We start from the raw sequence: 144,179 nt of genomic DNA on the forward strand, positions 1-144,179 counted from the left end.
ACATTTCAGAGGGGATTTGTACAGACAATAGACATTACAGCATAACAATAATCACATAGATTATAACAAATACCAAGAGGAGTGAGGGCCCTGCTCGCAACCTTACAATCTATGAGGGAAAAAGGGGAGACACGAAAGGTGGGTGGTAACAATTGCCTTGATTGTTTGGACTAGCCATAATGTTAAGTGTGTAACAGTACAGACACAGAGGGCTAATGGATGCATAAAGCATGTGGGAACATGATGCGGGGAACCTGGTTATGGTAAAACTTTTGACTGTGCCACCCAGGGATAGATTAGGTTAATGTGCTGAGGCGGTAGGCCAGTCTGAATAAATGCATTTTCAGGGCACGCTTAAAATTGTGGGAATTGGGGACTAATCATATTGACCTGGAAAGTGCATTCCAAAGAATTGGCGCAGCACGTGTAAAGTCTTGGAGACGGGAGTGGGAGGTTCTGATTATTGAGGATGCTAACCTCAGGTCATCAGCAGAATGGAGGGCGCGGGTAGGGTGGTATACTGAAACAAGGGAGGAGATGTAGGGTGGTGCTGATCCATGGAGGGCTTTGTGGGTGAGGGTAATAAGTTTATACTGAATTCTGGAGTGGATGGGTAGCCAGTGTAATGACTGGCACAAGGTAGAGGCATCGGTGTAACGATTGGCGAGGAATATGATCCTGGCTGCAGCATTCAAGACAGATTGGAGAGGGGAGAGTTTGGTAAGAGGGGAGACCGATTAGAAGACAGTTACAATAGTCGAGACGAGAATGAATAGGAGAAGCAGTAAGAGTTTTTGCGGAGTCAAAAGTATGAAATGGTCGAATTCTAGAAATGTTTTTGAGGTGCAGATGACAAGAGCGAGCCAGTTATCAAATGTGGGGGCAAAGGAAAGCTCGGAGTCAAGTATGACCCCAAGACAGCGGGCATGTTGCTGGGGAGTAATAGTGGAACCACACACGGAAATGGCAATGTCGGGTATAGGTACATTAGTAGAGGGAGGAAACACAAGGAGTTCAGTCTTTGACAGATTCAGTTTCAGATATAGTGAGGACATGATATTAGACACAGCGTTTAGACAATCGCCGGTGTTTTCTAGAAAGGCTGGCGTGATGTCAGGAGAAGAAGTGTGTAATTGGGTGTCATCAGCATAGAGATGGTACTGGAAACCAAATCTACTGATTGTTTGACCAATAGGTGCAGTGTACAAGGAGAAGAGGAGGGGGCCTAGAAGCGATCCTTGAGGAACCCCAACAGTGAGGGGAAGACGAGAGGAGGAGGAACCAGCAAAAGATACAGTAAAGGAGCGGTCAGAGAGATAGGAGGAGAACCAGGAGAGAACGGTGTCCTTGAGGCCAATGGAACGGAGCATAGTGAGGAGGAGCTGATGATCCACAGTGTTGAATGCTGCAGAGAGATCCAAGAGAATTAGCATGGAGTACTGACCATTTGATTTAGCTGTTAGTAGATCATTAGAGACTTTAGTGAGGGCAGTTTCAGTAGAGTGTAAAGAGCGGAAACCGGATTGGAGAGCAGCATACAGTAAAATAAGTTGGAGGATGTAATTAGAAGCCTTGATGTAGTTATTAGTTGATTATGCAAAAACTTGCACTTGCCAGTGTTTGGTCAGTTGGCCAGTCAGTGCCTGCAACAGTGCCATAAATTGGTGCCCTACAAATTCCCCCTTAAAGCGAACCTGTTATCAGGATTTTATAACTGACACTGATGACATGTATGAAAAGGCGATTTACTGCTTAATAAAACCCTTCTTTTCTTGTAAAAATCTGTTTTGCTGTTTTTGAGAAATCTTTAGTTGAAATTGTGTGCTAATGAGTCACAAGCGCAAAGGGACCGTCACCGCTCTTACAGCTCTCATGCTTCTCTCCCTATTCTGTCTGCTGCCTCCCTCCGGTCTCTGACTGGTCACTCTTGTGCAAGCAACTTGTCAGTCAGAAACAGGAAGCAGGGAGAGGACGGGGAAATGGGAGAGAGGCAGGAGAGCGGGAAGTGCACGGCCCACCAACTGTACTTGTGGCTCATTAGCATACAATTTTAACTAAGGATTTCTTTAAAACAGCAAAACTAATTTCTACAAGAAAGTTGAGTATTTAATGAGCAATACAATATCTTTAAGTACATGCCATTAATTTGGGGTTTAAAATCATGATGACATGTTCTCTTTAGGGATGAGGGAACCCAAACTTTGGAGTTCATACCGGACACTTATACAGTGCTGAACTCCAAACACGGATTTCTCCCGGACGTCCGTGTTACTATTTGGAATTTGGATGTTTAATAAAGCTAGTTGAAAGGCTGCTTGTCTAATTATGCTGGGAAGGGGCCAATATCCATGGACCTTCTCACCCTAATAATATGATCCCCAGCTGTCTGATTTGCATTTGCTTATTATTAAAAATGGGAGAACCCTAAAAAATTACCTGGGGTCCCTCCTATTTTTAATAACAAGTTATGCTAAAGCAGACAACTTGGGGCTCATATTAATAGGCTGGGAAGAGCCCCAGCTGCCCCAGAAATGGGGCATAACATTAAGGCTGTGTGCCCACGTAGCGCTTTTTTAAGCGTTTTTGATGCGTTTTTCGGGGTCAAACCACATCAAAAATGCCTAAAAGAAGCATCCCATTCACTTAAATGCATTTTGGCCTTTTTGTGCCAATGGATTCATTTTTTACCACTAAGGAAACGCTTAGCGGTAAAAAACGCAGCATGCTCATTAATTTCCTCTTAGGTCCGCATTTTTGGCTATTTCCTATAGTCCGAAAGACGCGTGGAAAAAAAGCTTCAAAAACACGTGTTTTTTGTGCAAAAAACACGTGGGGAAAAAACGTGCGTTTTCTGGGAAGGAGAACCCTTTTCCTTTGGGCACATAGCCTAAATGCGTCAATTCTGGTGCTTAGCCTCAGGTCTTCCTGATTGCTCTCTGGTGTGGTGGCAAGTGGTGTTATTAGGGTGTGGAGTTGATGTCAGCTGTGTAGTGTCCTCTAACATCAAGCTCACGTCTTAGTAATGGACAGGCATTTATCAGACATCCCCATTACAAACCCCCATTACAAACCCAGAAGTAAAAAAAAAATAAACACACATAAGTCCTTAAATTGTAAAAAAATACTCCCCAACTATTTCCCTCTTTCCCCTATTTATTAAAAAAAAATGAGCCACAGAGGTCCGCATTAATCCAAATAGAGGTCCCATGACAATCCCTGACTCTGTCTACCAGTGTACGGAGCCCCGTTCAGGGAACGAAGCTCTATGGACAGGAGCAGCAGCCATTGCCAGGTCTCAGGGAGGAGAGCCTGAGTTTCCAGAATGATGAGCAGTGACATCACCGCTAGTGACCTAAGAAGTCACTCGTGGTCACATATCACGGGCGATGATGTCAGTCAAATGACCGCAAGTGACCGCTCATCAGTCCGGCTCTCATGTTGTACTTGGCGAGACCCTTCATTGGGACTATGGTGGACTGGTGTGTAGCTTGGGTGAAATATGGAAATTGCTAGGGAGGTTCTTTTTTCAACTAAAGATTTTTTTGTGTTTTTTTTTCAAATAAAGATTTATTTTTTGTTTGTTTTTTTCTCATTTTACTTACTCTGTTAGTAATGAGGTATCTGATAGACACCTCTCCATTACAAACCCGTGGGCTTGATGTGAGCAGTGGCATTTTTGAACTTTTTTTTACTACTTTCAACGATTAGGAAATCACTAGCAGTTGTAAAGTATGGAGTGCATTCAGAGCAGAAAATGCATGAAGAATGGCCAGCTCACTCCTTTTAACTGCTTGGCTTCTTTGGAAACCTAAAGTGGTTAATGCACCAATCCATTGTTTTCTTTATTGCAGCACTTGTGTGGTGCTGCTAATCTAAGTTCCCTGCATCTTGTCTTAAGGCCCCGTCACACTAAGCGACTTACCAGCGATCCCGGCACCGATATCAAGGTGTCAGGATCGCTAGTAAGTCGCTATGTGATCGCTGGTGAGCTGTCACACAGACAGCTTCACCAGCGATCAGCACAGCGATGCCGAGCGTGCGGCATCGCTGGCCATCGCTATAAAAAATAGAATCAAAATAAAAAATATAGTTATTCTCACCTTCCGACGTCCCGTTCAGCCATCCTGCCTCTCTCCACGCTCCGGTCCCAGTGAGCCTTTGCACGAATGACCGCGAGATGTCACGGTCTCGAGGGATAACAAAGTCTCGCGGTCATTCGTGCAAAGGATCACTGGGACCGGAGCGTGGAGAGAGGCAGGATGGCTGAACGCGACATCGGAAGGTGAGAATAACTATATTTTTTATTTTTTTTATTATTTTTTACACCTGATCGCTGGTCTCCCGCCTGTCACACACAGCGATGCATGCTGGCCAGCGGGAGACCAGCGACCAAAGAAATGTCCAGAGGTTTCTTCCAGCGATCAGCGATACCGGCAGGGGGGCCGCTCGCTGATCGCTGTCACACACAGCGATCTCGCTGGTGAGATCGCTGTTACGTCACAAAAGTTGTGACTCAGCAGCGATCTTGCTACCGAGATCGCTTAGTGTGACGGGGCCTTTACACTTACTAGCTGTTTTTTCCGGTGCTGCTATAGGGTTATAGACTGTCTTACCTTGTTCCTGCCCCTGAAGACAACACTCACGCTGTGTGTATAAAGCCATGCAGTTTTACATGTAAGGGCTCATACTCACTGGCGATAAAATCGGACGATTGCAATCTGATTTAAAATCGGATTGCACTCTGACCAATGTTAGTCAATGGGTGACATCTCACTTGCAATTTTTTTCCCATCCGAAATCGGACTGAGAAAAAAAATCGCAGCATGCTGCGATTTGCTGTGATTTTTGCCAATGCAAGTCAATGGGTGCGATTAAAAAACGGACCATCCGTTTTCCATCCGTTTTAAATGGATACATTACCATTCTGTGGCATAGAACACTGTAAATGGTTCTGTAAATGACTGTAGAAAAAAGTTGCTGGGGAAAAAAACCCGGATTGCATACGGATGGAAAACGGATGGAAAGATTAAAAATCGCATAGAAATCGCATGACACTCGCATAGCACTCCTCCTTTTTTTACAGTCCAGAAATCGGGCCGTTTTTTTAATTGCAAATGGGTATGAGGCCATTTTCCTGATGCTGTGGGCCGCCATTTTCCAGAGGCTGTGGGCTTCAGGAAATTTCCACCGGAGGTGACCATGCGCAGAATGAGATTTAGGCAGGGCTGAGATCCCAATCGGTGCACGCATCACCTCAGGAGAATGGCCGAGGAAAACAATGATGCACTCTGCTTTGGTCACCGTCAACACCAGGCCGCAGCATCGCCACGCTTCTGCCATCGCCAACTCCCTTAGGAACGGACCCTGCTCCACGCAACACACTCTCCCCTGCCTATCCTCCGATAATGGGCCCGCAGCATCGCACCGGTGGGATACCCCCTCCTCCCATCCAGAACCCACAGCATTGCCCCACTTCTGCCTTCTGAGATCTCGCCCCACCACTAGGTATGATACCTTAAATTCGGACTATAAGATGGACCCCATCTTATAAAAATCTTTCTTTTTCTTATTTTCCACCCCAGAATTTGTGGTGCATCTTATGGTTCAGTGCGTCTTATGGTCCGAAAAATATGGTAGTCACATGGGTGCTAGGTCCAAATCCAAAGCTATGTGAGGGGGCATTTATGTACATTTGATCAAAGTACTGGCAGTTATAACATGGCTGAATCTAACACGCATCTCTATTCTCTTTATGATCCATGTAGGCCTGGACACTTGTTTATCTGCTCACTACATTTATTGTGTCCTGCTGTCTCAACTTTGATTGATTGCTAATGAGAAAAAAAAGTAAGATCTTAGAACTGGCCTCCCATATATTCAGACATAGTCTGGGGAAGCATTTATGCAGGGGGCATTTATGTACATTTAATCGAAGTACATTTGATCAAAGTACTGGCAGTTATAACATGGCAGTTAGACAGGGCAGGAGACAGGTAAGGCCTCTTTCACACTTCCATTTTTTACAATCAGTCACAATCCGCCAGGTTTTGAAAAAAAACGGATCCTCAATTTTTTTTTGAGGATCCATTTTTTTCCCATTGACTTGCATTAATGGCGGATTGTGATGGATTGCTGTCCGTTGCATCCGTTTTTTGTGAGGATCCGCCAAAAGTTGCTGTCCGTCACCATCCTCAAAAATTTCAAAACGGAGCTTGTAACGTTTTTTTTCTCTGGCGGATCCTGCAAACACTGATTTAACCCGAATTTCTTTCTGGGTGCCGGACAAAACAAGAAAAAAATTCTCTCTCTCTCTCTCTCTCTCTCTCTCTCTCTCTCTCGCCAGCGATTACTTTAAATTTCTTCATTTTCAGGATCCGTCTGAAAACGGATCCTGTGCCATCCGTTCACATCAGTTGAGAACGGATCCGCTTGTCCGCCTTTTTGGCAGATTATAGCTGATGCAAAAAACTGAAGTGTGAAAGAGGCCTAAGACAAATAAATAAATCTATTCCCTGTACATTTGGATTACAACAAATAAATACCATATGTATTTGTATAATTTATGGCTACTGCACATCCACTGCCCTTGCATTAACTCTTTACTGTCCATCCATACCAGCCCTTCTGTCCTTTCCTCTCCTATGTATAGTACTCATGCTCTTTTCACTTTGCTAAACAGCACAGATCCATTCATTCACACCATCCAACACATGAGACGCTCGCCTCTCACAAATCACTTAACCATCTGCTCACTCTTTCTTTCCTCCTTCTCCTAGTCGCAGGAGACATCTCTTCCAACCCCGGCCTCCCAAGTCATAGTAAGTCAAACCTCTCAACTGCTACACTCAGAAACCCCTCTAATCTTATTAATATTCCCTGAATGCCTTCTATCTCGCTTAATTGTGCTCTTTGAAATTCTCGCTCATTGTGTAATAAACTCTCCATCCATGACGTCTTCCTTTCTGATTCTCTTAACCTTCTGGCTCTTACTGAAACCTGGATCCAGCAGTCAGACACCACTGCTGCTGCTGCTCTTTCATATCATGGAGTACACTTCTCTCATACCCCAAGGTCAGATAACAGAGCAGGTGGAGGTGTTGGTCTGCTCCTATCACACAAATGTACCTTTCAGGTTATCCCTCAAGTACCCTCACTTGTCTTCCTTCCTTTCGAGGTCCATGCTGTCAGACTCTACATCCCCTTCTCCATGCGAGTGGTGGTGGTGTATCGTCCTCCTGGCCCCTCCCATCAGTTTCTGGATCACTTTGCCAACTGGCTTCCACACTATCTCTCCTGTGACATCCCCACCCTCATCATGGGAGACTTCAACATCCCCTTTGCTCTTCCCCTCTCACCATCTGCTTGCGACCTTTTATCTCTAACCTCCTATTTCGGACTTTCGCAGCATACTAACTCCCCCACGCATGAAGACGGAAACTCCCTTGACTTGGTCTTCTCCTGGCTTTGCTCAGTGGATGATTTCACAAACTACCCTCCTCCGCTCTCAGACCACAACATTCTATCATTCTCTATCAACAACTGCTATCCTGCCCAGGTCACCCCCACTTTCCACACTTTTAGAAACATACAGGCCATTAACACCCAGAAACTTATGTAGAACTTGCATTTCATCATTGGCCCCATCTCCTCCCTCTCATGTCCTGATTCTGCACTGAAGCATTACAATGAAAGACTTCAAAGTGCCCTGGATGAAACTGCACCTCCTATACATACAACAAATAGGCACAGAGAGTGACAACCCTGGCAAATGCTGAAAACACGCTTCCTACAGCGGTGCTCCAGGTGCGCCGAACGTCTGTGGAGAAAATCCAATATACCTGAGGATTTCATCCACTATAAGTTTATGCTTAAAGCATGCAACACTGCCCTTCACCTCTCAAAACAAACCTATTTCAACACCCTCATCACCTTACTATCCAATAACCCGAAATGTCTCTTTGACATTTTTCATTCCCTACTCAACCCAAGAGTGCAGGTCCCAACCACGGATCTCCACGCTGATGATCTGGCCAATTATTTCAAAGAAAAAATTGACCATATCCGACAGGAAATTATCTCCCAATCACCTCATACCATGCACAGTCTTCCCTCCCCCACTGCATCTATCTCACTCTCTGATTTTGAACCAGTAACAGAAGAAGTAATCAGGCTCCTTGCATCTTCTCGCCCTACAACTTGCACCAGTGACCCCATTCTATCACATCTCCTCCAGTCCCTTTCCCCTGCTGTCACCACTCACCTAACAAATATATTCAACCTCTCTCTCTCTTCTGGTATCTTTCCTTCCTCATTACTTAAAAAACATCCCTTGACCAAAACTGTGCCGCTAACTATATACCTGTCTCTAATCTTCAATTCATCTCAAAACTCCAGGAATGCCTGGTTCACACCCGACTTATCCGCTATCTCTCAGATAACTCTCTTCTCGACCCTCTACAAGCCGGTTTCCGCTCTCTAGACTCTACAGAAACTGCCCTCTCTCCCGTTTCTAATGATCGTCTAACAGCTAAATCTAATGGTCACTACTCCATGCTAATTCTCTTGGATCTCTCCGCAGCATTCGACACTGTGGATCTTCAGCTCCTCCTCACTATGCTCCGCACCATCGGCCTCAAGGATACCGTTTTCTCCTAGTTCTCCTCTTATCTCTCTGACCGCTCCTTTACTGTATCTTTTGCTGGTTCCTCCTCCTCTCATCTTCCCCTTACTGTTGGGGTTCCTCAAGGATCCGTTCTAGGCCCCTTCCTCTTCTCTATGTATACTGCCCTTATTGGTCAAGCAGTCAGTAGATTTGCGTTCCAGTACCATCTCTATGCTGATGACACCCAATTATACTCTTCTCTTGATATCACGCCTGCCTTTTTGGAAAACACCAGTGATTGTCTTACCGCTGTCTCTAACATCATGTCCTCCCTCTATTGGAAACTGAACCTGTCAAAAACTGAACTCCTTGTGTTTCCTCCCTCTACTAACCTACCTATGCCCGACATTGCCATTTCCGTGTGTGGTTCCACCATTACTCCCCAGCAAAATGCCCGCTGTCTTGGGGTCATACTTGATTCCGAGCTTTCATTCACCCCCCACATCCGATCAATAGCTCGCTCTTGTTATCTGCACCTCAAAAACATTTCTAGAATTCAACCCTTTCTTACTTTCGACTCTGCAAAAACTCTTACTGTTTCTCTTATTCATACTCGTCTGGACTATTGTAACTCTCTACTAATCAGTCTCCCTCTTACCAAACTCTCCCCTCTCCAACCTGTCCTGAATGCTGCAGCTAGGATCATATTCCTCACCAGTCATTATACCGATGCCTCTACCTTGTGCCAGTCCTTATACTGGTTACCCATCCACTCCAGAATTCAGTATAAACTTATTACCTCTATAATGTAAAGTGCTGCGGAATATGTTGGCACTATAGTAATAAAATTATTATTATTATTATGCATACCTCTCTATGTGAAATTGAAGCAAGTCCCATTGCACTACATTGCTCATAGCAAAACCGAAAGAAATAAACAGGGAACTGTGGTATAAGTTGATATACATGCAGCGTGTAGGAGCATGTTCACAGTAAATTAGTAACAAAATTAACATATACACTGCTGTAAGTAAAAAGCCATAGTGAAAATAAATAATATTGGGTACTTAATAAGTACTGTTTACTCAAATAATGCGTGAAAGCCATCTCACCAGCGCCAAAGTGCACCCAATGTGAATAAAGGCCTGGCAGAACAAGAGCCCGACTGTGGACACCCAGCAGTGGGAAGCAAAATAAACGTAATGCCCGGATCAAAGAAACGGAGGCCATGCCCTTACCTGCCCTGAGTGCAATAACCTAAAGCTTTTGATAGTTTTCCGGAAACTTTTTCAGTTGGGTTTTGGAGCAGACCTACCTTAAAAAGACATTGTGTGCACATAATCTTAGTGTCTAAGGGGGAAGTGGTTGCTCTATTTCCCCTTACATTTGTATATGGCTATGTAGTCATATGCTAGGCACAGATCCGAAGCTATGTATTCCTCTCCATGTGAAAATGAAGTCCCATTGTGCTACATATCTCATAGTTTGCGTGATATTTCTGCATTTCGTATTCAAAGACTTCCAAGCGTGAATGGTGTAAAATTTTTACATTAGTGATGTCTTAAGTTATTTGCCATCCACAGAAATATCCAAGTGTGCAGTTTACCAGTGGCTGACACAAAGTTGTAATTACCCTTAATATCTTTACTTCTTGCTGGAGGTCGCAGCGAGTGACAGCCGTGTGTCACTTCCCACAGAGCAGATTGAGAAGTGTGTTAAACCTGACACTAAATCACACACACTTAAAATGACAAATTACATCGGCTGTCATGATAAACAGAAGCGTGTCGACTTAATAACACTGAACAACAATGTAGTGCCATGATGAAATCACATCACGCTCTTTAATTATTCTTATATTTATGGGAAAAGTCTCGGGTTCATTTGTTTGTGGCCCCTATTCTAAATATAACTGTTCATTCTTAATATCGGCCATCAATGTAGATCTTTTCATTTGTTCTTAAAAAAAAAAAAAAAAAATCAGATTTTCAGTTTAACCCTTACAAATCAGAAGCAAATAGCAACTAAATATAGTTGTCGTTTTACAGTAAACTCCGTAGAGCGTACAAGGGTTAAATGAAAATAAACAAGCACGTCAAGGAGAAGACAGGATGTACTAGGGGAGCTTTCAGCCTTAGATCTCTCCTAATAATTGGGACCATTCTAAACCACCAGACCACATAAAAGGGCCAGTTTCTGTATGTGCCAGCAGTGGAAAGTGACCAGATAAAATAAAAGTAGGTGAGGTAAGCAGGTCATAGGACTGGAGCTGGGATTAGTTGGCCTCCGTCTGCCTCATATGTTCCACGGAAAACATGCAACATAATGCTCACGTCTTGTGTTATGTTACCATGCCAAGGAGACGCGGCACAATAGGAGACCATGTTCCTCCAAATGAAGTCAACCTTTACAGGTTTTTTGGTGTGACATAACCAAGAATAACCATGTAGATTATTATACTGCAGCTACCTCCAAAAAAAAAAAAAAATCAAATTGTCATGGTTGTACTTCATTTTAATGAATGATTTCTTTGCGATATCAAATGTGGTCATCATTACAATTTGGATCAAATATTTGTCATTGCGTCCTATAGCTATAGAGGCGTACATGCTTACATTTGATGAAATTTGGGCTGCTTTTTCTCACAAATCAAAGACAATACAATATTGCGACACCCTGGCAAAATCCTTGATAGGCTGCAATTCACATCACAATCACTAGGTGGCCACAGAAACACATATAGCATAAACATCTCCCAACAGACTATGACAAAACCATGGGCTCAATTTATTAAAGGGTGGTACGAAGTCCAAAGTAATTTTCCCCCTAAATCCCAATCTATTTCGTGCCATGATCTAAACTAATTTCTTTAGTTACTTGAATTAAAAGTTCCCTACCGTTCCCAAACTACATTATTTAACTACTTTTGTCTTTTTTTTTGCTTCCTTTTTGATGACGCTTTGTTTGGTGGGCTCTGAAACGAAGCGTCATTAGTGGCGCTCATTTCAGGGACCGGACTAGTCCCTGCTCTGTACTAGCATGGTGTTCAATGTGCACAAAAACAGTGTGCGCTCTGTCGTCGGCTGATCAGCAGTAACGAGCCCATGTAAGTGATGTCACTGGTGTCTGCATTCTGACAATGCGCTCTGTTGCCAGCTCATTACTGCTGTTCTGAGCCGACAACAGAGAGCACAGTCATTATGTTCATTGCACATTGCTCAGCTTCATTTCAGTGACCGCCACCTCTGCCGCTGATGACGCTTCCCTTGAGTATGCCAGCAATTGGATTCTTAAATGAAAAGTCATCAAAAATGAAGCATAAGAAAAATAAAGAAAAGCAGTTAGATAGTGTAGTTAGGGAAGGATAGAGAATTTTTAATTCAAGCATATTAGAAAATAGTTTAGATTATGGCATCAAAAAGATAGGGATTTAGGAGGGAAATTAATTTGAACCTTAAAGGGGGTGTCAAAAACCAAAGATGAATTTCTTACTAAATGTCTGTCTAATTTAATAATCTAACAACTTTTGTAATGTACTTTGCTAAAAATTTATCTACTGTTTCCCTCTCTAGTCTTCCTGTATTTATTTATTTTTTTACTCCCGATGACTTGTTTGAGTATCCCACCATGCACTGAGGATTCTCAATCGTGATGACATCAGTGGGCTGAAACTGCGATCATGGCATCGATGCTCTCCGACACAGGGAGTAAATTTTGATGAAGTAGAATGTTAGGTTTCACTAGCTTTGCCTTCTTCGCCGAAGCTGGCCAGAATTGGCATAAAATTGTCAAAAGTCGACACATTTTTTTGCAACTTCAGAAGTTTGGCCCAAATCACCATCATAGATTGGGCTCCATTTTATTTTTTCAAAGCTGAACCTCCCAGGAGACACATCTTTGGATATGTTAAACTAGGGGGGAAAATAAGGAAGGCTACATCTGTAGACTGATTTTCAATTTAAAGGATTTTTCAAAAATATAACTTTAACATCCTTTCCTTAAAATGGGTTTGAACGGTGGATATTCGGACCCAGTGTGTCGGGCAATCAGCAGAGTGAATTGCTTATACAGGTACATTGATGGCTGAATATGTGCCTGGAATGCCCTAAAAATGATACTTGTCAATAAATTTCTTTCTATGTGTAAAACCATCTCTGAAACGTAACTTACATTTTTATGAACAAGTGACCCTTCCCAGGGCCCTTCTGCCTATTTCAAGCTATAACATCATTTATAGATTAAAAAGTCAAGTTCATGGAGTAATTTCGGTTTCAGAATGCTTTAAATTGACGGATAATCCCGGCTCATTATCCTCCTGACTATAGATTTCATACGATGGAATGCGATAGGGTAGATTTGTCTTTTCTAGATGGGTTCTAAGTTCTGTCATGTGATAAATAGGTATTGTCAAAGATCTAAAAAAAAGAAAAGAAAAAAAGTTTGTTGCAGTGTATCAGTAAGCGAAATGTATAATTATGGGATCCCAATGATTTAGTTCACATTGTAAAGAACCAGCAGTTATGTGAAGTATTCAGACTTTAGAGGTTTCTTCTTCTGGCTGTGAACATGAATGATCTTATTGATTGACACCAAACAAAGATCTTGGCAATGGTGAATAAATAAATATAAATGCCTGGGAAGTAGAGGTGTAAACTGCCACTCTTGGGAAAGAAAGCGAAATCTATAGCTGGCCCACCACCTGCCATGTTCCATTTCTAATACTGGTGCTGTCTTTCAGAGAAGGCGCTAGAGCTACAATCTTCGTGCCCTATTTTGCTCCCTGCCTCCATGGTCTCATCTGTTACTGTTGCCATTGTATAGGTGATTGGGTACAGGTTAGTGAAGGCTGAGAGCCTGTTAAACATAACTAGGTCATTAGAGGTAACAGGATCCAAGAGGAGACAGAAGAAAAGCCACATAGGAATTGCGAAATCTCTCTTGCGAATGGAAATCTTTCATCTCTCCTCTTTATGAGGGTATTTGGGGTGAGGTTGAGGAAGAAAAGAACAGACCATCAAATTTTTCATTTTATTTACTTTTTTTTTCCTGTTTTACAGTCACTATTTCCAACTAGCTAAAAGAGCTAAAAAAAAATCCCAAACGTTAATGTTCTCATTTGACCTGTAGGACATGAGGTCGGTGGGTCAGCGCTGGGTAGTGAAGGAGGGTTTGCCTGCATACCCTAGGGGAATAACACAGCTGGACTTGCGGTGAAACACCAGCTCTTCATCTCAGCATTTTTTCTCCCTAAAAATAGAATAGGAAAAAAAATGTGTTTCTTTTCATTTGCAAACTTGTTTTGCATTTAGCCTGACTGAGCGCGACATGTTTATACAAGGCGAGCATTGCCAAGGCTAAGTGCTCTCCGGTACCATTCTTGTGTAGTCAGAGGCTCAGCTTCAGACTGCTGGACCCTAATGCAGAATTAATAACGACCTAGCACATGGGATTATTTTAGAATACCAGTGTCTTCTTATCTGACAAATGGACTTTTAGGCCAACTCAGGAATTAGTGCAATTTCTACCTTGGCACCTCTGAGTGTACGCACGGTAGATACTGCACTATAGGTATTTGCCTAGCACATTTTTTTTTTTTTTTTTTCTTAATTTGGGAAGGAATCCAGAATTTTTTTTTTACACATTTCTTCCTTCTTATACACATTTGATGAAAACATTACTCCTAAGTGTAGATCTTGGTGCCTACACATCAATATAGCTCCTCATTAATGAAAAATACAATTTCCAAAATGAAGCAGCAAATGTGAGTGATCAGAGTGTCACATGGTTTGGTTTTAAGAGTTTCATCATTGATCATCTTGGATTTGTTAGTAGTGTTTAGAGGGAATAGAGGCAGTTTAAAAAGTAGCCAGTGCCTCTAGCAGTTTAGAGTGTGTAGGCCTCCCAGCACCCGATTATCATATGACATGTCACATGATGTTTTTGTGAGGTCATGTGATAGCTTTTGTGCACATTTGCAGATGGAACAAGACAATGGAATGGAAGAAGCACAGTTTATTTTTCCCTTATTTACATTGCTATATATATCATTGTGCTATATATAATAGAGGATACTATGTAATAAGAAATGCTGTTATATACATTGCTCAAAAAATAAAGGTAACACTTAAGCAACACAATGTAAATCCAAGTCAATCATACTTCTGTGAAATCAACCTGTTCAGTTGTGAAGCAACACTGATTGTGATTACATTTTTTCTGCTATTGTGCAAATAGAACAGGCAACAGGGAAAAATAATAGGTAATTAGCAAGGCAAACCCTATAAAAGGAGTGGTCCTGCAGGTGGTGACCACAGACCATTTCTCTGTTTTCATCCATTATGACTGTCGTTTTGGTTACTTTTGCAATTTGTCATTGCCCTCACCCCTAGAAGTATAGTAGCAACCTATAGAAATTAATCAGCTAGTGCAGCTCATCCAGGATGGCACATCAATGCAAGCTGTGGCAAGATGGGTAGCTGTGTCTGTCAACATAGTGTTCGGAGCATGGATCAGATACCATGAGACAGGCCAGTATAGCAGGAAACGTGGAGGGGTCCTTATGAGGGTAACAACCCAGCAGTAGGACCGATACTTCCTCCTTTGTGCAACAGGAGGAGCAGTGCCAGAGCCCTACAAAATTACCTTCAGCAGGCCACTAACATCCATGTGTCTGCTCAAACTGTCAGAAACAGACTCCATGAGGGTGGTCTTAGGGCCCAGCATCCACAAGTGGATGTTGTATTTACAGCCTAACAATCAGCAGGGAGATTGGCATTTGCCAGAGAACACCAAAAATGGCAGATTTGACATTGCCACCCTGTGCTCTTCACGGATAAGAACAGATTCACACTGAGCACATGTGACAGACATGACAGGGTCTGGAAACACAATGGAGAATGTTCTGCTGCCTGCAACATCCTCCAGCATGACTGGTTTGGCAGTGGATCAGTAATGGTGTGGGGTGAAATTTCATTGGAGGGCTGCATAGCCCTCCATGTGCTAGCCAAAGGTATCCTGACTCCCATTAGGTACCAGGATGAGATCCTCAGACCTATCGTGAGACCATATGCTGGTGCACTGAGCCCTGGATTCCTTCTGATACGTGACAATGCTAAGTTTCACGTTGCTGAAGTTTGTCAGCAGTACCTCCATGATGAAGGCATAGATGTCTTCCCGTTCCCCAGACATGAATCCAATCAAGCACATCTGAAACATCATGTCTAGTTCCATTCACCAACACCATGTTGCACCACAGACTGTCCAGGAGATGACTGATGCTTTCATCCAGGTCTAAGAGCAGATCCCTCAGAAGAACATCTGCCCCCTAATCAGATGCATGCCCAAGCATTTAAGGGAAGTCATACAGGCACGTAGAGGCCACTCACACTACTGAGCATCATTTCCTTGTCTTGAAGCATTTCCACTGAAGTTGGATCAGCCTGTAATTTGATTTTCCACTTTGATTTTGAGTATCATTCCATGGGATATTCATTTTGATTTACATTGATCATTTTTATGTTTTATTGTTCTCAACACAATCTACTATGTAATGAATAAAGACTTGCAACTGAAATATTTCATTCAGTGATATCTAGGATGTACTATTTTAGTGTTCTCTTTATTTTTTTGAGCAGTGTATAAAAAGAAGAAATGTTGTAAGGGATAGCGTTTTTGATAACAAAAAGGATGCTATGGAATAAGGGACAGCGCTTTACAAGAGAGGATGCTACATAATAAGGACAGCACTATGCATAATAAAAGAGGGCACTTTATACTTAGTGCGCATCGCTTGCTTTGTTTTTTCTGTGTAAACTTGCTTTTAAACGATTGCCAATTGGAAATGGCCTACTAATTGGCGGTTGTTTAGTTCCACCAGTCAGTCTGTGTAAATAGACCCCTAAAGAGTGTAGATACAGAAACCTCACCACCAGAAACATGGAAACGTCCCCTATATGATGTTCTCCTCATTGTTTTCAACCCAAAAAAGTGCAGAATATTACATGGCCTGTATACAGCGAGAGAGTGGCCAGCAGTTTATTACACTTTCTGTTTTCAGAGTACCCCAAAAAAATCAATATAAAAAATGAAAAACACAAAAACAGTGTTGGCTGCCTCCTCCACCTACATTTGGACCTCAGCCCCCTGGTTCAAGATTATGATTTTTTTTGTTTTATTCTTTGTTATTGTAAATCCTTTTTCTATCCACATTTGTTTGCAGGGCAATATTTCTGCTGTTACACCCATTTAGCAGCCCCCTAGCCATTACTATGACCATTTTACAGCCATGTTAAAGCACCAAAGTTTGGGTGGCCATTCACTTCTATTATGTTTAGGCTTGGGGTCAAGTTCGGATACCTAACTAAACTCTCAACTAAAGTTCGACCGAACCCGACAAACTCGAACATCCAAGAGTCCACTCATCCCTATGCAGAATAAATATTTACATCCAATAAATTACAGCTGATTTTACGGCAGATTCCAGACATTTTCTTCTCCATCTTACCAAGCACGGTTGCTCAGTGGTTAGCACTGTTGCTTTACAGAGCTGGGGTTCTGGGTTCAAATCCCACCAAGAGAAACATTTACAAGGAATTTGTATGTTCTACTCATGTTTGCCTGGGTTTCCTCCGGGTGCTCCATTTTCTTACCACACTGCAAACACATCCTGATAGAAAATTTATCTTGTGAACCCCAGTGGGAACAGTGATGAAGTGTGTAAAACTCTACGTATGTATTATAAATAAATAAACTTTCATGTCTACAGTATGTTCTACCATCACTGTCAGGGCTCCTCACTAACTCAGTACCGTATGCTGCCACCAGTTCCTCGTTCGACATAAGCCCCGTCCGACAACAGGCTTATGTCAGAAACCAACCCGGGTAGCGCATAATATAACCAACCAAGCGTGCGGACGTGGAGATTCGTGTATCGAGATAAAAGAGCAGACCAAGATTAATTTTATATTTAATTGCCGAAAAGGAGCACTAGAAATATATAGGTATACATACTGTATATACAAAACAATATACAAGTATGCAGTCAAGAGTGTTGTACTAGGATAGGGTATAGATAGGTTGCAATTACCATGTTTTGTAGCATGTGACCACAGGGAGGTGCTGATCAATCACAGGTCCAAATCTTAGTTACGTGGTTTTCCTGGCTGCATCTGGTAACGGATCCTCCTGTCAGTAGAAAAACGAAGTCCAAAATGAGGGGCTGCCTTATATCTCCTAGGCTGCTCCCTCCCACACTCTGCACCCTCCCCTGGGCTTGTGCAGCCTCTCTCCTCCCATATCTGAGAATATGATTTTCTGTCCAAAACTGTGGAGGCTCATAACTTTCCGCCCGAAGCTCTGAATGGAATGGCAGTGGTGCCACTGGATTCTGCTGAATTTTATCTGCACATAGAGACTAAATATGCCTACCATATGTAATTCCTGAGAGTTATGCTTTATAACTCAATAACGCAGAGTGCTACAGGTGGCTGCCGGGCACGGGCATGTGGGGGAAGGAATGCCGGTTCTGATTATGTGCTCGGCTAATCTCAGAGATATTGCATTCTGTTATTATAGGTCATTTTCCAGATTCAATACCTCAGAGCCTTGCTGTGACCTGTAGTGCGTGTGTTAGACAAAACGAATCTAGTTTGGCTGTGTCTGCACTAGAACTCACACCCTTGTGCTAAGTGCTAGTCACCGAGCTTCAAAGAGCTTGTTTCTGGAGTTTTTATTTAAAGAAAAGCTTTGCATTGCTTTTTATGGCCTTGGGGAATGCATGCCAAGGGAGGGGGACTGAGTGGTCTGAAGCAAGTATTTTTGGGCTAAACTTTATTTTGGTGGGTAATTCCATCAGAAATCAAAATTATATTGTTTTCCCATATCTCACACATGTCTTCTCTCCGGAAACTTGATGTCAGGGCAGAGAAGGATCTGCTCTTTGGAATTTAAATGCCTGATCCATTTGTTTTCGTGGGAGATAAGCCATTGCCAGAAGTGCTTGGCAATAGTTGTCTTCTTTATTCCCATTGTAAACACATGAACGCTCAGTAGAATTGAGCACTCATGCGTATGAGGGAGTCAGGAGAGATACCTGTCTGTCCAACAAACATTTGATCTTCCATTATTTCATGTGTATGGCTATCTTAGGAAGAAATATGTGCAAAATGAAAAGTATTAGTATACAGTATAACTAAGTGGCCATTACAAAAACTGCAACATTTAAAAAGCATAAAAAACCCACCAATAATACACGAGAGTTTAGGTTACAGTAATGGCAAGATGAGCATTTCAGAACACATGGAATGTAAAGTCGAAAAGTATTATTACAGCCGAACAAGATCGGACTGGTTTCTACCCAACATATTAACATAAATTGGCTGCCAAAAAAGACAAATAAATGCCATTTCAATAGAAGCCCAGCCCAAGTCACAATTAATTTGCAAATTATCAGTGATACATCGATGTAACTTATGCCACACTTCTTGGGTTGTGACTATTATTGTAGCTGAACTGCATGGAAGTGAAGCGGTGGAGTAGGGTAGCACTGTTTTTGAAAGTCAGCAGCAACGTTTTATAATCCCGCAGAACAGCTTTAAATTTCCTCAGCAGTCCAACACAATTTTACACTTTTTATTTTATTAATTGACCTCATTTTTCAACATTTTGGGCCTTGCAATAAGTTAGCAGCATATCAAAATGCCTCCTGATCCTGTCATCAAATAATTTCCTCCCACGCACAATCGTATACATATTTTCACCGCGGTAAAATTATGCTTTATGTCTCTCTGAATTATTTGTTTTGTGAAATCTAGAAAAAATGTTAGTTTATGACAGATAAAGAAAGTATCAGTCCTCCCAGACCATAGAAGATTTACAGAATTTCCAACTGCAAATTTAGCATTAGACTCCATGTTTTGGCCTATCCTCAGCCAGGCCACGAGCAACGTGTAGTAAACATGTCTTATTGACAAGATTATGGACCACCAGAATACTTGAAGTAGAATTCTAGACCTAATATGATTAATTAGGATGAGTATAGGATGTCTTGGATCATTTCTCGTCGGGCCCTTCCTGCTGCGCTTCCGGTGGCGCCAACGAGCGACGTGTGGACGCGGGCGGGAGGACGTCAGGATCGCCGCGTCTGACAGGTAAGTAACGACCCCCGACCCCTGCGATGTCGTTGGTGAGATCTGCCTGTGTGGCAGCTCACTAGCGACCACTTAGCGATGCACCAGCGATCCATATTGTTGTCGGGATCGCTGGTGCATCGCTAAGTGTAACGGTACCCTAAGACATTGATTCACTTTCTAATCCTTAATAAGTAGTACATTGTAGTATATAGAGTAAGTAGTACAAAAGAAGTAGTGCCTAAATAGTGAAGATAAGTAGGTCCTTAATCCTTTATGCGCCCATTGTAAAGCAAATGCAGTAGAAACAAAGACAGTCATGGATTGGACAATAATGTTAACAATAAAACATAACCAGATCACAATTTACTGTTTTGGATCATGCCAAGTACTAATAAGACTGCTGATGAGTGAGCCAGCTAATGTTTTGACCAAGACAACAAGTTGCATGACTATGATAGGCAGGCACAACTACTATTATATATGATTTGTTCCATAATATATTTATATAGAGCTAATTTAATGATGATCACTATTTACGTCGTAATCGTACAATATTAATACTGTATATTAACCCAGACCTGGATAAACAGTGAACAAGACAGCTGAAGTGCTGAAACAATGGCCAATGGAAAGCACCATGCCACCCTCCCTCCCACAGTCCATCCACCGCCGCTCGCTGTCACCACTATCTGCATCATCAGATGCAGACAGCAGTAAATATATTGGTGGAGGACAGGGCCAACAGCATCATCTACCACCAATCAGCGTATTAGACAACAGTTGCGATGATGTCATTTCATCGCACTGGTGTTGAGACAGTGAAAAGGAGACAGGAGCAGGGCACTGGGCGAACTGGAGCAAGGTAAGTTTGTGTTTTTTTCATGTGTATGGGATATTTGTATGTACATAGGAGGCTATGTGGGGCTTTCAATGTATATATGGAGGCTATATGGGACTCACACTGTATATGAAGGCTATGTGGGGGCTCATACTGTATTTTGGAGGCTATGTGGGGCTCTCACTGCATATATGGAGGCTTTGTGGGGCTCACACTATAGATTAAGGCTATGTGGGGGACTTATGCTGTACAGTATATTGGAGGTTATGTGGGGGCTAATATTGTATATTGGAGGCTATGTGGGGCTCACACTGTATATGTAGAGGCTATGTGTGGCTTACACTGTATATTGGAAGCTATGTGGGGCTTTCACTGTATATATGGAGGCTATGTGGGACTCGCACTGTATATATGAAGGCTATGTGGGGGCTCATACTGTATTTTGGAGGATATGTGGGACTTATGCTGCATATATGGAGGCTATGTGGGGGACTTATGCTGTGTATTGGAGGATATGTGGGGGCTCATATTGTATATTGGATGCTATGTGCGGCTCACACTGTATATGTGGAAGCTATGTGTGGCTTACACTGTGCATTGGAAGCTATGTGGGGCTTTCACTGTATATATGGAGGCTATGTGGGACTTGCATTGTATATATGGAGGCTATGTGGAGCTCATACTTTATATTGGAGGCTATGTTGGGCTCACACTGCGTATATGGAAGCTATGTGGGGCTCAGACTATAGATTGAGGCTATGTGAGGGGCTCATATTGTATATATGGAGGCTATGTGGGGGACTCATGCTGTATTTTGTAAGCTATGTGGGGGCTCATATTGTATATTGGAGGCTATGTGGGGCTCACACTGTATATGTGGAGTCTATGTGAGGTTTACACTGTATATTATAAGCTATGTGGGGGATCATATTGTATATTGGAGGCTATGTGAGGCTCACACTGTATATGTAGAGGCTATGTGGGGCTTTTACTGTATATTGGAACCTATATGGGGGTCATATTGTATATTGGAGGCTATGAGGGGCTGACAATATATATATATGGATATATGGGGGCTAATATTGTGTAATTGAGGCTATGGGGGGCTCATATTGTATATTGAAGGCTATGTGAGTCTCACACTGTATGTATGGAAGCTATGTGGGGGCTCACACTGTATATTGCCACTTATGCCTGGGCTCATATTGTATATTGGAGGCTATGTGGGGCTCACACTGTATATATGGAGGATATGTTCAGTTCACACTGTATATATTGAGGCTCTGTGGAGGGCTCATGCTGTATATATGGGGACTATATGGGGGGCTCATACTATATTTTGGAGGCTATGTAAGGCTTACACTCTATACATGGAGGCTATATGGAGCTTACACTGTATTTTGGAGACTATATGGGGCTTACACTGTATATTGGAGGCTATGTGGGGCCTCATATTGTATATTCTCTGCTTTGTGGGGCTCACAATGTATATATGAAGTCTATGTGGGGAACTCACAAATTATATAATGAGGTTATGTTGGGCTCACACTGTATATATGGAGGCTATGTGGGGGCTCATAATGAATATTGAATGCTATGTAGGGTTCACACTGTCTATATTGAGGCTATGTGGGACTCACACAGTATATATGGAGGCTATGTGGGGGTGCACACTGTCAATATAGAGGCTATGTGGGGAGCTATTACTATATATTGGAATCTATGTGGGGATCACATTTTATTTGTAGAGGTTATACGGATCTCACACTGTAGACTGGAGGCTACGTGGGGCTCACACTGAATATGTGGAGACTATGTGAGGCTCACACTGTATATATGGAGGCTATGTGGGGCTCACACTATATATATGTAGGCTATGTGGGGAGGCTCATAATGCATAGTGAATGCTATGTGGGGCTCACACTATCTATATCCAGGCTATGTGGGACTTACACAGTATATATGAAGGCTATGTGGGGGGTGTACGTTGTCAGTATAGGGGCTATGTGGGGGGCTATTAATGGGGTTATGTGGGGCTCACACTGTATATATGGAGGCTATGTGGGGGCTCATAATGAATATTGAATGCTATGTAGGGCTCACACTGTCTATATTGAGGCTATGTGGGACTCACACAGTACAGTGTTGTTCAAAAGTCCTGCATAGGCGTGAAGAAAACTATATGTTTCATACTTCTGCATCTCTACAGTGAAACTGGTGGAACATATATGTATTTGTAATCCCTCATTGTATGCCATACTCGTTTTTGAATGTCCCAAGTGTATAAATTGTTATTGTATGCGCATTTTTGATAATTTTTTTTACAGCATAACCATACCTACACCAGTACAGTGTGTAGAATGGTGAACAGGTTTCTAAGTTCATTAACTTCCAATGCAAGTTCACACAGACTTAAATTTTACTTTTTAAGATTTATTATTTTTTATTTAATTCAGAGTCCTGAAAAGGGCCTTTTGAGTGCATCTTTAGCTTCTAATACTTTATTGCCCAGCCTTTGCTCTTGAGTAGAGTTGAGCGACTTTTGTTTTTTTAGGGTCGAGTTTCGTTTCGTGAAACCCGACTTTTCCAAAAGTCGGGTCGAGCAAGATCGGCCGATTATAGGGAAAAGTCGAGGTCGTCACGAAACCCAATGTAAGTCAATGGGGAATAAAAGTCGGCAGTGAGAGGAGGACAGGAAACACACCTACAGTGCCCATTTGAATGCCAAAAGCATCAATTCTTCTTACTTAAGCTTGTCAACCTTAATTAACTTCATAATACAAGTTACGCACTGAAAAATGGGGGTTATTTGGCTAAAGTTGTGGGGGGGTAGGGCTGGCTCCAGGTTTTCATGTGCCCTGGGCGAAAGAGCGCCCCTTTAACACATACCACAACTCATCATGCTCCGATACGGCAGAGAAATAGCGGTATAGTACAATGAAAAATACTTCACTTTTTACATCTCATGACGAGGCCCATCTATTTCTCCATACAGAATCATTGGTCCCATATAATGTTTGAAACAGTATATGATGAGCTCCACATAATGCTACAGTATATGTTGGTCCCCATGGATGAAGCTCCACTGTCTTATGGGCCCAAATAATGCTCCAAACATAATGGGCCCCATTTCTAATGCTCTAGTGTATAATGGGCCCTGTAAATGCTGCTCCAGTGTCTGATGTCCACCTTTGGAATGTTCCAGTGTATGGTGGGCCCCATCTATCATTCTCCAGAGTATAGTGTTCCCCAAAAATTGCTGTCCCAACATTGAAAACAATCAAATAAGTCTCCTCGCTAGGGAATCCCTGTACTTGTCTGGACTCCTCGTCGTCCCCATCTTCCAGCTCACTGCACAGTATTTCAACTTTGCAAGTGCTGTGATCCTGAGCAAGCAGGGGGGGGGCCACTCGTTGGCGACGGCACTGGCACAGGGCCCCTGATAGTACGGTGGTGTGTCTGATGGCGGGTGGGCCGAACCTGCACTTTCATCTGCAGCTTCCTCTTTGTCACCGTGTAAGATGGAACTGTATATGGGAAGGGTAACCTGAGTTTCATCAGGGTCAGATTCAGGCCGTGTAGCGTGCGAGGGGAATGCAGTGGTCTGGGTCAATGTACCAGCAGATTCATCGAGCAGTGGCTGGGCATCAGTGCACTTGTGTCGCCCCCAGGAGTACAGTCGCCACAGTGGCATTACCTTCCTCCTAGGGAGTGTGATGTCATGCTTGGGAGCAACTAACGATCTCTCTAGCAGGTTAACTGATTGGGCGGCGTTATTCCCACGAGTCATGACCCTCCAAACAGCGTTCATGAAGGCAAAGTGTTTGTTTTACGTGGGCAGTATGGTTGCAAAGCTGAACCTTAAAGGAATGTCCAGAAGGGCACCACCAGGAGTGGAGCCTACGGTTAAATTCGACTCCACCTGGGAAACCTCAAACATACCAGCTACAGAACAGATGCACACATTGCAAGCTTAATTCCGTTAACGAACGAGACTCCGTCATGCCCCGCGGTCCGAGTACGGCTTACTAGAGGGACACGTGAGGCTCTGGCACATGAGATTGGCCAATAACTGGTGTGTCATGCCCTTACATGTCCGTGGCTGTATGTGCGCTACAGTGAAAAGGCCAGCGTTTGTCGCTTACAGGTGCAGATAACCCGCTGAACAACGTTAGTGATGGGGATCACTGATTACAATTATTACCCGCGAACAATGATTTCCCAGTAAGTGCAGGTCAACCGCAGTTCCGGAATTAGGCCTAACCGTCATTCCTGAAAAAATTAAAAACTTACGTGTGCAAACCACAGGTGCTGTAGCTTGCTTAACAGCTCGCCAGCCGTTCTCACGCCCAGTATGGATTACACGTGATTGCACAAAGGTGAGAAAGGGTACCGTATCCCCAGATAACATGTATGGATAGCGTACACATTCAAAATATATGTCTATACATGAGGAGGCAGGGTCAGACGGTGTTAGGCCCAGTATGGATTGCACGTGTTTGCACAAAGGTTAGAAAGGGTACCGTATCCCCGGATAACATGTATGGATAGCGTACACATTCAAAATATATGTCTATACATCAGGAGGCAGGCTCAGACGGTGTTAGGCCCAGTATGGATTGCACGTGATTGCACAAAGGTTAGAAAGGGTACCGTATCCCCGGATAACATGTATGGATAGCGTACACATTCAAAATATATGTCTATACATCAGGAGGCAGGCTCAGACGGTGTTAGGCCCAGTATGGATTGCACGTGATTGCACAAAGGTTAGAAAGGGTACCGTATCCCCGGATAACATGTATGGATAGCGTACACATTCAAAATATATGTCTATACATCAGGAGGCAGGCTCAAACGGTGTCAGGCACAGTATGGATTTGACGGCCCAGACTACACAGCGGAGGAGCAGGGAGAGGTGAAGATTGCAAATGCTGGGGCCATGCCCAAGCAAGGGGGCCCACTCGTGGGCGTCGGTACTGGCACTGGGCCCCTCATAGTACGGCGGTGTGTCTGACGGCGGGTGTGCACCACCTCCGTCAGAGTCACTTGATTGCACTATGAGGGACCCTGTGCCAGTGCCCGCGCCCAAGAGTCGGCCTACACACCTGTCCAGGGCAATGGCACTCGCACGGTGTCGTGCGCTAGGTGGTGACCCCGGCCATGGGGGGGGGAGGCAGCACAGTTAGGGAGTTTTAGAAAGTGGCATATGTTGATGTTGGACATTCAGCTGATGCAAAAGGTGAAATAGGTCAAGTCCCAGGAAGAGGTGGACCAAAGCAAGCCATTTTTCTGTCACCCTATGTGTCATCAGGGGAAGGTGGGACAAAATCCTTGGAAACCCATGCGTGGTTCATTTTAATGAAGGTTAGATCATCCACATTTTGTGTTGACAGACGGGTCCTTTTTTCTGTCAGGATTGATCCAGCTGCACTGAAGACTCTTTCCGATAGCACACTTGCAGCTGGGCAAGCAAGCTCCTGTAAGGCATATTGTGCCAATTCAGGCCAGGTGTCCAGTTTAGCGGCCCAATAGTCAAAGGGGAATGACCTGTGCGGGAGAACATCGATATGGGAGGAAAAGTAGTTTGTAACCATAGTTGACAACTGCTGTCTCCTGTCACTTTCCATCGATGCAGTATTACCAGTTGTGTGAGCGGTACTTGAAAAATCAGTCCACAACATTGTCATGAAACCCCTGTCTCCAACGCCACTTCTGCTGTGTGCACCACGAACACCTCTGCCAAGCTGCCCCCGGCCCGTACGGCTCGTGTGAGAACCATCACCGCTGCTGTGTGCTGGGAATGCCTCAAGCAACCGATTTACCAGAGTTGCTTGTTTATTAGCCAATATTAGGTCAAGGTTGTCCTGTGGCATGATGTTTTGTAATTTGCCTTTATAGCGTGGATCCAGGATGCTGGCCAACCAGTAGTCGTCATCGTTCATCATTTTGGCAATGCGGGGGTCCCTTTTTAGGATCTGCAAGGCATAATCTGACATGTGGGCCAATGTTCCCGGTGTCAATGATGCACTGCGAGTGCTGGTTGGAGGAGCACTTTCTGGCAAATCCACATCCCTCCAGTCACACACAAACCCTGTACCAGACCTTGCCACGCCAACATTTTCACTTGCCCCACGAGATGCATCCTCCTCCCCTAAGTAATCATCCCCATCATCCTCCTCCTCCTCCTCCTCTTCTTCCTCCACCTCGTCCAGGAGAGATCCCTGAGCAGACAATGGCTGAATGTCATCAAGGATTCCCTCCTCCTCTTCCTCCTCATCAACATTGGCTGCAGAAGCCTGCTCCTTAAGGTGCGTCAAAGTTTGCATGAGCAGACGCATAAGTGGAATGCTCATGCTTAGGATGGCATCGTCTGCGCTTACCAGCCGTGTGCATTCCTCAAAACACTGAAGGACTTTACAGAGGTCTTTCAGCTTCGACCACTGCACACCTGTCAACTCCATGTCTGCTCTCAAAGTGCCTGGCTGTGTATCCTCCCACAAATGCATTATGGCCTGCCTCTGCTCGCACAGCCGCTCCACCATGTGCAGGGTGGAGTTCCACCTTGTTGCAATGTCGATAATGAGGCGGTGGTTGGGAAGGTGGAGCAATCGCTGCAGCTTCTGCATACGAATGGAGTGTACAGGCGACCGGCGGATGTGTGCGCACAGTATTCGCACCTTCTGGAGCAGGGCTGTTAACTCCGGATAATTTTTGAGGAAGCACTACACCACCAGGTTCAAGGTGTGAGCCAAGCAAGGTATATGGCTGAGTTTTGAAAGGGCTATGGCTGCCACAAAATTACGGCCGTTATCACTAACTACCTTGCCTGCCTCAAGATGTACACTGCCCAGCCATGACTCAGTTTGTCGCTTCAAGTACTCGGCCAGCACCTCGGCGGTGTGTCTGTCGCCCAAACACATCATCTGCAACACAGCCTGCTGACGCTTTCCACTAGCTGCTCGATAGGGGGACACCTCGTGTGCAGCAGTGGCAGCTGCAGATGGAGTGCTCGTACGACTGCGCTCTGTGGACGAGCTTTCGCTTCTGGAGGAGGAGGAGGAGGAGGGTCGAACGCCTACAGCCAACTGTTTCCTATACCGTGGGCTAGGCAGCACTGTCCCACCACCGCTGTCCCCTGTGGACCCTGCATCAACCACATTAACCCAGTGCGCAGTGATGGACACATAACGGCCCTGGCCATGCCGACTGGACCATGCATCAGTTGTGAGGTGCACCTTTCCGCTCACTGACTGCTTGAGTGCATGGACAATGCGGTCTTTCACATGATGGTGGAGGGCTGGGATGGCTTTGCGAGAGAAGAAGTGGCGACTGGGTAGGTCATAGTGTGGTACTGCATAGGCCATGAGTTCGCGGAAAGCTGCGCTTTCCACCAACCGAAAGGGCATCATCTCAAACGAGATTAGTTTGGCAATGTGGGCGTTCAAACCCAGTGTACGTGGATGAGAGACTGAGTACTTTCTTGACCTACTCATAGTGTCTGGGAGGGTGAGCTGGAGTTGAGAGCTGCATATGGTGGAAGTAGCGGCGGACAGGGCGGACTGAGAGAGGGTTGATGATGGTGATGGAGTTGGTGTTCTTTCTGATGGCCTAGAATCAGTCTTTCGTTGATATATCAGTGGGATTCCCTGACTGCTGTGGCCTTGCAACGACACCTCAACATTTGCTGCTGTGCTAACCGGTGGGCTTATAGTGGGGGAAACAATGTAGCGTTGCTGACTACCTTCGTTGTGATCAGTTGCACATGTGGCACTTGAGGTTTGGTGTTGTGTCCACGCTTGCAAGTGCATGGTGTTTAAATGTCTAAGCATGCAACTGGTATTCAAATTTTTCAGATTTTTACTTCGGCTAAAGGTCTTTGCGCACTTCTTACAGTAACCTTGGCCTGATCATGAGGATTTTGTTCAAAAAAGTGCCACACTGCACTCTTCCTACTTTGGCAGACATTTTGCGGCCTAGCACGCTGTGATCTTTTGACCTTCTGGACAAGCTGTCCAGCAACTCTTTTGAATTTTGGAACCTGTCTTTGGAGTGCTCCGGGCCTGCCAGATAACAGCTGTTGCGATGTCGATGTCTGCTGTGGATGCTCCTCATCTGAGCTATTGGAAGCAGCACCCTCTTCCCCCAATGGATGCCAATCTGGGTCAACAACTGGGTCATCCATCACCTCCTCTTCAATGTCATGTGCACCTTCCTCTGTGTCACCGTGTATGGTGGTTTAGTGTGCGGGAAGGGGCACCTGAGTCTCATCAGGGTCAGAATCTGGCTCTGTACACTGCGAGGACAATGTAGTGCTCTGAGTGAATGTACCAGCAGAATCATCCATCAGCGGCTGTGCATCAGTGCACTCCATGTCAGATTCATCTTGGCCTGGGTAATTCACCATTTCACTTGATAATCCAGGCATGGTATGTGAAAACAGCTCCATGGAGTAATCAGTAGTATGGCCTGCATCATCCTTCAATCTTGGTTGGGGTGAAGGACACAAGGAAAGGTGTGGTTCATGAACATGAGCCTCCAATGACGACTCAGTGCTTTTACTTTTTACAACTGAAGAAGAGGAGGCGATAGAGCTGGAGGCTGAGTCAGCAATGTAAGACAAAACTTTTTCCTGATGCTCTGGCTTTAAAAGCGGTTTGCCAACTCCTAGAAAACTAAGCCTTCGAAGCCTTATGGAGCCAGACAATGACGCAGGCTCAACACCTCCTGCATTCGGTCCTATTTTGCTCTTGCCACTACCATCAGATCCACCACCAACACCATCATTACCAGCTGCCAACCCCCGCCCAATTCCACGTCCTCTTCCACCAGCCTTCCTCATTTTTGGTAGAAATGTAGACAAAATCCAACAAACTATATAGTAATGTAAAACAAGGTACAAGGTGTCTATAGGACAGGGGAGATTTAGATTTTCTGCAGATACTTGTGGACACTGGACACTTGGATTGTGTGAGGCCCACTGAATATCAGAGCGCTATGTCACAGGCTCGATGGCACAGCTGTGACAAAAGTGACTAGAAGATAAGGGAGATTTTGAATTTCTGCAGACACTTGTGGACACTGGACACTTTTGGATTGTGTGAGCCCACTGAATATCTGAGCACTATGTCACAGGCTCGATGGCACAGCTGTGACAAAAGTGACTAAAGGATAAGGTAGATTTTGAATTTCTGCAGACACTTGTGGACACTGGACACTTTTGGATTGTGTAAGCCCACTGAACATCTGAGCACTATGTCACAGGCTCGATGGCACAGCTGTGACCAAAGTGACTAGAGGATAACGGAGATTTTGAATTTCTGCAGACACTTGTGGACACTGGACACTTTTGGATTGTGTGAGCCCACTGAATATCTGAGCGCTATGTCACAGGCTCCATGGCACAGCTGTGACCAAAGTGACTAGAGGATAATGGAGATTTTGAATTTCTGCACACACTAGTGGACACTGGACACTTTTGGATTGTGTGAGGCCCACTGAATATCTGAGCGCTATGTCACAGGCTCGATGGCACAGCTGTGACCAAAGTGACTAGAGGATAAGGGAGATTTTGAATTTATGCTCACACTAGTGGACAATGGACACTTTTGGATTGTGTGAGGCCCACTGAATATCTGAGCGCTATGTCACAGGCTCGATGGCACAGCTGTGACAAAAGTGACTAGAGGATAAGGGAGATTTTGAATTTCTGCAGACACTTGTGGACACTGGACACTTTTGGATTGTGTGAGCCCACTGAATATCTGAGCACTATGTCACAGGCTCGATGGCACAGCTGTGACCAAAGTGACTAGAGGATAAGGGAGATTTTGAATTTCTGCAGACACTTGTGGACACTGGACACTTTTGGATTGTGTGAGCCCACTGAATATCTGAGCACTATGTCACAGGCTCGATGGCACAGCTGTGACCAAAGTGACTAGAGGATAACGGAGATTTTGAATTTCTGCAGACACTTGTGGACACTGGAAACTTTTGGATTGTGTGAGGCCCACTGAATATCTGAGCGCTATGTCACAGGCTCGATGGCACAGCTGTGACAAAAGTGACTAGAGGATAAGGGAGATTTTGAATTTCTGCAGACACTTGTGGACACTGGACACTTTTGCATTGTGTGAGCCCACTGAATATCTGAGCACTATGTCACAGGCTCGATGGCACAGCTGTGACAAAAGTGACTAGAGGATAAGGGAGATTTTGAATTTCTGCAGACACTTGTGGACACTGGACACTTTTGGATTGTGTGAGCCCACTGAATATCTGAGCGCTATGTCACAGGCTCGATGGCACAGCTGTGACCAAAGTGACTAGAGGATAACGGAGATTTTGAATTTCTGCAGACACTTGTGGACACCGGACACTTTTGGATTGTGTGAGGCCCACTGAATATCTGAGCGCTATGTCACAGGCTCGATGGCACAGCTGTGACCAAAGTGGCTAGAGGATAAGGGAGATTTTGAATTTCTGCAGACACTTGTGGACACTGGACACTTTTGGATTGTGTGAGCCCACTGAATATCTGAGCGCTATGTCACAGGCAGAAATTGGCTAGTGTATCACAAACTACAAGTTGTATGTAGAATTGGGCAGAATAGGAATCTCCCTAGAGTGCAGGTCTGTAAGAACGGAACATGTCCTCGACTTATTCTCACAGAGTGACACAGATAGCTTCACTGTGGCTGTGATAACAGCCGTTACACGGTACTGTGTGAGAAGCATACACCGCTGTATGGTGTGAAGAAATGCACGCTCAGTACCTCAGCAGGACAAAAAAAAAAATTGGGATTGCTTTTAAAAAAGCAGTTTGCAGCTCAGTACCTCAGCAGGACAAAAAAAAAAAAAATTGGGATTGCTTTTAAAAAAGCAGTTTGCAGAGCAGTGGGTAAACAGCAATGCAGCTGTCAGGAAGCCTTAGAAGGCAGCCCAACAACCAACACCACTGATACACCACTGCACACTGCACACACAGTGACTGGTGTGTTGTACAGGCACAATCGCTAGCAGCAGAAGCAGTTTTTTTTTCTTCTTCCCTGCCTAACGCTCTCCCTACAGAATCAGCAGCAACCTCTCCCTATGCTAAGATCGGCAGAAGTAAGATGGCGGTCGGCGTGCACGCCCTTTTATACCCCCTGTGACGCCCACCAAAGCAAGCCAATCACTTGCATGCCCTTCTGAAAGATGGTGGTGACCCGTGCCTATGTCATCACGTTGCCCACAGTGTCCATGGATCCTGATTGGCTGAAAAAGAGCACAAAACAAACTTTTGAAACTCGACTTTGGCGCGTAAGTCGCCGACCTCATGGCCGACCTCATCCTAGGGTCGGGTTTCGTTTCATGAAACCCGACTTTGCCAAAAGTCGGCGACTTTTGAAATTTTTCGACCCGTTTCGCTCAACTCTACTCTTGAGCACCAGCTTGCATCTCTGTGGCATTTTTGTGAACAAACTTCTGCAGATGTTCACGAGTGATGATGTGGTTCCAGGCCTGTATCAGAGCCTCAATCAACTCACTCTTGGTCCTTGGCTGTTTTCTAAATGTCTCTAATGATACCTTGTGCCACAAATTTTCAATTGGATTGTGGTCCGGGGACTGAGCTGGCCAGTCAGTAGTAGCCACCTTGTTCTTTTTTTTCTATTCCGTTACTGTCTTAGCTCTGTGACAAGGAGCATTATCATCCTGGAAGATATAATCCCCTGAAAACAGGTGTTGAGCAGAAGGCAGCATTTTCTTATTAAGGATGTCTATGTATTTTTTTGCATTAACCATACCCTCCACAATATGAAGCCTTCCAACACCATTGGCTGCCATACAGCCGCAGACCATTACTTTCATCGGATGTTTCACAGAGAAGCTCAAACACTCTGGCTTGTACCCTTCATGCGGGAACCTTCTCACATAAGACTTGCCATCATTTCCTAAAATGCAAAAAATGCAAAAAGTGCTTTCATCACTAAATAGCACTTTTTCCCACTCCTCCTGCATCCATTTTAAATATTTTAATGCCCACAGTTTTCGCCTTTGTCTTTGTATGGCTGTCATCAATGGCTTCTTTCAGGCCTTGCACCCTCTCAATCCTGCTTCCAAACACCTCTTCCTAACAGTTGATGTTGCTACCTCAATATTGCACTTTTCTTGCCATTCTCGCAGAAGCTGAGGAGAGGTGAGCTTTCGATTGGCAAGGGATGTTCTTATCAGTACTCTATCCTCCCTTTTATTTGACTTTCTGGGCCGACCAGATAATTCCCATATTGTTGCAATAATTTCAGGCAAAACTGCTTCAAAAGCTAAAAATATTACAGGGAGAGAATGCAAAATTGTATTCTGAACAAAACCATATATAATATGTCATATTAGCATCGAAGATATTCGACAGAAAATGTTTAAAACTTGAAAAATCAATTTATCCTATGCCTACGCAGGACTTTTGAACACCACTGTATATATGGAGGCTATGTGGGGGGCGCACACTGTAAATAGAGAGGCTATGTGGGGAGCTATTACTATATATTGGAATCTATGTGGGGTTCACATTGTATTTGTAGAGGTTATATGGAGCTCACACTGTACATTGGAGGCTATGTGGGGCTCACACTGAATATGTGGAGACTATGTGAGGCTCACACTGTATATATGGAGGCTATGTGGGGCTCACACTATATATATGTAGGCTATGTGGGGAGGCTCATAATGCATAGTGAATGCTATGTGGGGCTCACACTATCTATATCCAGGCTATGTGGGACTTACACAGTATATATGAAGGCTATGTGGGGGGTGTACACTGTCTGTATAGGGGCTATGTGGGGGGCTATTAATGGGGTTATGTGGGGCTCACACTGTATATATGGAGGCTATGTGGGGGCTCATAATGAATATTGAATGCTATGTAGGGCTCACACTGTCTATATCGAGGCTATGTGGGACTCAAACAGTATATAAGGAGGCTATGTGGGGGGCGCACACTGTAAATAGAGAGGCTATGTGGGGAGCTATTACTGTATATTGGAATCTATGTGGGGTTCACATTGTATTTGTAGAGGTTATATGGAGCTCACACTGTACATTGGAGGCTATGTGAGGCTCACACTGAATATGTGGAGACTATGTGGGGCTCACACAGTATATATGGAGGCTATGTAGGGGGTACACACTGTCAATACAGAGGCTATGTGGAGGGCTATTACTGTATATTGGAAGCAATGTGGGGCTCATATTGTATATGTAGAGGTTATGTGATGCCCACACTTTATTTTGGAGGCTATGTGGAACTCACACTGTTTATATGGAGGCAATGTGGGGCTCACACTGTTCATATGGAGGCTATGTGGAGCTCACTTTGCATATATTGCACCTTTCTGGGGGCTCACACTCTGTATATGGAGGATTTATGGGGCTCACACAGATTGTCTATGTGGGGCTCAAACGGTATAGAGTGTTGCTATGTGGGGGCTCACGCTGCATGCAGGGAGGCTTTGTGGGGGCTCACCCTATATGTAGAGAGGCTATGTGGGAGCTCGCACTATATGTAGAGAGGCTATGTGGGGCTCTTCCTATACATGGGCAGACTATCTGGGGCTCATGCTGTGTAAAAGAGGCTATGTGGGGTTCATACTGTATGTAGGCAGCTATGTGAGGGCTCAATACTGTATATAGGAGGCTATGTGAAGGCTTATATTGTATATAGAGAGGTTATGTGTGGGTTTATACTGTATATATAAGGCTTTGTGTGGGCTCATATGGTATATGGGGGAAGTCAGAATACTTAATTGTGCTCAGTGTTAAGTGCTAAAATTAATATTAATATAAATAATTAAATCTCTCCACAACAGTCACGATCTCAGATGTGACCCCTCAGGAAAATTAATTGCTCACCCCGGTATTAACACCTTCACCCACCAGCCTGTTTTCATCTTCTGTCCAGGCCAATTTTTTAAATTCTGATCAGTGTCTCTTTATTAGCTAATAACTCTTGAAAGCTTCAAAAATTATCACAATGATTTGGAGACTGTTTTTTCGTGACATGTACTTCACTTTAGTAAGGATAAGCGGACCCGTTGATTTTCAGGTCTGTTGGGTTTGGCCGAACTTTATAAAAAAGTTTTGCTCAGGTACTAGAACAGTACTCAAACTGAAACCAGAAAATGGACCCTGAACATCTTGCTATTTCCATGCTGTCATCTTGTGTGACAGTGTGGGAAACACTGGTGGTGGATGTGCCTTTTCTGGGATGGATGCAGGCTGCTATATTTAGTCTGGGGAGGGAAAATATTCATGGCCCTTTCCCAGCCCACATTTGTCAGCGTTACCTGAGCTCATTATCAAGAATAGAGGTGACCCCATGCCAGTCTTTCAACAAGCTTTGCTCGGACTGCCGAACCCAAACAGTAACACGGAATTCCAGAAGTCTGTGTTTCGGGTCCATGCAAGGACATTAAGTGTCTGGTATGGACCCTGAACTTTACCGTTTAGGTTCACCCATCACTACACATTAGTGGTAAATTTAGGTTGATATGATTTGCTTTTATTTATAAAAGTATCAAACATTTTACAAAAAATTTGATAATTTTGCAATTTTCAAACTTTACATTTGTATGCCCTTAAACCAGACAGTTTAATCATAGAAAATAGATATTAAATAACATTTACCCCATGTCTTCTTCACATGAGCATCATTTTTTAAATTTATTTTTTGTTACAAACTTAGAAGGTTTTAAACTTTTAACAGAAATTTCTCATTTTTTAGCAAAATTTACAAAACCATTTTTTGCGGGCAACATTCCATTTGAAGTGACTTTGAGAGCCCTAAGTGTCAAAAAATACTTAAAAGTGATAACACTTTATAAACTACACCCCTCAAAGTGCTCAAAACCACATTTGAGAAGTTTAATAACCCTTTAAGGGTTTCACCAGAAGCGAGGGAAAAAAATGAAAATATTACTATTTCCTAGAAAAATATTGATTTAGCCCCAAATTTTCCATTTTCAAAACAGGAGGACAGGGTAACAGGAGAAAATGGACTATACAATTTGCTGCACAGTTTCTTCTTTGCATGCCTATACCCTTTATGTGGTGGAAAACTACTGCTTGGGTGCACAGTAGGGCTTGGAAGGGAAAAAGGACCATTTGACATTTGCTGTACAAAATTGTCTTGAAAAGATAGCGGAGGCGATGTCGGGTTTGCAGAGCTCCTCATATGCCTAGACAGTGGAAACCCCCCCCACAATTGACCCCATTTTGGAAAATACACCCCTCAAGGAACTTATCTAGAGATGAGGTGAGCACCTTTGATCCACAGGTGTTTTACAAAATTTAATAATGATTAGCCGAGAAAATGAAAAAATCAATTTTTCCCACAAAAAGTAACAGGAGAAAATGAACCCCAAACTATGTTGTGCTATTTCTCTTGAGTACACTGCTATCCTATATGTGGTGGAAAAGTACTGTGTTGAGCACACAACAGGGCTTGGAAGGGAAGGAGTTTCACTTGAATTTTGGAGCTCAATTTTTGCTGGAATAGATTGCGGATGGCATGGCACATTTGAAGAGCCCCTGACATGCTAAAACAGCAGAAACCCAGACAAGTGACAAAATATTGTGGAATTCATCTAGGACTGTAGTGAGCATTTTTATCCCTCAAGCGAGGGAATTGTAGTGCACTGGATTGAGTCAAAGGAAAATTAATATTTTTCTCACTAAAATGTTGCTTTAGTCCTAAATTTTTAATTTTCAAAAGGGATATTAGTAAAAATGGATATTACAATGTGTTATGCAATTTCTGCTGAGTACGCCAGTTCCCATTCATGTGGTCAAAACCTACTTTTGAAGCAAAGTAAAAAGCTCAAAAGAAAGGAGCGCTATGTTGGAGTTACATTGACAGAGATTTTGAGGTGCCAGAACAGCAGAACCCCCCCATAAGTGGCAAAAGTTGGTGGATATTTGAACTAGGCAATAGGGTACCACAGGGCATGAACATCAAATACGATTTAATTTATCACTAAGAATAAGTGTAATGTCATGCCATTTGTTTAATTATGCCATAGACGTGATTTAATTAATTAAAACATTCATAGATTTAGCAATTCTCAGACATTTTGATCTCAAATATGATGGCGATGCAACATCTTGTTCAACCATAGACAATTGGAAGTCCATAGGATTCCTTTGAAATCGTGAAACATGGTGGATATTCAAATTAGGTACCAGAATACTGCAGAGTATGAACACTAAGTACAGTACAATTTAATTCATCATTATGAACAAAATTTAAACTATGCCTTTTGTATAATTATGCCATAGATGTTATTTAATGAATTTACATGTATTAACTATGCACTTTAGAAACTTGTATGTAACCAGTAGCGTAGCTACTGGAGAGCAGAGGGGGTCGTTGCCCCGTGCCCGTCACATGAAGGGGCCCACCGAAAGTCACTTCCAATTCTTTGATGAGGCAGAACACCACACAGGAGAAGAGCAGTTTAATGCCTGCTCCCCTGCCTGCCTGAGATTGTGCATGCTGCTAGGACAGTGGCCAGTTGCAGAGGTCCACCCTGTAGTGTACGGTGCAGCCTGACAGACCTGAGGCACTTCTGTCAGGTTGCAGTTTGCTTCACTCTGTGGAAGCTCTGATTGGCTCAGGCACCCTAGGTCCTAGAGCCCACCTTGCATTTCTCTCAGACACTTCCTGGTCCTGACTCAATGCCTGCAAACTCCATCAGTAAGTGGGGATGGAATTTATTAGACTGATTAAATGAAGGCATTTCATAATCACTGGGGGGTGAATGTGAGAGGATGGGGGTATTGTGGGGGCAGAAATGGGGGAGGGGGACAAGGCACTGGGGAGTGAATGTGAGAGGATGGGAGTATTGTGGGGGGGCTGAAGTGGGGGAGGGGGACAGGGCACTGGGGGGAATGTGAGAGGATGGGGGTATTGTGGGGGGCTGAAGGTGGGGAGGGGAAACAGGGGACTTGGGGTGAATGTGAGAGAATGGGGGTATTGTGAGGGCTGAGGTGGGTAAGGGGCATAGGGTGCTGGGGGCTGATTATTATACTGTTTTGCTAGGAGATTATATGCACTCTATTACATGTAATAGTTGCTGTCTCGGGGGCTGGAGATGGAGAGGTCGGGGGCTATTGATACTTACCAGCTGGGTATTTTACGAGTATTAGTATAACATGCCCCCATATAGTAACCATGAGCTGCATCACATTTAAAGGGAATCTGTCCCCTTTCCCGTGACGTATATGACCTGTTAATATGGGCATACAAGTAATAGAAATGTTACATTAGCTGTACCTGTCTTCCTCATATTTATGGTCTTGTTGTGGAGAAATGTTACATTCTTTCCTTATGCTAATGATTTCTTCCAGGCTCTGGGGCGTGGGGTGTATAGAAATCCCTGTCCTCAGTACAATACTACCCCCTCCCTTAAGCGTGACTTCTGGCCCCGGAATCCCATGCCTACGCTCCCTCAGAAATACATACCTCTTACTCCTTTCTATGGGCACTGCAGCAGGCACCTGCGACTTCTGCTCCGATGACCTCTAGTGTGCGTGCCAAATAAGATGCTCTCCCCACTTCCTCCCTGCATAGTCATCGCCACGTACACATGGTTCCTAGCAATGACTACACAGGGAGGAAGTGGGGAGAGCACATTATTGGCACGAGTATATGACCCGGACAGGGGACTTGCGCTTAAAGCACCACTCCAGCGGTGAAAAAGAAAATGTAATGAATAAGGATTACAATCCAAAACGCGTTTGCTCATTTTGCACATTTTCTTAATCTCATGCATACTGTTGCCACTATTATTGAATTTTATTGAAAACGCTGAATTTCTTTATGCGATTTATTGCATGCAATGTCACAGTGACAGAGATTCCGAGGTGCCAGAAAAGCAGAATTTCCTATAAGTGACCCCATATTACAAACTACACCTTTCAATGAATTCAACTAAGGGTGCATTGATTATATTGACAGTACAAGTGTGTCACAGAATTTGATACAATTTGACAGTGAAGAAAAAATCATTCATTACATTTTTACCACAAAAATTTTGTTTAAGCCCCAGATTTTACATTTTTATATGGGGAAATGAGTAAAACTGACACAATTTGTGCTGAACATGGCAATACCCCACATGTAGCTGCACAGTGCTATTTATCCACATGGTGAGACTCGAGGGGAAGGAGCGCTATTTAACTCTTGGAGAACAAATTATTGTAGAATAGCTTGCGGACTCCTTATACACAGCCTGGAAGTGCCAGAAGAACAGAATCACTCCTCAAGTGACCACTGACCACATATTGGGAATTACAGCCCTCAGGGAATTTATCTACAGGTGTAGTGACGATTTTGACTCCATGGGTGTTTACCATAACAAGCAGTAGGGAATGCTGATGAGTGAAAATTGCAAATTTGCCATTGTAGTGCTCAGATAGGATTTTTCTTTGGCTCACAATTAGTTGCCTTAGAAACCGACCATCGCTGCTAGATAGAACAGGTGCAATGTCTAAAAGCTCTTTACTATTTAGCTCAGAAGCACCATTTTGAGGCTGGGCCAGAATGTTAATGTGCCTTTTTAGGTGTCTTTTCAGAAGTCTTGATATTTCTGGTACTGGAAAAACCATTAACCATTACACAGTGTCCGTGTGCCCTTGTGTCTGTGTGTTAAATACTAGTCATGAGCGAGTATGCTTTTGCTCGTGTATCCCCAAACATGCTCGGGTGATCGAGTATTTGGAAGTGTTCAGAGATTTAGTTTTTGATGCCGCAGCTGCATGATTTGCGGCTACTTGACAGCCTGAATACATGTGGGAATTTCCTAACAAACAAGCAATTCCCACATGTATTCAGGCTGTCAAGTAGCTGCAAATCATGCAGCTGCGGCATCAAAAACTAAATCTCTGAACACTTCCAAATACTCAGAGACCACCCGAGCACACTCGGGGAAACCTGAGCAAGGAGATTATTCGTTCATCACTATTAAATACGTGTGACATCCATGTGCCTTCCGTGGGCCACATCAGTGTGACACGCCATTGCTTACCCAAATAGAGAAAGAGAAGAGGGGAATCGCCTTCCTGTACCCAGACGTGAGTTTTGTCTGCTGCTTTAATGAGGGGTGCCAATTTATGTATGCCAAACTGATGCACTCTAAAAAACTTAGTATGCCAACCTGATGCACTCTACACAATACAAAAGAGACTAGGGTAAACTAACCTCACCGAAAAATTAAAAATTGAATACTTTATTGCTAGAAATATTTTTTTTATTCTTTAAATATATCATGAAGTCAATCAGGCGAGATACAAGACCGAAAAATGCTGGGTGATACCCACATACATGTATAAGAACCACAAATGCTGCACTGGTGACACAGTCTAATACACATGCATAAAATGTAAGTCTATATTCGCAAGAGAGTTTATCAAAAAAGTTGTGCTGTACATGTAAGTTGATATCAAAAGTGCAAGTGCAGTAACATGCTGACTATCAATCACATGAACTAACCAATGAGTTGAAGTATTTTACATAAAAGTACATATACTATTGCCCACACTTCAAGCATTAGAATGCAAAGTGCATAGTAAAATATCATGAATTGATAAATGGCAATTTAACAACACGAGTCTCAGACTTTCTCCCCATAGGCCTGAATGGGTTGCTCAACTGGTGGGTTATATGACTCTCCATGCTTTAATATTATTCCTTGTTATTTTATATGCATGTATAAGTATTATGTGACTGCTTTATCTTACCAAATTAATATACTCATTGGATTGGACTATCTCAATGCACATTTTTTCTTATTTTCTTCCTAACTGTTCATGTATTCTATATATGCATAGGCTACTGGTCAGTTTCTATGTAGCATCTCTATGTAATGTACCATCTTTTATTCTATTATTGGGCTAATAGGAAGATTGTGTTTGCCTCACTCTCTATTTGTGTTTGGAGGAATATTTTGACTATGCTTGTACTTTTTGTTTTTACCCGTTTTTAAGATTTTTTTTTCAGTGTGTTTTTGTATATATTAATAAAGCTTATTACATTTCTCGACATGTTGCAAGTCTTGCTTTACTCTTCTTATGGGCCTTCTTCCAGTTTATACACCTATTGTCCTTTGGCCTTATACTATTTAGACTCATGTATTGGTATATGGCACAAGACTCTTAAACTCTTTCGCGACCTTAGTAGTATCCATACGTCCAGATTGGGAAGGACTTCCCGACTTTGGACGTGTGGATACGTTTTGGCGATTTTACGTACACAGACTCTGCGCATGCCGCTGGGGTTTAGAGCGGGGATTTGACACCTGGCTCTCACTGACAGGAGCAGTGCTCCCAAAGCTCCCCGCAGTTTAGCCCTCTAAAGGCTGCAATCGATATCAATTGAAGCATTTAGAAGGCAGGGAGAAGAAGAGGGCTCCCTCTCCCCTCCGATCAGCGCCCCCAAGACTTCATCAAGAGGGGCTGATCGTTGGCATGCCATGGTGACCCGACATCATCATGAAAACAACCGGGTCCCCAAGACTAGCAAGCTTGTTAGACCATGCACAGAACACGGTCTAAAAAGCTTGTGACAGTGCAGCACTTAAAATTTGCAATGTTTTAAAACTGCGATCAGACTGCTTAAAATAAAAGTCCCAGAGGGATAAATTAAAGTAAAAATATCTTGGGAAAATAAATATTTTTTTAAAAAAATCACATAACAATAATGTATTCTAACAATATATATATATATAGTACCCATAAATAAGTATTTTATTGGAAAATTAAAACAAACATAATAAATATGTTTAGTATCGCTGTCCTTTAAAACTTTCACAGTACTTAACCCCTTCTGTGAACCCCTTAAAAAAAGTATAAAATGAGTAAAAAAAACTATGCTTTTTCAACATACTGCCAAACTAAAAGTGGAATAAAATGCGATCAAAAAGACGAATGTAAATAAAAATGGTATAGCTAAAAATGTTACCAATGTATGGGCACCATAACAGCAGATTTGAAATTTTCACACAGCAACATCCACTGCTGCTTGTTTCTGGAAAACACCCATGGAGTCAGATCATCACCACCCCTGTAGATAAATTCCAAAAGTGGTATAATTTCCAAAATGGGGTCACTTGAGAGGGGTATTCTGTTCTTCTACCATTTAGGGATTCTGTATATTGAGTCTGCAAACTATTCTAGGAAAATCTGCACTCCAAGAGGCAAATAGAGCTCTGCGGCTCACCAAGTAAGTAGTACTGCACAGATAGCAACATATGGGGTATTTCCACCTTCAACAGAAATGTTAATACCTTCCTATTAGCCCTTACACAAATTAAAAACTTGAACTAAAACTATATTTTAGATGTAAAAATGTATTTTTTCTTTTTTCACCGCCCAATGGTATACATTTCTGTGAGGCACATGTGGCTTCAGCATGCTCACTGTACCTCTAGATGAATTCAATGGGAGGTGTAGTTTGTAAAATGGTGTCACGTATGGGGTGGTTCTGCTGTTTTGACACCTCAGGGGCACTGCCAGTGTGACATGGCACCCTCAAACAGTGAAAAATTTAAAGGGGTTTGAATACTTTCCGTACCCACTGTTTGTCAGACATGCAGTAGATCAGTGGCTAGTGAAAGGCAGAGTCACTATGCCTGATGTAAAGGCCCCTTTACATTTAGCGATGCACCAGCGATCCGACCAGCGATCTGACCCGGTCAGGATAGCTGGTGCATCGCTAAATGATCGCTAGTGAGCTGTCACACAGGCAGACCTCACAGCGATGCAGCAGCGACGCAGCGCACAATACTCACCTTTCACACACAGCAATCCTGACGTCCTCCCGCCCGCCTCCACGCATCGCTCGTCGGCGCCAGCAGGAAGCACCCGACGAGAAATGGAGCCGCCCGATCTCGCGCGATCAGCAATGGACAGTGGGGGAGCCGGCCGGAGGTAAGTATCACACATAGCGATATCGCTATAACATCACAAAATCGGTGATGTTATAGCGATATCGCTAGCGATATCGCTATGTGTAAAACCCCCTTTATCCTTTGCTAATTGTAGAGCCTTTATCACTCATGTTTGCCCTCTTAAGGTCACCATAGTAGATAATTGTAAGCCGATTAAACCAATTTCAACAATATCTGTTAAAATCATTGTGGAATACACATTCACACTTGGCCAAGCCAGTCACATTTAGACACAGTTATATAGGCTGAATTTTGCTGAAAAGAATAACAGAGCCTTCATAAAAAATGTTTTGATGATTTTTCTATCCATTCCTAGAATAGTGATAATTCGTGTAACACACAGAGGTTTCTGAAAGCAGAAGTCACTTTCTAGAAATTTACCTTAATCTCCCCATTAAGTGAAACCGGATACTGGAGGGGATGGTTTTACTAAAAAAAAAAAAAAAAAACGGTAATAGGTAGTCCATAGTTTGGCACATGTGTCTTCAGTTGTTACCAGTACATTCGGGACTGGCAAAGATGCAGTAAGCGGCATATTTTCTATATACAACTCTACCAGAATTATATAGTAGAAAATTGTGTCTACAATGATAATCTCAATATGTCTTCAGTTATGTAAGAACTGTTTTGAGCACAAAGGTGGCCATCACTAGGCAACACTCTCAAAAATGTATTGGTGTCATATGAGTTGAAAGAATGAAAATTCCTATTACAGTAGGGTAATGTTCTGCAGGATCTTAGCAATCCCATAATATCTATAGGGCAAAAACCCAGTAGCAAGTGGTCCATTTTGAGACCTTCAGAGGGAGAGACACTTTTTGCAGCTCAATAGAGTCCATGAGGTTATTGTCTTCAGTTTCAGAGGATAGCGGCACTTAGCTGAGCTCTTATGCCCCTTCTCACCAAGACCCCAACCACAAAAACTTCTGACATATCTGTATGACCTAGAAAATTAGTCCCAGCACTGATAACCCCATACGATAGTTTCTTTCTGACTGCCAGATTGCAGTGTACTGTATCAATACCTTACATTGACAATTCTTTGAAAGACCTCATAAACATTTTACAGAAAACCTTGTGGCTTTCCACATTTGCACACATCAATGAGAAAATTGCGTAAGAGAATTTTAATGCAGAGCCAAGATAATACATAGCCAGCAAGAAAAACTCTGATCAAAATCAAAATCGTAATACTGACTACATAACATATATTTATTATTGAAATGAGAGCTGTTTCCTGGCATGTAGAGCTAGTAGCCCAACAGATGCATACATTCCAAACCAAAAACAGAACTCTTAGAGTCACTAACAGGTTATAAAAGTGATTGACTTTTAAGACACATCAGAAAAGACAATAGATGTTCATGATATAATCATCATCATCGTTTAGAAAAATATTCAGGATTGAGAGTCAGGATGAGAATATTTTTCTATCCACTGGCTATGGCTGGTTTCACATTTGCGTTTTTTTGCGCTGGAAAAAAACGCATATGTGCGCATGCGTTTTTTCCCCTATATTTAACATGGGTGCGCATACCTGTGCGCTGGTAAGTGCATGTATGCGATTTTCATGCGCTGCGTTTTTTTGGGGTGTGCGTTTGTATTTTCCAGACGCAGCATGTTGCATTTTTTGGCCCTGCAAAAAAGCGCATGCGCACATATGCGCACGTTTTGCGCTAAAAATGGCCATTATAGCCTATGGATGCGCATATGTGCGCACTGGCATGCTCATGTATGCGTTTTTTTGCACATGCGTTTTTTTTTGTTAACCATGGAATTTAGGGGTTTGGGTTAGAGTTAGGGTTAGTTAAGGGGGTTTAGGGTTAGGGTTAGGGTCGGGGTCAGGGTTAGGGTTGGGGTTTGGGTCAGGGTTAGGGTTAAGTATGGTTTGGTTAAGGGTTAGGGTCAGGGTTAGGGTTAGGGTCAGGGTTAGGGTTAAGTATGGTTTTGTTAAGGGTTAGGGTCAGGGTTAGGGTTAGGGTCAGGGTTAGGGTTAAGTATGGTTTGGTTAAGGGTTAGGGTCAGGGTTAGGGTTAGGGTTAGGGTTAAGGTTAGTTAGGGTTTGGGTTAGGGTTAAGTATGGTTTGGTTAAGGGTTAGGGTCAGGGTTAGGGTTAGGGTTAGGGTCAGGGTTAGGGTTAGGGTTAGGGTTAGTTAGGGGTTAGGGTTAGGGTTAGGGTTAAGTATGATTTGGTTAAGGGTTAGGGTCAGGGTTAGGGTTAGGGTTAGGGTTAGGGTTAGGGTCAGGGTTAGGGTTAGGGTTAGGGTTAGTTAGGGTTTAGGCTTTGGGTTAGGGTTAAGTATGATTTGGTTAAGGGTTAGGGTCAGGGTTAGGGTTAGGGTCAGGGTTAGGGTTAGTAAAGTCATGGTTTGGGTTAGTGTGAGGGGCCACCTAATGTTGGAAAAAAACGCAAACGCGGTAAAAACGCACTAAAAACGCATACAAACGCATAAAAACGCTGCGTTTTTTTCATGCATGCTCATAAAAATGCTTGAAAAAAACGCAGCAGTTGTATGCTTTTGTATGCGTTTTTTCAATGCGTTTTTTTGCGGGAAAAACGCGCTGCAAAAAAAAGCAAGTGTGAAACTAGCCTAACACGGTACAAAGATATACATCTTTCCTGCATCATCGTTTAGTGATTTGTAATCAATGTGCCAAATATTCTCACTCATCGGCCTGCAGCAATTATTTTCATGTAGGAAATCATTAACTTGGCTAGTTGACGTTAGAGAAATACTGGGCCCACATGTGGTCATAAACAATAGTTCTTGTCCCCCTACAAAAATGATACTGTTTTTTTAAAGTACTGATGTATCCATCACACATAATCTAGTGAAATGCCATATGCAAATCGAGCTGGATTTCCTTGTGACTTCTGTAACAAATGGAAGCAGAGGCACAGATGGTGAAGTTCACATTCGTTTTTTATTTTTAGAGTGGAACCTCGGGACCACGGTCTGGGGGGCTCCGAAGGGGGCATGACTAGTGAGCCCCAGGTATCTGTAGTAACATCCCTCGATCAGGACCAGAGTGGAATACCTGGGGGACACAGGTGCTACCTCCAGTTAGACCCCTGACACGTGGCAGATGTCACAATGGGACAAATAGGTAACAGATATAACAGATCAGATGGAGCTGACACCGGATATGAGTGGTGAAGCTGGCATCGATGAGGAAGGTCAGGTTCCAGGTAGATGATAGGAAGCTGGCTCCAGTAACCTTGACGTAGTCCTCGGGTTCGGATGGTGAGTGACGGAATAGGATGACACTTGAATCGATGGATACTGATGTCATCTGAGATAGTTGAACACTGGTCACAGATACTCTGCAGAGACAAACAGTATGAGCAAGTGCAAACAGATTGCTAATGCAGCATAGACAGAACAGAGACTGAACCGGATGCAGCAAGAGTAGATACTCATTGCTCCGGCACTCTCCCTATGGAGGAGAGGCCACAAATCGTAATCAGTGCGCTGCCATTGGTTAGTTGCTAATTTTCAAAAAATGTGCACTGTCCATTTAAGCGACCAGAGGGAAGCGTGCACACGTCCTAAGCATTCTCCCTGAAGGCCTGCTGGCAGTGTGCAGTAAGTGGGGGAGAGAGAAGCAACAGCACGATGCCGAGGGACAGACAGAGCACGTGGATCCAGACAGGGACCTCATCGAGGTACAGAGGCAACGTGGAGAGCAGAAGCAGGTGAGGGACAAGAACTTGGGGCAGCGCCAGAACTGGGTGCAGGGCCAGAACCAGGACCGGGTGTAACAGTATCCCCCTCTTTACGCTCCCTCTTTTTCAAGCCTGCGTGAAATTTTTTTAAGAAGGAGAGGTGCCTAGATGTTCTCTTTAGGCTATCAAGACCTCTCCTCAGGACCAAAGTCCTCCAAATCCACCAGGTAATAGGTCTTACCCCTTACTTTCTTAGTGGCCAAGATATGCTGTACCTCAAAAACATCATCCTCAGAGACAGGATCTGGAGTGGTACCCGGGTCCTTAAAGAAGGAGCTCAAAACTACTGGTTTGAGGGGGGAAACATGAAAAGAGTTAGGCATGCGTAAGGAAGTAGGCAATTTCAGTTTGTAAGAGACCGGGTTGATTTGTCTCAAGACTTCAAAGGGCCCAATGAAACGGGGACCCAATTTGTAGGACGGCATCTTCAGGCGGATGTACTAGGAGTAGAGCCATACTTTGTCTCCGGGGCGAAAGGTGGGAGCATCCAGGCATCTCTTGTCCACATGCCTTTTCATATGTTGAGAGGCTCTCTCCAAGGCAGTTTTGGTGTCTTTCCAAACTTTCGAGAAATTTTCGGAAAAGGTCCAGAGATGGGAAGAGGAATTCCGGGTTGCAGTCCAAAAACAATCTTCTGAAAGGGAGATGTGGAGAAACGGAATTAGTGGGTGCTTTCGTTCGCTGGCCCAGCTGTCTTTAGCAAGACTGCATGGACCAGGGTTCATACCACTGAACGCCCACTCTATCTCCTTGTGGGCAGGACACTACACAGACAACACAGGGTTAGGGTAAAACAGTGTGGCCAAGCTTTATTGAACCACAACACCCAATATCAAACAGAACAATTCCAGCAATTACCCAAAATGATGCACACCACAGGGTCTCACCCCTCCGCTGACTCACAGAGATGCTAGTGGATGTTATGTCAGATCTCCCAGGGTCGCTATTACACCTGTGATAACACACAGCGAGGAGGTCATGACAAGCATAGGGAGATAACCGAGAGCAGTCCAGTCTGACGTACCCTCAGCTGGGATCCTGAAGAGTTTCTCGTCCGTTGGATGTTTAGCAGAAGGTCCGGCTAGTAGCTCTATGGGATGAGATGAGACACTGTCTCTCTGTCTCAGGGTCTTTTTATACCCAAGGCAGGTAAGCTATTTTTATAATTACCAAGTGTCCTTCAGTACACCCTCACAGCCTTTCCCTATCTACATGTAAAGTCAATAAACTGAATCCAGAATATAAACAAACATCAGATAAACACACACTATGTTACATGGTATATCATTGTGCAAGACAGTTTTCTTGACCCACCAGAATCCACACTTAAATCCACAAGCCAAATATACAGACAAAAAGTCAATTCCTCCAGGCCTGCAAAAACATAGCCGTCTGGGCAATTAAGATATACTCTGGTTTCTTCACAGGAGACTTTCCAGAAGATTCACTTATATGGTGGCTGTAGGAGAATTCTGCCCAGGGCAGTAACTCTACCCAGTCGTCGTGATGCCCGTTGACGAAGTGATGCAGGAATCCAGCCAGGATTTGATTAGTCCTCTCCACTTGCCCATTGGATTGTGGATGGTATGCCCAGTTATATTTTTACCATTTTACAGACCACTCTCCAGAATTTTGAGGTGAACTGGACATCTCTGTCAGACATGATGTGGAGAGGAAAACCAAGGAGAAGGAAGATATGCTGAATTAAGAGATCCGCAAGCTCTGGGGCAGACGGGAGACCGAGTAGTGGAATGAATTGAGCCATCTAAGAATAGCGGTCCACCACAATCCAAACCACTGAACAGCCAGAAGAGATTGGAAGATCCATAATGAAGTCCATTGTGATGTGCTGTCAGGGAGCGGACAAAATTGGAAGAGGCTGAAGCCTACCGGCAGGTAGGCATTTAGCAGGCTGCGACATACTCCTGGATATCCTTATCCATAGTAGGCCACCAGTAGTAATGGGTGATGAGTTGCAGAGTCTTTATCTAACCAGTGTGACAAGCCAACTTGGAAGCGTGACCCCCACCGAAGGACACGATTACGCTCTGAGGCGCTCACGAGAGTTTTCCCTGGCGGACGTCGGGTAAGATCAGCAGAGGCAACATAGACTAACCTTGAAGGATCAATGATGTGCTGAGGTTCTTCTTCCTGATCAGGAGGCAAAAAGGCTCTGGAGAGTGTGTCTGCCTTGACGTTTTTGTCAGTTGGACGGAAATGAAGGACAAAATTAAATCGAGCAAAAAAACAGGACCCATCGGGCCTGACGGAGATTCAGCCTCTGTGCGGTTGGGAGGTAGGCAAGGTTTTTGTGATCGGTGAATATGACTACCTGGTTAAGAGATCCCTCAAGAAGATGCCTTCATTCTTGCAGAGCCAATTTGGTAGCCAACAATTCCTGATCTACAATGGAATAGTTCCTTTCTGCTGGGAAAAAACCTTTGAAAAAAACACAGGAGATCATCGGACCAGTAGACGATTCCTGGGTAAGAACTGCTCCTGCACCTATGGAGGAAGCATTGACCTAAAGGAAAAATTGCTCAATAGAATTTGGACAATGGAGAATGGGTGTGGAAGCAAAGGCTTTTTTGAGAGAAACAAATGCCTCCTCTGCCTCGGGGGACCATTCCTTGGAGTTTACACCTTTCCAGGTTAAAGCTGTGATGGGTGCCACTCGGGTGGAAAAGTGTGGAATGAATTGCCTGTAGTAGTTGGCAAACCCCAGGAATCATTGTATGGCTTTCAGCCCAGACGGACGAGGCCACTGGAGGACGGCAGACAACTTCTCTGGATCCATTCTTAATCCTGTGGAGGATACAATGTAAGGAAAGACAAAGTGGATTGTTCAAAGAGGCATTTCTCCAAGTTGGCATAAAGACTGTTCTCTCTGAGTCTTAGTAAGACCAGACGCACTTGCTTCCAGTGCTAAGCCAAGTCTGCCGAGAAGATCAGAATGTCGTCCCGGTAGACAACAACACAAGAGCAGATTCCAGAAAATGTCATTGAAAAATTCCTGAAAAAAAACGCAGGTGCATTGTTAGGCCAAACGGTATTACCAGGTATTCGTAGTGGCCATCATGGGTGTTGAAGGTTGTTTTCCATTCGTCTCCCTCTCGAATTCGGGTTAGGTTGTAGGCCCCTCTGAGTGACAGTTTTTGTGAAGATCTTGGCCCCTCGGAGATGATCAAACAGCTCTGAAATAAGAGGTAATGGATACCTGTTTTTTACTGTGATCTGGTTTAGACCCCGGTAATCGATACAGGGCCGCAGGGATCCGTCCTTTTTCTTCACTAAGAAGAATCCTGCTTCTGCTGGCAAAGATGACTTTTAGATAAATCCTCTGGCCAGGTTCTCCTGGATGTAGTCCTACATAGCTTGAGTCTCTGTTTGAGAAAGATGGTAGACTCTCCCACGGGGAGGAGATCTTCCGGGGAGAGGATCAATCGGACAGTCATACGACCTGTGTGGAGGTAGTCTCTCTCTCCTTTTTCCCAAAGACATCACAGAAGGACCAGTAGGAGGAAGGTAACCCTGCCAGGGTAACAGTTGGACAGGAGGCAAAACTGGTGGAATCTGGGTTAGGCATCGGTCCACGCGGCAATCTCCCCAGCGCAGACCCTCTCCTGTTCTCCAACTGAGGACCAGTTCATGCATCTGGAACCAAGGTAGACCTAAAAGTAAGGGGTGAGACAAACCGGGGTACACATAAAAACGGATTCTTTCAGAGTGCATTAGACCTACCCAGAGTTCCACAGGCTCTGTCTGAAACTGGACGGGCTTGGTCAGTGCTTTGCCATCTACGGAGGTCATCCAGAACGGGTCAGGAAGACGCTGGACTGGTAAGCGGTAATGATCCACAAGCACCTGCAAAGTCTAGAAAATGTTATTTCTCTGAAGGACACGGAGACTGAGATCTGCAATGAGGGAGAGGAATGTTCTCTACCTAGGGTGGCCTTTCCTACCGAACCTAGGCACTGGAGTTTTCTGATCTCTTTGGACAGGTATGAATCAGGTGCTCGGGGCTACCACAGTAGAGGCAACTTCCCAATTTGCGACGCGCCTCCTGGTGGCGGCTGGCCAAACTTACTTGATTAACCTCCATGGCCTCAGGGGAGGGAGGCGAGGTAGCCATCTTAGGAGAACTAGAGACCAGGTGGTAGCGCCTTTTGTCTCGTTTAATCTCCTTAGAATGTTCCTGGAAACGCAGGTCAATCCGGGTTGCCAATGATATCAGATCATCCAAGGTAGTAGTCTTGTCCCATCCCTCCAGCTCATCCTTGAGTCTTCCTGATAGGCCCTCCCAGAAGGTATCCACCAAGGCCTTTTTGTTCCAAGATAACTCAGATGAGAGTTTACGGAACCGAACAGCATACTGAGCCACCGTGAAAGTCCTTGACGTAAGCGGAACAAAGCTGAAGCTGTCGACATGGAATGACCAGGTTCATCAAAGGTTTTGCAAAAAGCTTCTAGGAAAGATTGAAGATCATCAACCAGAGGGTTCAGCCAGGCGAGGACCTCTGCAGCAAGATGTGACATTATGAAGCCCACCTTGGCTCTGTCAGAAGCAAGCATATGCCCCAGGATTTCGAAGTGCAGAGTGCACTGATTGATGAAAACCCGACACTGAGTGGGGTTGCCCTGGAAGCGGGTGGTAGCATCCAGGTGAGGACCTTTACTTGCCGTGCAATCGGGTACCTGGGTGCCGGTAGACGAGTCAGGTGCAGTTGAGGTCAGAAGGGAATCCATGCGGGTAGACAAGCTGCAAAGATAAGTCGTGATCTTGTCCTGTTGATCCCTTAAACGAGTCACCTCTTGGCAAAGCTCCACGGTCAGAGGCCTCTGGGATCCAGCGGGTTCCATGGCTGGAGCAATCTGTAACGAATGGAAGCGGAGGCACAGATGGTGAAGTTCACATTCGGTTTTTATTTTTAGAGTGGAACTTCGGGACCACGGTCCGGGGGGCTCCGAAGGGGGCGTGACTAGTGAGCCTCAGGTATCTGTAGTAAGATCCCTCGAACAGGACCAGAGTGGAATACCTTGGGGACACAGGTGCTACCTCCAGTTAGACGCCGGACACGTGGCAGCTGTCCCAGCAGGACAAACGGGTAACAGATATAACAGATCAGATGGAGCTGACCAGCGGACACCGGGTATGAGTGGTGAAGCTGGCACTGGTGAGGAAGGTCAGGTTCTGGGTAGATGATAGGAAGCTGGCTCCAGTAACCTTGATGTAGTCCTCGGGTTTGGATGGCAAGTGGCAGAATGGGATGGCACTTGAATCGATGGATACTGATGTCGGCTGAGATAGTTGAACACTGGTCACAGATACTCTGCGGAGACAAACAGTATGAACAAGTGCAAACGGATTGCTAGTGCAGCGCAGACAGAACAGGGAATGAACTGGATGTAGCAAGAGTAGATACTCATTACTCCGGCACTCTACCTATGGAGGAGAGGCCAGAAATAGTAATCAGTTCGCTGCCATTGGTTAATTGCTATTTTCAAAATATGGGCACTGTCCCTTTAACCCCTTTCCTACATTGGCCGTACTATTCCGTCCATGTGACGGAATAGTACGTCTAATGCGATCAGCGACGCCCACGTGGTGAGCGCCGCTGATCGCGGCCGGGTGTCAGCTGATTATCACAGCTGACACCCGGCACAATGTGTCATGAGTGGTCACGGACCGCCCCGACACGTTAACCCCTGGCACACCGCGATCAAACATGATCGTGGTGTACCGGGGATTAAAGGAAGCATCGGCAGGGAGGGGGCTCCCTCCGTGCTTCCCTGCGACCCCCACAGCAGCGCGATGTTCAGCGCCGCTGCGGGGTCGCTTTCCCTGCAGGTCCCCGGATCCAATATGGCGACGGGAACCTTTGGGGGCCTGCAGGGAGCCGGCTTCCTCACTGCCTGCAGAGCGCAGGCATAAGGAAGCCTGCAGCAGTGCCAGTGACAGATCGTTGATCTGTCACAGCGATCTGTGATGTGACAGATCAGCGATCTGTCACAGGACAGTGATGTCCCCCATGGGACATTATAATAAAGTTAAAAAAAAAAGTGTAAAAATAATTAAAAAAAAAAAATATTCCCGAATAAATTCATTTTTTGAAAATAAAAAAACAAAAAAACAATAAAAGTACACATATTTGGTATTGCCACATCCGTAATGACCCACCCTATAAAACTGTCCCATTAGTTATCCCCTTTAGTGAACCCCTTAAAAAATACAAATAAAAAACGAAGCAAAAAATAATGATTTATTATCATACTGCCGAACAAAAAGTGCAATAACGCACGATCAAAAAGACGCATATAAATATCTGTGGTACCGCTGAAAACGTCATCTTGTCCCGCAAAAAACAAGCTGCCACACAGCATCATCAGCAAAAAAATAAAAAAGTTATAGTTCGCAGAATAAAGCGATGCAAAAATAATTATTTTTTATATAGAAATTGTTTTCATTGCATAAAACCACCGCTACATAAAAAAATGACATAAATGAGGTATCGCTGTAACCGTACTGACCCGAAGAATAAAACCGCTTTATCAATTTTACCGCATGCGGAACAGTGTAAACGCACCCCCCAAAAGAAATTCATGAAATGCTGGTTTTTGTTCATTCTGCGTCCCAAAAATCGGAATAAAAAGCGATCAAAAAATGTCACGTGCCCGAAAATGGTACCAATAAAAATGTCAACTCGTCCCGCAAAAAATAAGACCTCATATGACTCGGTGGGTCAAAATATGGAAAAAAAATATGTTAGGGTTAGGTTTTTAGTTAGAATTGGGGGATTTCCACTGTTTTGGCACATCAGAGACTTTCCAAACGCGAAATGGCGTCCTATCTCAATTCCAGCCCAAAAAGTTAAATGGCGCTGCTTCCCTTCTGAGCTCTGCCATGTGCCCAAATAGTGGTTTACCCCCCATATATGGGGTATCAGTGTACTCAGGACAAATTGCACAATAAGTTTTGGGGGCCTGTTACTCTTGGGAAAATAAAAATTGGGGGTGAAAAGATCATTTTTGTAGAAAAAATATGATTTTTTTAATTGTACGGCTGTATGTTATAAACTTCTGTGAAGCCCTTGGGGGTTCAATGTGCCCACCACATATCTAGATAAGTTCCTTGGGGGGTCTAGTTTCCAAAATGGGGTCACTTGTGGGGGGTTTCCACTGTTTAGGTACATCAGGGGCTCTCCAAACGTGGCATGGCGTCCAATCTGAATTCCAGCCAATTTTGCAGTGAAAAAGTCAAACGGCGCTCCTTCCCTTCCGAGCTCTGCCAAGTGCACAAACAGTGGTTCCCCCCACATATCGGGTATCAGTGTACTCAGGACAAATTGCACAATAATGTTTGCAGTCCAATTTCTCCTGTTTCCCTTGGTAAAATAAAAAAATTGAACCTGAAGTAATTTTTTTTGTGAAAAAAAGTTAAATGTTCATTTTTTTTTTAAACATGCAAAAAATTCCTGTGAAGCACCTGAAGGGTTAATAAACTTCTTGAATGTGGTTTTGAGAACCTTGAGGGGTGCAGTTTTTAGAATGGTGTATTTTCTATCATATAGACCCCTCAAAGTGGCTTCAAATGTGATGTGGTCCATAAAAATAAAATGGTGCTGTAAAAATGAGAAATCGCTGGTCAATTTTAACCCTTATAACTTCCTAACAAAAAAAAATTTTGGTTCCCAAATTGTGCTGATGTAAAGTAAATAGGTGGAAAATGTTATCTATTAAGTTTTTTGTGTGCCATATCTCTGTGATTTAAGAGCATAGAAATTCAAAGTTGGAAAATTGTGAAATTTTCAGAATTTTCGCCAAATTTCCATTTTTTTCACAAATAAACGCAAGTTATATGAATGAAATTTTACCACTAACATGAAGTACAATATGTCACGAGAAAACAATGTCAGAATCACCGGGATTCATGGAAGCGTTCCAGAGTTATTACCTCATAAAGGGACAGAGGTCAGAATTGTAAAAATTGGCCCGGGAGTTAACGAACAAACCACCCTTGGCAGTGAAGGGGTTAAGAGACCAGAGGGAAGCGCATGCCCGAAGGCTTGCTGGCAACGTGCCAGGAAGTGGGAGAGAGAGAATAAACAGCAAGACACCAAGGGACAGACAGAGCACGAGGATCCAGACAGGGACCTCGCCAAGGTACAGGGGAAGCATGGAGAGCAGAAGCAGGTGAGTGACCAGAACTGGGGGCAGTGCCAGAACGGGGTGCAGGGCCAGAACCGGGACCGGGTGTAACAACTTATATGCCAGATTTCTAATGTCCGGCAAATCATATCTCTACAAAACAGGTATCATTTTTATTCTGGGCAAGTGGCTATATCATACCACTACTGCCATATGTAAAAATGTGCTAACAATTTCCCTTTAAGCAGTTAAGACCCCAATACAAATGTGTATGGTTGCTTCTTGACTCTCCCCTAATAGATCGTGTCAGGGAAGAGAAGTACATGGTTTTTTGAATTTCAATGCTGGATTTTTGTGTCTGTGAATGAGGCGATCAGGAGAGAAGTCTGTAGACATCAGGATGGATATATCTCTTAGGCCGGGGTCACACTTGCGAAAAACTCACACGAGTCTCGTGTCTCAATACCTGGCTGTGACGTCCGTCTTGGTGCAAGTCTGAGCTGCAAGTAAGACAGCACCCCGAGGAACCCCGAGACCCTTTACCCCTATACAGGGATCTGGAATTACAGTGGATCCCAAGGGGTAGCTGCCTACGAGAGCAGCGGACCGGAGCAGGACGGTCACCAGGAAGGTATTAATAAACGGGACCGAAAGCGTAGTCAGGAGTCCAAGTCAAAACCGGGCGGGCAGCAGAGGTACACAATTGGCAGGCTGAAGCAGAGTAAAAATCAAGGCCAAGGTCAGAGTAAAAAAACCGGGAGAGTAGCAGAGGTACAAAATCGGCAGGCTGTAGAAGGGTCAGAAATCCAGGCTGAGGTCAGAGTCAAAATAGCAATTTAAGCGCTGGGGAAGCCTAGACTATATCTGGCAGCCTGCCTGACAGGCTCCAAAGTATTTGAAGGATACGGCTATCCCTCACAGGCTCACAGCCTGATGGCCTAATCTGGACCGCTCCCAGAACCAGGCCAGATGGCGATGCACCAACCCCTTCACTTCTGACAGAAGAGCGAAGCCTGCGCCCACCAGACGCCTGTGCAGGGGCCCCTTCTCTGTCACCACCATCACCCAGAGGAGAAACACGGCGATGCCCAACAACAGAGGCATGCGTCAAAGGAGCAGGACCACTTGAGGACATAGCCCTCCTATCGCCGGCACCACCAGTCGAAGGAGTCCGGCGCCTCCCAGTGGCCGAGGCAGGAACACCATCCCCCGAGTCCGATGGCGACGTGACAGTCCGGCACCTCCCAGTGGCCGAGGCAGGAACACCAGCCCCTGAGTCCGACGGCGACGTGACACTGGTGCTGCAGCAGGCACTCGGGATCGGAGTGTGCGGCTGCATATATTTCTATGCAGTTGAGCGCTCCCGTCAGCAGTGCTGGGTATTGAGACACCAGACTCGTGCGATTTTCTCCTTGATATCTTAAATTCATTTTCCTTCTTATCCCAGACATCGACTGTTAATAAACTTGTGGGAGGGCATTATGCACATTATATGGGTGTCCAATAACTCCAAAATGTTTAGATACGTTCAACATTGGTTTAAAGGATCTGTCACTAGGTTTTTCCCCATATAAACTAAAAGCACCACCTTTAAGCCCTCTTACACAGCAGTCCATCAATGTGTATAAGCCCCAGTTCAAAGAAAATACCTTATAGAATTCTCCTTTGTCATATGCCTCATCACAGACTGGTCTGATGGGCGTAGCTGGCTGGTGCTTGGTACTTTTTCTGCAATATCAAGCCTTCCTATGTATTAACAACGATGTATAATTTTTTGTGCCATTTTACCTAGTAAGAGAGTGGACCCATCCCCAGTGGACCCATCTGTCCTTACATAGTCTGATGATGACAGATCTGTTTTACGAGTGATAAATTCTATATTTATTATTCATCTTCTTATTTAGTGTCCAGAAAATTAAATGCAAACCTTTTAAGCCATCTGCGTCTAGCAACTCTGCTTCACATTTTGTGTTTCAACAATACCTCTGTAAGGTCTAGCAGATTCTCAGGATGCAGTGACGAGACACGAGACAGGGTATGACTTGTGTAATTAACTTTAATAAACTGGCGCCACAAGGAACAGGCAGAAGAAGGGATAACACAAATCTGTCCTCGCAGGGATTCAATAAAATAAACAATACTTTTCTAAGTAGTGGGAACTACCCGGCTAGTCCGGGTGTCAAAGACCGAAATATGGCCAAACTATGGTACTTATTGCTATAGTCCACTTATCCTTCCTTGCGTCACTCGGGATCGCAGATGCGGCCGCTTTGATATCGCTGATGCGGCTGTCTTGACGCCTCGATATTCCGGGAAGACTTGGGGTGCAACAGGCCCTGAAGAAGCGGTGCTGATGGGGCGCAACAGGCCCTGAAGAAACGGTGTCGCTGGGGCGCAACAGGCCCTGAAGAAACGGTGCCGGTGGGGCGTAACAGGCCCTGAAGAAGCGATGCCGGTGGGTCGCAACAGGCCATGAAGAAACGATGCCGGTGAGGCGCAACAGGCCCTGAATAAACGATGCCGGTGGGGCGCAACAGGCCCTGAAGAAATTATGCCGGTGGGGCGCAACAGACCCTGAAGAAATGATGCTGGTGAGGTGCGGTAATGATGCAGCTCCCCTAAATGTCCAGTGGCTGTCCTCCGCTAAGGGTCCCTCCGTAGCCAGGACAAGGGCCTCTAATGTTGCCTATGGCGAGGTGGCGTCCCCTGAGGCCGGTGATGACAGGGTCGCCGCGGTGGGAGAAGGCCGGGGGGCAGTGTCCAAGCCTCTGTGGCTGTTTTTTGCGTAGCTGCAGCCGCGACCTAAGGTAAGGGATCTGTCTCACAAGGGCGGGGGACGGTGGGCGTGGCTCTCTGTTACCGGAGGCCGCTTCCCGCCCACGTTCAAAGTCACTCACGTCTCACTTGTCGGTGAGTGCGCAGTATCCTCCTCACAGGCCCCTGTCCGTGTCTCCTCAAGTCACCCGGCTTTCTGCCTCCTGTCACACTTTCTCCCAACTGCCACTTGAGCACGCCCCCTGCTCCTTTTATCCTCACCCCACCCCCTGTTGCCCTGACAACTCCAGTCATGTCTCTCCCTTTACTGTTCTCCCAGTATTGTTCCCTCAGAAACCTTGATGGCGGTCCCCTGGGTACCGGCCCAGTCACTGTCTGGGAGTCCTCCTCCCCACATTCCTCCACCCTGTAAGTTCGCCAGTCCTCGGGCGAGGGCCTTAGTCTATTGAGATCGGTCTGTAGGGGTTTCAATGTGCGTTGCCATATGAATTGATCCTGTTCATATTGTTCAGGGGGTTTGCCAGCCATTGACCGCTCGGATCGTCTAAGTTCAACTGGAGTAGAGTCGTCTGGGGTGGTGGACATCGGTGGGCTGATTGGTGCGGGTGGGCTAATTGTGTCAGATGATTCATTACTGAGTGGAGGGCCTCTATGTCCTGGAAGACAGTCTTCATCGTTGTCCGGGTCCCAACATACGGAAGATGGTTCGGATGTCGACGGGGTAGGCTCCAGTTGCTTCGGGTCAGAGGAAGTACATGGGCGTAACATATTACGATGTACAATACGAGTGGGCAGTGTTTCATCCTCCTCGGGCCGTATTTCATACACCGGTCCATCTGGATGGATACTGCATAAGACCCGATAAGGACTTCCTTCCCAACGCGGCTCTAGTTTGTTCTGGGGGCGTTGAGCTAGTACAAGCACCCGGTCCCCGCTTTGGAGGTGAGGGGGTGGGGATACATCCTTCCCTGGGTGCTCCCAGTCTCGGAGCTTGTTATGTACAATTCGGTGAAGAGTTTGCAACCGGTGGCGATGATTTCGGACCAAAGATAACACTCCAGTCCAGGGCTGAGGCTCTTCGGGGTCCAACTCCACCTCCGTGATCCCTTTACCTTCTCGTCTGAACAACAGGGAGTAGGGGGTATAGCCAGTCACTCGATAGACCCAAACTGGTTCAGATACATATTCGGGCCAACGGGCCTTCTTGTCACTCTCCAGAGTGCGCAACATCTGAATCAATGTCCGATTAAATCGTTCACAAGCCCCATTCCCTTGCGGGTGATACGGTGTGGTCCAGGATTTGTCAATTCCATAGAGGTGATGTAGTTCTTCCATGACTTATCCCAAAAAACATGCTCCCTGATCAGAATGTATTCGCTGAGGACAGCCGTATACTTGTATAAAGTTTCTACAAATTGCAGAGGCAGCTGACTCTGCGGTCTGATCCCAAGGGGGGATGACCACAGCGAACTTGGTGAAATGATCTACCATAACGAGACAGTGTTGGTACCCCTGAAATGCGGGCCCAATGGTCAGATAATCCACCGTCAGGAGCTCAAGGGGCGCTGAGGTCACAAAAGTCTGTGTTGCGGCTCATTGAGTGGGTGGTTTGGCTAATTCGCATAAGCGGCTGGTCCGGCAAATTTCGTCCACAACAGGCGGGTGGTAAGCTTTCTGTTGCAGCCATTGCAGAGTTTTTTTGTTCTGAAGTGGGCCCCTTTTTCGTGAGCCTCCCGAGCTAATACGTGAAGTTGGGCTCCTGGCGTAACCACCTGCCAAACCGTCATCGAGGTTGTTTGTGATATTATTTTACGATACAATAGTCCCTTTCGGATAACCAACCTCTCCCATTGTCGCAGCATAAGCAACAGGTCTTGAGTCAAATTTTGTCATTGAGAATTAGTGGGTAATTGCCCAGCGGCGACCCACGTTCTGAGGAGGCCAACGTCTTCGTCTTCTTGTTGCTGTTCTATCCACTTATCCCGGGATTGTTCCAGTATGCCCTTTGGGGTCTCAGAAGAAGATATTTTTTTTATTGTCAGTTGTGAGCACGGCAGCAGTGAGAGCGAACAGTATTTCCTCTCCTTCTAATTCTTCGTCTCGATTTTGTCCTGGAGTTGTATGTCGAATCCTGGAGAGGGCGTCTGCATGGACATTCTCGGCCCCTCTTTTGCAGATAATCTTGTAATTGTACTTCGCCGTCCGGGCTATCCATCGCTGTTCCAGAGCCCCCAACTTGGCGTTTTCCAAATGAGCCAGCAGGTTGTTGTCAGTTCGCACCACCACCTCGGAGCCCGCTAGGTACTCTGCGAGTCTCTCCATCATGGCCCACACCACTGCGAGGCGCTCGAGTTTGAAGGAGCTGTAATTGTGACGGTTACGCTCGGAGTAATGGAGTGAGCGGCTTCCATATGCGATCACCCTCTCCCGGCCATCCTGAACCTGTGACAACACAGCCCTCAGCCTGTGAAGACTCCCGTCAGTGTGCAAGATGAACGGTTGTGAGAAATCCGCATAAGAAAACACTGGGGCGTCCGAGAGCGCAGCCTTGAGGTCTTGGAAGGCCTCTTCCTGAGGGTGTTGCCACTGGATTTTTCGCCCATTGGCCCCTGCGGGAGCCCCCTTCAGCAGGTCGTGCAGGGCTCTAGCTCGACATGCAAAATTCTTCACGAAACGACGGTAATATCCAGCTAACCCCAGAAATGCCCGCACATCTTTCACCGTCTTGGGGGTAGGCCATTCCTGGATAGCAGCAACCTTCTCCTGGGATGGCCTCACACCCTCTGCCAAAACGACATGACCCAGATATTCAATCTGAGAGCGAAACAGGTGGCATTTCTGAGGCTTCACCTTCAACCCGTACTTTTGCAACCAGCCGAGTACCTGTCCCAACCGCTTCAGGTGGTCCTCAAAGGTGGCAGCATAGACGATGATGTCGTCCAGATAGATCAACGTACCCTCAAAATTGAGATCTCCCAGACACTGCTCCATCAATCGCTGAAAGGTCCCGGGGGCGTTGGCCAGCCCAAACGGCATCCGATTAAACTCAAACCGTCCCATGGGCAATATGAACGCCATCTTGGCTCTATCTCCTTCTGACATGGGCACCTGCCAGTACCCACTGGCTAAGTCCAGGGTTGAAAAATATGTTGCTTTTCCCAAGGTGGACAGGGATTCTTCTAAGCGGGGCAGTTGATATGAGTCTTTAATAGTGCAAGCATTCAGTTTATGATAATCCACACAGAATCGTAGTGTACCATCTTTCTTCCGGACCAACACGATTGGGGCCGCCCAGGGGCTTTGACTTTCCCGTATCACCCTTTTTCGCAGCATTTGGGCCAGCAAAGTTTTCACCTCCTGATAGAGTTGTGGCGGAATCTGTCGATATCGTTCCCGGATAGGGGCCGCTCCTGCTGTGGGGATTTCATGAGTGATGGTGGTGGTACACCCAAAATCGTCCTCATGACTAGCAAATACTTCATGGTACTGTCCAAGCAATCTTTTTATCTGTGAGAGTTGGGCTGCAGTTAATCCAGAAAGCTTGGCCCGCATTTGCTCCAAAATATTTCGGCCCTTCTCTTGTGCCGAGACTTCGTGGGACTGTAAGGTTCGTATTGTTACTTCCCAAGGATCCTCGGGGTGTACTCGTAATTGGACCGCAGGAGCTGGCAGCACTTCTTCTAAAGGCCTTACTAGTTTAGCCAGTACAGTCCGTGCTTTCAGAACGGTGTCTCGGTCTTCAAGGTTAACGCAGCTTACCAGGATGGTTCCTTTTTGCACCGTAGCCAGGGAACGCGCCACCAGTATGCCAGGAGGTAAGCGCTCTGAGTGACACGGCTCCACCTGCACCTCCACGCCCTCCAAAGGTATCGGGGCTCGAATTGGCAGGGCCACCACTGTCTGTCCAGGAGGTAGCACAAGCAGGGGAGCTGCTGACGCGATGACTTTGCCCAGAGCCTCGCCCTCCTGGCAGTCCTGATGCACCCACGCACCTCGCACCAGCTGCTGGAATACCTGTCCCTGAGCTGTGCGAGAACCCCACTGCTTCAGAATCTTCTGTGTGGGATCGTTTAGTAGCAAGTTGCCGAACTTGCGTAATATATTCATGCCTAGGGTGACGGGGTGCCGTTGATCAGCTTCTCCTTGAGTAAGCACCACCCCTCTGCGACCAAGGGATTTACCGCACAACGTCACCTGTACCCACACTACCCCGGCAACTGGGACTGGCAATTGGTTGGCAGCTATTAGTCTAATCATGGGCCCCCACTGGGGTCTTGCTGCCTCCGGAAAGTTTTATTGAAAGTACGTTGCAGGCATGGTGGTTACTTGTGACCCCGTGTCTACCACTTCTGCCCAAACCACCGAACGCTTTGCTACAAAATCTTCGGGACTTCTAACACCCCTAGTTGTGGATTTTGGCTCCGAGTGGCATCCCCCCAGCCCGGAGCCCTTTAGTTTAATGAGTATCTCCCACACCGCGGACACTCTAGGGTGAAGTGGCCTGGTTCTCCACACTCAAAACACCAGGTCTGTGTAGGCTGACCACCCCGCGGGGAGCGTGATCCCCAAGAGCCGTGATTAAAGCTAGGTTGTCCAGTCGCGGTCTCGGTTCTTCTCTTTACTTCGGCCAACTCGCCCTTAATATTTTTCAGCTCTTGCTTCATCTCCTCCACCCACTGAGGCTCCTCGACTGTATTCGCGGAGGCCTCCACACCTCGGACATTCCCCACGAGGACCGCCATCCCCTGCTCCTGCTCTCGAGCACGTGCCTGACTTCCCACTTCTGAAAAGTCTATTCGGGGATTCATTCTGATCTGTTCCCGCAGTGCCTGTTTGACTAATAGATCTCGCAAACCAGTCACCAGTAGGTCACGTAGGGTAATGTCAACAGGTCCTACCCCGTCCTTTCTTTCAATAGTCGTATGCAATTCTTGGAGGACATTCATATATTCTGTGATCATCTCCCCCTCTACTTGCATCCGACTAAACAAACGGGTTCTTAACTCTCCCACATTAGTAGGGTCCCCATGGGTCTGTTCTACTATCTGTAACACATTTTCAAAAGTGTTGCGGTGCCCCGGAGGATTCAACATCACTGACCTCCGCACCTCCCCGTCCAGTGCCATGAGTGCCACCTCAGCTTCCAGATCAGGGGTCATGGGGTGCATCTGAAAGAGCTCCCCGCATCCGCTCTGTCCAGCTCCATAACATAGTATTGGAGCCGGAGAATCTTGGCAGGTTGTTCAGCATGGCCCCCAATGAAATACTGGAGCGGGGTCCCTCATTATTTGTAGAGTTGACAGCTCCGCCCTGATCGGGAGCACCACTGTCCACGCTCGGAGACTGCATCCTGCCGACTACACCAAGTGTAGGGTCTAGCAGATTCTCAGGATGCAGTGACGAGACACAAGACAGGGTATGACTTGTGTAATTAACTTTTATAAACTGGCGCCACTAGGGCTATGCTGAACAGGCAGAAGAAGGGGTAACACAAATCTGTCCTCGCAGGGACTCAATAAAATAAACAATACTTTTCTAAGTAGTGGGAAGTACCCGGCTAGTCTGGGTGTCAAAGACCGAAATATAGTCAAACTATGGTACTTATTGCTATAGTCCACTTATCCTTCCTTGCGTCACTCGGGATCGCAGATGCGGCCGCTTTGAGATCGTTAATGCGGCTGTCTTGACGGCTCGATATTCCGGGAAGACTTGGGGCGCAACAGGCCCTGAAGAAGCGGTGCCGATGGGGCGCAACAGGCCCTGAAGAAACAGTGTCGCTGGGGCGCAACAGGCCCTGAAGAAACGGTGCCGGTGGGGCGTAACAGGCCCTGAAGAAGCGATGCCGGTGGGGCGCAACAGGCCCTGAAGAAACGATGCCGGTGGGGCGCAACAGGCCCTGAATAAACGATGCCGGTGGGGCGCAACAGGCCCTGAAGAAACAATGCCGGTGGGGCGCAACAGGCCCTAAATAAATGATGCTGGTGGGGCGCGGTAATGACGCAGTTCCCCTAAATGTCCAGTGGCTGTCCTCCGCTAAGGGTCCCTCCGTAGCCGGGATAAGGGCCTCTAATGTCGCCTATGGCGAGGTGGCGTCCCCTGAGGCAGGTGAAGACAGTGTCGCCGCAGTGGGAGAAGGCCGGGAGGCAGTGTCCTAACCTCTGTGGCCATTTTATGTGTAGCTGCAGCCGTGACCTGAGGTAAGGGATCTGTCTCATAACGGCGGGGGACGGCGGGCGTGGCTCTCTGTGAACGTGTGCGGGAAATGGCCTCCGGTAAAAGTCTCTCACGTCTCACTTGTCGGTGAGTGCGCAGTATCCTCCTCACAGGCCCCTGTCCGTGTCTCCTCAAGTCACCTGGCTTCCTGCCTCCTGTCACACTCTCTCACAACTTCCACTTGAGCGCGCCCCCTGCTCCTTTTATCCTCGCCCCGCGCCCTGCTGCCCTGACAACTCCAGTCATGTCTCTCCCTTTACTGTTCTCCCAGTATTGTGCCCTCAGGAACCCTGATGGCGGTCCCCTGGGTACCGGCCCAGTCACTGTCTGGGAGTCCTCCTCCCTACACCTCCATAGAATGTAAGTCCGCAAGGACAGGGTCCTCTCCCCTCTGTACTAGTCTGTCATTGTAAATTTGTTCACTGTTAACGATATCTATAACTTTGTATATAACCCCCCCTTCTCATGTACAGCACCATGGAATTAATGGCGCTATATAAATAAATAATAATAAAAATAATAATACCTTTGAAGATTGTGTAAAATTGGTAAACTTGTATAACATGTCTTCAAAGTTGTATTTATTCAGGGTACATGTAGATGACCAATGACGTAAATATGGACCTGGGCCCCCACCTACATATTGGTCAGGTGTATTAGGCATGTTGTCCCCGCGCATTATGTAATAATGTCCCCAATGTGTACTAATACAACCCATCCTGGGCCCCTTCCTGGTAAATGTCCTCCTTTCTGGGCATTTTTCAGTAATAATGTCCCCCTTCCTGTGCTCCTTTCAGTAATAATGTCCTTTATTCTGGACCCCTTGCAGTAATAATGTCCAACATCTTTTGCCCCCTCAAGTAAGAATTTTCCCTTTCCTAGACCTCTTCCGGTAATAATGTCGAACATCCTGGGTCCCTTCCTGTTATAATGTCTACTCATCTGAGCCCCTTCCTATACTGATGTTCTTATCCTGGCCCCCACCAGTGAAATTGTCCCCATCCTGGCCCCTTTCAATAATATATGTCCCCCATCCTGTGACCTTTCCAGAATTAATGTCCCCCATTCTGATGTAATGTACCCATCCTGGCTCCTTCCTGTAATATATGTACTCCATCCTTGACTCCGTTCAGTAAAAATGTCCCCCATTTATTTATTTAATATATGTCCCCCATTCTGGTCCCCTTCCTGTTATAATATCCCAGCTCCAGGGCCTATCCTGTTTTCTAACACAATCTACAAGCAAACCCAATTCATTTCACTTTCCACCACTTCCACAACACGCGGCGTCCTCTTCTATAGATGTCTTCAGCATGCCTGCTATCGACGACGCATGACTTCACTGTTATGTGCCACCTGTCACTGGAATGCTGATGTCAGCTGCCAGCCTATGATTGTCTACTGACGTGTATTGGGATGCAGGGTCCCAGCGGGTCTCTGTGCCACAATTTATTTCAGCTGAATGTGAGTCCTCGGATACACATCCAGCTGAAATAGGTGCTGACATCTGTGCCCCCTCCATCATGGGTCCGGTCATGGTCGCATCCTCTGCGACAGCGCTTGGTATGCCAATGTACAAGTGCCGATAAACGGGAACAAGCTTTCCTAGAATTAGGAAATCTCTTGATTAGTGATCTGTCTAAACAGGCTAGCAATCAGATGACAAATGAACAAAAGGCTCTTGTTTAAAAATCATCCTTCTAGGCAGCACACATTTTGTGCAACAAAATGTGCTGCCAAGAACAATGGTATTCTATGCCCACAGAACAAATGTATTAATAAAACATTATTATGCTGAACCAGGAAAAAAATTCACCGAAATTTTTGATACAGAAGTTAGAAGCACTCTAACACAAAACTGCCCCCCTAATCTGCTAGTTTAATGTTGCATGCTGAAGGTCAAGTCCAGGGGCGGACATACAGTATCACTAGTGCAGCCGTACATGAGCCCACGAGGTAAGGGTGTCCATTTCCATCTACAAAGCAGGTGGAATTGTGCATTATGATGAGCTGTTGGACTGCACAGGGCCCACGTAATGTTTTTCCATAGGGGCCCACAACTGTCTGTGTCCACCAGTGGTCGTCGTTCATATTTAGATTCACTACAGCAGATCATAGTATAATTTGTATAACTAGATTTGAAGTAATTGTGGCTGAACAATATAATTCTTGGGATACTGGTGCCCACCTAACACTTGGTGCACATGTAGCATGCTTCTGAGGTGTGGCTGTTGAGAAGCCACTTCCTAAATGCCGCAGTGACTTTTTGTTGCATCATTCAAAATTAATTAACCACAGGACCAATTATATCACATAAGCCACTTGCAATTAACTTCTAATAATGTAGAGGAAAGCCACTGCAACACTTAAAAAGGGGCTTCTTGGCAGCTGCACCTCAGATGCTTGTTGAACACTCTGTGACCCCCAACTCTAAAGCTCAGGCAACATCTCCCAAGCACAACCTACCACCCGGAAGTGATGTTACAACTCTTAGGAGACTATAATAAAGTTAAAAATACACTACTCATCAGTACCGGTGATCAGTCTGTCAGTGGTAGTGAGCATACCGCTAAGTAATAATGATATTGTTGCACCAAGTGTCCCACAAAGGGTTCTAGATATAGTGTCACACATAGGGCTGTGGATGGCAGCCTATTCCTCCTTTCTTCCTCCGTTAAGCCCCGCCCACTGCTGCACCTCTTCCTTTAGCTCTGCCTAAGTCTGCATGTGTCCTGTGTACCTATTTTTAACATTGGGTAAGCAGTCCATGCGGATATATGCTGACGCATCCGCATGCGTCGTTTTGACGCTCCCGCCAACTGCAACAAAATGCAACATGTTGCGTTCGGCACAGGCGTAGGCGGAGCTGAAGGAAGAGGTGCGGCAGTGGGCGGGGGTTAACGGAGGAAGAAAGGATGAAGTAGGTTGCCATCCGCAGCGCTACACAGCGCAAGTGTGAAACCAGCCTTACACGCATACCATACAGTGCACTATGATAGTTTGCCATGAATGTGGCTTTTTCTAAAGATCTGATTGGTGACAGCTGTATCAAAGAAAAAAAATAATACATACATACGTATGACAGGAAGATACTAAAACAGTGAGAGGGATTTGTATAGCCAGTCTTAATACTGTGCATTAATAGCAGCACACCCCACCAGGAAGATTACACATTCTGTATCTCTAAGCCTTTCACCCTCCTTAAACCACAAAGGGGAAGTGTTGGTATAAGAATCTGTGCTACTTCCCTAGAAAAGGAGCAGCACAAAAGAGGAAGAGGGCTACACAACTTTTCGGATTTCTCCAAGTAAGAAGGAAAGTCTCTGCTATATAAAGGCAATCATATCTAAGAGCAAAATTTAAAGCTGTTTATCCTTTATAGTGGTGGAATTCAGTAGAGAACTATTTGGTTCCACACCTCGTTTATAAAGTTTTGGTATTAGCAATTGGTTACCATAGGTTGGGCAACACTGCGGTAAACCAAAGGGAACCTGCCTGATGACTCATGGTGCCTGAACGACAGACAGTGGGAATCAGTGACAGGCTCCATTAATGCAAATCTGTATGTTTTAGTCTAAAATGCTGCAGCACTTTAACCAGGTCAGTCATTTTCTCTTTCTCTGTCCATACAATGGCTGCTGGTGGAGGAGCATATGACCAGACCTGTCCATCAGCCTCCTCACAGGGGAAAAATGCTTTTTTATTGAAGGAGGCTGCAGGACAGGACTGGTCATATGTTCCTCCACAAGCAATCATTTTATGGACAGAAGTGCTGCCCAGTGTGTGAATAAAGAGACCTTTGTTTAATGCAGGGTGAAAATATAGTGCCACCAGTATCCAAGCATATCATTATGAACCTGCCTACAGTATAATAAAGTGGCCCTGTCTGTATAATATAGTAAAAGACTGTTGCACAGGAACCAAGTTTGTCATGTTCCACGATTTTGGAATCTTACAGACAGTATTGTATTGTCATTATATTGTTGATGTCATTGCTATGTACTAAGGTTTCCCCCTTTTTAGAAATTTGTCCTTCCTCTCTCCCTCTAGCTCCCTAGCTGTGATGTAGCTCAGATGCCAGTAACCCTTCCCTTCTTCCTCATTCACTGTCTGTCAGCCATCTTAGAAGTTCAAGTGTTTACACTTCTGGTTCCAAAAAATATTTTTTACCCACTGTAATTGTGCATAACTACAAGAATTCAGCTAGAAAATAAATCTTTTTCTGGTTCTTTGCATTCGTGCCTCCTGCAGTCAAGTTCCAGCTATCTGAAAATGCATCTACGTGTGAGTACTAGTACGTACTGAGGCAGCTTAGAAACGGTGTCTCAAGCGCCGTACACATGCAGCCTGGTTATGGAGTTAGTATAAAAGTCTACTCAAAAAAATCATGTATAGAATCATGGTGAAATACCCCAAAACACTATGCAGATCAGTAGTCAAAAAGGCAGATGTTATAAATACATCAAAGCAGCATCATAGCATCGTGAAGATGACTACAGTTACCTTTGGCCTTTGTAATAAATAGTATGGGGCTGATGGACTCCTCGACACGCGTTTCACCACCACCTGCGGTTTCACGAGAAGGTATCGGAGCGCCATGTTGTAGTGTATGCCTAATATGGATAATTGGCCAGTGATCAGTGGGCGCGTCACTTTCTTGTTGCGACACGATGAAGCTGTCGCTCAGCATGCACATCACGAGGGCACATGACCATGTGAGTGTCTTTTCCATAAGTATTAATTGCGCTCCCTTTTTTCACTGTCAGTATATTTATGAGGGCGTCATTTATAGTACATGAGTTATTTTTCATATTTTCTGGTAACAAGAGACTGTTGCCAACCCCTATAAAGAACACATGCAATCAGGGTCATACCATTCATAGCAGCAGCCCACGTGTCTACTAGGCGGCCCATAAATCAAGGGGGCTTTGTGCAGCTTAGCAACAAGCCCTCTCTTCTCCCCTTCATCTACATCTCCAGGGCATGGACACCATTAAACAGAATAGTTGATCAAGGAGACAAAGGCTCTCTGATCCACCAGCCCGTGGCTGTGAGTCTTAAGGGCCTTTTACACATAGCAATATCGCTAGCGATATCACTAAAGTGTCACCGATTTTGTGACGCAACTGCAATATCGCTAGCGATCTCGCTACATGTGGCACTTACCTCCGACCAGCCCCCCCGTTGGATATCGCTGATCGCGCGAGAACGTCCTGGGCTGTTTTCTTCTCGCTGGAGTCCCGCTGGCGCCGACGTGCAACGCATGGACGCAGGTGGAAGACGTCATCATCTCTGCCGTCTGACAGGTAAGTAACGACCGCCGAGCATCGCTGCGTCGCTGGTGAGATCTGCCTGTTTGGCAGCTCACTAGCGACCATTTAGCGATGCACCAGCGATCCTGACCGGGTCGCATCGTTGTCAGGATCGCTGGTGCATCGCTAAATTTAACGGGTAGAGATGAGTGACTTTGGTCGGATCGGGTTTCATGAAACAAAATTTGTTTCAGATGAAACTGGTCCGACTAGGGCAAAAAAAAGTCGGAGTTTCGTCCGAAACCTGACCCCAATGCAAGTCAATGGGAAATAAAAGTCGCCATTGAGCGGATGACATTCATCCACTCAATGCCGACTTTTATTTCCCATTGACTTGCATTGAGGTCGGGTTTCAGACGAAAGCCCGACTTTTTTTGCCCTAGTTGGACCAGTTTCATCTGAAACAAATTTTGTTTCATGAAATCCGATACGACCAATGTCGCTCATCTCTAGTAACGGGACCTTTAGACATTGTGTACCTCATCATGACTGTTGTGTGGAGCCTCAGTACACACACTGCACATACTCAAACAATGCGCCAGGGAGACGGTAATTTGGGTGATTTTTTTTTGTTTTATTTGTATGTCAGTAATTGTGGGGGCATCATACTGAGCTACCGTTGGGGTAACACAGTGAGGGGCTGTGGAAGCCGGCATGATACCCCTATATTACCAAAGAACTCTGCATTTGGGCATCTGATATGTATTTATTTTATAAAACAGATAACCACTCGTAGCCACCATTATCCTCACTCAAGGAAACTTAAATTTATGAGACGTACAAAGTGTTAAGAATAACATAGGAGAGGAACACTGCATTTTACTTTTGAACACTGGCCCAATAGATTGTACTGTACTGTAGCACATATTCCTGTACGATCCATATGACCCAGTACTGCTGTTGAGGTGTTGGGGATAACATTTTAATGAAATTTATGATGCACATGGCTCCACTGGCATTTTCCAGAACAATTTTATGATTCTACAGTAATGTAGGCGATTTGGGGTAGGACATATTTACTGTACTAAGAAATAAAATCCCATAGGAGTATTGGGGCGGACATGTTTATTAGATGAAGGATAACGCTTGCATTGGAATGTCGGGATAGGACAGTTTTATGATAAGATCTGAATAAAGTCAAGCAAAGATTTAAATATTACCCAGTGGCCATTATAGAACAACATTACACTGCAATGTGTTAGGTCACATACATATTATTTATTTATGACGTGATTACATCAGACACGTTCTTGCCTATTGTATTCAATTGTATGGATATTGCAGCATGCTTTTTTACATACTGAGATTTATAAAATAACCTCTTTTTAAAGCAGAATTTTTTTTTCTGATTCCTGACAACCCCTTTAAATGATGTAGCTCAGCATACTTTATCCAACTCTTGGCAGTATTCTAATTATACATGTTAATAGTGGTTGATTTTAAAAACAGTATTAGGGGCATGAGCCCTTATAATTTCACCACCTTGGGGGGCTTAGGTTATTTTTCACAGCTAGTTTTAGACAAAGTATAATGGGGGGAAAAAATATATTTGCTAAGATGTTCCACCATTACACTGAAACAGATAAGGTGCATTTACACAAACCGACTTCAGACTATGAAACAAGCGCTGATCAACTACATACAAATATCAGAACTAGTTTACCAGACTCTTCACACGGGCCGTTAACAGTGATGTCTACAGAACGATTGTTAACACAATCGTTCTGTCCCCATAATATATTGTTATTGGTAGCACATTTAACATTTACACATAACTAGGATATATATGTGGCATAAACAATCCAATCATACAAACAAGCATTTTGCTTTGTTTGTTGGGTGATAGCAGGGCTGCCAATAGGAATTTTGAGGCCCCATACTGGTAAAATTTTCGGGGCCCCTTGAGACTCCGCCCAGGCTCCACCCCTCGAACTGTCCACAGTCCCAGCTCTCTCTCTTGGAAAAACTCCACTTCTCACCAATCACACATTAACAGTTCCCATCACCAGATTACACATATAGCCGGCAGCTTTTGTTTTGGCCAAAAGATTTTTTAAGCCGCCACCATAACACAGTAGACTCTTTTGGCCGTGCCCTAATCTACTGTAACCTATTAAATATTTGTTAAAATATCCAATACAGTTTAGGTATATTTTTATTTATTTTTCAATTTTTAAAGTGACCAATAATATCACATACAGGCGACAAATACCACCGCACCATGACCAGACACCATATTACCACCACATAGGGACCTATAATATCACAAACAAGGAACAAATACCGCCACACCATGTCCAGACCACATATTACCACCACAGACAGAATAATATCACATACAAGGAACAAATACTGCCACACCATGTCCAGACCAAATATTACCACCACAGAGACAGAATAATATCACATACAAGAAACAAATACCACAACACCACGACCAGACCACATATTACCACCACAGTGACCGAATAATATCACATACAGTGGGGCAAAAAAGTATTTAGTCAGTCAGCAATAGTTCAAGTTCCACCACTTAAAAAGATGAGAGGCGTCTGTAATTTACATCATAGGTAGACCTCAACTATGGGAGACAAACTGAGAAAAAAAAATCCAGAAAATCACATTGTCTGTTTTTTTTTCATTTTATTTGCATATTATGGTGGAAAATAAGTATTTGGTCAGAAACAAGCAATCAAGATTTCTGGCTCTCACAGACCTGTAACTTCTTCTTTAAGAGTCTCCTCTTTCCTCCACTCATTACCTGTAGTAATGGCACCTGTTTAAACTTGTTATCAGGATAAAAAGACACCTGTGCACACCCTCAAACAGTCTGACTCCAAACTCCACTATGGTGAAGACCAAAGAGCTGTCAAAGGACACCAGAAACAAAATTGTAGCCCTGCACCAGGCTGGGAAGACTGAATCTGCAATAGCCAACCAGCTTGGAGTGAAGAAATCAACTGTGGGAGCAATAATTAGAAAATGGAAGACATACAAGACCACTGATAGTCTCCCTCGATCTGGTGCTCCACGCAAAATCCCACCCCGTGGGGTCAGAATGATCACAAGAACGGTGATCAAAAATCCCAGAACCACGCGGGGGGACCTAGTGAATGAACTGCAGAGAGCTGGGACCAATGTAACAAGGCCTACCATAAGTAACACACTACGCCACCATGGACTCAGATCCTGCAGTGCCAGACGTGTCCCACGGCTTAAGCCTGTACATGTCCGGGCCCGTCTGAAGTTTGCTAGAGAGCATTTGGATGATCCAGAGGAGTTTTGGGAGAATGTCCTATGGTCTGATGAAACCAAACTGGAACTGTTTGGTAGAAACACAACTTGTCGTGTTTGGAGGAAAAAGAATACTGAGTTGCATCCATCAAACACCATACCTACTGTAAAGCATGGTGGTGGAAACATCATGCTTTGGGGCTGTTTCTCTGCAAAAGGGCCAGGACGACTGATCCGGGTACATGAAAGAATGAATGGGGCCATGTATCGTGAGATTTTGAGTGCAAACCCCCTTCCATCAGCAAGGGCATTGAATATGAAACGTGGCTGGGTCTTTCAACATGACAATGATCCAAAGCACACCGCCAGGGCAACGAAGGAGTGGCTTCGTAAGAAGCATTTCAAGGTCCTGGAGTGGCCTAGCCAGTCTCCAGATCTCAACCCTATAGAAAACCTTTGGAGGGAGTTGAAAGTCCGTGTTGCCAAGCGAAAAGCCAAAAACATCACTGCTCTAGAGGAGATCTGCATGGAGGAATGGGCCAACATACCAACAACAGTGTGTGGCAACCTTGTGAAGACTTACAGAAAACGTTTGACCTCTGTCATTGCCAACAAAGGATATATCACAAAGTATTGAGATGAAATTTTGTTTCTGACCAAATACTTATTTTCCACCATAATATGCAAATAAAATGAAAAAAAAACAGACAATGTGATTTTCTGGATTTTTTTTTCTCAGTTTGTCTCCCATAGTTGAGGTCTACCTATGATGTAAATTACAGACGCCTCTCATCTTTTTAAGTGGTGGAACTTGCACTATTGCTGACTGACTAAATACTTTTTTGCCCCACTGTACAAGGAACAAATACCACCACACCATGTCCAGACCACATATTACCACCACATAGTGACTGAATACTACAATACTGATCAGTAATAAAAAAACACAATACTATCACCATAAGTGCCATTATACACAGGAGATCTGTACTTAGTATGCAGTGACTGTGCACAGGTAATACAGTGATCAATGACATTATACACAGGGCCTCTATACAGTGTATAGTGTCAGTGTATAGGTAACACACTAACTCACCAGTGACGTCTCTAGGTGAAGTCCTTCATCTTTGTTTTTCATCTTTCATCCAGCACAGATCGCCATCACGTCTTCCAGCCAGGACTCGTCTCAGCCGGAAATAACACAGTTATCTAGAGCTCCACTTGCAGAACACATTACTTATTTTTCCCAACTTCTACATTACATTACATGAAGAAAAAAAGGTGACATAGTGTCACTCTACAGAGTAACAGGACCGCCCCCCATTTAAAACAGTATACTCAAAAAATAAAATAAATACATCACTGTAGTAATTGTCAGGATCCTGCCAGCGTCGGCGTGCAGCCTCCGCTGAGCAGGGACTCACCCGCACTGTAGAGGGGCCCGGGGTCAGGCACAGCCGGAAAGTACAGATAAACAGGACCTGTGGACGCTGAAGTTTAGCAAGCAGTGAAGGACCTACGGTCATGTGACTGCAAGGGGGCAGGGCTTAGCGTCCTGCTTTCAGAGATGGCAGGACACTATACAGAAATACTCGGAGTCAGGCAAAACGGAGGTCATACACAGAGATAGCAGTAAAGTACCAGGGATGAGACAGAACAGATAGTCGGGGCCAATCAGGGGTCAAAACCAAACAGACATAGAAGGTACCAAGCAGAATCCAGCAAGCAATATCCAGAGAACAGACCGAGTCGTACACAGAGTATCAAGCAACCAGAACACAGCACAAACACACTCAGGGGTCACCACACAATGTCAAGAGCGAAAGTATAACTGACAGGGGATGGGAGCTTCCTGGGGCAATAAGAAGCTTTCCCAGAACCAATGAGAGGCCGCCATAATAAGTCCCAGGTGTGCAGGTAAGAGTCTGCACTGAGATCAAACCATTAACCCCAGAAATGCCGGTCCACCAGCACTGGTATCATGACAGTAATAATATCCCTTAGTTAGACACTGTGGTAATAATATCCCCCATTCTAGCCCCCTTGTGTCTCATTCCTGGCTTCAGCCATACATTCTCCCATCCCACCCTCATGAGTATCCATTGCCCCATATGATCTCCCCATCCTGCCCCATCTGTCTCCATCGTATCCATCCTGCCCCATGATCCTGCACAATCTGTCTCCAACCCTGCCCCATCTGTCTCCAATCCTGCCCCCAGTGTCTTTCATCATGCCCCCTGTCTCCAATCCTGCCCCCAGTGTCTCCAGTCATGCCCCCAGTGTCTCCAGTCATGCCCCCAGTGTCTCCAGTCTTGCCTCATGTCTTTGATCCTGCCCCATGTCTCCAATCATGCCCTGTATCTTCATTCTGCCCCGTGTCTCCAATCATGCCCCATATCTCATTCTGCCCCTTCCTGTGTCTCACTGTCACATTATGCCCCGTGTCCATTCTGCCCCCTCCTGTGTCTCCCTGTCACATTCTGCCCCCATCGTGTCCAGCATTCTGCCCCCATCGTGTCCAGCATTCTGCCCATCATGTCCAGCATTCTTCCCCCATCGTGTTTAGCATTCTGCCCCCATCATGTCCAGCATTCTACCCCATCATGTCCAGCATTCTGCCCCATCATGTCCAGCATTCTGCCCCCATAGTGTCCAGCATTCTGCTCCATCGTGTCCAGCATTCTGCCCCATAGTGTCCAGCATTCTGCCCCCATAGTGTCCAGCATTCTGCCCCATCGTGTCCATTATTCTGCCCCCATAGTATCCAGTATTCTGCCCCCATAGTGTCCAGCATTCTGCCCCATCATGTCCATTATTCTTCTCCCATAGTGTCCAGCATTCTGCCTCCATCGTGTACAGCATTCTGCCCCCATCGTGTCCAGCATTCTCCCCCCATCGTGTCCAGCATTCTGCCCCCATAGTGTCCAGCATTCTTCCTCCATCATGTCCAGCATTCTGCCCCATCGTGTCCAGCATTCTGCCCCCATTGTGGCCAGCATTCTGCCCCCATCATGTCCAGCATTCTGCCCCCATCGTGTCCAGCATTCTGCCCCCATAGTGTCCAGCATTCTGCCCCATCATGTCCAGCATTCTGCCTCCATCATGTTCAGCATTCTGCCCCATCATGTCCAGCATTCTGCCCCCATAGTGTCCAGCATTCTGCCCTATTGTTTCCAGCATTCTGCCCCCATCGTGTCCAGCATTCTGCCATCTGCCCCGAGCCCCCTGGATCGCCGCTCTCAATAAATAAAAAGAAGAAATAAAACACAAGTTCTTCTTACCTGGCTGCGCTCCAGTGGTGAAGCTCCATTCCTCCGTGCAGAAGCGCGTGCTCACCGGCGACTGACAATGTCGTCAGATGCCGGCGAGGTGCGCGCTGTGGCGGACATCAGCTGCCAGCCTCTGATTGGCTGGCGGCTGTTAACTATTGACGTGTGGGCCCGCATGTTAATAGCGATCAAATGGCGCAGCGCCGAGGGCCCGGTTTAGCGTGCCGATAGGTCCCGGTGAGCAAATGAGATGGGGCCTGATGCGAGCCCCCTCTGCCCACCGGGCCCCATATGCCAGTCAGGGCAGTAATGCCCTGATGGCGGCCCTGGGTGATAAGATAACCATGAACAGGCGTTCCTATGCGCGTGCATCTTGACTGACGTTTGTAAATATGGATGCTTTACTCCTTCCTCAGAAATTTGTTTAAAACTATATAAAAGAAAGCTAAAAATAGGGTATCGCCAAGTAAAACCGGGTGAGTTTCGATATCTGTAATACCTATGAACATAAATAAAGTCTCCACAGGATCACACCTTGGATATAAACAAAAAATGGACCTAACTTGACTGGTGCTCGTCTTCTACAAATTTCTGTGATACACACACTCTATGCTACACGCACAAACACACACACTCTAAGCTATACACAAACACACTATGCTACACACACACACACTCTATGCTACACACAAACACACACACACACACACACACACACACTCTAAGGCGTCTTTCACACATCAGTTTTTTGCAATCAGTCACAATCCGTCAAAGTGTGCAAAAAACGGATCCTGTGCATATTGCAAAAAACTGATACACGGATCCGTTTTTTTGACGGATGTGTCATAGAAGCCTGCTGCGAGAATTAAAGGAATAGAATTCTGGAGAGAGAGAGAGAGAATTTTTCAAAAAGTGGCAGATCCTGCGCCCATAGGCTTCCATTATAGCCAACGATGGATGGCGCTGGATCCATTGCTCTCCGACTTTTCGACCTACACAAAAAATGTTCCATTGTCTCCAGCTGACAGACAGAGATGAAACGTGTGGCCATCTGTCACAATCCATCGCTAATACAAGCCTATGAGAAAAATACGGATCCAGCGCCAACAGTTGCTGGATCCATTATTTTTGACAAAATGACGGATTGTGACTGATGGCAAAATACTGATGTGTGAAAGAGGCCTAAGCTACACACACAAACACAAACACACTCTATGCAACACACACAAACACACACTCTCAGCTACACACACAAACACACACACTCTATGCTACACACAGAAACACACACACTCTAAACTACACACAAACACTCTGCTACACACACAAACACACACACTCTAAGCTACACACAAACACACACTCTGCTACACAACACACACTCTAAGCTACACACACACTCTGCTACACACACAAACACACACACTCTGCTACACAACACACACTCTAAGCTACACACACACACTCTGCTACACACAAAAACAAACACACTCTAAGCTACACACACAAACACACACACTCTATGCTTTACACACACATGCACACACTCTTTGCTACATACCCAGGTAGAGTGCAGAGGACATGGAACATGCTAGAATGGAGTAGCTGCACTGAAAGGCAGAATACTGATTTCAGAGAGAGGACCTAATTAATACAACTCTATTCTAGCCCTAACAGGGAGGACATAGCAGCCTCTCTGCTCCTTTACCCTTGTAATCTTGTAGAATGCACTGATAATGAAGGGCAGACAGTTGTTGGTTTGTACAGGTAGGCAGCCCATATGGGATAAAGTAGCCTTCTGGTTTCATAGGTGGAATAAAAGGCCTTCAACCAACCTCAAGAAATATTTGGGCCGTGGCTTCCACCAAACCAAACTCAACCCTAACTGTTCCCTGAATCCAAGTTTTAGAGCTCATTTTAGGTAAAGCAGAAAATATTAAAGTTGATGAGGTTCAGAGGGTGAGTGTCAGTTTTAAGCGTTTGGTCTTAGTAGCTGGTAAAATGAGTCATCTCAAACATTGTGATTACCACACATGGATCTAGCAATTGTGTTCTTTCCTATTACGTACAAAAACAGAAATAAGAGAATTTTGGAAACATGCAGGTTTTACTTTTTTCGTGTTCCTTAAGTAGATCTTCACCTTAGGGTTAGGGTTAGGGTTAGGGTTAGGGACTTTTCGACCTACACAAAAAATGTTCCATTGTCTCCAGCTGACAGACAGAGATGAAACGTGTGGCCATCTGTCACAATCCATCGCTAATACAAGCCTATGAGAAAAATACGGATCCAGCGCCAACAGTTGCTGGATCCATTATTTTTGACAAAATGACGGATTGTGACTGATGGCAAAATACTGATGTGTGAAAGAGGCCTAAGCTACACACACAAACACAAACACACTCTCAGCTACACACACAAACACACACACTCTCAGCTACACACACAAACACACACACTCTATGCTACACACAGAAGCACACACACTCTAAGCTACACACAAACACTCTGCTACACACACAAACACACACACTCTAAGCTACACACAAACACACACACTCTGCTACACAACACACACTCTAAGCTACACACACACTCTGCTACACACACAAACACACACACTCTGCTACACAACACACACTCTAAGCTACACACACACACTCTGCTACACACAAAAACAAACACACTCTAAGCTACACACACAAACACACACACTCTATGCTTTACACACACACGCACACACTCTTTGCTACATACCCAGGTAGAGTGCAGAGGACATGGAACATGCTAGAATGGAGTAGCTGCTCTGAAAGGCAGAATACTGATTTCAGAGAGAGGACCTAATTAATACAACTCTATTCTAGCCCTAACAGGGAGGACATAGCAGCCTCTCTGCTCCTTTACCCTTGTAATCTTGTAGAATGCACTGATAATGAAGGGCAGGCAGTTGTTGGTTTGTACAGGTAGGCAGCCCATATGGGATAAAGTAGCCTTCTGGTTTCATAGGTGGAATAAAAGGCCTTCAACCAACCTCAAGAAATATTTGGGCCGTGGCTTCCACCAAACCAAACTCAACCCTAACTGTTCCCTGAATCCAAGTTTTAGAGCTCATTTTAGGTAAAGCAGAAAATATTAAAGTTGATGAGGTTCAGAGGGTGAGTGTCAGTTTTAAGCGTTTGGTCTTAGTAGCTGGTAAAATGAGTCATCTCAAACATTGTGATTACCACACATGGATCTAGCAATTGTGTTCTTTCCTATTACGTACAAAAACAGAAATAAGAGAATTTTGGAAACATGCAGGTTTTACTTTTTTCGTGTTCCTTAAGTAGATCTTCACCTTTAGATGGCTGTTAGTTGAATATATCTTCCTACACAATGTCATTTTGCTTCACAAACAAGAGGTAAAAAATTAGTAATTGAGGTATTGAGAGTACAGAAATTATTCCTGTGCATCGCGTGAGGAACAATTCTCTGAGTCAGAATGTAGAAATTATTGTATGAACTTATTGACCTCGGCTCAAGTAATTTGTGCTTGATAACCAGCTCTGTTCTGGAACTTATGTAGAGATTCATTGGCGAAGGTGAATATGTACCTGCACAAGTTTATGCACCTCTGCTGCCTCGGCATCTATATCCAACAAGGGTAGAGTGGAACAGACCTGAAGGTCTATCCTGCTATGGAGATAGAATAAGCACCTGAATACTCATCTAGAAGGTGTGGACATACGAGTCATCACAAGGACTAAACAGGTACTAGGATCAGACACCTACCCTCACCCCCCAAAAAATAACAAGTTTGAATTTTTTATTTTAATTTCTGTATTTCGTTACTATTTGGCTTTCTATACTCTACTGGGAGACATTTGTTTTATATTTTAGTGTATTGAGTTGTTCTGGGTGGTATAATAGCCCCATACATCAGCCGAAATTGTTCTGTGAAAAGTCATCATCAGTCTCAGGCACGTAATTGATCAAGTGAATCCTTAGAAGATAGAGCTCAGCTCAGTAAGATCAGTCAGAGGCATCTGCCACGTTTTAAGGACTAGATTGGAGTGCGCAGGCTCAGCTCGGTTTCCATGCGACTGACGGCACACATGGTATCAGTTTCCAATACTCATCATGACAGGATGAGATGAAAGTTTTGCATTTTCAGGATTTTCAAAGACCCATCAGACATGTTTGTGGTACACACAATATGTGCCACATAAACAATCCCACGCCTGTCCTCTTCTTACCCTGTGTACTCATAGAGTGGGGCTCATAACTCTTTCATTGCCACTCTGGAACTATTAAAGTGATGGAACTTAACCCATAAAAATGGATAATGCTTGAGAGGAACTAAATAAAATGTGCAACCAACAGAGTCAGAAGCCATCTCTCCTTTCCCTATAGAATTGTACATATTGTATGTGTATGTATGTCTGCTCATAGGTCCATCGCTTTTTTTTTTTTTACCTCTTAAGGGTTAATCATACAGAACAATACCTCACTGGCTCTTAAACTTTTTTTCCTGGCTCCTCAATGAAATCTCTTGGGACACTCCCTGTTCATAATTGAGCTTTAATGATTTGCAGGGTTTGTGCGTGTGCATTATATGTCAGTGTATGATATTAATTTATGTAATGAAGTCTTTGCAGCTCTGTGAACGTGTCATTTGTTAGGGATGTGAGGGCAATAGATAGATATGTTTCACCCCTTAATCATTTTGGTTTGTCAGTTTCGCTCACCTTTACCCCACTCGATAGAACCACAGCTGCCATTATTTGTCAGATCTGTACATTATAAGCTTCTAAGGGGCCTACTTTTTGCCCATAAATGAGCACAGATAGACTACATGGAAGTGGATCTATGGTTGTCTAAGGAGTTGTTCACTTGGGGCAATAAAACTATATTGGAAGTGGACACTCATTAAAACAATCGCTCTGTCCATGTGCTATGTATGTCATGCTTATTGGATTATTACAATCTTTAGAAGCTACCTCCTATTCATAGGACAAGCCCCACCGATCCCGAGAAACTGAATAAATAAAGTTGCCATACTCAGAAACCTCCAGCAGTACTATAGGGAAGGAATAGTGAGGTGGTGCACATGTCAAGCTCCATTCAGATGGAACTTTGCTCTGTCATCATTCTCAAAATTGGTGAGAGTCCCAGCAGTTGGCGTATCTTCAGTGTAAAGAAGAACAAAGTCATGGAAGTGATGATTTGGCTTCCACAGAATCCTTCAGCATCTTTGAATTTACCTGAAATAACATGAAGAAAAAGGATTTGCACAAGCCTAAATCCACAGAAGATCTGTGGTTAGTTCTCTACGTTGTTTGTAAAAACCTCCCTGCCGAGCGCCATCAAAAACTGCGTGCATGTATGTGTACCTAGAACAATGACGCATTGATGCTGTTTTGAAGGCAAAGGGCGGTCACACCAAATATTGATTTGATTTGGATTTCTCTTTTGTTCATTCACTGTGCTTTTTGTTAATTGATAAAAAAGAACTATTAAGAATCCTAATCTTTACAGTATATTTTGGAGCATTTTTTCTTTTCGCCAACTAATTGATAATTATATAGACAATTTTGATCAGAAAATCAGGTCAGTATCAGACATGATCTTGCGTGAACCACTCGGTCCTCAAAAAAAAAAATCATACCTGTGATCAGCCTCATACACTTTAGGCTAGTTTCACACTTGCTTTTTTTTGCAGCGCGTTTTCCCGCAAAAAAACGCATTGAAAAAACGCATACATAAGCATACAACTGCTGCGTTTTTTTCAAGCATTTTTATGAGCATGCATGAAAAAAACGCAGCGTTTTTATGTGTTTGTATGTGTTTTTAGTGCGTTTTTACCGCGTTTGCGTTTTTTTCCAACATTTTTAGGTGGCCCCTCACACTACCCAAACCATGACTTTACTAACCCTAACCCTGACCCTAACCCTAACCCTGACCCTAACCCTAACCCTAACCCTGACCCTAACCCTTAACCAAATCATACTTAACCCTAACCCAAACCCTAAACCCTAACTAACCCTAACCCTAACCCTAACCCTGACCCTAACCCTAACCCTGACCCTAACCCTAACCCTAACCCTAACCCTGACCCTAACCCTAACCCTAACCCTGACCCTAACCCTTAACAAAACCATACTTAACCCTAACCCTGACCCTAACCCTAACCCTGACCCTAACCCTTAACCAAACCATACTTAACCCTAATCCTGACCCTAACCCTGACCCTAACCCTAACCCTAACCCTGACCCTAACCCTTAACCAAACCATACTTAACCCTAATCCTGACCCTAACCCTGACCCTAACCCTAACCCTAACCCTAACCCTGACCCTAACCCTAACCCTAACCCTAACCCTGACCCTAACCCTTAACAAAACCATACTTAACCCTAACCCTGACCCTAACCCTAACCCTGACCCTAACCCTAACCCTAACCCTGACCCTAACCCTAACCCTAACCCTAACCCTGACCCTAACCCTTAACAAAACCATACTTAACCCTAATCCTGACCCTAACCCTGACCCTAACCCTTAACAAAACCATACTTAACCCTAACCCTGACCCTAACCCTAACCCTGACCCCAACCCTAACCCTAACCCTAACCCTGACCCTAACCCTTAACAAAACCATACTTAACCCTAATCCTGACCCTAACCCTGACCCTAACCCTTAACCAAACCATACTTAACCCTAACCCTGACCCAAACCCCAACCCTAACCCTGACCCTGACCATAACCCTAACCCTAAACCCCCTTAACTAACCCTAACTCTAACCCAAACCCCTAAATTCCATGGTTAAAAAAAAAAAACGCATATGCAAAAAAAAGCATACATGAGCATGCCAGTGCGCACATATGCGCATCCATAGGCTATAATGGCCATTTTTAGCGCAAAACGTGCGCATATGTGCGCATGCGCTTTTTTGCAGGGCCAAAAAATGCAACATGCTGCGTCTGGAAAATACCAACGCACACCCCAAAAAAACGCAGCGCATGAAAATCGCATACATGCGCTTACCAGCGCGCAGGTATGCGCACCCATGTTAAATATAGGGGAAAAAACGCATGCGCAGGTATGCGTTTTTTTCCAGCGCTAAAAAACGCAAATGTGAAACCAGCCTTAGTAGGTAAGAGTTACATCTGTGAAAAATGCAGATAAAACTTGTACGTGAGCAACAGGTTTCTTATTTTATCAGTTAAAAAAATTTAATGAGCAAAAGAGAAATCTAAATCAAATAAAAATTTGGTGTGACCTCCCTTTACTTTCAAAACAGAATCAGTTCTTCTGGGTATTAAATAATATACCTATATGGAGCACTTCATAGAGACTTACATTTTTTCAGAAGAACCATGCATTGAAGAATCCCTCCAAGCTATCATAGAGAACCTGTACAAAGTTGGAGATAAAAGTAGATGTAAACCTGCACTGCTGAGGATCCAATATATGATAAGAGACCAGATGCAGTATGTGGTTTTATTTGTCAATGCGTATCAAGGTAATCATACCTCTTCATCGGGACTAAGCACAATGACCATAGAGAACCTTGATTAGTTGTGCTTTGCTAAAGAATATTTAAAGCACCACTCAAGTGTTTTTTTTTATTGCAGCGTTGGAGTGATGCTACCAATCAAAGTATCCAACCCCTCACTTCATCTTTTATTGGCGCTGCTCCGGTCAGTTTGCTGAGCTGAGCTCCAGTGTTTGCTGAGCAATCTGGAATTGACAACTCAATGTAAGGGTCCCGTTACACATAGCGACGCTAAAGCAATCCCGACAACGATACGACCTGGTAAGGATCGCTGGTACATCGCTACATGGTCGCTAGTAAGCTGTCAAACAGGCAGATCTACTCAACGATGCAGCAACGATACAGCGATCCGTATAACGACCTCGGCGGTCGTTGGGACCTCGTCACACAGCAGTTATTCTGACGACTCAGACCTCGATAGGTGTGCTTCAGCGTTGCCTTTTCCACGCCCCTCTGCTCCGATTGTGGCCACTACTGCGCTATTACTACGTGGTTTGCTTCAGCGTCCCTGTCTGAGTCGCTAGTGCGCTATTTATTCGTGGATCCACAGTCACTGACACGGGGACACGCGATTATTATAACTGTACATGTTAAATGTTATGATTGCATATAATTGATAGCTGACCTATAAAAGGAAACTCTACAAAGATCCTAATTTGAGACCACCAATCGGAGCTGAGGGGGCATTGAAAAGACAAAGCAAAATCACGCTGAGTTCTGAGTCGCCAACGAGGTCGCTCGTCGTTGTTACGGCATCAAACACAGCGATGCATGCTGGCAAGCGGGACACCAACGATCAAAAAATGGCCAAGGACATTCGAGCACGATCAGCGACATTTCAGCGATCTGACTAACGATCTCGCTATGTGTGAAGTACCCTTAAGTCTGTGAGAGTCAGATCAATGTCAGAACAAGACTCTCATAGACTTTTATTGAGAGATTGTGACCATTACCGCTGACTTCTGGTCAGTCAGAAGTTGCGGTCACAAGGTGGCTGCATGGGACTTCAGCGGCGCCATGAAGAACTGAAGACGGCGGCTGATAAGTATAAGACTAGGGTAAGAGAACTTACATTAGTGGCACCACTCCAATGCAGAAATAAAAAAAATTCTTGAGTGGTGCTTTGACATAACTGGCATCTGATCTAAAAAACGACGATATGAGTGGACACTTTTGACCTGTTAATGACATAAACGACAATGTAATATCCAGCAACATAGGTGGCATCCCTTCACTATGTTATCTCTACTAACTTTCTACTGCAAAAAAATAAAGTAAATTAGTTTTTGGAAATAAAACAAAAACACTTATGAGAGCCAAGTGGGTAGTTTGTTATTTTTTAATTAGTGGAGAGAATCAGCGCCCGGCCACTACTTATGGAGGGTTTGGAGAGATAAACATATCCCAGCAGGCAGGGTGAGCTGCGGTCACTCTCCAAAACTAATCTAGTCTCTGTTTACTCTGATGACGCTTTTCTGAGTGCTTGGCAAAATCAAAACATGTCGGGGAACACAAACGCGCGTCACTAACTTGCTGTTACCATCTCTGTTTTTTTTTTTAACCCGCGCCAATAATTCTTAAAGTCAGTCATGAAAAAAGCAAAATGCACTTCAGTAAGACATATTAGTGCCCGTCCCATTGCTTCTTTTTTGTGGGGAGAGAGGAATACAAGTAATAATTCAATGAAGAATTCCTACCAGTAGCGGACAGCAATAAATGAGTCCCATGTTTATAATGCTGTCTCTTTAAATTTCCTTAAGAAATCTTAAAAACTGTAATTGTGACCTACAAAATTCATCAGATAAGTCCCTTATATGAAATCTAATAAACAGAAGGTAGCTGGACCCTTTACCTACTGGGCCCTACCGGGCCCTGTACAGCTGACAACATGTTAGTTCCTTGGGAGCTAATGCAGGAGCCATTATACAGTTTGAAGGCTACTGTTGGGGCTCTCGTACAGCATGAGGGCCAACATACATTGAGGGGGCCTTATACAGTGTGGGAGCTACTGTGGGAACTGTCATAATCTGTGGGGGCCTTTACACAGTGTGGGGACTACTGTGTTGGCTTATATACTGTGTGGGAGCTACTGTGGGGACTTCTTTGGGGACCATTATACATTGTGGGTGGAGCTTTAAGGAAAGAAGTCCGCAGCACCACACTGCAGCCTCAAACGCTAATGTGAAATCGGCCTTAGTCACTGTCTGTAACTGTACTGTAATCTTTTGATCTGCAGGACTGATATCCACTACTATATGGTCTCCATATAGTGATAATATGAGTGTGGGTCTTTGTATAGAGAATATTTTCATCTGCAGCGCAGTCATCTGCTGAGGTTCCCCTGTACCTACAATTAGGGTGCACCACCACCATCAGGGTCGCATGGTTAGGGGCCAACTCATCTCTGCCTGAGATGAACCCTTAGCTTAGCTACGCCTCTGCCATGACTACATAACACCACCGCATAGCGACTGAATAATGCCATCATACAGGTAATTATTAAAGGGGTTGTACACCACTGAGTATCTTTCTTGAAAGTAGTAATGCAGCCTGCTGAATCCTACTCCATATTCCCCACCTATATACAAACCATATAGTGCTATAACTGGTGCCCTAGACAGTAATAAGCTCCTTTACCTATGTCATTTACTGTCAAGTTTGCAAAGATTCCTACTACAGGCACCTGTTTTATTAGAATGTTAGGAGAGGTTTCTGCCAGTGTAACAATACGAGTATAGTGGCCATTTTAATATATTGTACTCTTTCTTTCTTTCTTTCTTTCTTTCTTTCTTTCTTTCTTTCTTTCTTTCTTTCTTTTTCTTTCTTTCTCAGAAATATTGAATGCCTTTTCACTAGTAACTGTTACGTGAAAGGCTGCAAAATTAGATTTTAAGAGACTAATGTCCTGAAATTGCCTGTTTTACATTGTATTGTTTCTTGCTACCATAATGCACACTGTACCTTTAATTCCTGGGGACAGCGCAAATGGTGCAGTCCTCTTCCAAAATTATCCATCTTCCTAGGCTGCAAGAAGTACCTCAGGGTAGAAAACTATAAGGTGAGGATGAAAAGGGCCCAGAACCAAGAAATATGGGTAGCTGAGTGCAATGTGCTTACTAAGAAGGAGCCCTGAGAAATGTTTTGCTCGGGTGTTATCCGAGTATCTCAGGCATGCTCGTACATTATGTTCATTTCCCCATGGCTGGAAGGTTTGGAGCTGTTAAACAGCCCCAACACATGCGGGGATTACACCCGAGCATGCTCGGTTAAGGCGTTACCCAAGCGCGTTCACCTAACATTAATGTTCACTAGGGATGAGCGAGCATAATTGTGGGTATTCGGTACTCGGCGAGTAGTGAAGTACTCGTGATACTCGGAACATATCGAGTATTTCACAACTCACCTCGCACTACTCGGATCTCCCACCCAGCATTTGCCAATCACAGTAATGCCGCAACCTTCTTGGTTGTGGGCGGCATTACTATGATTGGCTGGCCGCCCAGCATCATAGCCTATGAGTCATCATAGCCATGCTCTATCTAAGAGCTGCCGCCGCCATTTTCTGCACATTGCATTCAGAACGCAGCTACTGTAGGGAGAGTGTGAGCAGCTGCTAGGGAGAGTTGTGTTTGTTTGGGCAAATCATCCAGAAATCCTTTGTAAAACTCAAAAGCTCTTTCCAGAGCTGAAAGTTTAAGGTCCGGGACTGATTATGGGCAAGCTATTTTTGGGGTCTCATTTACCCCTGCAGGGCAGTTTTTTTGTGCTGATGCGGTGCTGTGTTCACAGCGAATAGGATGCAAGGTACTGCACAACTGACACGTCTTGTGTGGTGACTAGGGTGCATAATCTCACCTTAAACCTCAGGGCAATTTTGTAGTGGCAGCACCGCTGTCATGTGTGGTGACTGGGGTGCGTAATCTCACCTTAAACCTCAGGGCAATTTTGTAGTGGCAGCACCGCTGTCATGTGTGGTGACTGGGGTGCATAATCTCACCTTAAACCTCAGGGCAATTTTGTAGTGGCAGCACCGCTGACTTGTGTGGTGTCTGGGGTGCGTAATCTCGCCTTAAAAATCAGGGCAATTTTTTAGTGGCAGCACTGCTGTCTTGTGTGGTGACTGGGGTGCATAATCTTGCCTTAAACCTCAGGGCAATTTTTTAGTGGCAGCACCGCTGTATTGTGTGGTGACTGGGGTGCGTAATAATCTTGCCTTAGGCTGTGTGCCCACATAGCGATTTTTAAGCGTTTTTGCCGCGATTTTCGGGGCGAAAACGCAGCGAAAACGTTTAAAAATCATGTACAGAATGCACCCCATGCATTCCTATGGCATTCCGCACATGCTGTGCTAATGCTGCGCTTTTTTCCGCGGCGGAATCGCATCGCGGAAAAAATCGCAGCATGCTCATTCTTTTGTGCGGAATCGCAAAGAATTGCCGCGATTCCGCACCCATAGGAATGCATGAGAATCGCTTACTTCCCGCATGTGGCTATGCCCACCATGCGGGAAGTTAGCGTCTCATGTGCGGTTGGTACCCACGGTGTGGAGGAGAGGAGACTGTCCTCCAGGCCCTGGGTACCATACCCCTGTAAAAAAAAGAATAAAAAATAAAAAATCGGGGTATATTTACCTTCCGATGTCCCGCGCTGCATTCCCGGCCTAGCGTTCCCAGTAATGCCTTGCGGCAAGGCCCTGTAATGACGTAGTCTCGCGTGACTCTAGCGGTCTCGCGAGATCGCTATAGCAACGCGAGACTACATCATCACAGGTCTCGCAAGGCATTACTGGGAACGCTGAGGCCCGGGAATGCAGCACGGGACGCCGGAAGGTAAATATACACCGATTTTTCTATTTTTTTTTAGCATTTTAACATTCTATCTTTTACTATTGATGCCGCATAGGCGGCCTCAATAGTAAAAACCTGGTCACACTTGTCAAACACTATGTTTGACGAGTGTGACCAACCTGTCAATCACTTTCCAAGCGATGCTTCAAATCGCTTGGAAAGTGCTTGAATATTGCACGCGAAAATCGTGGCAAAATCGCGATCATAATTGCGGTGAAATCGCGCGGAAAAAAACGCGCGATTTCTGGGAAGGACTCCGGTTTTTAGTGAGCGTTTTAAAACGCTACGTGGGCCCATAGCCTTAAACTTCAGGGCAATATTTTTGTGCTGCTGCGGTGCTGTTTGTAAAACACAAAGCAGTACTAGGCTGTAGTGCTACCTTCCACAAAGCACTAACTGCTCCTTGTTCCCCAATATCTGCATCTGAACATCTGCAACTATGGCAGAAAAATCCAAAATTCCTAAAAAGGCTGTTGTGAAGGGACAGGGACGTGGACATGGGGTCGTTGGTGCTCAACAAGGCACAGAATGTGAGACCGAAAAAGGTTGATACATCAAGGTTCCTGGCGAAATTTCCCGGTCTGGAACATAAACGGGTCTGGAGGCCAGAAGAACAAAAGCAGATACTGCCTTGGATGGTTGATAAGGCCTCAATGAAATGTTCCAGCAGCACCCAATCGTCCATGACAAAACAGTCTACTGTCCATACAGATAATGCTGGGTCATCCTATTCTCAACCTGTTCCTAGTTCATCACCCAGTCAGGAGTCACAGGAAACATTTGACCTCAACCTTGGCCACTCTGAGGATCTGTTTGATCCATTTCCTTTAGTTGCCTCTGGCCTCTCACCGCGCGACATTGAAGAGGAATGTGAGGTGGTATCGTCTGTTGATGATGGCCAAATATTTGAAACCCCACAGCCAGAAGAAAGCCACTTTCATCCATGTGATATACCAGGTGAAGGGGTGGAGGCTGATGGTGATGACACACAGTTGCCATCTGGCCAGTCGCCAATATCAACACGGAAGGCGGATGACATGGACGATGAGGTGGTTGATGATGAGACCACCGACTCGACCTGGACCATTGACACGCATAGCCAGCACAGCAGTACAGAGGAAGAAGGTGGATACATAGCACCAACAAAGGCACCAAGGGCTACTGATTTGAGCAGAGTGCGAAGTTGGTCAACTGTTGCCAAGAGCAATCCCTCTGTGCCCCAAGTCAAGGCAAGGGTGCATTCAGCCGCTGTCTGGAAATTTTTTTGGATAGTCCTTCTGAACCAAATGTTGTCATCTTTAGCATCTGCCATACGAAGCTGAGCAGAGGCCAGGGCAAAGGCAACGAAAGTACCACCAGTATGCGGAAACACATGGCAGCCAAGCACCCTAGTCGGTGTACTGAACAACAGGGTACCAAATCACTGTCTGCGGGTCAAACCACTGCCATGTCGCCTGTGATACGTCCTTTCCAATCTGCTGGGCAGGAAGCAGGTGATCATCATACCTCTTGCTCACAAGCTGCGGTGGCATAGACACAGGACACAACAGGCTCATCCACTTGTTTGTCCCAGGAAAGCGTCCAATTGTCCGTGCCCCAGATGTATGAAAGGAGGCGTAAATACCAAGCCACGCACCCACAAGCACAAATACTGAATGCGCTCATTGCCAAGTTGCTAGCCGTGGAGATGTTGCCGTTTAGGTTTGTGGGGACACAGTCTTTCCGTGATTTTTTTGGCTATGGCTGCCCCACGATACTCTATTCCCAGCCGGCACCATTTTTCCCGGTGTGCCATCCCCGCGTTACACCAGCATGTCTTAAATAATCTAAAGTGTGCTCTCACCAACGCCGTTAGCGGGAAGGTCCATCTTACAACAGACACGTGGACAAGTAATTGTGGCCAGGGACGATACATCTCTGTCACGGCACACTGGCTCAACGTGGTGGAGGGTGGGACAAAGTCTCAAACTGGACCATCACATATCCTACCCACGCCACGAATAGCGGGCCCAACCTCAATCAGGGTTTCCGCCTCATCATATACGCCCAGTCTCCGCTCTTCCTCCTCCTCCGCCTCGTCATCCTATGCTAAATTACCCTCCACATCACTCCCAAGTTGAGAGCTGTGCAGCAGTGCATCGGCAAAGCAGCAACATGCTCTGCTGAAGCTGATCTGCTTAGGTGAAACACCACACACTGCAGCAGAGCTGCGGCAAGGACTAAAACAACAGACCGATCAGTGGCTCTCCCCACTGCAACTCCAACCTGGTCTGGTTGTCTGCGACAATGGGCGTAACCTGGTGGTGGCTTTAAAGCTCAAGAAGCTGGTACACGTGCTATGCATGGCTCATGTGCTGAACCTAGTAGTGCAGAAATTTATAAAAACATACCCTGACTTGCCATACCTACTTGAGAAGGTGCGCCGTATTTGCACCCATTTCCTTCATTCCTCAACCGCTGTTGCCGGTCTTGCAGCGCTTCAAAAGCAATTTAATTTGCCAAACCACAGACTCATTTGCGACCTGCCAACACGGTGGAACTCAACATATCATATGTTGGCAAGGGAAAGTTAGCAGCAGAGGGCACTTGCTGAATACCAGCTTAAATATGCCCATCACACTGAGACTCAGCCAAGACACATAACAACTATTGAGTGGGCGTGGATCACTGATATTTGTGAGGTGCTTGATAACTTTGAGTACTGCACCAAGCTTGTGAGCAGTGATCAGGCTGTTATCAGCGTAACCATCCCTATGCTATGTCTGCTGAAAAAATCTCTGCAGAATCAAGAAATGGAATCTTTGCGTGCCCAGCAGCTGGGTATGGAGCAAGATTTCACAATGAGTGATCCTACCCAGCCCAGCCAGTATCATCAGGTAAGTTTGGGGGATGAAGACGATGTTGAAAATGAGGAGGGAGAGGACTTCTTTTTTATTGGTACCGAGGGGATACCTCATGCTACAGAGGGGAATCCCAACCCCTGCTTCATGTCTGTCCAGCAAGGGTGAGCTGGAGAGGAGGAGGTGGAGGAGGAGAGTCAGTGTGAGGAGAGGATGGATATTGTTCCTCCTTCTGGGTCACAGAAGATTTGCTTCTTTGCAGCTTGGCACACATGGCACACTTCATATCTGACTGTCTATGCCAAGACCCTCACGTAATCCACATTTTCAATAGCAACCTATACTAGTTAGCCACCTTTCTAGGCCCACAGAAAAAGGACAAATTTCCTTCGCTACTGTTGCAGCCACCAAGGGGTTTCACAATGGAATCCTTCAAGAAGGCCGTTGTCGATCATTTGATGGCATCAGCACCCTCAGACAGCACTGCTAGCAGAGGTACCAGCTCTGTGCAACAGTATGCATTAATGGGAAGAGACACACCAAGCAGGTCCAAAGGAGGTGGTGGTAAAATGTCCACAAACTGGGCCATCTTCAATAATATGGCTCATCAACAAGGACTAGCTGGAACAGTAACAATGTCAAGGAGTGAGAAGTTGAACAAGATGGTCAACGACTATCAAAGTGACCATACCTGCATCCTTCCTGACACTTCTGTTCCATTTAATTACTGAGTATCCAAGCTGCATAGTTGGCCAGACATCTCCTTATATGCCTTGGTAGTGCTGGCCTGCCCTGCTGCTAGTGTGGTGTTAGAGCGTGTTTTCAGTGCCGCTGGGGCAATCATCACAGATACACGCACATGGTTGACTACAGAGAATGCAGACAGGCTGACTCTGATAAAATTTAACAAGGACTGGATTTCGCAACAGTATTTAAGCCCTCCAGATGACAGTATCCCAACCTAAAGTCACCCAAAATGTTATTTTTTATTTTAAATTGGTGATCACGTCCATCCCTTCCCATACAAGCCCCTTTTCTTCTTCTTACACATGTTTTCAAATCAGGCTTCTGCCACATGTTCCTCATGTTCATTAAGGTAAAAACAATGTTCCATTAATTAATATTTCCCATCGGACGCACTTGTGATGAGAGTGAGACCCTTCTTCCTTCATCAACCATGGAATGCCCCTTGGGCTAATTTTTGGAGACACTATGGGTATGCCTGGACACTGGGCACTGCAACTACTATGCTAGTAGTCCTAGCTTCATCATAATTGTTTGGCCCTTCAGACCTGCCTTGCTTCCTTCATCAACTATGATACAGCCCCTTGGGCTAATTTTTGGAGACACTATGTCTATGCCTACACATTGGGCAGTGGCAGTGGAACAACAAGGACAGTAGTCCAAGCTTTATAATTGTGAATCCCTTGTAATGATGATGATGGGTGGCTTCTTCCTGCGTTAACCATTACATAGTCCGAATACTTCAGTACTTGCTCATCCCTAATGTTTCTCCAGTGGGCGATGGGAAGTTGACTAGAGCTGTAGTTTCTGCAATATTAATGTACAAGGGAGTAGGAATTCAGAACAGCAGAGGCTTCCACCAATCTACACTATATGTACACCAACATTAGGACAGAAATCTTGATCACTGGATTCAGGTTTTCATTCAGTCCCATTATAAAAGGTAAATAAAATCCAGCCACTTGCCATGGAATTTGCCATTACTAATAGGTGTGAAAGAATGGGTTGATCTCAAGACCTCCCTGAATTCAGCATGGTCTTTTATTAGGACCTTACCATTATAACAAGTCCCTTCATGAAATGTGTTCCATGCTAAATATCCCACAAACAACTGTGAGTGACATTATTGAATAATGGTAGCGTTTAGAACTTGCATAACTGTGAAGTATTGTGGATAGTGTTGAGCTTTCCGATACCGCAAGTATCGGGTATCGGCCGATATTAGCTGTATCGGAATTCCGATACTGACTTCCGATACTTTTTTCGTATCAGATACAGGAATCGGAAGTTCCCATAAAGCTATCAGCCTGCTCGATTTGATTCAGCCAATGGGAATCCTCAGAAGTGTGGGCACATCCTATTAGGCATGTTAGCTATTGGCATGGCTGTGATTGGCTGCTGAAATGACGTCATCATGATGCGCGGTCTGTGCGCATCATGATGCGCGGTCTGTGCCGACTGCAGGGGGTCTGTGCCGACTGCGGGGGGTCTGTGCCGACTGTCGTGGGTCTGTACGGGCCTGTCGGGGGTCTGTGCCGACTGCCGGTGGTCTGTACGGGCCTCTCGGGGGCCTGTGCCGGCTGTCGGTGGTCTGTGCCTGCTGCCGGGGGCCTGTACCAGCTGCCGGTGGTCTGTGCGGGCCTGCCGGGGGTCTTGTGTGTGTGCAGGCATCGTCCGATGGGACTACAAGTCCCATCGGGCGATGCCTGCTACACTGACAGTGATTGACACATTAGCCAATGATGGGACAGTAGTAGTCCCATCATCCGGCTAATGTGTTGAATGTAAAAAAAAACCATACATACTACATACATACTACATGCTACATACATACTACATACATACATACTACATACATACTACATACATACTACATACATACATACTACATACATACATACTACATACATACAACATACATACATACTACATACATACTACATACATACTACATATATACTACATTCATACAACATACATATATACTACATACATACTACATACATACTACATACATGCTACATACATACTACATATATACATACTACATACATACTACATTCATACAGCATACATACATACTACATACATGCTACATATATACATACTACATATATACTACATTCATACTACAGACATACTACATAAATACTACATACTACTACATACATGCTACATACATGCTACATATATACATACTACATACATACTACATACATACAACATACATATATACTACATACATGCTACATATATACATACTACATACTGTACATACTATATACATACTACATTCATACTACATATATACTACATACATATATACTACATACAACATACATACTACATACATACATGCTTCATATATACTACATTCATACAGCATACATACATACTACATATATACTACATTCATACAACATACATACATACTACATACTACATACATGCTTCATATATACTACATTCATACAACATACATACTGCATACAACATACATACATACTACATACATACTACATACATGCTACATATATACTACATTCATGCAACATACATATATACTACATACATGCTACATACATACAACATGCTACAGACATACAACATGCATACATACTACATACTGCATACATCCAACATACAAGCATTCATACAATACATACATACTACATACAATACATTCATACATTCATACAATACATACATAGACATACAGTACATATAATACAGAGTACATACTCACCAATACTTGTCACATTGTTCCCAGAAGCCAGTATCATCTAAGGAAAAATATGAAAATAACAAACAAGCCATATACTCCCTGATCCGCAGAAATCCACGCGTGTCCCACGCCGATCTCCCGTAGAGAGCAGCAGCATCAGCTGATGCGACCGCTCTCTAGGGGCTCAAGGAATCCAGTGTCGGGAGGTAGGTATCCTTCTGCACTGTATTCCTCCGCCACTTTAAAAAAATAGTCCCTAGTCTCACTTTTGGCATTGCTGTGTGAAAAAGTTCGCACGCAGCATTTGCCATAAAGTGAGACCAGGGACTATTTTTTTTTACAGTGGCGGAGGAATACAGTGCGGAAGGATACCTACCTCCCGACACTGGATTCCTGAGCCCCGTAGAGAGCGGTCGCATCAGCTGATGCTGCTGCTCTCCACGGAAGATCGGCGTGGAACACTCACTCGTGGATTTCTGCGGATCAGGGAGTATTTGGTGGTTTGTTATTTTCATATTTTTCCTTAGATGACACTGGCTTCGAGGATCAAAGTGACAAGTAATGGTGAGTATGTACTCTATGTTGTATGTACTGTATGTCTATATGTATGTATTGTATGAATGTATTGTATGTAGTATGTATGTTGTATGTCTGTAGCATGTTGTATATATGTATGTTGTATGAATGTAGTATATATGTAGCATGTATGTAGTATGTATATACACTCACTGGCCACTTTATTAGGTACACCTGTCCAACTGTGTGTTAAGACTTAATTTCTAATCAGCCAATCACATGGCGGCAACTCAGTGCATTTAGGCATGTAGACATGGTCAAGACAATCTCCTGCAGTTCAAACCGAGCATCAGTATGGGGAAGAAAGGTGATTTGAGTGCCTTTGAACGTGGCATGATTGTTGGTGCCTGAAGGGCTGGTCTGAGAATTTCAGAAACTGCTGATCTACTGGGATTTTCACGCACAACCATCTCTAGGGTTTACAGAGAATGGTCCGAAAAAGAAAAAAAATCCAGTGAGCGGCAGTTCTGTGGCCGGAAATGCCATGTTGATGCCAGAGGTCAGAGGAGAATGGGCAGACTGGTTCGAGCTGATAGAAAGGCAACAGTGACTCAAATTGCCACCCGTTACAACCAAGGTAGGCAGAAGAGCATCTCTGAACGCACAGTGCGTCGAACTTTGAGGCAGATGGGCTACAGCAGCAGAAGACCACACTGGGTACCACTCCTCTCAGCTAAGAACAGGAAACTGAGGCTAAAATTTGCACAAGCTCATCGAAATTGGACAGTAGAAGATTGGAAAAACGTTGCCTGGTCTGATGAGTCTCGATTTCTGCTGCGACATTCGGATGGTAGGGTCAGAATTTGGCGTAAACAACATGAAAGCATGGATCCATCCTGCCTTGTATCAACGGTTCAGGCTGGTGGTGGTGGTGTCATGGTGTGGGGAATTTTTTCTGGGCACTCTTTGGGCCCCTTGGTACCAATTGAGCATCGTTGCAACGCCACAGCCTACCTGAGTATTGTTGCTGACCATGTCCATCCCTTTATGACCACAATGTACCCAACATCTGATGGCTACTTTCAGCAGGATAATGCGCCATGTCATAAAGCTCGAATCATCTCAGATTGGTTTCTTGAACATGACAATGAGTTTACTGTACTCAAATGGCCTCCTCAGTCACCAGATCTCAATCCAATAGAGCATCTTTGGGATGTGGTGGAACGGGAGATTCGCATCAGGGATGTGCAGCCGACAAATCTGCGCCAACTGTGTGATGCCATCATGTCAATATGGTCCAAAATCTCTGAGGAATGCTTCCAGCACCTTGTTGAATCTCTGCCACGAAGAATTGAGGCAGTTCTGAAGGCAAAAGGGGGTCCAACCCCTTACTAGCATGGTGTACCTAATAAAGTGGCCAGTGAGTGTATGTAGTATGTATGCAGTATGTATGTAGTATGTATGTATGTACTATGTATGTTGTATGTAGTATGTATGTTGTATATATGTATGTTGTATGAATGTAGTATGTATGTAGTATGTATGTATGTATGTAGTATGTATATATGTAGTATGTATGTAGTATGTATATATGTAGTATATATATGTAGTATGTATGTAGTATGTATGTAGTATGTATATATGTAGTCCCTATCCCCTTCTGTACACCTGCTTTGGCAAAACTAATGTATATTTAGTCCTGCCAATAAAGCTTCTTTGAATCTTGAATCTTGAATCTTGAATCTTGTATGTATGTAGTATGTATATATGTAGTATGTATGTAGTATGTATATATGTAGTATGTAAGTAGTATGCATGTAGTATGTTTTTTGTTTTTTTTTACATTCAACACATTAGCCGGATGATGGGACTACTACTGTCCCATCATTGGCTAATGTGTCAATCACCGTCATGGTAGCAGGCATAACCCGATGGGACTTGTAGTCCCATCGGACGATGCCTGCACAGACCTCCGCAGCCTGCACAGACCCCCGGACAGTCAGCACAGCCCCCCGGCAGGCCGGTACAGACCCCCGGCAGTCCGCACAGACCCCCGGGCAGTCGGCACAGACCCCCGGCAGGCCGGTACAGACCCCCGGGCAGTCGGCACAGACCCCCGGCAGCCGGCACAGACCCCCGGCAGGCCGGTACAGACCCCTGGCAGTCCGCACAGACCCCCGGGCAGTCGGCACAGACCCCCGGCAGGCCGGCACAGACCCCCGGAAGGTCCGTACACACCCCCGAGAAGCTGTACAAGGACAGAAAAGGGTTTTTCTTATTCCGATACCGGAAGTCCCATAGACTTGAATGGGACTTCCGGTATCGGAATCGGCGATACCCGATACTTTTTTTAGATCAGCCAATCCTTTCCGATACAATATTTTTCAGTATCGGCTGGTATCGCTCAACACTAATGGTGGAGGAGCAATAATGCTTATGGCTGTATTTCAGCAGTTACTTGAGAACCTTTCGGTTTAGTGAAGAGAAAGCATACCATTACATGCTGGACAATTGTAGCTTCCAACTTTGTGGGAAGTTTCGGGAGGTCCTTTTTTCTGTTCCAGCATGACTGTGCCCCATTGCTCAAAGCACATGTGTCCACATATAGCTGTGGCTCCAACCCAATGAATGCCTTTGGGATTAATTAAAATGTAGATTGTGACCCAGTCTCTCTCCTCCACCATCAATGTCTGACCTTATCTTGAATGGGTGAAACCTCACATAGACAAAAGCATATCAATATCATCAACATCAACGTTTTATAGAAAGCTTTCCAAAAAAAGCAGAGGATGTTATAGCTATAGAGAGGGAACAAACTGCATAGGAATGCCTATGGACTGGAATGGCTCTGTAGGTGTAATTTGGAGCTGTCCCAACAATATTATCCATAGAGTGCAGAAAGGAAGATTAGTGTTAGTGTATGAACAAGCAGTAGGCAAGCTTGACACTAAATGGGGGCTTGTGATGAGCCAGCACATAGAATGCTAGATACCTCATTTAAAATTCTGCTATATGGTCTTATGTTCTCTGCGTATTTTCCTGACATATTGTATATAAGAAATAATGCAAAATGGTTGTCCTTAGCTCCACTTTTTTTTTGTTTTGATAAATCCTCCAAATCGTATAGCAAATAGTGACTGCTTTTAATTTATATTGTGCAAGAACTAGTACCGTAAGTGAGAGGCATATAAGTTCTCATAGGGTCCAAAAATCAGTTCACAGCTCAAACCCCTTCATCTTGTAGAAAATGTACTAGAAAACCATGTCATGAATCTATGAAATTTATGGGGGAATAAATTGGCAGTAAATATTAAAGGGGTTGTCCACTATTAGGACAACCCCTTCTTAAGCTAAATGTTTGGCCTCGATAAAATAATAAAGCCATTTCAGCAGTGTTGGCACTCACTGTCCCAGGGCTGTGATGCGGTGGAATGACACGTGACCCCTGTGCCCACTCAATGCTGGCATCACTGTCTCAACCTTCGGACAAACTGAATATGAAGAGGAAGTCAAGGATGAACTGCAGCCCTGGCTTCCTCTTCATGTTCAGTTTGTCCGAAGGTTGAAACAGTGACGCCAGCGCTGAGTGGGTGCCGGGCATCATGTGTCACAACACCGCATCACAGCCCTGAGGAGAGTGAGTGCCGACACCGCGGGAACGGTGCAGGCACGGGAGGTGAGTATAAGCTTCATTATTTTATCTGGGCCGAACATTTAGTTTTAGAAGGGGTTGTCCTAGTAGTGGACAACCCCTTTAATAATGGTAAATATCTCCATATGCTGCTGAATTGTCGGGTATGATACTTTATAGGTGAAGATAGCTGAGCTCAATTAAAATTATCTTGGATGATACAGGGCCAATTGGGTGTATGAGTAACTTCAATGGAAGCAAGCAGGTTAAAAATAAAGTGCAATAGACAGACTTAGTGTAATATATAAAACAGTCAACTGAGTCCAAATACACTACCGTTCAAAAGTTTAGGGTCACCTAGAAATATCCTTATTTTTTAAAGAAAAGCACAGTTTTTTTTCCAATGAAGCTAACATTAAGTGATTCAGAAATGCACTCTATACATTGTTAATGTGGTAAGTGACTATTCTAGCTTCAAACGTCTGGTTTGTAATGCAATATCTTCATAGGTGTATAGTGGACCATTTCCAACAACCATCACACCAGTGTTCTTATAGTACTTTGTGTTTGCTTACTGTGTAAGAAGGCTGATGGAATGGTTAGAATACCCTTGAAAACCCTTGTGCAAGTATGTTAGCACAGCTGAAAACAGTTTGGCTGATTAGAGAAAGTATAAACCTGACCTTCCTTTGAGCTAGTTGAGAATCTGGAGCATTACATTTGTTTGTTCCATTAAAATCTCAAAATAGCCAGAAAAAAAGAACTTTCATGTGAAACTCGACAGTCTATTCTTGTTCTTAGAAATGAAGGTTATTCCATGTGAGAAATTGACAAGAAACTGAAGATTTCCTACAACGGTGTGTACTACTCCCTTCAGAGGAGATCACAAACAAGCTCTAACCAGAGTAGAAAGAGAAGTGGGAGGCCCCACTGCACAACTGAGCAACAAGACAAGTACATTAGAGTCTGTAGTTTGAGAAATCGAAGCCTCACAGGTTCTCAACTGGCAGTTTCATTAAATAGTACACGCAAAACACTAGTGTCAACGTCTACAGTGAAGAGGCGACTCCGGGATGCTGAACCTTCAGCGCAGAATGGCAAAGAAAAAGCCATATCTGAGACGGGCTAATTCAAGGAAAAGATTAATATGGGCAAAAGAACACAGACATTGGACAGAGGAAGATTGGAAAAAAGTGTTATGGACAGACGAATCCAAGTTTGAGGTGTTTGGATCACACAGAAGAACATTTCTGAGATGCAGAACAACTGAAAAGATGCTGTAGGAGTGCCTGACGCCATCTGTCAAGCATGGTGGAGGTAATGTGATGGTCTGGGGTTGCTTTGGAGCTGGTAAAGTGGGAGATTTGTACAAGGTAAAAGGGATTTTGAATAAGGAAGGCTATCACTCCATTTTGGAACTCCATGCCATACCCTGTGGACAGCGCTTGATTGGAGCCAATTTCATCCTACAACAAGACAATGACCCAAAGCACACTTCCAAATTATGCAACAACTATTTAGGAAAGAAGCAGGCAGCTGGAATTCTATCTGTAATGGAGTGGCCAGCGCAGTCACCAGATCTCAACCCAATTGAGCTGTTGTGGGAGCAGCTTGACCGTATGGTGCTCAAAAAGTGCCCATCAAACCAAACCAACTTGTGGGAGGGGCTTCTGGAAGCATGGGGTGAAATTTCTCCAGATTACCTCAGCAAATTAACTGCTAGAATGCCAAAGGTCTGCAATGCTGTAATTGCTGCAAAGGGAGCATTCTTTGACAAAAGCAAAGTTTGAAAGAGAAAATTATTATTTCAAATAAAAATCTTTTTTTTCAAACCTTGTCAATGTCTGGACTAGATTTTAAATTCATTTGGCAACTCATTTGATTAATAAAAGTTTAAGTTTTCATGGAAAACACAAAATTCTCTGGGTGACCCCAAACTTTTAAACAGTAGTGTACATTAGAGGTTCATTTCACATAAGGCGAGTCTGCACAAGCCCCAACCAGCTAATGTAATGCAAAGTTCAACTTAATGGGAACAATTGTGTTTCCTCGACCCATTGGTCTTCCAAAAGCCATACTCCTTGTACCCCAAAAGATTTAGTTTTAACGCTTTATTTTATCCATGTGGGAACTTTTTTTCTCCCTCCATATCAGCTTTATATTCCTGTAAGGGAACAGCCAGCTCACATCCTTACGTAGGACGTCCATAATTATGTGCAGCTTCACAAAAATCTGATAAGTCAACAATGCAAATAGCTGCTAATTTCTCTATACCACATTGCCCCATACTTTACTATTAGCATGTAACAATATTCCTCTGATTATGGGAATTGTTATATCCTATATGAAATGATCTCACACTTTATGTCTGGACTGTTGTCTTGTAAGATTGGGCGCAGGATCTAATGAACCCACACTGTCTCCCAGTCATACTATTAGTCACTCCACAGATGACTGAAAACTAGCCACAGTTTAACAAAAACAGAGACACATATCCCATCTGCAAGAAGGCCACAGACATCCATACATATCTGTCTGTGACAGGCAGCAAACATGTGGAATTAATCTTGCCCTGCCCTGGGCAACACAGACCGTAGGAGGAAAAACAAGACTGGGAACAAGTATAGGGGTTATCGGTTGGGAAACGCTATTATTTTACCCAATGATATGTGATGGAGCATTTTATGATAATATGTTAAATTCTTTATTTGATTCTGCAGAAGATATAATTATATGAAATTAAGCATGTACTATGCATGACTATTGGTTCTTATCATTCTCCTTTAATGTAGCATGTATTAAATGGTACCTGACAGCTGATAAATGCTGCACGATCATAGCCAGGTATCTAGACTCTGAAACGCTGCGGCGTTTCACAGAAGAACCTACTTAATAAGCCACCAGTCTCCGGTGCGGATTTGTCACGGCAGCTTCACCCCGCCCGCTGTCCTGGATTGACAGGTCTATGCCTACACTTGCATGCAAGGAGAGACCTCTCACTCCTGGGCAAATGCCTCAACGTTTCAGAGTCAAAGATTCTTTACTAGGATCATGCAGCAAGTACCTGATTCATGCTGCCCATGGGTCAGAAAGCATGCAAGAATGGTTTCCATACCCTATATTAAAATGAGCATTAAGTGAGGGCTGAACTCATCAAATGCTTATTTTAATTTCAAGATTATGCAGCTGCTTTGACGTATTTTAAATGTATGTATTGCAGTCTTTCACATTGGACTGGACTTCATGCAGACTAAAAATACCATTGTGACAATTAGCTCTTAGGACTCATTCACATGTCATTGAATTTTCTCAGACGCAAAACAATGGATTGGTTTTCATATGTACTTTGGATCAGATTTTTATCAGTCTTGGGTCAATGCTTAAAGCGCATGCAAGAAGATTTATCAATCTTTTCAAATAGACATGAAAATTGGACAGCAAACTTGATGGTATGGCAGACCCATATGTAGACTTGCATTTGCGAATTTGGTCCATGACTTGGATTAAAATTGGATTTGACTCTATGTTTAGCTGTGTACCACTGCATGCTCAGACATGACGTCAAAGGAGTTCACAGGGTTACTTGAAAAACCTGGTGGCAACTAGAGCAAAGGGAAGTAGCCATAGGAGAAGGGAGCAAGGCCAGGTGTTGGTTCTGGGACAGGTAAGAAATATAAAGAAGAGATTTGACTAAAGGGTCAAAATCCTTCCAAAAAATCATGGACATGTGTACAGCCCCTCAGACTATAATTGGTTTGTGTTCTAATTATGAAAAACAGGGATATAACTCATGTGTGAAAATTTACATCTGCATGAGCCCTTAAGGAGATAAAAGATAAAGCTGAAGGTTATGACAGCTATCATCCTGAGAGGCCAGGAACAGTAAATGGAGACAGATGAAACTTATAAAACCATCACCTTTGGACAAACCGCATGTGCAGCCGGTGCGGCTGCAGCGGGGACCCGGAGGTGGAGTGGGCCCCTGCATGATGGCTAATAATGAGGACAATCTGGCCTGTTTATCCAGCCAGGAGGCTCCGGGGGGGGCCTCTGGCCAGATTGCCCTCATGTGTGGCGGGCAGGGACAGATCCTTGCAGCTCCGCTGCCCGCAAGAGAAAATGGCAGTGGAGCGGAGCTGCAGCGTTTGATCCATCCTGCTCCCTGCCCGCGCTTCCTGTCTCTCACACAGTCAATGGCACGGCTAGATGACATCATCATTCAGCTCTGCAGCTGTGTAACAGAGATGAAGCTGCCGGTGATGGTGATGCTACAGGAGAGCATGCGGAGAGGTGAGAGGTGCTGTGTGTGTATGTAGCTGCGAGGGAACATGCAGAGAGGTGAAAGGTGCTGTGTGTAGGTGGAAGAGGGGGCAGTATTAGGGGAAATGGCATTGATAGGGGTGGTGAGGGGAGAAAGCAATGATGGTGGCACCTGAAAGAACAATGATGGTGGTGGTAGAGGAGGAAATGATGGAGGTGGTGGGATGGGCATTGATGGGGGTGGTGGGGAGAAGGCAATGGTTGGAGTGGAAAGGACAATGATGGGGTGGTGGTGAAGGCAATGATGGTGACAGTTGAAAGGACAATGATAGAGGTGGTGGGGGAGGAGGAAATGATGGAGGTGGTGGAATGGGCAATGATGGTGGCAGTGGAAAGGACAATGATGGGGTGGTGGGGGTAAAGGCAATGATGATGGCAGTTGAAAGGACAGTGATGGGGTGGTGGGGGTAAAGGCAATGATGATGGCAGTTGAAAGGACAAAGATGGGGTGGTGGGGAGGAGGAAATGATGGAGGTGGTGAATGGGCAATGATGGGGTGGTGGGGAAGGCAATGATGGTGACAGTGGAAAGGACAATGATGGGGGTGGTGGGGTGAAGGCAATGATGGTGGCAGTTGAAAGGACAATGATGGGAGTGGTGGGCGAGAGGAAATGATGGAGGTGGTGGAATGAGCAATGATGGAGGCAGTGGAAAGGACAATGATGGGGGTGGTGGGGTGAAGGCAATAATGGTGGCAGTTGAAAGGAAAATGATGGGGGTGGGGGAGGGGAAATCATGGAGGTGGTGTAATGGGCAATGATGGGGTGGTTGGAAGAAGGCAATGATGGTGGCAGTGGAAAGGACAATGATTGAGTGGTGGAGAAGGAGATAATGATGGAGGTGGTGGGGAGAAGGCAATGATCGAGGTTGTAGGGAAGAAAGCAATGAGGGGGTGATGGAGAGGGCAATGATGAGGGTGGTGGGGGAGAAAGCAATGATGGAGGTGGTGGAAAGGGCAGTGATGGGGTTGTGGTGGAGAAAACTATGATGGAGGTAGTGGAATGGGCACTGATGGGGGTGGTAGTGGAAAGGATAATGTTGGTGGAAAGGGCAATGATGGGGTGGTGGGGGAGGAGGAAATGATGGAGGTGGTGGAATGGACAATGATGGGGTAGTGGGGGAGAAGGCAATGATGGAGGTCTTGGGGAGAAAGCAATGATGGAGGTGGTGAAGAGGGCCATGATTAGGGTGGGGGAGAGGACAATAATGGGCTGTGGGAGAAGGAGGACAATGAGGGGTGTGGGTGATTGGGATGGGAGGAAGCGGGATTTAGAATGGATTTAGGAACAGAGGGAGGTGGAGGAAGAAGTTATTATCACTTATTATGTCTAACACAGTCCCTTAATGTATAGTGTACTCGCTTATTATGTATAGTGCCATCCCTCAGTATAAAGTATAGTCACTTTTTATGATGCCGTACCTTATTATGTAGCTTCCTCTGCTGTTATGCATAGCTCCCAAGCGTCCCGTTTTTGACACCCCCCTCCCGCGTCCTGCCTGGGACGCTATTTTTCCCACATTGCACTGAGCCACCACGCCCCCCCATGCACCGACCGCAGCCTGCAATAATGTGGCTGGGCTGTGTGCGTTGTGCGCACAGGATCAGTGAGAGGGGAGGAGTCAGAGGTCATATGATCAGGGGCCTCTGACTCCGTGTCTGTCTGCAGTCACGCAGTGCACTCTGCAGGACTCTGCTGTGCTGGTTGTCATGGTGCTGGATGAGGTGAAGTTTCTGTGTGGAGTTAGGAGGGGTTTACAGGGTGGATGTAGCAGAGCCGTGTGTGTTCGAGGTGTACGGAGCACAGCCATGTGTGTATGAGGTGTATGCAGCACAGCCATGTGTGTACGAGGTGGACAGAGCAGAGTCGTGTGTGTACGAGGTGTGCGGAGCAGAGCCGTGTGTGTTCGAGGTGTACGGAGCAGAGCTGTGTGAGTTCGAGGTGTACGGAGCAGAGCCGTGTGTGTTCGAGGTGTACAGAGCCACATGTGTATGAGGTGTATGGAGCAGAGCCGTGTGTGTACGAGGTGTACGGAGCGGAGCCACGCATGTACGAGATGGACGGAGCAGAGCTGTGTGTGTACGAGGTGTACGGAGCGGAACCGCGTGTGTACGAGGTGTACGGAGCGGAGCCGCATGTGTACAAGGTGTACGGAGCAGAGCCGAGTGTACGAGGTGTAAGGAGCAGAGCCGGGTGTGTTTGAGGTGTACGGAGCCACGTGTGTATGAGGTGTATGGAGCGGAGCCGTGTGTGATCGAGGTGTACGGAGCAGAGCCACGCATGTACGAGGTGTACGGAGCGGAGCTGTGTGTGTACAAGGTGTACGAAGCAAAGCCGCGTGTGTACGAGGTGTACGGAGCAGAGCTGTGTGTGTTCGAGGTGTACGGAGCGGAGCCACGCATGTACGAGGTAGATGGAGCGGGGCCACGTGTGTGTACGGAGTGAACGGAGCAGAGCCATGTGTGTATGAGGTGTACAGAGCAGAGCCACACGTGTATGAGGTGTGGGGAGTGGAGCCGCGCATGTATGAGGTGTACAGAGCGGAGCCATGTGTGTACGGGGTGTACGGAGCAGAGTTGCATCTGTACAGAGCGGAACCGTGTGTGTACGAGGTGTATGGAGCGGAGTCTTGTGTGTACTTGGAGTACGGAGTGGAGCCGTGTGTGTATGGGGTATGCAGAGCTGTGTGTATACAGAGTGGAGCCATATGTGTACTGGATGTACGGAGCGGAGCCAAGTGTGTACGAGGCATACAAAGTGGGCTTTTTCCACGGACACAGGAGTACATGGCGGAGCACCGAGGAGCACTTTAAAACTCCCACATGACGTTCCACCGGAAGTGATGTACTGGAAGCTGACTGGAAATGAGGTAATTTCATGAGGAGATTGTGACGGAACCAGGAATGCTTCAAATCCATCACCATGCCCTCCTCCGACAGCGCGGACAGCAGGATCGCCTTGGAATCAGGGATGCCAGCCATGTGAGCGGATCATGATATGTCCTCACCGGGAGGCTCAAGTGGGCATTGCAATGGGAGCCGGGTTGCTATAGTATCTTTATAGAATCTTTATTTATTTATTTCTGTCTCTCTGTTTCTTTCTCTGTGCTTTCTCTCTGTTTCTTTCTCATTCTCTGTTCTGTCTTTCCCTCTCTTTTTCTTTCTCTCTCTCTGTTCTTTCTTTCTCTCTCTAATCTTTCTTTTTTTTCTTTCTCTCTTTCTGTTCTTTCTTTCCCTCTCTGTTCTTTTGTTCCCCTCTTTCTTTTCTTTCTTTCCTTCTTTCCTTCTTTCCTCTCTTTCTTTCTCTCTGTTCTTTCTTTACTTCTTTCTTTCTCTCTCTCTGTTCTTTCCCTGACTCTCTCTGTTCTTTCTGTCCCCTCTTTCTCTCTGTTCTTTCTTTCATTTTTTTTCTCTTTCTTTCTCTCTCTGTTCTTTCTTCCACTCTCTTTCTCTCTATCGCTCTGTTCTTTCTTTCCCCTCTTTCTTTCTTTCGCTCTCCCTCTGTTCTTTTTTCTGTCCCCTCTTTCTTTCTCTCTCTGTTCTTTCTTCCCCTCTTTCTTTCTCTCTTTTCTTTCTTTTTTTCTTACCCCTCTTTCTCTCTGTTCTTTCTTTCCCCCTTTTTTCTCTCTCTTTTTGTTCTTTCTTTCTTTCTTTCTTTCTTTTTTTCTATCTGTTCTCTCTGTTCTTTAGTTCCCCTCTTTCTTTCTTTCTTTCTTTTTCTTTCTTTCCTCTCTTTCTTTCTCTCTCTTTTCTTTTTTCTGTCCCCTCTTTCTTTTTCTCTGTGTTCTTTCTTTCTCTTTCTTTCTTTTTCTCTGTTCTTGCTTTATTTCCCCTCCTTATTTTTCTCTGTTCTTTCTCTCCCCTTTCTTTCTCTCTCTGTTCTTTCTTTCTTTCCCCTCTTTCTTTCTCTCTCTGTTCTTTCTTTCGCTCTCTGTTCTTTCTTTCCCCTCTTTCTTTCTTTCTCTCTTCTTTCTCTTTCTGTTCTTTCTTTCTCTCTCTCTGTCCTTTCTTTCCCCTCTTTCTTTTCTTTCTTTTTTCTTTCCTTTCTTTCTTTCTCTGTGTTCTTTCTTTGCTTATTTCTTTCTTTCTCTGTTCTTTCTCTGTCTCTCTCTGTTCTTTCTGTCCCCTCTTTCTTTCTCCCTGTTCTTTCTTTCATTTTTTTCTCTTTCTTTCTCTCTCTGTTCTTTCTTCCACTCTCTTTCTCTCTATCGCTCTGTTCTTTCTTTCCTTTCTTTCTTTCTTTCTTTCACTCTCCCTCTGTTCTTTTTTCTGTCCCCTCTCTCTTTCTCTCTCTGTTCTTTCTTTCCCCTCTTTCTTTCTCTCTCTGTTCTTTCTTTTTTTCTTTCCCCTCTTTCTTTCTCTCTGTTCTTTCTTTCCCCTTTTTTCTCTCTCTTTTTGTTCTTTCTTTCTATCTGTGCTCTCTCTGTTCTTTCTTTCCCCTTTCTTTATCTCTCTGTTCTTTCTTTCTTTCCCTCTTTCTTTCTCTCTCTCTCTGTTCTTTCTTTCACTCTCTGTTCTTTCTTTCCCCTCTTTCTTTCTCTCTGTTCTTTCTTTCTCTCTCACTCTCCTTTCTTTCTTTCTTTCTAGCTCTCTATTTTCTTTTTTCCCTCTCTGTTTTCTTTCTTTTCCTTAGTACCAGTCAGTGTGCCCACTGTACCAACCACTGTGCCCATAATGCCAGCCATTATGCCCTCAGTACCAGTCAGTGTGATCAGTAGTGCTAAATGGGTGCGGTTGGGCGTGGACATGGGTGTGACTAGTCGCAAAATTGGTTGTGGGCATGGCCTAAAATTTGCAGTGCCGCGCTGCGCGCCGCAGTCTTTGTCCCTCTTTTGCTTCTTCAAAAGTAGAGAGGTATGTGTTATGTACAGTGCTTTTTCTTACATAGTGTATTCTTGTTATTTTTGTTACTCACAGTGCCCTCTTTTATTACATAGTCCCCTCTCTTGTTAGATATAAAATGACTGCTGATGGAGTAGCCGGTGACCAGACTACCAGTCCATCAGCTCTTCCATTAGAAGAGAACCATTCCCATGCTCCATCAGCTATCATTGCATTATACAGCTAACAAGACAGGACGGTATGTAATAAGAATCAGGGCTCTATATAATCCAGTATGTAAGGGACGGTGCTGTACATAAGAGAGGGCACTCTATAATAAGGGATGGCAATATACATAATAAAGGAGACTATGTAATATACCGTATATACATGTATGTGTGTAGCTATATATATATATATACATATATATATATATATATATATATATATAGCTTTATCACCATAGAAGGAGAGGAGCCCAGACACATTTTTTGCACAGGGGCCCCAAGCTGTCAGTGCCCGCCCCTGGTACAGAGGCCACCGCAGCTGTTTTCTAGCATTTGCCAATGTTGCTTCATGGACTCCAAAACCTTCATGTGACATGGTTGTCTGAATTCATGTTCCATAAATAAGTAAGTCCACTGTATAATCTATGTGTCCAAGCTTTCCATACAGTTAATTTCAAGCAAGCTATGATTAATCATTTGTCAAAGCTGCTTTGTACAATGTGGTCATTGTATTCATCTCCAAAATCCTACATGTGACTGCTTTTCTTTCCCTAAGTTGAAGTTATACTCCTCACCTTTACTCATAGGAACAACCCATAAACCATGGGTAGACCCAGAAGCAAAACCTCGAGAAATAAGTGATAAAAATACATTATTTATGATGGAAAACCTTACAGATCATGAAAAATTGCTCAAACCAAATTGTTAAAGACATTGACTAGAATTCAAGACCTAGACACAAACTGGTTAAATGTCCTAATAATTATCCCGAGACGTCTTGGATCCGATTGTCCCATTGCCAAAAACCGAATAGCTGGAACATGACAGAATCATCTGTCTTGTTCTGAGGCAGGGTCATAAATACTCCAAGAGATAGATCTTATCTTCCTAAACAAAATTGCTCACAGGGCTACTAGACAACCAGCGATGGATGGGGGAGAGATGACAGGGATAAGAAGGGAAGGAAAACAGGAGAATGACAAGTAGAGACACTCCAACAGTGGGACAGGAGAATTGAAAAAGAAAGCCACAGAAAGAAGACATCAATAATGATCACTGATTATGAAATATGGAGTGAACTTGGGTCTTTGCCAAGTTTTCTTGTTTTATATGCTCTGTAATTTATGTAAATATACTGTATACTATATATATATATATTTTTTTTTTTTTTTTCAATCTTTGAAATCCAGATGTTCTGTCGCGGTAGCTAAACATAAGGGACAATGGTGCTCAGTACTTGAATAGGAAGCAAGAGAAGACCTATTAAACGTCCTCTGCATGTTTTTAGCCCTCAAACCATTCTTTGTCTGTGGCGCAGCTGCTTCCTTAGCTGTAAATGTAAAGGTTCTAATGAGTAGAGCCCTGACATAAAGCAGTGATGATAAATAGGGTGTATGGCCTCACATGGTGAAGTGAATTTTCTAAGCCAAAGGTCAGGTTGTGCAACACTGATGAAAGGTGATGGCACAGAGGGCAAGACTTGCCAGATGGCCTGTGTATCAGTGAGGACCAGGGCATCCAGGTATGCAAGACGGCAGACAGACAAGCAGGGAACAGAGCAGCAAAAGACACAGATCAAGGAGTGTGACTGTACAGAGGAACTATAGATGTATAGTCAGTCCAGAATGTTGCAGCAGAGATGTAGTGAGAACAGCACCAGTTCTTTATAGCAAACAAATAGATGACCGCAAGGCAGAAATGATGAACGGGCAATGTAGATACTAGATTTCAGAGAAGGTTACTCACTGTTGAAGCAGACTTATAGAGTGAACAGCACACATATTAGCAGAGAAAAGTTCATTATGCTTTCAGAAAGCAATCTGTTAACCGCAATAATGAACAAGCAAACTGGATACTTAATTTCAGAGAAGAAAAAGCACTGTTGCAGCAAAGCTGTAGTGTGAACAGTGCCAATATTAGCAGACAAAAGTGTGTTTACTTACAGCAAGCAATTGATTAATTGCACAAACAAACAAAGGGTTAAAGACAAATCGGAGCCAGGAAGTAAATGAAGCTGATAATCAAGCCGGAGTTTGCTGAAGAGATAATTAGATAGCTGAGAGTGAGGCCGGAGTCACACTGGCGAGGAATACGGGTGCGTGAGAGGCGCAAAAAGCACGCATTAGACACGGACCAATGATTCTCTATGGGGTCACTCGCACCAGCCGTATATTTCTCCTCCGTATCCTCCGCTCCGTGCCACTCGCAGCATGCTGCGATTGTCAGCGTACTACGCCCGTAGTACGCCAATGCAAGTCTATGGGTGCGCAAAAAATACGGATTACACACGGACCAGACATGTGACTTGCGACAAATACGCACCCGGTGTCTTTTAGCAAAGCCGGCAATTCAGTGCTCTATACAGTAAACTCACACTGACAGTTTTAAGAAAGAAACGAAAGAATAGATATAGACACATAGAATACATATATATATATAAATATATATATATATATGCATTCTATGTGTCTATATCTATTCTTTCATTTCTTTATTAAAACTGTCATAGGGCTCCATTATATGTCCATTTTGCAAGCCTGCGAGAAAATCTCGCCATACGGATGCCATACGGATTACATACGGATGCTTACATGCGCAAAATACGCGACCACACCTTGCTTACAGATGACATACGGAGCACTATTTAGGGGTCTGTCATCCGTATTACGCATGTAAAATACTGACCGTATTTTGCGCAGGTTAGTGTGACTCCAGCCTTAGAGTACCGTTACACCTAGCGATGCACCAGCGATCCCGACCAGCGATATGACGCGGTCAGGATCGCTGGTACATCGCTAAGTGGTCGCTAGTGAGCTGCCACACAGGCAGATCTCACCAGCGACATCGCTGGGGACGGGGGTCGCTACTTACCTGTCAGACGCGGCGATCCTGCGTCCTCCCGCCCGGCTCCACACGTCGCTCGTCGGCACCGCAGGAAGCGCCGCAGGAAGTGACTGACGAGGAATGGTCCAGGAGCTTCTCGCGCGATCAGCGATAACCAGCGGGGGAGCCGGTCGGAGGTAAGTATCACATGCAGCGATATCGCTAGCAATATCGCTGTAACGTCACAAAATCGGTGACTTTACAGCGATATTGCTAGCGATATCGCAGTGTGTAACGGGGGCTTAATGGATTGTGAGATAACTATCAGAAATACATAACGAAACTGAATGCAAAGGCAAAGCTTACTGAAGACTCAGACAGTACTAGCTGTCTGAGTAAACCTTGAATGGTCTTGACTCTTGAGTGATGATGTCAATGGAATTCAGTGGGTTACTTTAAGGCTATGTGCCCACATAGCGTTTTTCAAGCGGTTTTTTCCTGAGCAGAAATGCATGCCCTTGCCAGGGAAAACGCATGCGCTTTTTGACACGTGTTTTTGACGCGATTGTCAAGCATTTTGACATGCGTTTTCCTATGCGTTTTTGCAATTACAGTGTATGTATGCGGAATCGCATGCGATTCCGCACAATTAATGAACATGCTGCATTTTTTTTTCCGCTAAGCGTTTCCGCAACGGAAAAAACGCATCATTAGCACAACATGTGCGTTTTCCATTCTATTACATTAGATGCTTTTCTTAAGCGTTTCCGCAGCAGAAACGCTTGTCTAAAAGCGCTGCAGAAATGCTTAAAAAACGCAACGTGGGCACACAGCCTAAAAGAATCTGCTGTCCACTGCTCCAAAAGAAGGCAGCAATAGCAGAGTGAAGGGCCAGGCAATGGTACTCCTACAAGTAGTGAGTAACAGGGAAGAGATATGACTAAGGCTAAGTGCACACGTTGCAGAAAATTTCTGCTCAAAAACCTGAATCCCTTCCCAGAAACTGCACCTATTTTTCCGTGGCGGTTTTTGCGCGGTTTTGATGCGTTTTTGATGCTTTTTTTCCGCAGCGGTTTCTAACCGCATGGAAGAAGCTAAAACCACAGAAAAATCCACAAAATTAATGAGCATGCTGCGTTTTTACCGTGATGCGTTTTTTTCGCGGTAAAAAACGCATCAATGTGCACAAAAAGTGCAAAATGCATAGAAATGACTGGGAAGCTTATTTTTAGCGGTTTTATAGCAGTTTTATAGTGAAAACCGTGGTAAAACCGCTAAAAAAATGCTGTGTGTGAACACAGCCTAAAGGCCCACAATCCTTGCAGAAAAAGATTCATGAAAACATCATGGATGAAAGTCCCAAACAGTTAACCATAAAACTTAGACATAAAAAGGTCAAACAGATCTCGCCACTGGTGAGTTTCTTTGGTCAGCTTCTGAGCTATGTCTTAATGTTCCACTGGAGTGAAATATTCACGGGCCGAGTTGGCAGTTATATGTGGCAGATATTTCATCTTTCTCAGTATTTTGGTTGACGGCATTTCTATGTATTCATCTTCTTAGCCAGTATTGTGGTGTGGTTGATTTACTGTACCTTCTTACGACTTTCATCTGACGTATAAAGTTACTGTTAAACTGACAAAAAGAACATCATGGCATGCTGCATTATATGCCATATGCTTTATCAGTATTTAATATATATCTAATGTAGGTTACTCACTGCACTCACGGCACCAAGCAGATAGTTTTCAGGTATGTATGGGCTCTTTTATCACTCTTTTTAGCCACAAATGCAATACTGTTGTACAGCACACTACAGAAGTCAATCCTAAAGAAGTCTACCAATTTCTTACCTTCCACTTACAGTTATACCAGTAAGGCTGGTTTTACATTAGCGTTTTTTAGTGCAGCGCATCGTGAGCGTCCATGCGCATGCGCCATGTGCCCCTGTGTTTAACATGGCTGGCTTATAGTCTACTGTTTGCACGCATTTGTATGCGTTTTCGTGTGCATGCGTTTTTTGCAGTGTGCGCCTAGGCGCGCCAGACGCAACCTGTTGCATTTTTGGGTCCGTCCAATGGCATAAAAAAACGCATGCGCACGCTTGCGCACGGAATGCGACAAAATAACACATGACAGTCTATGGGAACGTTTAAAATCGCATGCATTTTAAGAGCTAACATGGCTAGAAACTGGTTAAGAAGCATGTGCCTAAAAAACGCAAACGCATGCAAAACGCATGATGCGTTTTTTGCATGCGTTTCTACTGCAGACGAAGCGTAGTGCTAAAAAACGCTAATGTGAAAGTAGCCTAATAAGGTTGTTTTGCAACATGGAAAGAACTAACAAATTTGTATTTTCCATTAGATTTATAGGTTAAGTATGATTTGTCCTGAACATCTGGTATCTCACTAATCCTTAAGGTGTGAACTTGGACAGCGTCATCAATGTTTTACTTTTACGCTGGTATATACCATTAATCCACTTCCCTCCCAATGAATTAGTCACACTTTTCTTTTTCAAAATCCAAAACATGAGCATGAACTTTTGTTTGTAAGCATATCAGATTTCCCAATAGTGTACAAATATCTGCACACAAATGGTCTTGCCTTATATACTATAAAAGGGTAGTTTTACAATTTCTCAGATACAAGGAGAGTCATGAAAAGGAAACAGTCACAACCAAGTGTTAGTGTGTTGAGTGTCAAAACGCAGCATGATAATGAGGAGCTAATTTTAAATTTATCTCAATGACTTTTTGTCTATGAGCAGTGCCTGCATTTATCATTTCATAGGTAAAGTATAGTTGGCCACAGCTTTCCAGAATTGATTGGCAGGGGTTTCTGAAGCTAGACCTATAGTGATCAACTGATCATTGAGTTGACCACAATCTGAAACAAGATTATCGTAAGAGTCAATTTTTCATAATATCATTATTTTAATGTTGACCACATTTTTTCTATGCCTACCTTTTAGTCACCTACATATGCAAACGATGAGTATAATTTTTGCAGCTCTCTAGGTATTGTAAAAGAAATAAAACTAAGACAAGTTCATGGGATAAGTCACGTGTCTACAAAGAGTCTCCAATATGTGCACCCAACTTCTCCAAGTTGTCTTCTCAGTTCTCTTCTTGGCCACCAATTTCCTCTTTCATCATTACAAAAAACCATGAGAAAGGGCATTTTTCATGTTCTTTGACCTCTGCATTCACACAAAATGCAATTTGGGTGGCACAGACAACATTTTGAACACTTTACTAAGTTATTATCTGAAAATGTTTAAAAGACCATAAGATTAATGATAACAGTTATTATGGATATGTTAGGAGTTGCTGTTAATACTCTAGTCAATTATGTATTTGAAGAATGCAGTTTGATACTGCTATGAAAGGCTGTTTTAGTTTAACATATTGTAGTGTGGCTAATGGTTGCATAGTCAATGGTAGGTATGTGTCACAGAGATGGCTGGTCTCTGTGATGTAACCCAGAGTATTTTCTTTAATGCATGAAAGCACTAAGAGGTTCATTTATTGCACCTGGGACTGGGTTATGGGTAGCTGTGAGAGATGGTTGAGTCTAGCTACCCACATACCTCTCCTCTGCGTGTGGTTAACAGCCTATGTAATGGAGGCTGTTGTTTGGCCCACAGTCTGTATGTTAAGAGAAAGAAGACCTCCTGTGCGTGTTTGGCTCCAGTTCGAGCCTGAATACTGGATGCTACCCCAGTCTGTGTGCCATACAGACCTGGTGGAGCAGAGCCCTGCTATGGACATTTTGTATTTTGTTTGCCTGATCTGAAGGCTTTTTCTTTTCTGTTTTGGCTTCTGGGTTTATGAAGCAATAAACCCACATGAACTTTTAATGGAACAAACCTCCTGTCTTCCCAAGTGAGCAAAAGCCTTACAATATATATATATATATATATATATATATATATATATAAATATACTGTATATTATATATATATTTATTACGTCTGTGTGCAAACTGCCTGATTGTAGAGACAGATTATACATTTGCGGGAAGAGTTCCAAATGTTAATGTTTCTTGTATGATGTTTTTGGAATCACTCAACAACAGTGATCTTACACACCTGTCCCTGGCCTGTGCTCCATGTCGGCTTTGTGGGTCGCCTGGTGTGCTTCCATGTGATGAACTGCATGATATTATTTAAGGGATTTCATATTAAATCTGTGTCTAGACTTGCAGTTTATTTGCACACAGCAATCTTCCTCCTAGCTGCAGGTCATCTCCTGTTGGACAGCAGCTTCTAGTGCCTCTGCCTACTTGACTGATGACTTTGATGACTTGAGAGTTCAGTCATCTACCAGTTCTCTGAATGTTCTGGACCACTTCTCTGTGTCCACTTGCAGTTTTCAGGATGTTTTCCTTGCTGTGTCCGGTTTCTCTAGTTGCTGACTTTCCCGCTACTCCAGAGTGTAATCTGTTACCTGCCTTCGGTTTCCAGCATTGCGCTACCTGCCTGTGGTTTCCAGCATTGCACTACTTGCCTGCAGTTTCCTAACGTCCTCCCAGATCCCGCCTTGCCGGATGTTTCCTGCATTTCACCTGCTTTCCTGCGGCTTTCTGATATCCTCTGTCTGCCTATGGTCTACTGTGCTTCACCTGCTTATCTGCGGTTCCCTGATGTCTGTTTGCCTGTGGTCTCCTAACGTCCCCTGCCTGCCTGCAGTTTCAAGCATTTCACCTGTCTACCTATGGTTTTCAGTCCCTCTACTCATCAATCTGCTGCACTGATGCTTGTGGCCCATGTGCCCACCTTGACCTTGGGCTTAGAGAATCCACCTCACCCAGTGAGTCCCTTAAAATTTTTGTTACAATTGATAGGCTTTGCTAAGAAAAAATTCTCATCATATTAGAATCTGCACACAATAATTTCGTGGTTTGCTTACTCTCCTTTAGAAAGAAACTCTCAAAGGGTTGTCTAGGATAGGGTTTTTTTGCCACAAAATAAGTAATTCTTGTCTACATAGCATGTGTTAAGCTGCAATACCAGACTTATCCTATGGCCGGAGTCTTTCTATAAACAGTCTTTCTATAAACAGAAAGATAGTGAGGAAACACTTAGCTAACCTAAATGTATTCAAGTCTCCAGGTCCAGATGAATTACACCCCAGAGTACTGAAGGAGATAGCAGAAGAAATTTTTGAACCCCTCTCCATAATCTTTGAAAATTCTTGGAGAACAGGAGAAGTGCCAGAAGACTGGAGAAGAGCAAATGTTGTTCCTATCTTCAAAAAGGGGAAGAAGGTGGACCCAGGCAACTATAGGCCGGTGAGTCTGACTTCTATACCAGGAAAGATCTTTGAACAAATTATTAAACAACATGTATGTCAATACCTGGATAAGAATGAAGTGATTAAACAGAGTCAGCATGGGTTTGTAACTAATAAGTCATGTCAGACTAATTTAATTTCCTTCTATGATGGTATTACTGATTGGGTGGATCAAGGAAATGCTGTAGATATAGTATATCTTGACTTCAGCAAAGCATTTGACAAAGTCTCTCATACAATCCTTATTGAAAAAATGACTAAGTATGGAATGGACAAGGCAACTGTTAGGTGGATTCATAACTGGCTTAGTGATCGGACCCAAAGAGTGGTCGTAAATGGCTGCACATCCAGTTGGAAGAATGTCTCAAGTGGGGTACCACAGGGCTCTGTCCTGGGCCCTGTATTGTTCAACATCTTTATCAACGATTTAGATGAAGGAATTGAGGGTAAACTGATTAAATTTGCTGATGACACAAAGCTAGGAGGGATAGCTAATACTAGAGAAGAGAGAGAGAGGATTCAAAAAGATTTAAATAAACTGGAGAAGTGGGCAGCAACTAACAGAATGGTTTTTAACAGGGAGAAATGCAAAGTACTACATCTGGGCAATAAAAATGAAAAAAGCATATATAGAATGGGAGGAATAGGGCTAAGTGACAGCACATGTGAAAAAGACTTGGGTATACTAATAGATCACAGACTGAATATGAGTCAACAGTGTGATGCAGCAGCAAAAAAGGCAAATGCAATTCTAGGATGTATTAACAGAAGCATACAGTCTAGATCACGTGAAGTCATTATTTCCCTCTACTCCTCTTTGGTCAGACCTCATCTGGAATATTGTGTCCAATTTTGGGCACCACATTTTAAAAAAGACATCAACAAACTGGAGCAAGTTCAGAAAAGAGCGACCAGAATGGTGACAGGTCTGCAAACCCTGTCTTATGAGGAAAGGTTGCAGGATTTGGGAATGTTTAGTTTGCAAAAGAGAAGACTGAGAGGAGACTTAATAGCTGTCTACAAATATCTAAAGGGCTGTCACATTGTAGAAGGATCAACTTTATTCTCATTTGCACAAGGAAAGACTAGAAGCAATGGGATGAAGCTGAATGGGAGGAGACACAGATTAGATATTAGAAAAAACTTTTTGACAGTTAGAGTGATCAATGAGTGGAACAGGCTGCCACGAGAAGTGGTGAGTTCTCCTTCAATGGAAGTCTTCAAACAGAGGCTGGACAGACATCTAACTGGGATGATTTAGCGAATCCTGCTTTGAGCAGGGGGTTGGACCAGATGGCCCAGGAGGTCCCTTCCAACTCTACGATTCTATGATTCTATGATTCTATGAGTCACATGACCGATGTATATCTCATGAGAGAAAATCGGGCCGAATGTGCTAATGACACTCTGCTCAAACTCAATTTGAGCTGAGTATTATCTTAATGTGATCAGATTCTATCACATGAAAGTATTGCAGCACAGGTGCGGAAAAAATAGAGAACTTAATTTTTTCATCTTAATCATTGAGTCTTCAGATGCATTAGGATTAGCGTAGTTCAATGTTTCACATCCACTCATAGACTTCTCTGGCTGCATCTCCGATTCGGTCTGTAGAAGAAATGGCAGATCTGAACTGCCCCATAGTATAACATTGCGCTGAGTGCTATCTGATAAAACAGCACAGATCTGCACTGCTCCATAGAATATCATTGGGCCGAGTGCTATCTGATAAGACATCGAATAGCACTCAGCCGAGTTATACGCTCATGTGAGCCCTATGGACAAGAGTAGCATCATTTACTGAGAAAAAATAGACATTTCTTTCTAATACAGGAAAAAAAAGTTGATATTGCTAATTCAATTATGGTTTCCTTGGCTTGAATGATAATTAATTTACTCAGCCCTGTTGTTGAACAGACCATGACTGTCATATCCACATTTTCTGCAATAAAATCAAACATACAGAACTGAAAAAAACTTTGCAAATTGATGTAATGACAAAATATCCTACGGTTTTTGCATACAGCTCATATGCAGATTTATGTTTGCTAAGTCGCGATGTTGCAAAAAATGTTTGCAACTGAGTTTTCACAACAGTCCCAGCTAGCTCCATCAAATGGCGCACCTTACATCAGGAAATTACTATATCCCTCTCTTAATGAATCAGGCTCCTCTTACTCAACCACGTCCTTTCATCAAGATCGACGTGTACAACACCAGTCTTAATGAATCAAGGCCGAAGTTTTTAATTACTGTCAAATTAAGAAGTACGCTATGCTCAGCAGTTTCAATACTTTATGCAGAATATTTATTAAATGATGCAGAATAAACAAAACTAATAGAAGACGGAAGAATTAACATTATCTTCTCACTGAGGTCTCTGGTCTTCTCACAGGCATAACACCAACACTAGCGCCAGTTTCTCATACAGTGCTTAATAAATCGTGGCACAGCTGTGTCGGTGCACAAAAAAGGTTCCCACACCAGGTCAAATATAAAGAAAATTTTGGTACTCAACTTTTGCAAAGTGAAGGTATTTATTTGAAGTCACACATAAACGTTTCGGCTGAGACGGTTAGCCTTCATCAGTACACTGCAGAGTCAAAAAATCATACAATACTCAAATAAAATATAAAGCTACAAGCAAAATTGGAATCAAATAGAAAAAGCATAATGAAAAAACTTAATTAGGTGCACAACAGATTGGGAGGTAAGGATGGGAAAATAAAAGGCAGGGTTTTTGGAAGTAAGGGAAGTAAAAAGAAAAGAAAAAACGGGAGAAGAAAGGAAAACATACCAAGACTGCTCTTGTTGAGTCCATTTATGAGTGCCTAAGATTATGACACAAAGAGAGTCATTTACTGAAAAATCTTGATGGTGTAATAGTAAACTCTGGTCAAGACCATAAGTACTTACAAAATTAGCATATAACGGATGCACGAATGATGATGTGTGGGCAGTGTGCCATCCAATTTGGGTATAGTGGTCACGTCACCTGATGCACATAATAAATGGCAATATATTAAATATGAATATATTAAAGGGTAACAAAATATAGAACAAATGGCTAAGTAATTGTAATGCATGAATAGTTTAATATGTGTATCAAACCTGAGTTGAGATTTGAAGAAAAAAACTTGAGTTCCAGTCATGCAGGCGACTATAACGTCTATCTTATATGAGACCTGGCAAAAAGGTTTATATGGACAGCCATGTTTGGGGTGCAGGCTCACCAAATGCTAATGAACGAGATGAGATGAATACAGTAACTCACCCACTATTATGTAGGGATTTAAGACAACCTCAGGAATCTATGATTAGCTGGCTATATAGAAAAAATGGAAAGGAGAACAGTCGGCTATGTTGCATGACCGATGTTTTAAAGTACATATGTAGTAAGTATAATGTCTATCTTACCATTGATGGGTGGTGGCGCCGTGTGCCCTTGGAAAATGCGGTATCCACCGCTGTGTAACAGGCACCATCTCTGTGTAATGCCGGGGTTGAAGTAGGCGGGGGGTGGGACCAATGTCCCTGTTGTCAGGACCCGTGTCACCGGAAGTGACGCGGAGGTGCGCGTCATAGCTCTGTATCTAGGTAACAGAGCCATATCTAGGAAGTGTTTTAATCCAGGTAGTCTGACAGTGGCAGAGAGGCGGACATGCGCCTTGTGATTCTCTGCCAGACCTACTTAACCATGTGAAATACCAAGCAGTCTGCCTGTGGATGTGTATTAATGCACAGGATGTTGGGCCACCAAAAGAGTATTATATGTCTATTAATATGTAAAGCCGCTAGGTATTGGTATAAGGATAGCAGGAAGTAGAGAAAATAGAGAAAATAAAAAATAATAATATATCAGTCTAAGGCTACTTTCACACTTGCTTTTATTTGCAGCGCATTTTTCCCGCAAAAAGAAGCATGGAAAAAACGCATACAAACGCATACAAATGCTGCGTTTTTTTCAAGCATTTTTATGCACATGCATGAAAAAAACGCAGCGTTTTTATGCGTTTGTATGCGTTTTTAGTGCGTTAGTTGGCCTCACCAAAAAAATCAAGATAGGGTTAGGATTAACATTAACCCAAACCATGACTTTACTAACCCTAACCCTTAACCAAACCATACTAACCCTAACACTAACCCTTAACCAAACCATACTAACCCTAACCCTAACCCTTAACCAAACCCTACTAACCCTAACCCAAACCCTAACCCTAAACCCTAACTAACCCTAAACCCTTACGGTAAAGTAACACGGGCGCTACCTATCCAAAAAGCTTAGATGCAGCTGGTGAAGAGACAGGACTGTGTCGGCTCCTGTTATAAAGTCTGAGCAAACTGTATATTTGTATGATTCACCGCGCTATGCTGAGCAGATGTATACAAAAAAAAAAAAAGGGGGGGAATAAATACTTAACAGCAGTTATACGTACTTACTTAAAAATGAAGTTGATGTAGAATTCTACATCAACTTCATTTTTAAGTAAGTACGTATAACTGCTGTTTATTTATTCCCCTTTTTTTTTTGTATACATCTGCTCAGCATAGCGCGGTGAATCACACAAATATACGGTTCGCTCTAACCCTAACCCTTAACCAAACCATACTAACCCTAACTCAAACCCTAACCCCCCTTAACTAACCCTAACTCTAACCCAAACCCCTAATTTCCATTGTCTAACCAATGGTCAACAAAAAAACGCATGCGCAAAAAAACGCATACATGAGCATGCCATAGCGCACGCATGTGCACCCATAGACTTACAATGGGTGTCTTGCTGTAAAAAACCGCATTGCGCGCATGCGTTTTTTTGAGGCAAGTCGGACGTCCAAAAAATGCAACAGGATGCATTTTGTGCGCCCGAGCGCACACCACAAAAAAAGCATGCGTGTAAAAACGCATACAAACGCATGTGTATGCGCACATAAGCGCATCCCATGCAAAATATAGGGGAAAAAAGCGCATGCGTTTTTTAGCGCTAAAATACAGCACAAAAAAATGCAAGTGTGAAACCAGCCTAAGAGCAGGGGGTATGTAGATTGAAGGGAACACAGGAAGGAAGAGTCCGAGGGATAGGAGGACCAGGAAGGTGACATTTGCGTGATGCTCAATATAGACGGCTCTGTGGAAACAAGACAATATGTTAGAAACATTACACTTGATACCACAGTAATTTTTGGCACAAACAGACCCATAAATAATTGTTATACAACCATAGGGACCAGTAATGGGTAAAACATGATGTATGGTGCAAACAGCAATGGGTATAAATATAGAATCAAGCAGCCAGGATACACCCCACCCCAAAAGATGTGAGTCTATTAAATAAATGATAACACGTCGTATTCTCTATTCAGACTTTTTGGTGGTCTGTAATTCATGTATCCAAAAGGCCTCCCTTTTCTTGAGGAGTTAGATACGATTACCCCCTCTCCGAGGGAGGGGGACATGCTCGATTACTAGAAATTTCAATTGTGGGATAGTGTGTCCGGCTGTAAAGAAATGGTATGGTAAGGGTAGTAGCATGTTCCTGCATCTTATCGTGGATTTATGCTTGATGATGCGGTCCTTAATCGGTTGAGTAGTCTCACCAATATAAAGGAGAACACAGGGGCATTTGATCTGGTATGCTACATATGCCGTATCATAGGTGGTGAAATCTTTGATTTTATATCGTTTGCCCGAATGTGGGTGATAAAAGTGGTCACCTTTTAACACATTGCCACATTGATTGCAATGTAAGCATGGGTGAGTGCCCGTTTTAGGAGTGGAGAGAAATCTTTGTGCTGATGGTCTTGTCTCTGAGCCGATGTCGACTTTATTTAATGTATCACGGATATTTTTAGGGTGTTTGTAGCATGGTAAAGAATTCTGGCGAAACTCAGTAATCTCAGGATGTGCTTCCCTCAATAGACCCCAATGTTTCCTTATGGAACGATGCAAGATATGTACGTATGGGTGAAATGTGTGGACAAAGGGTATTCGTCCTGTTAATGAAGAACGAGAGGAAGTAGGGGGATGTAGTGCACGATCCAGCAAATCTGATGGGTAACCCCTCCCCTTAAATTTATGGTACATTTCCCCCAATCTATTTTTACTGGTGGTGGGGTCAGAAACAATGCATTCAACCCTCCTGAATTGAGATGAGGGTATGGATTTCATGGTAGAGAGGGGGTGTAAGCTCTTGTAGTGTAGTAGACTATTACGATCTGTAGTTTTGACAAACAGATCTGTACTTAGACAACCATTATCGCTCTTAATGATCTTGGTGTCCAAAAAGCTCACTTTATCTACAGTATATCCCTAGTAATAGTAAAAGATAGACAAGGCCAGGCCGTGTTTAGTATATTATGGAACTCCTCCAAAGTGTTGGACGGACCTGTCCAAATACAAAAAATATTGTCTATGAATCGTTTCCATACTAAGCAATGGGTCTTAAAAAGAGGGTTAGAGTATACTATCTCATCCTCAAAGGTCGCCATGAACGTATTTGCATAAGGTGGTGCGATGTTGGACCCCATAGCGGTCCCTTTCGTCTGCAAATAAAATGTATCTTAAAAGAGGAAATAGTTTTGAGTAAGTACCAGTGTGAGTAATTCAAGACAGAAATCGATCATGTCACCATCCATTTCAGATCGTATTAATTGACGTCTGACACAGTTGATGCCCAAATCATGAGGAATCGATGTGTAAAGATCCTTTACGTCAAAGGACACTAAAAGAGAGTCCTTGGGAATAAGGCCTAGTGAGGGTATGACCTTCAGAAAATCCCCTGTATCAAGTAAGAAGGATGGCGCTTTGCGCGTCAGGGGAGTCAGTATTTTCTCTAAGATTATGGAAAGTGGTGACAGGACGGATTTTGCCGATGCCACTAGGGGTCGGCCAGGGGGACATTCCAATCTCTTGTGGATTTTCGGAAGTATATAAAAAACCGGGGTGATAGGGTGAGTTTTCGTCAAGAAATCACGAGTTTTCGTGTCAATCACACCTCTGATGGTATATTTCGTAATAATGGTGTTAATGGAGTCTCTGACACTTCTTGTGGGATCATGAGGCAATACTGAATAGACAGAACTGTCACTGAGTTGGCGCATAACCTCATTCATGTAGTCTTGTTTGTCCATTACAACAATTTCTCCGCCTTTATCAGTGGGTTTTATGATGATAATAGGGTCCTCACGAAGAGCTTCCAGAGCTTGAAAATCAACTGCATCTAAATTGGGGGAGACATGTAGCTTCCCTCTCTCAATATCATGCTGTAATTTGAGAAATGCTTTGTCAATGAATTCTATGAAGGATTCAACAGCATGCGAACCAAGAGGGGGTCTGTACATGCTCTTGTTCCGGAGCCCTAAACGGTCGAAAGAAATGGGACATACAGTGGAAGATTGAGGGGGGAGTACCTCCTTATCTTTCCTGGCAAAATGTGCCAAAAGTCTTATGCGGCGATAAAACCGTTGTAGGTCCATGTCCATTTGAAAAGTAATCATTCTGAATGAAGGGCAGTAGGATAATCCCTTTTGTAAGAGATTATTCTCTGTGATGCTGAGGGATCTGGAAGAAATGATAATGACTAGGGAATCTGTACCTGGGATCTCGTTATCCTGTAAGAATCTGAGCTTCTTCCTTCGTTGACTCCGGCGGATCCTCTTCTGCGTGGGCGTCTTCTGCGTTGATCTAAAAAATGCGATGGGCCTGAATGAAAGTCTCGCCTATCCGTCTCGGAGCCTGAGGTTGAAGGATCGTTAGAAGACTGATGATCAAACCTAGAGGAGTTAGATCGAGAAGTGGTATTATACCGCCAATGGTACACCCTATTGTTATTGTAATCTTCTGTGTCCCTCTGGAACTTAATCCTTTTCCTATGTTAAGTGTCCTGCTTATGTTGATCTATGACACCCTTCAATTTATCTTTTAAGGAATTAAGTTCATCTGCGGTACTAGAGGAGGCCAATTGTGACTCAATGTTCTTAACCCCTTCCTGACATGAGACGTACTATCCCGTCCATGGGACCCGGGCCCCTATGCCCATGGAGGGGATAGTACGTCTACCGCGATCAGCGGCGCCCAAGTGGTGAGCGCCGCTGATCGCGGCCGGGTGTCAGCTGATTATCACAGGCGACACCCGGCACAATGTGTCAGGGGCGGTCACGAACTGCCCCCGACACGTTAACCCCTTGCACACCGCGATCAAACATGATTGCGGTGTACCGGGGGTTAAAGGGAAGCATCGGCAGGGAGGGGGCTCCCTCCTTGCTTCCCTGAGCCCCCAACAGCAGCGCAATGTGCAGCGCTGCTGCGGGGGGCTCCTTTCCTGCAAAGCGCAGGCATGCGGAAGCCTTCTGCAGTGCCTGTGACAGATTGCTGATCTGTCACAGTGATCTGTGATGTGACAGATCAGCGATCTGTCACAGGACAGTGATGTCCCACCTGGGACTATTTAATAAAGTAAAAAAAAAAATAACAAAAAGTGTTAAAATAAATTTAAAAAAATCGCCAAATAAATTAGAAAAAAAAAAAAAAATTCCCCCAAATAAATCCATTTTTTAGAAATAAAAAAAAAAACAATAAATGTACACATATTAGGTATCGCCGCGTCTGTAACGACCCGCCCTATAAAACTGTCCCATTAGTTAACCCCTTTAGCGAACCCCTTAAAAAATAAAAATAAAAAACGAAGCAAAAAATAATGATTTATTATCATACTGCCAAACAAAAAGTGTAATAACGCGCGATCAAAAAGACGCATATAAATATCCATGGTACCGCTGAAAACATCATCTTGTCCCGCAAAAAACAAGCCGCCACACACCATCATCAGCGAAAAAATAAAAAAGTTATAGCTCGCAGAATAAAGCGATGCAAAAATAATTATTTTTTATATAAAATAGTTTTCATTGCATAAAACCGACAAAACATAAAAAAAACCTAAATAAGGTATCTCTGTAAGCGTACTGACCCGAAGAATAAAACCGCTTTATCAATTTTATCGCACGCGGAACGGTGTAAACGCACCCCCCCAAAAGAAATTCATGAAACGCTGGTTTTTGATCATTCTGCGTCCCAAAAATCGGAATAAAAAGTGATCAAAAAATGTCACGTGCCCGAAAATGGTACCAATAAAAACATCAACTCGTCCCACAAAAAATAAGACCTCACATAACTAGGTGGGACAAAATACAGAAAAATTAGAGCTCTCAATATGTGGTGATGCAAAAACTATTTTTACAATAAAAAGCGTCTTTTAGCGTGTGACAGCTGCCAAACATAAAAACCGCCATAAATAGTAAATCAAACCCCCCGTTATCACCCCCTTAGTTAGGGAAAAATAATAAAATAAAAAAAATGTATTTATTTCCATTTTTCCATTAGGGTTAGGGTTAGGGCTAGGGTTAGGGTTAGGGCTAGGGTTAGGGTAGGGCTAGGGTTAGGGCTAGGGTTAGGGTTAGGGTTAGGGTTAGGGCTGAGATTAGGGTTAGGGGTGTGTTGGGGTTCGGGTTGGAGTTAGAATTGGGTGTTTCCACTGTTTGGGCACATCAGGGGCTCTCCAAATGCAACATGGCGTCTGATCTCAATTCCAGCCAATTCTGAGTTGAAAAAGTCAAATGGTGCTCCTTACCTTCCAAGCTCTGCCATGGCCCAAACAGTGTTTTACCCCCACATGTAGGGTATCAGCCTACTCAGGTCAAATTGCAAAACAATTTTTGGGGTCCAATTTCTCCTGTTACCCTTAGGAAAATAAAAAATTGGGGGCAAAAATATCATTTTTGTGGAAAAAAATGATTTTTTTATTTTCACGTCCGAGCGTTATAAACTTCTGTGAAGCACTTGGGGGTTCAAAGTGCTCACCACACATCTAGATAAGTTCCGTGGGGGGCCTAGTGTCCAAAATGGGGTCACTTGTGGGGAGTTTCAATAGTTTAGGTACATCAGGGGCTCTCCAAACGCACATGACACCCGCAGACCATTCCATCAAAGTCTGCATTCCAAAATGTCACTGCTTCCCTTCCGAGCCCCGACGTGTGTCCATACAGTAGTTTTCTCCCACATATGGGGTGTCAGCGTACTCATGACAAATTGGACAACAACTTTTGGGGTCCAATTTCTCCTGTTACCCTTGGGAAAATAAAAAAAATTGGGGACTAATTGATCATGTTTGTGGAAAAAATACGATTTTTTTATTTTCATGCCCGGGCATTATAAACTTTTGTGAAGCCCTTGGGGCTTCAAAGTGCTCACCACACATCTAGATAAGTTCCTTAGGGGGTTTCGTTTCCAAAATGGGGTCATTTTTGGGGGTTTCCACTGTTTAGGTACATTAGGGGCTCTCCAAAGGCAACATGACACCCGCAGACCATTCCATCAAAGTCTGAATTCCAAAACGTCACTACTTCCCTTCCGAGCCCTGACGTGTGTCCACACAGTAGTTTTCTCCCACATATGGGGTGTCAGCGTACTCATGACAAATTGGACAACAACTTTTGGGGACCAATTTCTCCTGTTACCCTTGGTAAAATGAAAAAATTGGGGACTAATTGATCATGTTTGTGGAAAAAATACGATTTTTTTATTTTCATGGCCGGGCATTATAAACTTCTGTGAAGCCCTTGGGGGTTCAAAGTGCTCACCACACATCTAGATAAGTTCCTTAGGGGGTCTCGTTTCCAAAATGGGGTCATTTGTGGGGGGTTTCCACTGTTTAGGTACATTAGGGGCTCTCCAAAGGCAACATGACACCCGCAGACCATTCCATCAAAGTCTGCATTCCAAAATGTCACTACTTCCCTTCCGAGCCCCGACGTGTGTCCATACAGTAGTTTTCTCCCACATATGGGGTATCAGCATACTCAGGACAAATTGGACAACAACTTTTGGGGTCCAATTTCTCCTGGTACCCTTGGGAAAATAAAAAAATGGTGACTAAAAGATCATGTTTGTGGAAAAAATACGAATTTTTTATTTTCACGCCCGGGCGTTATAAACTTCTGTGAAGCACTGGGGGGTTCAAAGTGCTCACCACACATCTAGATAAGTTCCTTAGGGGGTCTAGTTTCCAAAATGGGGTCATTTGTGGGGGGTTTCCACTGTTTAGGTACATCAGGGGTTTTCCAATCGCGACATGGTGTCCGATCTCAATTCCAGCCAAAAACGTCAAATGGCGCTGCTTCCCTTCCGAGCTCTGCCATGCGCCCAAATAGTGGTTTACCCCCACATGTGGGGTATCAGCGTACTCAGGATAAATTGCACAATAACTTTTAGGGTCCTGTTACCCTTGGAAAAATAAGAATTGAGGGTGAAAAGATCATTTTTGTGGAAAAAATATTTTTTAATTGTACGGCTTTATGTTATAAACTTCTGTGAAGCCCTTGGGGGTTCAAAGTTCTCACCACACATCTAGATAAGTTCCTTAGGGGGTCTAGTTTCCAAAATGGTGTCATTTGTGGGGGGTTTCCACTGTTTTGGTACATCAGGGGTTTTTCAATCGCGACATGGTGTCCGATCTCAATTCCAGCCAAAAACGTCAAATGGCACTGCTTCCCTTCCGAGCTCTGCCATGCGCCCAAATAGTGGTTTACCCCCACATGTGGGGTATCAGCGTACTCAGGACAAATTGCACAATAACTTTTATGGTCCTGTTACCCTTGGGAAAATAAAAATTGGGGTGAAAAGATCATTTTTGTGGAAAAAATATGATTTTTTAATTGTACAGCTGTACGTTATAAACTTCTGTAAAGCCCTTGTGGGTTCAAAGTTCTCACCACATATCTAGATAAGTTCCTTTGGGGGTCTAGTTTCCAAAATGGGGTCACTTGTAGGGGGTTTCCACTGCTTAGGTACATCAGGGACTCTCCAAACGTGACATGGCGTCTGATCTGAATTCCAGCCAATTTTACATTGAAAAAGTCAAACGGCGCTCCTTCCATTCTGAGCTCTGCCATGCGCCGAAACAGTCGTTCCCTCCCACATATCAGGTATCAGCGTACTCAGGACAAATTGCACAATAACTTTTGCAGTCCAATTTCTCCTGTTACCCTTGGTAAAATAAAAAAAAATTGAACCTGAAGTATTTTTTTTGTGAAAAAAAGTTAGATGTTCATTTTTTTTTAAATATTCAAAAAAATTCCTGTGATGCACCTAAAGGGTTAATAAACTTCTTGAATGTGGTTTTGAGCACCTTAAGGGGTGCAGTTTTTAGAATGGTGTCACTTTTGGGTATTTTCTATCATATAGACCCTTCAAAGTGACCTCAAATGTGATGTGGTCCTAAAAATAAAATGGCGTTGTAAAAATGAGAAATCACTGGTCAACTTTTAACCCTTATAACTTCCTAACAAAAAAAAATTTTGGTTCCAAAATTGTGCTGATATAAAGTAAACATGTGGGAAATGTTAGTTATCAAGTTTTTTGTGTGCTGTATCTCTGTGATTTAAGGGCATAAAAATTCAAAGTTGGAAAATTGCGAAATTTTCAAAATTTTCGCCAAATTTCCATTTTTCCCACAAATAAACGCAAGTTATTTGAATGAAATTTTACCACTAACATGAAGTACAATATGTCACGAGAAAACAGTGTCAGAATCACCGGGATCCATGGAAGCGTTCCAGAGTTATGACCTCATAAAGGTACAGTGGTCAGAATTGTAAAAATTGGCCCGGTCATGAACGTGCAAACCACCCTTGGGGGTGAAGGGGTTAATAGTGTCCTGACTGGTGTTAATGGCGACCTGTAAATGTTCAACATTAAGAGTGATTAGGTCAAATGAGCATTTATTCAATATGTGCTCAAACTTCTGGCAGAAGTCTGGGGAGTCACTAAATAACGTAGGTCGTAGCGGGCCCCGGAGTCCTCTCGGAATGCGCTGGACTCGGAGGTATTCCGTTAATGTTGCACAGTGAAGTTCAGGGTTCGTCTGGTGTCTTAATTCACGCTCCAGGTCTCTCCCTCTCGTCTCTTTGGGTGGAACTTTAAGGAATTCACTAGAAAAATTGAACTTGGACAGTATGGCATTAGTTTCGTCTTGGTTATTCAAAAAGGTCAAAGAGGACATAGTAGCCAGCGTGCACACGTAAGGGTGAAACAGTGCTTAATATATCGTGGCACAGCTGTGTCGGTGCACAAAAAAGTTCCCACACCAGGTCAAATATAAAGAAAATTTTGGCACTCAACTTTTGCAAAGTGAAGGTATTTATTTGCAGTCACACATAAACGTTTCGGCTGAGACGGTTAGCCTTCATCAGTACACTGCAGAGTCAAAAAATCATACAATACTCAAATAAAATATAATGCTACAAGCAAAATTGGAATCAAATAGAAAAAACATAATGAAAAAACTTCCAGACATGGTGCAGGAGAGGTAACCCCATTTATGTTCTCCCTTCTCTTCTTCCCCTTACAACACCATCAGATATCACAGACATTTGTGATTCCTGACCCTGCAGGGTGCCACTCTAGGGTTTGTGTAAACTTCCCTAAACTATAACTGGTTTCTTCACAGGGTTTTTTCCAACTGTCCCAGCAGACTCTCCAGAGCTAACCATTCAGGTTGAGTGTACACTAAGCCAGAACAAATTAATTGAAGACCTCCACCTAAAGGCCCCGTCTCACTAAGCGACTTACCAGCGATCCCGACACCGATATCAAGGTGTCAGGATCGCTAGTAAGTCGCTATGTGATTGCTGGTGAGCTGTCACACAGACAGCTTCACCAGCGATCAGCACAGCGATGCCGAGCGCCCGGCATCGCTGGCCATCCTGTAAAAAATAGAATCAAAATAAAAAATATAGTTATTCTCACCATCCGATGTCCCGCGCAGTCTTCCGGCCTCTCTCCACGCTCCGGTCCCAGTGATCCTTTGCATGAATGACCGCGAGATGTCACGGTCTCACGGGATAACAAAGTCTCGCGGTCATTCGTGCAAAGGATCACTGGGACCGGAGCGTGGAGAGAGGCGGGATGGCTGAACGGGACGTCGGAAGGTGAGAATAACTATATTTTTTATTTTTTTATTATTTTTTACACCTGATCGCTGGTCTCCCGCTGTCACACACAGCGATGTGTGCTGGCCAGCGGGAGACCAGCGACCAAAGAAATGTCCAGAGATTTCTTGCAGCGATCAGCGATACCGGCAGGGGGGCCGCTCGCTGATCGCTGTCACACACAGCAATCTCGCTGGTGAGATCGCTGTTACGTCACAAAAGTTGTGACTCAGCTGCGATCTCGCTACCGAGATTGCTTAGTGAGACGGGGCCTTAAGACTTTACAGCTTACCTCTTGGCCAGACAACAAGAGGTCAATTTGTTTATTTACTACACCTACATGCCACACACTTCATTCCTTACATGGCAAAGCAGCCTATCTTCTTCCACTGAAAATTATGTCAAACTTTCTCTTTCTATGGTTGCTCCCATCTGACAACATGATGGCAAGCATATCAGGGTCACCACGCTCTTATTCGCAACTACTAATGAGTCCTTGCTGAACCTAGCCAATATTCATACCACCTCTGCAATTGTTATCCAGAAGGCTCGATTTCCTTCATTTAGTCAAAGCATCACAGTCAAAAATGCTGAAGTGCACTGCGGCACAGCAGACCTGCAAGTAAACATTTATTCAGTGTATCATAACATATTGTATATCGCATGACCATTTACATTGGAGTAGTAGTCCAATAAACTGGTAGGCCCTGAAGAAGCAGGACACAAATACATTTGGGAAAAGTATTCAAAGACGGCGCTTATCAGGAAGTTTCATACAAAAGTCCTTTATTCCTCCATATAGTAATGACAACAACTTTTGGACCTGTATGTTTTTTTCTAGTTTGGAAAAGACCATAAAGTTTGAATCATTTCTGTTGTCATATATAGAAGAATAAAGGACTTTTATATGAATCTTCCTCATGAGGGATGTCTTGAATTGGCTTAGTAGGTTTTACATCAAGTGGGTCCCTCGGGTTCATTTTGACTATACCCTCTACTATGCCTAATGTGTGCTGCAGACGTGCCTACTTGGGGTGTTTGAAAAATGCACTTGGGGTCTTACAGTTACTCCACTTTACATGTAGACTCAAAACATGACTATTTCCATTCACATCATTAGCAAAGTTAATGAATTCTATATGCACTAAAGCAATAAATAGTGTCACAAAGTACATAATGTTCACAGTTCAATGTCCTGTAAATAAAAATTAAGAGGTGAGACACTGTGTTCCTACAATGCATTTGCTTTCCTTCCTCCCTCAACTTTCAGACCTAGAAAAACAACTCTTTAGAGTTGTACTATCCTAATTATTCCATTGAGATCTCATAATGGAGGAAATATGGTGATATATTTAAGACTACAGTGGAAAAACTGTGCAAAGCCAACCTGTAACACCATGACATCCTCCATGACTCTGACGATCAAAGCAATGTAGTACAATATATTTCATAAAAGTAAAATATAACGAGGCATATTCTTCATAATGTGTAGGTTTTTAAAGGAATTGTCTCAAAAATTAACTCATTTTCAGACTGAAGAATCATACTGAACAATGTTGTAATGCTGGAGGACAAATGTAACTCTGGTGGATGTGGACCCACTGTGCTACGGGCCGGGCTTATCCTGGAGGAATGTGACTAAGCAACAACCTGGTTTTCAATAGAGCCTCTGATGGTGAGAATAGGCTTCTCCACAGAATAAACAGAAACACACACGCACAAACAGATCACTACCAGGAAAAACAGGTTAGAAACCAACAATCAGGCAAGGAGTGGTGGGAGGAGCCTCCAGATATACAGTTGGGAAAAAAGTATTTAGTCAGCCACCAATTGTGCAAGTTCTCCCACTTAAATAGATGAGAGAGGCCTGTAATTGACATCATAGGTAGACCACAACTATGAGAGTCAAAATGGGAAAACAAAGAGCAGTGATGTTTTGGGTCTGTTGCTGGGCAACACGGACTTTCAAATCCCTCTAAAGGTTTTCTATGGGGTTGAGATCTGGAGACTGGCTAGGCCACTCCAGGACCGTCATATGCTTCTTATGAAGCCACCCCATCATTGCCCTGGTGGTGTGCTTGGGATCATTATCATGCTGAAAGACCCATCCACGTTTCAGCCCTTGCTGATGGAAGGATGTTTGCACTCAAAATCTCACAATACATGGCCCCATTCATTCTTTCCTGCACATGGATAAGTCATCCTGGTCCCTTTGCAGAGAAACAGCCCCAAAGCATGATGTTGCCACCCCCATGCTTCACAGTAGGTATGGTGTTCTTTGGATGCAACTCAGCATTCTGTGTCCTCCAAATACAGTGAATTTTGTTTCTACCAAACAGTTCTACTTTGGTTTCATCAGACCATATGACATTCTCCTAATTGTCTTCTGGATAATCCAAATGCTCACTAGCAAACTTCAGACTGGCCCGGACATGTACAGGCTTAAGCAGGAAGACACATCTGGCACTGCATGATCTGAGTCCCTGGTGATGTAGTATGTTACTGATGGTAGCCTTTGTTATGGTGGTCCAAGCTCTATGTAGGACATTCACTAGGTCCCCCCATGTGGTTCTGGGATTTTTGCTCACCGCTCTTGTGATCATTTTGACCCCATGGCGTGAGATCTTGCGAGGAACCCCAGATCGAGGGAGATTATCAGTGGTCTTGTATGTCTTCCATTTTCTTATTTTTGCTCCCACAGTTGATTTCATCACACCAAGCTGCTTGCCTATTGCAGATTCAGTCTTTCCTGCCTGGCGCATGGGACAATTTTGTTTCTGGTGTCATTGAACAGCTCTTTGGTCTTCCCCATAGTGGAGTTTGGAGTGTGACTGTTTGAGGTTGTGGACAGGTGTCTTTTATACTGATAACAAGTTCAAACAGGTGCCATTACTACATGTAATGAGTAGAGGACAGAGGAGCCTCTTAAAGAGGAAGTTACAGGTCTGTGAGAGCCAGAAATCTTGTATGTTTTTAGGTGACCAAATACTTATTTTCCACCATAATTTGCAAAATAAATCTTGCCAAATCAGACAAGGTGATTTTCTGGATTTGTTTTCTCATTTTGACTCTCATAGTTGTGGTCTACCTATGATGTCAATTACAGGCCTCTCTCATCTTTTTAAGTGGGAGAACTTGCACAATTGGTGGCTGAATACTTTTTTTCCCCACTGTAGAACCTGCTGACAAAGGATAAGCCGGGGAACCTAGTCTCTGCAGGACACAGCAGGGTTGAATTCCTGCAGAGATCTGCCATGCCTACTTAAAGCAAAATGGAAACCGCCCCAAGATGCAGAAGTTCTGCAAGAGGCAAAACTCAGTGAGCCATGTGATGACAACGGCAAGTAAGGAGGCGCTGAGGAGGCATACAGGTTATTTCTGTGACAAATGTCCAACAACCAGCAGATTGTGCCAATGGAAGTCAATATCAAATTTCTCCTGCAGTTGTCAACCATGTAGTGCGAGAGCTGCTGCTTGTTAGCAACTCTCCTTTTTTGACACATAAAGGGGGATGGAAGCTAGGAAGCCCCTACATTAAGACATACAGTACATATGATGTGAACAACTACTGTATGCATAAATGGCAACAAAAGAAAAATAAGAACAATAGAAAGCTCTTTTATGTGGTCATTATGGCTGCAGCACCCAGAAATATTACAGACACCAGCATTTCCTGCTAAAAACAAACCAAACTTAGATCACCATGCCTTATCAAGTACCTAATCAAACTAAGTCATACATTCAAGTGTGATAGAAGTTAGGGCACTGGTCACGCTTAGATTTTAGTTATTGTATCTCCAAAGAAGATGTTCATTACACACTGATGTTTCTCGCCCCTGCTCGCCATCATCTTTGGTCATCATATTCATAGTCTGTGTTAGAAGTATAGCACATTTGGAACTGAACATTAATTTTGCAATATCTATTATTGTGCTCTTGCGAGAACCTTCCCACATTAGTAATCACACAAGTGAAGGCTCAATTGGTCAAAAGATCTGTAAAATAGAAGAGCGCTGAAATATTTGAATTCACAGATTTCAGATTTCTTTATGCACTATGATCATATATTCTTGGTTTCATGCTGAATTATGTGAATGAACCTACGTTTTTCAAAATAGAGGTTCCCAACAGTCTTTAAGAGGATTTTGTGGACATTTTTTTTTAGGGTGATGGTGGGAGGGTGGGTTTGCACTTATTCACTGCACAGTGCAAATAAGGCTGTGGCAAATGTCAGTAGAAGCCTCACTGGTTAATTATTACATCCCAGTTGCAGTCTTCTAGAAGCACACAACTTTGCCATGATGGAACACATGTGCAGCAGTCAGTACTGATAACAGCATTTGAGAGAATAAAAGGGTGGGGCACCAGCCATCCACAGCAATGGGGTCTACTCTTAATCTAAAGTTCGAGTATATTGATTTTTGTCATTTAAAGTCAGAATTTACATGTGTTTAGCGTCTATAGATTAGAAGGTTTGATGATGGGGTCAAGTGAACTATTCAAGCATTAAGACTGAGGTGCTATGGGATGTGTGACCTGTATGCCCATACAAAAATCAGGCTCTCTGTGATTTATGGTTCAGTGTTACAATGTCTTCCATACTGTTGACACAAGACGTGATGGTGTCTAACCAGTGGGCAAAAGTACTATAACTAAAGATCACTGTTGGTTAGATGTCCTCCTCATAGAGGTTAGGTTAGGGTTGCATAGTGACATCTCTGGTTGATTTAATTTTCCCTGGCTTGATTTTTTTTGATTCACTGGTTAAGACAGACTATGGGTCAAATGGAAATGTTGCTACCCTTATTAGCACAAACTGGAATTATTTTTACTCACTATAATGTCACCATGTAGAGTACAATAGACGGTAGAACTTAACCGCCTTTCAAAACTACTTTTTTATTACTCTGTTGCAACTAGAATAAGGTCATCAATATACTGTGACCAGACAGCTACATTTATTACAACCAATATGTATATACACTGTATAATTGATTAAAAAGATAGATAGATAGATAGATAGATAGATAGATAGATAGATAGATAGATAGATGTCACAACCACTGCAGTAAAGGCACGATGAGCCACAATGTTGATGAAAGGAGGATCAGTGCATTAAATGTCACACTGTGACACTCTGGGCTGTCAAGAATGGCACATCCTTTCCCTTTTAAAATCTACTGTTCGACAGTTTGCTTAACCCTTAAGTGATGGTGGCTGGGACTGATCTGCATTTCATCATAAATAAACATAGCACTAATATTAAAAAATACCTCTACAGTATCCCCTGGAGCAGTCATAGTCTCCAAGGGAAATGTGTACACACGACAGTGCCATATTAACTGGAAATTCTACTTTTTTTTCAGAAATCTGAGCTGTTCGGCTCATTCAAGTTTTGCCTACGGCTAAATAAGAGAGATGTGGAGAAAAGAGAGTCCTTCAAATATCCTCTGTATCTTCTGACACTTCACAGTGAAACTCTTATTTCTGACAATGAATTAGTAAAGAAATTTATGACTGCCTCAACTTGTCTAGAAAGGCACTGGACCTGCGTGATTCTTACCGTAGCCCAACTTGTATTTATGAAATCAATGGAGATTATATAAAAACCAGCAGTGTTTGATTCTGTCCTGATAATCTACAGCCAGATCACTGGATATTATAGAGAATCTAGTACTTTCTGATCCTGTCTCGATCTGCCATTAATAATCGAATGTATTGAGAAGTTCGATCTGCACTGTCACGTGAATTCAAACAATTTGAAATTCGATTCACAGTTTGCAAAAAAAGAAAAAACTTGACCGCCACCATGTCCTACACTGAAGCATTAGAGAGCGGGTTAATGCCATTCTGCATTGCCGTGCGAGCTACCCCAAAATACCCTGCAGCTATGATATCTTACAGATTATCATACTTTGCACAATAGCGATGGTACCTGGGCCATCACTGATCAGCCATTCCCAGCGGAGCACAGTTTGTATGACAGACACGTTCTCCATCTCCAGAGTCAATGGGTATGGCTGGGGTCATAGGACTTTCAAATCACTCATGCAAGAGAATCGAGGTAATTTGCATACTCTCGGATCAAATTCTGTCAGAGTTTGATTAAAGTGTCATTTTACTGCGATCCGATTTTCAGGTGCAGAGAAGATGGAGAACTTAACTTCTCCATCTTCTACATTGTCTCTGTCCACGGTAATTGGACTTGCGATTGCCGCTCCCTGCATCATGCGCACAATGTCCTCCATCGCGCACCTGTGCAGGCGTACTTTGCTCTGCCCTGCCGAGGGCAGAGTAAAGTATTGTAGTATGCATGTGTAATGTGCCTTAGTGAGGTAGTTGTGGACGAGCTTCTCTTCTTGAACGCTCTGGCACCCTACAGAAACATCATGTCTCAATCAATTGTGCTGTTAGGTGTGGGGTGCATCACACTAACTTGTGGGCCATAGGCCTCCGCTGACTCCAGGCTTAAATCTTCCAGAACAGTCGCCCACAATCCGGGGGACACCAAGTGCTTTTCAAAAGTCAAACATTTGCTGAATAGTTCATGGGTTATTACAGTGAAGCATGTTGTATAGGGCACAACAGGTTACTGTCTTTCCCTCAGATACTTGACATAACTTCAGCCCTAGAAATCATTCTGCGTGGAGCATCCCTTTTCCTTCTGTCTCCACTAACACTAGGGATTCCTCTCCACCGATGGCAGTGCACCTGGACTCCATTCTCTTCCGCTTTAGAGAGTCTGTGTCCATCTTTCCCCGCAGTCCTGCAGGCATGATGTGCCCAATGGCCCTGGCATCAGTTTCGAGGTCACTGGCCTGACTGATGAATCCACACGCAAGAGTTATATGGCAATCCACTGCCCTGAGTGATAGGCCCATGTTGTCCCTAGCAGCCCACTGCACTTGACCTCAACAGTGAATTTGCTTATCTTTCCATCTACTACTGACTCCCTTCAATCAGGAAGTGCTTCCTCTTATGGTAAGGCCGGGGTCACACTAACCGACGCAAAATACGGTCAGTATTTTACAGGCGTAATACGGATGAATGGCCCCTAAACAGTGCTCCGTATGTCATCCGTAATCAAGGTGTGGTCGCGTATTTTGCGCATGTCAGCATCCGTATGTAATCCGTATGGCATCCGTATGGCAAGATTTTCTCGCAGGCTTGCAAAATGGACATATAATGGAGCCCTATGACAGGGTTTCTAACAGAAAGCAAAGAATAGATATAGACACATAGAATGCATTATATTTATATATATACAGTCATATGTAAAAGTTTGGGCACCCCTATTAATGTTAACCTTTTTTCTTTATAACAATTTTGGTTTTTGCAACAGCTATTTCAGTTTCATATATCTAATAACTGATGGACTCAGTTATATTTCTGGATTCAAATGAGGTTTATTGTACTAACAGAAAATGTGCAATCTGCATTTAAACAAAATTTGACCAGTGCAAAAGTATGGGCACCCTTATCATTTTCTTGACTTGAACACTCCCAACTATTTTTTACTGACTTCCTGAAGCCTTAAATTGGTTTTGTAACCTCATTGAGCTTTGAACTTCATAGCCAGGTGTATCAAATCATGAGAAAAGGTATTTCAAGTGGCCACTTGCAAGTAGTTCTCCTATTTGATTCTCCTATGAAGAGTGGCATCATGGGCTCCTCAAAACAACTCTCAAATGATCTGAAAACAAAGATTATTCAACATAGCTTTTCAGGGGAAGGATACAAAAAGTTGTCTCAGAGATTTAACCTGTCAGTTTCCACTGTGAGGAACATAGTAAGGAAATGGAAGAACACAGGTACAGTTCTTGTTAAGCCCAGAAGTGGCAGGCCAAGAAAAATATCAGAAAGGCAGAGAAGAAGAATGGTGAAAACAGTCAAGGACAATCCACAGACCACCTCCAAAGACCTGCAGCATCATCTTGCTGCAGATGGTGTCACTGTGCATCGGTCAACAATACAGCGCATGCATAACGCCTTTTTGTATGACCAAACAACTCAATCTTTGTTTCATCAGTCCACAGGACCTTCTTCCAAAATGTAACTGGCTTGTCCAAATATGCTTTTGCATACCTCAGGCGACTCTGTTTGTGGCGTGCTTGCAGAAACGGCTTTTTTCGCATCACTCTCCCATACAGCTTCTCCTTGTGCAAAGTGCGCTGTATTGTTGGCCGATGCACAGTGACACCATCTGCAGCAAGATGATGCTGCAGGTCTTTGGAGGTGGTCTGTGGATTGTCCTTGACTGTTCCCACCATTCTTCTTCTCTGTCTTTCTGATATTTTTCTTGGCCTGCCACTTCTGGGCTTAACAAGAACTGTACCTGTGTTCTTCCATTTCCTTACTATGTTCCTCACAGTGGAAACTGACAGGTTAAATCTCTGAGACAACTTTTTGTATCCTTCCCCTGAAAAGCTATGTTGTTTTCAGATCATTTGAGAGTTGTTATGAGGAGCCCATGATGCCACTCTTCATAGGAGAATCAAATAGGAGAACTACTTGCAAGTGGCCACTTGAAATACCTTTTCTCATGATTTGATACACCTGGCTATGAAGTTCAAAGCTCAATGAGGTTACAAAACCAATTTAGTGCTTCAGGAAGTCAGTAAAAAGTAGTTAGGAGTGTTCAAATCAAGAAAATGATAAGGGTGCCCATACTTTTGCACCGGTCAAATTTTGTTTAAATGCAGATTGCACATTTTCTGTTAGTACAATAAACCTCATTTGAATCCAGAAATATAACTGAGTCCATCAGTTATTAGATATATGAAACTGAAATAGCTGTTGCAAAAACCAAAATTGTTATAAAGAAAAAAGGTTAACATTAATAGGGGTGCCCAAACTTTTACATATGACTGTATATGTATTCTATGTGTATATATCTATTCTTTCGTTTCTTTATTAAACCTGTCAGTGTGAGTTTACTGTATAGCGCACTGAATTGCCGGCTTTGCTAAAAGACACCGGGTGCGTATTTCTCGCAAGTCACATGTGTGGTCCGTGTGTAATCCGTATTTTTTGCGCACCCATAGACTTGCATTGGCGTACTACTGCCGTAGTACGCTGACAATCGCAGCATGCTGCGATTGGCACGGAGCCTAGAATACGAATGAGAAATATACGGCTGGTGCCAGGGACCCCATAGAGAATCATTGGTCCGTGTCTAATGCGTGCTTTTAGCGCCTCTCACTCGGCCGTATTCCTCGCTAGTGTGACCCCGGCCTAACACTATTGCCCTCCCATCTATGGGCTTGTACATAACATTAACTATTTCTTATCTATATCCTATCCTTACAGTATATTACTAATAACCATGTGCCCTTTTATCTATAAAACACTTACTCATATATACTATAATGGGGTTCGGGCATTAATTCTGCTATTCTACACATTGTTATATCACAGTACATAAGGATTATATAGATACACATTTAAAGTATAAAAGCGCATAACACTATTTACATTACACTTATACATATGTCAGTTGTGTTCAGGGCAAGAACTGGGGAAGACGGTCCACATCCTCACACATGCGCCGGTGCTCTTTGTCCTTTCCCCACAAATGTACATTATAAACTAGGGCGTACAGGTTCCTGGCCCTACTTTACATAGGAAAAACCTGGCGACAGATTCCTTTTAAATGGGTTTTCTAAAATAGCTAAGATGGCTGCTTTATAATTTTTCCAAAAACAGGGCCACACCAGTCAACTGGTTGACTATGATAATGCAGTTCAGCCCCTTTACTTTTTATTCCTTACACAATGACGGGTGTAGCAATGTTTCTAAAAGAAGGCAATCATTTTTCAAGCCCTGTGATGGAAGCCTTGTAATAGTCCACTCAATATGTCAAGGTTACAAGTAAAATTCATGGTTATTTTTTACATATATTGATGCATTTCGTCCGTAATCCGTTTATATGAAATACAATACCCCCCTGTTTGACTGTATCCACATTGGACTGACAGGTTAATTTTTCGTAACCTCTCTCCCCCCTGTGCTAACAAGCTGTTTTCTCTGCTGTGCATCTTCATTAGATCACAGTTCATTAACCTGATGTTTTTCTCTCCCGCCCTGAGGCTATTACAGAACATGTAATAATCAGCAGTCAGCCCACTTTGGATTTATTTTAACACTTCCAATGTGAACATAAACAAGACAGAGAAAATGATTGTCCGCTTCGCACCCTCTAATCCATTAGTAGTCACCTGTCTGATAGAAGCAGGCTCGGACTGGCCCATAGGGTAACAGGGGAATCCCCCGGTGGGCCCCTGTGCAGATCTGGGCCCCCAACCCCACCGTATGGGCAGTACTTGGCATAATTAACTTGATTCACTGTGTATTAAAAAAGCAGCATCTCATCATTCATTAACCAAACTACCCAGTTTATTATTATATAGAGATATAGGTACATTTGTGAACGAGAGTAGAGTAATATTTGTATGCAGATGAAAAGTGGACCCCCCCAATGTCAATCTTACTGGTGGGCCCTTGTCACCCCAGTCCGACACTGGATAGACGTGTCCTGTCCTATTTAATAAGCGGCTCCTACGTATAAATCAGTAACACAGAAGAATATCGGCTGCTCACCTGGCAAGTCATGGGTTTCAAAAGTCGATGGAATGGTTAATAGAAAAAAATGGTGGGAGGTGACTCTTTACACCCCTATAGTGTCATTGTGTCCATGTTTAGTTTAATTAAAACAGAATTAACGCTTCTTGGCTGCTGGTAATTACACCCCCATACTGTGGTGTTATGGAGACCTCTCATTAACCCTGCAGGAGTCGCGCTGAGGAGATGGCACTTGGCAGCCCGTAAATCAATCGCAGTACAGGGAGTGTGTACAGGATTTCCCCAGCGCCAGTTTTAACAGTGTTTAAATATTTCAGATTAAGTTTGAGTTTTTGGCTGTCAGCAGATCCCACTGGGGAGAAACATATGTAATTCTGGGAATGGGATGCAGAACAGTGAGGGTGGGTAGCGGCTGCTATCACGCTTGTGTATTTCACACCGTTGACTGCACACTTGACTGAATAAGTTATAAATCCATTAGTAAGTACCGGCCAGATGTGCACCGAGAATGTGTCCTGACTTACTGTGTCATATGACTATCCTCCCTACAAAGAAGAATATGACTTCTGAAGAAATATGTAGTCAGTACTCAGTAGTCACTGATCTTTGGGAAGTCAAAATTCACAAATTAAGGATTACTAGGACTGACACGGCCTTTAAAAGGTTTTCTACTTTAATAAAAAAAAAGTGATAAACTCAACAATCTCACATTGCTCCCGTAAGTCTCTATTGATGCTGGAGAAACAGTGTCCCAACACAGGGACATGGGACCTGCTACTGTCAATCACTGACAGTGGTAAGTCACTACTACCAATGATGGGCTGAGCATAAGTTGGTATACGTGCAGTGTGTAGGAGAACATTCACACTATGACCATTTCACAGACCATCCCGATTGGGTACACCATGTCGCTGTGGGATGCCTTTTATGCTTTTTTGATCAAATTAGCATTAATTAGGTATTTTATGTTATTTATATGTACTGTTATGATTTATTATTTTACTTATTACAGGGTATATACTCATTTTGTTTTTTCTTGGGTTTTGTCAATGATAAGCTGAGCAAGCATTCATTTCCTGTGTGTGGAGAGGCATCGGGAAGTAGAGATCAGTAGGGAAGCCAGAAAATAGAGACATGAGGGTGACCCAGGAAGGATTGAAAATAGAACAGTTTGTTGTTAAATGTAAGACTTCCTTCTCCTCTCCCTTAATCACCTTCCTTGGATCAGAATTAAAGGGTTATTCAGGTGTTAAAAAAGTATATTTTTTTGTACACTAAAGTTATACAATGGGCAGATTAATTCTAAGAAGAAGAAAGTGAAAAAAGTAAATGTGTAACAAGGTGGCACGGGGTGGTAGTCGTGGGCGATTTAACTAAGCCACAGTTAGGGAGCACCCTGGCACCTTGCACATGAAAAAAACAGGTCCAAGTCCTGCGATACAGTCAGTTATCTTCAGCACATAGTAAACCGGTTGCAGGAGACGAGGTCTCAGGAAACACCACAAGCCACAGTTCTGCACCAAAGGTAAAACTTTACTGAACATGGTCAAAACAAGACAATATTTCCTGCTCTTTCCCTGCAGCCTCTGTATGTTGCATGGCACCAGCTCCTATTCTGGTCCCAAACCCTGTAGTTCTCCTGGGGATGATACCGCCGAGCCAGTGTACATCCAGGCTGCCCGTTAACCTAGGGCAGCTTTTATCCCCACGACCAGGGAATCCTCTGCCCACACTATGGCACAAGTCTCGCCCTGGGCAAGCCTTCCCGGGCTCTGCTGCAAGAACAGGAAATCCTTTTCCTGTAAACTTGTTGCACAGCCTGTCTGCTGAACTCCTCCCAACAGTTTAACCCTATGTGCCTGTCTATCCCTAAGCTTGTGCATAACAAACGCAGCACATTACAGTATACACAGTACAAGAATAGGCATAACAAATACAACCCATTACATTGGTAAATCATTGCACATTAATACATGACATAACAGTATAAAACATTAGTGAGCCATTAGGGTGCCGCATGTGCTTGGTAGATAGGAGAGAGGAGGCAGGTGAGGGTCCCCTCCACCCCCTTACAAATGGATCCAGTAAGTGCCGATAAATCAAAAGTATTATGCAAAAAAATATGTTTTTATTAAGAAACACTATGCATTGGTCATATAATGAGCTCTTATATTCCCTTCACATAAAATGGGTGCCGTTATCATGACAAGTGTTGTCATGCCTATGGGAATATGCATATGTTCATGATGCTCACATTAAAAATGGGAATGGGTCATCGCAAAAGGTGATTGCTCTGGAGCTCCAGGAAGCAGATTCCAGCTTGATTTTATTCGTAATTTACCAGATGATAAAATCCTACAGAGATGTGATTTCCAATGATGCTTTTTTGAAAAATACACTTCAGTTTAAAAAAATTTTTCTGTGGTTGAGCAGTGCAGGGGACAATTAGCATCCAAAATGAACCTATATTTTATCCTTCCTTTGAGGCCCATATCTCCTATACCTGTAATATAGTCACAGACCCCATTCCTGAATCTGTAGCCAAGATTTATGTTGTAGTGATGGACTTAAAAGACTTCAGCAAACCATAGACCTGTTGGTGTTTTTGCCTTCATCTCACTCCACAGTACGCTCTCCACTACTGTTTTTGGACAGTGTTGTTTGCTGTCCTTGGTCAGGAATCAAGATACAAAATTAATAGTAGTTATGAATGAGCCTAGTTGGAAAGCGCAGCTGCAAGCCAGAAAAGGAAAACAATTTAGTTGAAAGTTACATGTGGCCATGTATAAAACATTAAATTAGAGTTGACTAAACATGGAAAATCGCATTACTGACCCAGATTAAGTCTGGCAGTCAGGTTCAAGACTCAAAATCCTCATATGCAACATCATTATCCTAAGTTAATGTTGTGTTTCCTTATAATTGCTCAACTGTTTTCTTTCAAGTTCAATATGTGACTATTACAGGAAGAAGTATTAATAAAAATGATTTGTACTAGAAACAATAAAAGTTTACATGGAAAAATGGAACGCTGCCGAGATGTAGCAGAACGTCTTCCCTGGAGATGTTGCTTTCTAGGTCATCTAGGTCCACAAACACGTCTTGAGATACAAAAGCTTGTACTGGCTGATGGAAACTGGAGGAGTAGCTTATTAGGACCAATCTGAGCATCCATGGACTGGGTGATTTGCTATATTGTAGATAAAGAAAAAGCCATTTCCGCCAAAACGCCTGAATACTGCTTGAGTTCATGACCTTCAAAAGTAACCTCCAACCTGTGAAGCTATCATATCCAGTATGCTCTGAGAGCCTAATGAAGTCAGGGCAAGCTTGAAGTTGCAGTTCTGCAATAGATGAAGAGTTACAGCTTGTACATCACTGTTATACATAAACTGTGTGTTATTTTCAACAAAAAAATACATGACTCATGGCTACCGAATTGCCAGGATCAGTGTTTTCCTGACTAATTAACAATTTAGATGAGCAGTATGTTTATGTGGCGCCCCTGAGGGTTCAATCGCCACAGAGGTACTGCACCTCCTCCTGAGGTGTGGTACCCCACCATTCAGGTAAGGTGGAGACACCTGACATGCTCCAACACCTGCATCCCACACAACATAGTAGTGTAGCAAAGCACCTTTGGTGGCTCCCTGCTTGGAACACGAAGTGTGCTGGGAGGCGGGTGGAGTTAGTTGGCACCAAAAGAGCCGGAAGAGTTTAGAATTGAGTCAGTCTGACAAAGTCAGTGGAAGAGTGAAGATCCCCTGAGTGGAATGGATGAAGGATGTGCTGCAGCCGACCTCAGTGACCTGGGTCCGCTGGCACAGGAAAGAGACATTGATGGAAAGCCTGACTGTCTCCATAAGAAGGAAGGATTAGTACGGAACGTAAGGAGAGGAGGACTAAGGATTAGGGTTAGAGCAGACCCTTCCCAAGTTCACAGCGCAAGGCCCGGGTCCGGTCCCCGAGGTTGTATGGATACTAATGGTCCTGCAGCAGACAACGGAGGAATAGAAGTTGTCACCACTTTATTCCCACACAAGACTTGGGGGCACAACAGCA

The sequence above is a fragment of the Dendrobates tinctorius genome, unplaced genomic scaffold (genome assembly GCF_039654945.1).
Source record: "Dendrobates tinctorius isolate UK_male_01 unplaced genomic scaffold, ASM3965494v1 ptg000223l, whole genome shotgun sequence".
Taxonomy (NCBI): Eukaryota; Metazoa; Chordata; class Amphibia; order Anura; family Dendrobatidae; genus Dendrobates; species Dendrobates tinctorius.